Source organism: Amaranthus tricolor, chromosome 5 (assembly GCF_026212465.1).
Source record: "Amaranthus tricolor cultivar Red isolate AtriRed21 chromosome 5, ASM2621246v1, whole genome shotgun sequence".
Classification (NCBI taxonomy): domain Eukaryota; kingdom Viridiplantae; phylum Streptophyta; class Magnoliopsida; order Caryophyllales; family Amaranthaceae; genus Amaranthus; species Amaranthus tricolor.
Genome location: NC_080051.1, coordinates 23,942,269 through 24,045,062, shown reverse-complemented (window position 1 = coordinate 24,045,062; position 102,794 = coordinate 23,942,269). Strand labels below are relative to the sequence as shown.

General features: G+C 34.8%; 8 protein-coding genes and 1 non-coding gene across 19 annotated transcripts; 7 read left to right on the top strand and 2 right to left on the bottom strand.

Moving 5' to 3' along the window:
• Positions 1-9,290: 9,290 nt before the first annotated feature.
• Positions 9,291-21,901, top strand: LOC130812533 (pre-mRNA-processing factor 39-1). The gene is made up of 14 exons (XM_057678039.1): positions 9,291-9,529; positions 10,224-10,700; positions 11,234-11,337; positions 11,890-12,119; positions 12,713-12,880; positions 13,887-14,256; positions 14,761-14,904; positions 18,416-18,568; positions 18,647-18,763; positions 19,285-19,365; positions 19,519-19,668; positions 20,826-21,119; positions 21,200-21,307; positions 21,467-21,901. The coding sequence occupies exons 2-14, from the start codon at positions 10,256-10,258 to the stop codon at positions 21,575-21,577; spliced, it is 2,475 nt and encodes an 824-aa protein (XP_057534022.1). The 5' UTR covers positions 9,291-9,529; positions 10,224-10,255; the 3' UTR covers positions 21,578-21,901.
• A 1,901-nt stretch (positions 21,902-23,802) lies between these two features.
• Positions 23,803-36,617, top strand: LOC130812968 (histone-lysine N-methyltransferase SUVR4-like). Of its 3 annotated transcripts, none has more exons than XM_057678635.1 (11): positions 23,803-23,992; positions 24,261-24,325; positions 25,950-26,144; positions 26,231-26,254; positions 26,374-26,824; positions 29,433-30,562; positions 31,164-31,423; positions 33,344-33,410; positions 33,553-33,603; positions 35,433-35,529; positions 36,157-36,617. In XM_057678635.1, the coding sequence occupies exons 3-11, from the start codon at positions 25,965-25,967 to the stop codon at positions 36,183-36,185; spliced, it is 2,289 nt and encodes a 762-aa protein (XP_057534618.1). In that variant the 5' UTR covers positions 23,803-23,992; positions 24,261-24,325; positions 25,950-25,964; the 3' UTR covers positions 36,186-36,617. The 3 variants fall into 3 exon arrangements, with proteins under 3 accessions (XP_057534618.1, XP_057534616.1, XP_057534617.1); XM_057678633.1 differs by having other exon boundaries at positions 26,231-26,272; XM_057678634.1 differs by lacking the exon at positions 24,261-24,325 and having other exon boundaries at positions 26,231-26,272.
• A 1,025-nt stretch (positions 36,618-37,642) lies between these two features.
• LOC130812967 (60S ribosomal protein L23) lies at positions 37,643-40,404 on the top strand. Its single transcript, XM_057678632.1, has 3 exons — positions 37,643-37,798; positions 37,892-38,176; positions 40,045-40,404. The coding sequence occupies exons 1-3, from the start codon at positions 37,786-37,788 to the stop codon at positions 40,167-40,169; spliced, it is 423 nt and encodes a 140-aa protein (XP_057534615.1). The 5' UTR covers positions 37,643-37,785; the 3' UTR covers positions 40,170-40,404.
• Positions 40,405-56,355: 15,951 nt separating this feature from the next.
• On the top strand, positions 56,356-56,444 carry LOC130814390 (small nucleolar RNA U31b). The gene has a single exon (XR_009042411.1). It is a non-coding gene; the product is annotated as a small nucleolar RNA U31b (small nucleolar RNA).
• A 2,018-nt stretch (positions 56,445-58,462) lies between these two features.
• LOC130812966 (protein PHOSPHATE STARVATION RESPONSE 1-like) lies at positions 58,463-65,688 on the top strand. Of its 5 annotated transcripts, none has more exons than XM_057678627.1 (9): positions 59,401-59,757; positions 61,028-61,103; positions 61,193-61,831; positions 61,966-62,173; positions 62,256-62,332; positions 62,600-62,639; positions 62,948-63,008; positions 64,449-64,518; positions 65,051-65,688. In XM_057678627.1, the coding sequence occupies exons 2-9, from the start codon at positions 61,071-61,073 to the stop codon at positions 65,408-65,410; spliced, it is 1,488 nt and encodes a 495-aa protein (XP_057534610.1). In that variant the 5' UTR covers positions 59,401-59,757; positions 61,028-61,070; the 3' UTR covers positions 65,411-65,688. The 5 variants fall into 5 exon arrangements, with proteins under 5 accessions (XP_057534613.1, XP_057534611.1, XP_057534610.1 ...); XM_057678626.1 differs by having other exon boundaries at positions 59,432-59,757; positions 65,033-65,688; XM_057678630.1 differs by lacking the exon at positions 61,028-61,103 and having other exon boundaries at positions 58,463-59,757; positions 61,142-61,831; positions 65,033-65,688.
• Positions 65,689-66,561: 873 nt separating this feature from the next.
• LOC130812964 (uncharacterized) lies at positions 66,562-69,585 on the bottom strand. Of its 4 annotated transcripts, XM_057678622.1 has the most exons (6): positions 69,219-69,585; positions 69,026-69,135; positions 68,798-68,839; positions 68,153-68,248; positions 66,967-68,032; positions 66,562-66,878 (listed from the first exon to the last, which is right to left on the bottom strand). In XM_057678622.1, the coding sequence occupies exons 1-6, from the start codon at positions 69,309-69,311 to the stop codon at positions 66,777-66,779; spliced, it is 1,509 nt and encodes a 502-aa protein (XP_057534605.1). In that variant the 5' UTR covers positions 69,312-69,585; the 3' UTR covers positions 66,562-66,776. The 4 variants fall into 4 exon arrangements, with proteins under 4 accessions (XP_057534605.1, XP_057534607.1, XP_057534606.1 ...); XM_057678624.1 differs by lacking the exon at positions 68,153-68,248 and having other exon boundaries at positions 69,219-69,583; XM_057678623.1 differs by lacking the exon at positions 68,798-68,839 and having other exon boundaries at positions 69,219-69,583.
• A 3,660-nt stretch (positions 69,586-73,245) lies between these two features.
• On the top strand, positions 73,246-79,073 carry LOC130813696 (BRCA1-associated RING domain protein 1-like). 2 transcript variants are annotated; one of them, XM_057679542.1, is made up of 13 exons: positions 73,246-73,437; positions 73,549-73,602; positions 73,694-73,764; positions 73,910-73,996; positions 74,666-74,901; positions 75,064-75,366; positions 75,491-75,591; positions 76,539-76,728; positions 76,824-76,921; positions 77,456-77,558; positions 77,648-77,813; positions 78,001-78,119; positions 78,288-79,072. In XM_057679542.1, exons 1-13 carry the CDS (start codon positions 73,349-73,351, stop codon positions 78,630-78,632), a joined length of 1,962 nt encoding a protein of 653 aa, XP_057535525.1. In that variant the 5' UTR covers positions 73,246-73,348; the 3' UTR covers positions 78,633-79,072. The 2 variants fall into 2 exon arrangements, with proteins under 2 accessions (XP_057535525.1, XP_057535524.1); XM_057679541.1 differs by having other exon boundaries at positions 73,275-73,437; positions 75,061-75,366; positions 78,288-79,073.
• A 2,242-nt stretch (positions 79,074-81,315) lies between these two features.
• On the top strand, positions 81,316-86,066 carry LOC130812904 (uncharacterized). Its single transcript, XM_057678546.1, has 8 exons — positions 81,316-81,474; positions 82,501-82,650; positions 82,798-82,974; positions 83,350-83,438; positions 83,524-83,588; positions 84,088-84,190; positions 85,557-85,667; positions 85,777-86,066. Exons 1-8 carry the CDS (start codon positions 81,378-81,380, stop codon positions 85,900-85,902), a joined length of 918 nt encoding a protein of 305 aa, XP_057534529.1. The 5' UTR covers positions 81,316-81,377; the 3' UTR covers positions 85,903-86,066.
• A 3,210-nt stretch (positions 86,067-89,276) lies between these two features.
• On the bottom strand, positions 89,277-94,904 carry LOC130813216 (phosphatidylinositol:ceramide inositolphosphotransferase 1-like). The gene is made up of 12 exons (XM_057678992.1): positions 94,436-94,904; positions 94,260-94,349; positions 92,033-92,119; positions 91,881-91,949; positions 91,076-91,156; positions 90,814-90,885; positions 90,633-90,690; positions 90,450-90,552; positions 90,058-90,153; positions 89,900-89,946; positions 89,679-89,806; positions 89,277-89,592 (listed from the first exon to the last, which is right to left on the bottom strand). The coding sequence occupies exons 1-12, from the start codon at positions 94,466-94,468 to the stop codon at positions 89,512-89,514; spliced, it is 945 nt and encodes a 314-aa protein (XP_057534975.1). The 5' UTR covers positions 94,469-94,904; the 3' UTR covers positions 89,277-89,511.
• Between the last annotated feature and the right edge of the window lie 7,890 nt (positions 94,905-102,794).

Below are 102,794 nucleotides of genomic sequence, written 5' to 3'. Positions count from 1 at the left end.
TCATTTTAATATTTTTATACGATGATTTTAAAGTGATTACTTATTGCCTTAAAGTGATGACTTATAACCTCAAAGTGTTGACTTACATTGTTAAGGTGATCACCTACTGTTTAAAAGTATCTTTTTTAAGGTTGTAAGTGAGGAGTTAAAAGGATTCAATTATTACCTTAAAATGATAACTTATAGCCCTAAAATAAAAGTGATTACTTACCGCTCACAAGTATTCATTATTATAGAAAAAACTTCAACAGCTCAAAATAGACATAAATGGATAGCAAACCAATCATCCAAAAAAAAAAAAAAAAAAAAAAAAAAATTCACATTATAATTAGTAACCCAGGAAAAAAATACATGAATAGAAAAAAATCATGAATTAAAATAAACAAAAGAAAAGTAAAAAATTAGTAACTTGCTCTTTATCAGTTTTCTTGACAACAGTTCGATCTCCATTACAATTGTTGAAATGCGGAAGCCACGAAGAACAAATCAACGGGAGACCAGGAAGAATCTTAAGAGATTGACAATGAACTCCTATACCGAGTTGAAGATTATAAATGCAAATGATGAAAACAAATTGATGATTTAATGCAGAAGCAAAAGCTGATGAATAATGAAACAAATCAATGGTATTCGATTTTCAGGTTATGAAACAGAATGTTGCCTTTTTGTATGAAAACTGTTCTTTTGTTTTTTTTTATTTTTTTTTTTTAATTCGAATTGGTCAATCCTAAATTAAGTCGTCTCACTGTGAAGACGATGTTGATAAAGAATTTGTAAAAACTTAAATAGTTCTTTGACAACGTGAGGTGAAACATATTCTTACTTAAAACTAACAAAGTTTTTAAACTAATTTCAAATACCTAAATGGTCTTAAACTTCTACTGTATTAGGTTTCATCAGAGTACCAATGAGGCAATGGTCAAAAACATGCGAGAATGCAACCATTTGACTTTTCACACGTGTTATATATAAATTAGTCAATTATTTTTTGATAAATTTCTTAAAAATAGAAAAATATCAAATCATACGTTATATGAGACTAGTCGCATAGTTATTTTTCAATTTTTTTAAAAACTTGTTGATTTTAAATTCAAATTTCAATAAATTTAAGAAAATATTTTTAAAAAATTGATATATTTTTTATTTTTGCAATGACATCAAAATTTTATTAAAAATTTGAGATCTCACATCGTAGTTTTGCAAACCGAGTACTTGAAGATTTTGGAAAATTACTTATTCATTTTATTTTGGAAAATTTGTGAAAAATAACCTTTTTAACTAAAAATAACTCATATTATAGTAGTAATCTTTTATTTATTTACTGTGATAGAGACTATTTAATTATAAATCTTGTTAAATGTGTACTTATGATACGATAAAACAGGAACAAGGTTTAGATGAGTTCGGTTAGGATTTATCCTAATTTCGTCGCGGTGTGTTTATGGTTAAATTTCAAACAAAATCACGAAAATACTACAAGAAACAATGGCTGTTACAAAAAATTAGATAAGACACTTATTCACTCGTTTCGTATTTTTCACGATCTCTCTACCTTTCGTTAGGTTTGTTGTTTCCCTTTTTTGTTTTTAACAAAATAATCATTATGTTTATGTTTCTAATTTGTCATGTTTTAAAAGACTTTAAATTTTGACATGCTGTCCCATCTCTATTTGTTTATCGTAATTTCTGTTTCTCCGCTGAACTGTTGCCTCCATTCAGGTATGTTCTCCTCCTTTCTTCTCTTTTTTTTTCTTTTCTCATTTCGATTCGCTCCATCTTCTCTGAATTCACTCTAGAATTTTTTTCGCTAGAGAGCCCTTCTTTTCGTTTTTCTCATTTCGATTCGCCTCATCTTCTTTGATCTCACTCGAATTTTTTTCGCTAGAGAGCCCCTTTTTTTCGCCTCACATGCTGTTTCATCGTTAATTGACTTACTTTTTCTTTTTTATTGATTATTATTTGTTATAGCTTGAAGTTTGAACAATGAAAACACAAATTATGTTGCATCTTTAGACCTGCTAGATCCTGCAAGAAAATATGAAACGTTAGATTCCACTAATGATCCCTCTGACCGTCGATAACTACTCATGGAGACTGTAGACTAGCCACACTGACTAACACAAGTCTTTTCAGCCACTATCTGTAACTCCTCGGCCCCTCGGACCTCAGGTGACTAGCCTCACAGACCAACATAAGCCTTTCCAGCATACTTTGGCCTCACTCATGCGCATGTAGAAAAACTTTCCAGGAGGTCACCCATCGTAAGATTATGCACCTTGTTAATATGAGTAGTTAATCATAATTTTTTAAAGTTAAAAATGGGGTATCACACTCACCCCCACTTAGGAATACAACGTCTTTGTTGGACCATAGGTTCAAAATCTTTTCCCTCGCTAGGTGTACTAAACACACAATCAGCCACAATCGCATGATTGCTCTGATACCATTTGTAACACCCCGGCCCTTCGGACCGCCGGTGACTACCCATGGAGACTGTAGACTAGCCCATAGACCAACACAAGTCTTTCCAACGCACTTTAGTCTCATTCGTGTGCACCTAGGAAAACTTCCCATAAGGTAAATCATCCTAAGATTTACTCCTCACCAAGCACGCTTAACTGTGGAGTTCTCAGTAAATAGGCTCCCATGAAAATAAAATGGTTAATATGAGTAATCTATCGATTATTTTTTTAAGCTAAATTTGGAGTATCACATTACTTGTTCTTTTTGTGGTAAATGCACCAAAAGAGGAACCAAGGGGATATTTGGGTTGGTCACTAAAAGCACTTAAATTTATATAAAAACTTAGTAGAATAAACCAAGTGAAGATGGTAGATCAGTTGGTAAAGTTGCTAATATACTAAGTAGGAGGATTCAAGTTCAAAACTTGAACATGACATCTTTTATAGAGATTAGTCCTCCGTTCTCGCCTGAAATTTCCAGTATACCATTTTTTTCACTTGATTGACATTAATTAATTGTTTTCAATTTCTCTTAGAGATTAGTCCTCGGCCTCCACTGAGATTTCTACCGTGTGCTTGAGATTTCCTCCGTTGCTACCCTAACTCTATTAGAATATTAGAATATCTTAGCATAAAATCTCTTTGATTTCTTTGTGATTATGTAGAATCTTTATGATTTTGTAGAATATTAGGACAATATTTAGTTTCCTAAAGTATATTGACAATCTTGTATATATAGACATTATCATTAATGAGAAAGGCAACCCGAGTCATTCTTACATGGTATCAGAAGCTTCGGTTTTTTGATCCCGACTCCTTTTTCTTTCTCCTTGTCTTTCTCTTCTTCCTTCTTTTCTTTCACCTTTCTTCTTCATGGCCTCTCCCACCAAAATTCATCCCGCTACTTTGATTACTAACATTAAAACAAGTATTCCCATTCAACTTAATGAAGATGGTTCTAATTTTCATACTTGGGTCACTTTATTCAAGCTTCATTGTCGTGCTCACCTTGTGGAATCTCATATTCTTCCCGATGACTCTTCTAAAGTGTTATTTCCTAAAGATTCCGATTGGCAACGTCTTGATGACATTGTTCGAACATGGATTTATGGCTCTATTAATCCCTCTCTTCTTCAAACTATAGTACGTCCCGATGATTGTGCTTTTGATGCTTGGACTCGTATTGAGAACAATTTCCAAAATAATAAGACATCCCGAATCCTTCATCTTGAATCTCAATTTAATGACCTTTCTTTATCCACTTTTTCCGATGTAAAATCTTATTGCAATGAAATTGAAAGTATTGCTACTTCTCTTAATAATCTTGGCACTTCCATCACCGACAATCGATTGGCTCTTCAAGTTCTTCATGGGTTAACTTCGGAATACAAAACTTTTCGGTCTTTGGTTCAACATATGAATCCTATTCCCTCCTTTGATACTCTTCGTTCTATGTTGGAATTGGAAGAACGTTCTAATCATAAGCATACTTTTCCCGCTCAAGATTCGGCTCTTCTTGCTTCAAATAAAGGTACTTTTTCTGAAAATTCCGCTTCTTTTAACAACCGCGGTCCTTCCCACCACCATGGTGGTCACCGCCACTCTCGTCGTGGTGGCCGGCCCCACCGTGGCAGCCACCATGGCTCCACCAGTGGGTATGGGCGCTGGCAGCAGCCTCCTACCAGGCCTACTATGTTTCCTTCCTCTCGGCCCAACAGCAATCCTCATGGCCCAAGTTCTTCTCCTTCTCCTTCTCCTTCTTATTATGGGAGACCTTCTTGGGCCAGAAATACTTGGGCCCAGCCTGCTGCCCCCTTTCCTACTACATCTTGGGCTCCTCATTTTTCAAACAATGGACATTCTGATGGTGTTCTTGGTCCACGTCCGGCACAAAGCTATTACACCGGGACTAATACTTTTTCAAATTATATTCCTACGGACATCGATCATGCCATGAACACTCTCTCTTTATCGACTCCGGATGAGCAATTTTATATGGATACCGGTGCCACATCCCACATGACTCGTTCTCAAGGTACTTCTTCCTTATTTTCCTTTAAAGCATCAATTCAATAATGCTATTGTTGTCGGTAATGGTCATTTCATTCCAGTTCTTGGTCACGGGCATATTTCTTTTCCTACTTCAAAAAAATCCCTTTCCCTCAAAAATGTCTTACATGCACCTAAACTTATTAAAAATCTCATTTCCGTTCGAAAATTCACTCATGATAATATGGTTTCCGTTGAATTTGATCCTTTTGGCTTTTATGTGAAGGATTTGGCCACGGGGAGCATCGTCCTGAGATCTAATAGCACGAGTGATCTTTATCCTTTTCCATCCGCACATGGAGCTACTCTTTCATCCTCCACATCATCGGCCTTTTCCGCTTTTTCCTCTAGTATTTGGCATTCCTGTTTAGGACATCCGGGCAATGCGATTTTAAATTTCTTGTATTCCTCTAGTTCAATCAAATGTAATAAAAATCCTCATTTTTTTTTGTCATTCTTGTCCTTTAGGGAAAAACATTCAATTACCTTTTGTTAATTCTATGACTATGAGTTCTAAAGCTTTTGATATTATTCATAGTGATTTATGGACATCTCCTATTTCTAGCCCATTGGGATATAAATATTATGTTCTTTTTCTTGATAATTATACTAATTTTTTGTGGACTTTTCCTTTATGTCGCAAATCTCAAGTTTATGATGTGTTTGTCCATTTTCATACCTTTATTTACACCCAATTTGAGCATAATATAAAATCTTTCCAATGCGATAACGGGGTGAATTTGACAATCATATGTTTCGTCAATTTTGTACTAGTCGCGACATTTCACTTCGTTTTTCTTGTCCTTACACATCATCTCAAAATGGCAAATCCGAACGCAAAATTCGCTCCATCAATAACATCATTCGCACTCTTTTATGTCATGCTTCACTTCCCCTGTCTTTTTGGCCTCACGCCTTAAACACGACCACCTATCTCCTCAATATCCTTCCATCTAAAATTCTTGGTAATCTCACTCCCACTCATGTGCTATATTGTAAAGCTCCTACATATACTCATTTACGGGTTTTTGGGTGTTTATGTTTTCCTCTTTTTCCCTCTTCCACTATCCACAAGTTACAACCACGCTCCGCTCCATGTGTATTTTTAGGATATCCATCTTCTCATAGAGGTTACAAGTGCTATGATCTCTCATCCCGTAAAATCATTATATCTCGACATGTTCTCTTTGATGAGGCCACTTTTCCTTTTGCTCAATCCCCTTCCTCACCTTTCCCAAACTACCAATTTTTAGATGCTAATATTCCCCTTCATTTGTTCCAAACAGCCCATACATCATCTTCTGGGCCTACTCCCTCTCTAAGCCCAACTCTTAGTTCCTCCTCCCTTTGTCAACCTACTACTACTGGGCCTCTTATATCTGACCCAGCACACCTTTCTCCCTCTCCAGCCTCCGTACCCCTCATTTCCCCTATTGGGCCTTCAAATTGTTCAGCCCAACAGAACCCAGCCACCCCCAACTCGTCAGCCCAACAGAATCCAGCAGCTCCCAGCTCGCCTACTCCTTCTTCCCCACTTTCAACTGGGCCTGCCTCACGCAGCCCAGTCCACCTCCCTCTTCCTTCCTCCTCCTCTATTGGGCCTGCCTCCCACAGCCCAATCCACCCATCTTCTCCTACCTCACCCCCCGGTATCACTACGCGGAGTAAACATGGTATTTTTAAACCCATTCCCAAATACTACTCTCAAGCCTTATCCGTTTCTTTTTCACCTTTACCCAAATCTCCCCTTCATGCCCTTCGTGACCCAAACTGGAAGTTAGCTATGAAAGAATAATTTGATGCTTTAATTGAGAATCATACTTGGGATTTGGTACCACGTCCTCCTAATGCTAATATTATTCAGTCATTGTGGGTGTTTCGTGTCAAGACCAAGTCCGATGGCTCTTTTGAGCGCTATAAAGCGCGTCTTGTTGGTGATGATAAATTTCAAAGAGAAGGCATTGATTGTGATGAGACTTTTAGTCCGGTTGTGAAACCTGCTTCTATTCGCATTGTTTTAAGTATTGCTCTTTCCAGGTCTTGGTCTATTCATCAGCTTGATGTTAAGAATGCTTTTTTACATGGTCACTTAACTGAAACTGTTTACATGCATCAGCCTCTGGGTTTTCGTGATCTCACTCGTCCTGATCATGTTTGTCTTCTTCGTAAGTCCCTTTATGGTCTCAAACAGGCTCCTCGTGCATGGTATCACCGATTTGCTACTTTTGCAACTACTATTGGCTTTTCTAACAGCATTTCTGATAATTCCCTGTTTGTTTATCGTCATGGATCTGATATTGCTTATCTGCTATTATATGTGGACGATATTATTCTCACCGCTTCCTCAGATTCACTTCGTGAGTCCATTATGTCCAAACTTAGCTCTGAATTTGCCATGAAGGATTTGGGTCCCCTTAATTATTTCTTGGGTATTGCTGTTACTCGCACTTCTACGGGCCTCTTTCTCTCTCAACAAAGGTATGCCTCTGAAATTCTTGAAAAGGCTGGCATGTCCCAATGTAATTCTGTTGCTACTCCTGTTGCTACCTCCGGCAAACTTTGTGCTAATGCTGGTTCTCCTTGTGACGATCCTACCTTGTATCGTAGCCTAGCTGGTGCTCTACAGTATCTTACTTTCACTCGCCCAGATATTTCATATGCTGTTCAGCAAGTTTGCCTCTATATGCATGATCCACGCATTGAACATATGGCTGCTATTCATCGCATCCTTCGCTATGTCAAGGGTACTCTTTCCTATGGAATGCAGTTGCATCGTTCTAATATTTCCACTCTTTTGTCCTATACTGATGCTGATTGAGGTGGTTGTCCTGACACTCGCCGCTCAACTTCTGGTTACTGTGTTTTTCTAGGTGATAACTTAATTTCTTGGTCAGCTAAACGACAACCTACTGTTTCCAAATCCAGTGCTGAGGCTGAATATCGTGGTGTTGCTAATGTTGTTTCTGAAACTTGTTGGATTCGTAATTTACTTCTTGAGCTGCACTGTCCTATTACCACAGCTACCCTCGTCTATTGCGACAATATTAGTGCCGTTTATTTGGCTGGTAATCCGGTTCATCATCAGCGCACTAAGCATATTGAGATCGACATTCACTTTGTTCGAGAAAAAGTTAAACGTGGAAATGTTCGGGTGCTTCATGTTCCATCTCGTTATCAGATCGCTGACATTTTCACCAAAGGCCTTCCTCAAGTGTTATTTGATGACTTTCGTTCCAGTCTCAGTGTCTCCAAACCGCCCGATTTGACTGCGGGGGTGTATTAGAATATTAGAATATCTTAGCATAAAATCTCTTTGATTTCTTTGTGATTATGTAGAATCTTTATGATTTTGTAGAATATTAGGACAATATTTAGTTTCCTAAAGTATATTGACAATCTTGTATATATAGACATTATCATTAATGAGAAAGGCAACCCGAGTCATTCTTACAAACTCATTAGTTGCTTGCCATTTGTGTAATTTGTTTCCTAAACTTTCTTGATTTGTTTGTTTCAATTTGTTTTCTTTGATTAAATGTTAAATGTAAGATTGTTTGATATATTATCGATTCTCTTATAGATAACAGGATTTCGATTGTGATGGATGATTGATTATTCCATTACTTCATATTAGATTGATTTGATCAGAGGTTTTATCATGTTTAGAGTTTATATTGTATTGATTTGCTCAAAGGTTTTATTTTTTTCAAAGTCCTGTTGATTAATTTTTGCTCAAAACTAATTATATCGTATATTTAGATACTACTGATTGTGGGTATTTTTTGATTCAATCTCTACATTTTTGAGTGTACTTTTTTCTCTTATTTTAAATGTTGACAACACTTTTTTTTGGTTCCGTCATTGAAAGAGGAACATAACGTAAACTACATTTAATAGGAGGCTTTAGAAATGTGACAAAATGTAAAAAATGTTATTTTAATATGAAATTCATGTTATTTAAAATATTAAATAAAATTTAAAATTGATTTTAGAGCACCCCAATTTTAGTGAGTGGGAGATGGTTGACGGAAGGAATATGTTATAATTCTTGCAACTTTGTGTACTTTATTAGTTGAGGGAAGGTAGAAAATTGCAATTATTTTTTGCTACTCCCTTATATTCTACCAATTAGTCTCATTTATTTATTTTTACTATTTATTTATTATTTTTAATTTGTATTTTTCTTAGCCTATAAGTTAAAATATAGTCATGTAAGATCTTGTTTAATTCGTTTCAATATAAAGATTATTAATATTAATTTTTTATAATTTTTAATTAAGAATAATTAGAGGTATTAAATGTTAAAATATTGCCTCAACAAGTGCGAAAACTAAATGAAACTAATAAATTGAGTAGAAGGTAGTATTACAATCATTTAATCGTATTTTGTATATTTTGACGAGCTTTAATCATTTCCTCATTTGGTGTGAGTTATATTTTGGGCAATATGTGGCATACAAGTATACAAACTTAACCACTTATTGGACTTGTGAGCCTTTGTATATTAATTTGGATACTTGTGGGAATGCTTGTGATTTAAGATTGTAGAAATAATAGCTTGCCTATGCAATTTGGGCAATATCAAGGGATGGATAAGTGTAGAGTCAATAATGTCAATTGATATTAATAGTTAAATTTTAACGAAAAAAAATATAATGATATAAGTTGGCAAACAAAAAAAACTTTTAACCTGAAGATTACAACTACAAACTCCTTTTTTTTTTTTTTTTTTTTTTTTTTTTTTTGTTGATTTACTCTCAATTCCAATTAAGAATTCCTTTTTCCTTAATTTCTAATTCTCCATTTTCACGACATTGCCTCCCCTCCCTTCTCATTTTCAAGAAAAAAAAACCCTTTCTCTGTTCCTCCCACAGTCCTCCCAGTACAGTATTACTCTGTACTTTAGTCGGTAGTCTCTAAGTCAGGCAGGCCGCAGTCGGCAGATTTTTCCAAAACCCTCACCGGCGCCGCTCGGCCGCAGCAGCCCAGCCCTTCTCTTTCTCAGTTTCTCTTCTTAGGTAAATAAATAAATCATCTATTTCTATTTGTTTATCTTTAATCTTTATGTTTATGAGTTTATCTATTTGTTTAAAAATTAGGGTTTTTACATGTTTATCTATTTAGATAAATTAGGGCTTTTAATTTTCTTATTAGTTCTTGGGTAAAATTAGGGCTTAAAAAAATTAGGGTTTCTTTTTTTTATTTGTTTACCTTATTACCAATTTAACAATTGACAATTATGATTAATTAGTTAAATAGTTTAAAGGTTGTATAATTTTGATTAATTAGTTATTTAGTTTGATAGTTCAATAATGAATTCGTAATAAATGATGGTATTTACGGTTCAAATGGATAGGTATTTCAAAAAATTAACTTTTGGATCGTCTTTTGGCACTACTAATTTCAAGATCCGAAAATTTTCACCTACTGTACGATATCAATGTAATTTTTTAACGCACTTGAATGTATTTTTTTTAAAATTGTCGACATCTCTGGTTCATTTTTCTGGTTCCGCCCCTGGGCAATATCTTTCATAATGTGTGAGATTCTGTTGTTATCTAATGGAATTATCTTTGGCCAAATCAGTTTAGGTGATTATATAAGAATCTAAAAGTTTGATTTGGTTTAAAATGTTTGACATGTACGCATTGGTTAGTGAGCTTCTAGTTTCTGCATTTTTGTTTATAAAAGATTATTGCGATGTTCTTGCAGCGTAACTTGCTGCAGCATAACCAACTTTAAACATGGGGGACAGCGAAACTGTTGTTGCTCAGGCATCTACTGTTATTGGCGATATGCCCCATAGTTATCAATCCAGTGATTATGCGGATGCCAACTCAGTAGCTCCTGATAATTCCGCAATTCAAACAAGTGCTGTGCCTGCTGAAGATTCAACTGATGCAGTCCATGCAAGCACTCATATAGATACTGGAATGTCTCACATTGATCCAACTTCCACTGCTCTAGCTGTTTCTGCTACTTCTGGTGAGGAATCAAGGCCGTCTATTGGGGAAGATGGTAATAACCAGACTTCTGCAGCAGATGAAAGCACATCGATGGAAGTGAACCAGACAGCTATGTATGATGCAAGTGCAAATGGGATGGTTGCTACTCTGGTAAATGGAAACGTTACTAGTTCCCATGAGGTGCATGCAGCAATATCTGATCAACAGCTTGAGGATGGTGCAGGTTCTATTTCAACTCATGTGTACAGTTATCTCGTGTAGGACCTGTCTCAAATGATAAAATTGCCAAAACCGATTTAAAAGAGAAAATTTTATGAATTTAGAAGCATCATGATGACAACTAGTAGCTATTGATCTATTATAGTAATGCATTGTAGATGTTAGCTCTGTTATGTTGGCGTCCATTGTTTGGAAGGCCACCTACCCTTTTTGCATCACTTCATTATTAAAATAGGTTTATTATCTTGTAGTAAATCTTATTTTCCCTTCTTTGCCAGCTATCTGGTGGTGTCCGGTGGTTCTTGATGTACTTCAAATCAACATTACTATTTATGACTGTATAGTGTCTAAAAATAACATTATAATTGTATGAGAAGGCGTTATACAGCATTTAAAACCTTGGTATATGCTGCGGCTGTAATAGTGTCTTGCCTTTTGGGACTTTACTCCAAACACTGATTTTTAGTTGTCCTTTTTTAAAATTTTGCCTTTTCTCTTTGTAATTGTCTAATGTGCTCATTTTGTGTTTTGCTCTAGCTTTATCAGCTGAAGAAGAACGTCTATGGAACATCGTGAAAACCAATTCTTTAGATTTCAATGCATGGACCTCATTGCTTGAAGAAACAGAAAGGGTGGCACAGGTATCTTATATGACACTTTTCTGTTTAAATTCTTCAGGGTTTGTCGTTTTTCTTGATGTTTTTTCTATCTTAACTTATTTATTATGTAGTGTTCTCAGTTAAAGCTGCAAGCAAACAACTGACTGGTTAGTGGCATAAGTCTAAAACTTAAGATGGACTAGGAATCAATACTTTTTTAGAGCAGGGTAATTTGTCAAATGCACATCTTTCTTTGAAGAGAAGAGGGTGTGCTGTGATTAAAGGCTTATGGAATGACTGTCACCTGTAAGGCTGTAACATTATCTTAGGTATCTTTGTTCATTCTTCTGTTTTAGGCTTCAGCAATGTGCATTTATAAGGATTTCTGATACGGGATCGCTAGATGGGTTGATTTTTAGAAAATGTCTAATTGATGCTAGTCTAAGAGAAGCTTGTTGAGGAGCAAGTGGAAACTGTATGATTACATGTTATCCAAGTTTTGAGTTTAGACTCTTTAATAGTGATTGCTTCCTTCTATATATTTATAGGATGTGATTCCCCGATTTGATTTTGACTTAAGGTGTCAACTTGCAGGATAATATCTTAAAAATTCGCAAAGTTTACGATTCTTTTCTTGCGGAGTTCCCATTGTGTTATGGTTATTGGAAGAAATATGCAGATCACGAAGCTCGTTTTGGAGATATTAATAAAGTTGTGGATGTGTATGAACGAGCAGTTCAAGGGGTCACATATTCTGTGGATATTTGGTTGCACTATTGTGGGTTTACAATCACCACATATGGAGATCCTGAAACTGTAAGAAGGTAATTTTTGTTAATGTTGGTGTTATTGCATAGGACTTCTTGAATGCTGGTATTTCTGATTGTGGATATGGACTATTCTGCTCTGTAACCCAACTTTGGTGTGGCTGCGATAGCAATTCTCTCGTGTATGGTGAAAGAGGTTTTGGGGAATTTCATCAGAATCTTGTTATTCTGACTTGCAAACTCATAGAAGTATTTTTTTTCGTTTGACTTGTTTTCTAATGGCCTTGGTTCTCCTTCACAAATACTTTCTCCCAAATACACCACCTTCATGAACCACATAGTTTATTATTAATTGTTCTGTTAACTTTGACAATTTGAGAAGTATCAAATTTTCAAAATGCTGCTGGGAAGAGCTCGTGCCTTAAGGGGCTAAGATAAGATGGCCTCCATATCAGAGAAGTAGTTTTCGTATTCCAGGAAGGTAAATGCAGCATATTTGAGCTCTTTAGAAGTTTCATGTGGTCTTAAGTGTTTTCCTTATCGTCCAAGACATTGGGCCTGTTTGTCAAATAAAAGATCTATAGTAAGAATCATGTTGATTTTTAATTGTGATATGGCCATCAGCCCATCATGCTCTCCTTTTGTTTCAGGTTGTTTGAGCGAGCATTGGCATATGTTGGAACAGATTATCTCTCTTACCCCCTTTGGGATAAGTATATAGAATATGAATATACACAGCAGCAATGGGAACGTCTTGCCATGATATATACCAGGATATTGGAGAATCCAAATCAACAATTGGATCGCTATTTTACAAGGTGAGTTACATTTGAACCCATTGTCTGGTACTAATGACATGTTAAACAGGTTGAATCGATAACATGCTTGTCAATTTTGCTTGTCTTTTGTTTTCTCTTATTTTTTCATTTGTCGGGAGAACAATTGCGCTGGGGCGGGGTTGTGCGAATGATCCCAAAATGGCTCTTGCTGTCGGCTTTTCAGTCATGGAGACCCTGTAATTGTGTAATGTAGAGATGTTGAGGTATTGTTGCCTCATTAGAGTGGTTTATGGCAATTCTTTTCTATTATTCTTCAAATTTTCTGCTGCCTAGCTTACTATTCATCTTTAATCTTCTCTGGAGCAATGAGTGTAACAGTTCCTATTATGATTATGCTCTTCCATATGAAGATTAGTTTCCAAGAAACATTACTGGTCATTTCGCAGATATTTTTTGTTGTATAAGAAAACAAGCTTAGGATACGGTGCTTGCTGGTATGTGTACCCTCTAGTGTTTCTGGTTGACCTTGGACTTATACTCTTCAGCGTAGCGTAGGATTCACGAATTGCCTGTCATTGTCTTGTCATTATCGTGTACCACTCGTGTGAATGTTTAATGTTTTTGATGATACGGTCATCTTACATCGAACATCTTTCAAATTTTGACCCAACCACCCAATCCACTGACTAGGCCCATTTTCCAAAAATTTGGTAAAATTATGAGATCTACATCAATGTTTTCCTATTATAATTTACTATTACAACTATGACTTTAAAATTGTTTTTAGCCTAATGTAATAAAAAAAACTAATTTTGAATTTTAACGAACAAAACTACTTGACAATTTTTTTTAAAACAATTCTAAAATGATTAGAATAATATCTTAATAAATAAATATATGACCCGTAGGCTCAAGCCTGACCAACTGATTTGACAGGTCTAGTCATCATAGATTGTTGCCAGAGAAGTTATTCTGATGGCATTCAGGGCAATTTATATATTGAAGCTCTTTATTAATCAAGGTTTTACACTATGCTATTTTGCAGTTTCAAGGAGTTAGCTAGCAGTCGACCTCTGGCAGAGCTTAGAACTGCTGAAGAAGCAGCAGCAGCTACCGCAGCTATTTCCAACGCAGAATCTGATGTTCAAGGATCTGAAAATGAGGTTTATCCTGATGCGTTAGAAGAATCTTCTAAAACTGTGAGTGCTGGCTTAACAGCAGCGGAAGAGTTGGAGAAGTATATTGCAGTTAGAGAAGAGATATATAAGAAATCTAAGGAGTTTGATTCTAAGATCATTGGTTTTGAAACGGCTATCCGAAGGCCATACTTCCATGTGCGGCCCTTGAATGATGCAGAACTAGAAAATTGGCACAACTACCTGGATTTTATTGAAAGAGAAGGGGACTTCAACAAGGTACCTGGGTTGATTCGTGTGATCATATTTAAATTCTTAATTTACTAGATCTTTAGTTGCGCTCCTTGTTATATATTGACTTACAGTTAAGTTATATCTGCTGCACCGTATGCATCATTTTTGGCTAAATCGTTGGATGAAGCAACTATTAAAACGGGAAATTGTACTGAGACTAAAGCATGGGCATTCGATATGGTTTCTATAAGGATAAGTACTTCAAACCCTCGTTGTGAGTCAATGTTCTGGGTTCATGATGTGTTGCTAATAAAATGTTGTGTTTTTTAAAAAGTTCCAATGTTATGAATGCAGGTATCTTCTTATCCTAACCATGTATCTGTCAGGCATGGAGGGTCCCTCCTTTGATATTTGAGGGGCCTCCTTATTTCCGCCAATGGAGTACTCCTTATGTGCAATTCTCTTGATTCTTCTTTTTTATCTATTGCTTGTATTTTGGTTATTTTATGCATGTTGCAATGATTGATTTGTTGCTCTTTTGCAAGTCAGATCTTCAAGTTATATGAAAGATGCCTCGTGGCATGTGCTAACTATCCCGAGTTTTGGATAAGATACATTTTCTGTATGGAAGCTAGTGGAAGCAACGATCTTGCAGACAATGCACTTGCTCGTGCTACCCAAGTCTTTGTAAAGGTATTTAATTTCATTTATATATGTATAGTTCATGTGTTGCTCTGATTGAATTGGGTCAATGGGTCTAAGGGCATTTTCGACATTTTACATTTAATTAGTCTTATGTTTTGTTAGCTAGATTAGTCGTTATTTTGTAATTGTCTCTTGGGGCTTAGGCTATATAGAGCTACCCTTGTAATAATTGATTAGCTTTGGATTAATTGAATAATAAGGAAGTGTCCTTTTGGGAGTTAGTGAGCAGACTCGAAGTGTCCATACTATCGATTTCGGTAATGGGCCCGGCTGATCTGTTACAATGGTATCATAGCGGTACGATTCCGGTGACCGGAAAATCACCGATGATGGCAAAAGTCCATAAAATAATCAAGATGATCTTGATGGGTTTCTTGAGGGTTTAGGGCCCGAAATTTCTCCTTCAGACATGCTTCAAAGGGCTGTCCAAAATGGTTTAATTCAATCATTCAAACCCACATCCACCAAAGAAATTTATGAGAAGTTTGGAAAGGAATTTTTGAGATTTGTGATGAACGTTTTGATCCGAAACATGAATGTAGTCATGATGGTTATTCACTTCTCATCCTACATCAAGAAAGGAAAGATGAGTTAATGGCATTTGTATTTCATAAAGAAAGAAAGGAAGATGTCCATGAAGAGAGTATGAAGGTTGAAGATAAAAGGAAGGAGGTTAGAGAACTGCGTAAATGTAAGGTTCAACTTACAGATGAGGAAGAGACATCGAAGAGTCGAGTGGTGGAAAAAGACAGAAAAAGAAGTGTGCAAATAAAGAGGAAGAAATTGGATTTCAACACAACAAAACAAGAGGAAATCAAGAAAGAAAGACAAAAGGAAAGATCTGGAGGAAAAAAGAAGGAATAAAAAAACAAGAAGAGACCATGGAAAAGAAGCATCAAGAAAATGCTAGAAACAGAAAGAAAATCAGAAAGTATGTGAGAAAAAATAAAATGAAAAAAGAAGTCATGGAGACAAAAATAAAGAAAAAGAAAAGAAAGGTAGCACATTTGAGTTGCAGTCTGGAGGAGGACCAGGAAAGAGACGGCGATTTGAGGTGGTCGACAGAAACCCATGGCAATACGCCAGCGAGAGAACAAAGGAAATGAAAAAAAATACCGCCGGAAAATTAGGGCGGTTGGCCGGCAATGGAAAAGTTGACGAAGACCCAAGGAAGCAGGAGGTGAAAATAGATTATTCACTTACAATACAGGAAATGCCAAAGCAACTTGTCTTGGACTCAGAGGTTGCTGAAAAATTACAGGATGTCAAAGGTAATGGTCTGGAAGAAGGCAGAGACAAATATTAGGGCAACGGACCATGTTGGTTGACCGATGAATTGGGTATTATCGCCGGAAAAGACTGGCGAATGGCCGGTATGAAAGAGAAGACAAAATCGAGCACAGAGGAGAAAAATGGGGGTGTAGAAAGCGGCTCTTGGGCGGTGCAAGAGGTCGCCGGAAAATTGCTGCAGCTGGCCAGAAAATTCTGGGCGCCGTTCGGAGTAGTAGCCGGCATGAAGAAGATGGTGAGGGAAGAGAGTTTCTGTGAAAGAGTTGTTTTCTTAGGGTTGTTTGGCTTTAAGGAGAGAGAATGGAAAATGAAAGAGCTGGGAACAGGAGTAGTACCTTCAATTTTTGAACATGAGGATGATGTCAGCTGGGTTATTGATGACATTAGCGATTCTAGAATGAACTGGGTTGTTACGTTTCTGAAATTTAATTGGAGGGAGGTCCAAAACATTTTAAGCCCACCTTTTACAAATGGGAAAATTTTCATTCAAAATATTTCCACTCAATTTTTAAGTCTTGACTCCTTTATTTCTCAAATTCACACACCAATTTTTATGAATTCTTTCCCAACTGAATTTTCTTATAACCTACTCAAGTCAACTAGTTTCGGAAAATTTTTTCTTGACCATTTATCCTGGTTCTCATTGCTAACAGTGGAAGGCCAAGCTAATTTTTATCCACCTTGAGGGCAAGGTGGAACATCAGGCGGTCGGTAATGTGATGAATTGGATCAATGGATCTAAGGGCATTATCGACGTTTTTCATTTAATTAGTCTTATGTTTTGTTAGCTAGATTATTTATTCTGTAATTGTCTCTTGAGGCTTAGGCTATATATAGAGCCACCCTTGTAATAATTGATTAGCTTTGGATTAATTGAATAATAAGGAAGTGTCCTTTTGGGAGTTAGTGGGCAGACTTGAAGTGTCCATATTATTGGTTTCGGTATCAGGTCCTGCTTTTTGGTGGTTATTCTTGTAATATTAAATTTCATATCCGTTGCTTTAATTTTCTAAAACACTGACATTTTGACAAATATTTTTCTTCGAAAAACATTTATCTGGCGTATAGATTTTGAGGTTGGTAGTCATGTGGTACATAATTGGCGTATAAATGCAGACATGCAGTTTCTATTATTGTATATGAAATTAGGGCATGACTATATTCTGCATGAGCTAGTGATATCAAGAGCTGTCTAAGATGTTTGGTGTTTGTTGTAGGCCTATAGCTCTTTGTCAGTGTATTAGTACTAGCTATGCAACAGTTGGGAATTGTAGGGAAAATGGGAAGCTTAATTTGCATTACAAATGTAGTGATGTATTTTGATTGACATTAACTTAGTTTTGAGAAGCTCGCTTAAGGGTGCCTAAGGCTAGTGCCTTGGGTGAGCAATGACTTGGACGACTTGATAGGGTTTCACGAGGTAAATCCTTATGGCGAATGCCTTTGAGTGCTTTATAACGCCTAAGTCGATCGCCTTCTTTTGGTCTTAGCCCCATATTAGCCTATTTGATGTGGGCACCTACTGGGTATATATTCTCTTCTCTTCTGGGTGTTCTCAAGAGTTTTTTTTTTTTTGGATTTTTTTTATTGCACTTTTTCTTGGGTTTTGGGTCCCTCATACTCAAAAGTTAGCACCTTCACCTAGCACCTAAAGCTTAGGCTCTGTGGAACCGTAGTGCGTTAGTGTGCCTCACACCTTACAAAACTAAGGACAGTAGCAGAGTGAATGGTGACTTGGGAACCCAACGGGTTAAGGGTCGGGTCACATTTTGATGGGTCAGGTCAATAACGGGTCGGATCATTAGTGGGCCTTAGTGTAAAGGGTCGGGCAGGGTTGGATAATTTTAGGAATTGGTTGCGAAAAAAATTTTACCACTTTTTTTTATAATATTTTTATATGATAACTTGGTTTAAATTTTGAGTTGATCCGCCCTAGCCCGGCCCATTTAAATTTTGAATTGACCCGCCCGGCCCGGCCCATTGTAATCCTCTACTTGGGAGTATTCGGCTTACTTGGTTTCATTATCTTTTCTATAGTAGCTTCTTTTCTCAATCCAGTTTCTGTCCAGTACTATATTTAATATGGTGTTTGAGACCTCACAGCTTACACTTTTTGATTTTGGTTTTTGAACTTTGATTATCTATACTCATTTACAAGGATGTTACATTTTTGATGATTTTGTTCATTATTTTACTTTTACACGTGCAGAGGCAACCTGAGATTCACCTTTTTGCTGCTCACTTTAAAGAGCAGCGCGGTGATATTCCTGGAGCTCATGCCGCCTATCAACTTCTGCACACTGAGATTTCTCCTGGGCTTTTGGAGGCCATCATTGAGCATGCAAATATGGAACGTAGGCTGGTAAGACTCTCTTGTATGGTGTTTTAACTAACAAGTGGAACCACATTCTTTCTAACTTATGCTTCCATCCAATTTCAGGGAAAAATGGAAGATGCTTTCTTGTTATATGAACAAGCTATTGCCATTGAGAAAGGAAAAGAACATTCACAAACCTTACCCATGCTTTTTGCTCAGTATTCTCGATTTGTTTACCTGGTAGGTTGCTTCTGTCTTATAACTTTCTGTATTTTATGTTGGCATTAATGCTACGTAGCTAGTTATTTAGTTTGATGTGGGGTAACTGGTAAGGCAAGAGACTGGTTAATGTGTTAACATCTTGCCCTAGTAATGATGTTGTCTTCTCCAAAGAAGGCTTGTGCCAGAGTCCATCATGCACTTCAATAAATGTTAGCTCTTCTTCATAAGGGCGTAAGGCATTAACGAAGGAAGATCTGAATGAGAAGTTGATTCTCTCACTCATCTTCTCTTTCTAACAAGCATTTAGACATGATGATAAGAAGCCAGTAGCACTATTTAAATTTCTGCACTTGCGCTATGGAAACTCTTTAATTGTGGCTTGTTTTAGTTTGAACTTTAATCTTTGTAAAATATATCCCCTATATTTACTCGATCACTGCTAAGACTTTCTGGCTCGTTTAAAGTTTTGTGCAAGTTTCTTGTATCATTGTATGTAATGATCTGATGTTGTTTCTACCTTGCTTCAATTTTTTGGTTAGGTTTATGGTAATGCAGAAAAAGCTCGAGATATTCTAGTTGGAGCACTTGATCATGTTCAAATGTCTAAGCCCCTTCTCGAGGTAATTAAGTCCGTCACTCACCCCTGAGAACTTATATGAGAAACAGGAATAGATAAAGAAAAGGAAACTGAATTTCAGGAACTTTCCTGGTCGTAGAATCAAAGGTCCCTGAGAAATTATTTTGTGTTGCTCTAAACAGTTTCTATCATACAGGCATTATTATATCTAGAATCAATCCAGTCACCCCCAAAGAGAATAGATTATATAGACTCCTTGGTTGAAAAGTACCTCACTCCAACACCTGAGAGTTCTGATGCTGCGAGTATACTTGAAAGAGAAGAATTATCAAGCATATATTTGGAGGTAAGTACTTTTTATTTGGTGACATGAAAGGTGTGAAAATGATTATTTTGTCTCTGTTATGAGAAATTCTGTTGTTAAAATGGGATTAGTGGGTTTGCATGCGCTGCTTTGTCCCCCACATGGAATTCCTCTTTTTATGCCTTGAAAGTAATCTGTCGAAAGGCATGACTCATCTGTGGTGGGTGGGAGATGAAGTGCGCTAGTTAGGTCATGCTCTTCTTCCAGAAGAGGGAAAACTATAGTTACTGCAGATAGCTTGTAGCCTACCTCCTTTACGAAAATTGTCTTATAAACTATAAAACAAGTGCTGTAGAGATTCTTTGAGATGAGTAAGCTGATGGTAATTTGAAGGGAAATTGATTATTTATGCTCAATTTTTCTGAGAGGAAGCATTTGACCTTATGTCTCCAATAGAAGTCCTTTATTGACACTATTATGCGAGGCACTAATTCATGGTGGATAATTTTTGTTGCTGTATTAGGAAATTACAGTGCACTTGGACTAATATACCGAGTTAATTTTAACCACAATTCCGCATAACTTTTTGTTGGGTATCCACCAGTGCAAACCATATTCATGGTCTTAATTTATGTTACTTAGACTCGGGTATTTTGTTGGATATTGTTGCGTGTCCAAGTATTGGATACGTCTAAATATTCAATTTTATGCCTAAAATGAAGTGTCTAAGTGTCATACCAATGTCCGAGCAACAAGGATCGTACACGGGTACGTGAAGCAAATTGAAGAGTCCGAGTAACATAGGTCCTAACTGAAGATGTATCATATTTGTATTGGGATATTGTTTCTGCTAGTGAAGGATTTCCTAGTTAACTAAAAACAAGGACACAACGTGTCACACCGGTTGCGTTGCAAAGGTTTTCCCAAAAAAAAAGAATTGATTTCCCAATTTTTAAAGGTGTAAAAAACCATGTTTTGGGCCGTTTCATTGGATAAGGATGTCAACATTTTGTTAGGGCTTTCTAATGTGATAGGGGTTGACTTTATATTCATTTGAATGACCTACGATTCTACCCTACCTAAATTTATCTTTAGTTGAATTTCATGTTCCATAGTGCACTCTATTTTTTACCATTGAAGTGTGCAAATATCCGTGAAGAGCTTACATTGTCGTGATGCTGTTTTTTTTTAATCTGCAGTTTCTGGGTCTGTTTGGTGATGTACAATACTTAAAGAAGGCTAAATATCGACATGCCCGGCTGTTTTTACGCCATAGGAGATCGTCAGAATCAAGAAAGCGTAATGCTGATGATTTTTTAACTTCTGACAAGGCAAAACTTTCAAAATCTTACTCTGGTGTTTCCTCAACAACCCCATCAGCATATCCTACTGCTCAAAATCAATGGGCATCAGGTTATGGACCACAGGCACAACCTTGGCCACAAACTGCTCAGACTGCAGGGCAGCAATATAACCCTGCCTATGCCCAACAGGTTTGCCACTAGCTGACAAAAAAATTACTCTTTTAGTCTTTAATGCATCATTCTGATATATCTTTATAACTTTGTGTTAGCCTGCATATACTGGATATTACGGAAGCGGTTATGCTCCTCAACCCGTGTCTGTGTCTGCAGCTCAAACGGCTGCTTATGGTGCTTACCCTTCGACATACCCAGCACAGGTACCATCATATTGCATTTGGAAAACTGTGATATGTCACTTCATGTGAAATACTCATTTTGTTGAAATTGTTAAATTATGCACATTTGTATGTCTATTTAAATCGAGAAACTTTCCGTTTGTGGCAAACATATCTAAACTATTGTACTTGTTTTCTTAGCCGGCTCAACAGGCATATGTGGCACCGGTAACCGCAGTGCCTGCAGTGGCAACTCCAGTACAAACACAACCTGGTGCTGTTCCTCAAGCATATTACGGAAGTTACTATTGAAACTGTCAGGTGTATTCTCTCATGAGCTGTATTGCTGGATGCATTTTCTTCCTACCGTTTTCAGCATGTTTGGCAGTGAGAGGTACCTCAGTGGTTGCACTGCCTGTGCTGATGGATACATTGTTCCTTTTTTTGGGAGATACGATTATGTCGCAGCATTGTAGAAAGACGAAAAGAACATGTGCTAGTTTTTTTTATTCTTAGTGATTTTGTAGGCTAGGATGATTAGGCTAGTGAAAAGTACTAGACAAACTTTGTGTGGGTACTGCTTGTATTGTTTCTTTTCTATCTAGTGGCTATATTTGCTGAATTAGTTTTGTTGCTCGAGTTGGTTGCAGCATATCTAACTTATGAAGGTGTCACAATTTGATTTTTTTGTCCCAATTTTCTCATATTGGCACTGCAATTTGTAACTGATGATGCAGTTACTTCGTGCTTGCATGAATTTGAGTTCTTATGGACATTCATCCATTACCTATTAGATTCATATTATATCCGCCCAACTGGGATGTATGTGGTACGAAACTCATAATTTTTCCGGACTGTTATTCCTACTAGTTTTGATTGACAGAAATTTTATCACTTGTTCATCACCAAGTGATAAATTTGTTATTAAACCTGTACAGTGTAACACTACAAGGTCTTTGCAAAGAGGAGTTGACTGCTTAAAAATATGATGAAATTGTATTTTACGCAAAAAAGAGTGGACTGCTTAAAAACCCGATGTAATTATATCTTACAATTGGTAATAGGTGTACTCCATCAAATGAGAGTATATTTGCTAGCATAGTCATACAATTATAGAGTTATCTTAAATTAACAATATATAAATTGAACAAAGCCAACCAAGAAAATGTAAATTTGTCATATGATCAACTAAAAATCCTCCATATTGATTCTTTTTGAAGATAATTTATTGAACAAAGATTTGGTAATTGGCAGAGTAACCACCAATAACTTCCTGCAACTGTAGCTATGAACACTAGGCCACTGGTTTTGAGGTAAGAGGAATATGATGGTTGATCTAAATAGTAAATCAAATTCGAATATATTGTAATGTGACTATTTTATTTAATTTGTGGTCTTAAAATTACGTTATTTTTTTTTTAATTTGTTGTTTGATTCGGTTTTTTTCTTTTTAGAAAAATTAAACTTAACCTAAATGTAAAATGTAAAATATAATCTAACATCAATTTTTAAAAGCATAACTTTGTATTGATTATAGTTTATAAATAATAATATAATAACATAAAAATATTGAAAGTCTGTCTATAGTACACAAAACCATTTTTTAAAAGCCATAACAAAAAAAAATCCTTCTTAATTTATATTGGTGGAATCCATAAATTTTAGACCACAATAAATTAGAGTTCAAGCTCAATATCTATTTACCCAAGATGAAAGAATGCAATTCTCTTTAGAGCCTCTCCTCTCCCATCAATTTTGCAACAAATTCCTCTTTTTCAACTTATAATTAATATTTTGTTGTTTTATCTTCTTTATTATATTCAAACTAGTAGTCGTTATTTATCGAATTAATTTTCTTTATATTTCTTAAAATAAATGGAGAGTCTATTATTACTTATACATACTTAAATAATTGAATTTTGACAAAGAAAAAATAGAAGGAATTTTAAAATTTTATTTTTTTCATAAAAAGAGTCAAAATCTTATTATTATTATTATTATTATTATTATTATTATTACAATAAGCGCTCGAGCCGAGGGACTTTTCGACCGCACTCTCCTTTATGGGTACGAACTGTCGCCCTTCTTTCCTTCCCAGACCCTTACCATCGTTTTTTATGAGCGGGTTTTACCGAGTATGATGATGATGATTATATTACAATAAGCTATAAAATAAAAATAATGAAAGTCAAATCTTACCGTAATTAGCAGTAAGTATCAAATACACCAAATATGACAGGTAGTCTCTTGGGAGACTGTCTTTTTGAAAGACATATCTCAAGTCTAGCCCATTAAAGATTAATGTCTACTTACATTATCCTTAATGCCTACTTACCGTTTCCTTAATGTCTACTTTCAATATCTTAAATATCTACTTATATCATTCTTAATGGCTATCTACAATATTCAAAAAATATATAATAAATCGATTCAATCAGAAATAACCTGTCAAAGACACTACTATCACACGATATTCTGTGAGATGATATAGGTTCAATTTTCATTACCTCTCCACCCAAAGGAAAATAAATTAAAAATTTAAACTAAAACTTACAATATGGGGAGGGACAGTAGGGCAGAATGAGAACTCAGTTATTCGGATTCCCTCTCGATCTCTTTCAATTTCCCTCTCTTTCTTATGTCAAAACCCATAAACCCTCTTTCGTCACTCACTCAATCACTCCCTCAACTCCATTTTCAATTTCATTCCCAATTTCTTTAATGCTGGTAAATTTTCCTCTCTTGATCTTTCTCTACTTTTGCTTCCATTCATTCTTTTTACCCCCATTTTCCTTTGATTTTTGTCAGAATTTTCATTTTGAGCTCTTTAATTGTGTATTTTGCGGTACTATTTCCCCAATCTATAGTGTTATTGCTTGCATGTTCAATAAACTCTAATTTCTACAAGGAAATTCGTCATTTGCTCTCATTTTGGTTTGATTTGCTGATTTTTTTTATAATTTTTCTTTTTGCAATTTTTTATTAATTGTTGCAGGATACCGTTGAGTTTTGTAAAATTTAATACAAGTAGGATTCATTAAGGGCATAAAGTTAGTCAAGGTATTAATTTTATGTTTATCCCTTGTTTCTCCGTTTTTTTGACTTATGTTTTAAACCCTTAATTTTGTGGTTATGTATGTTTACAGGTGCTCTACAATTTTCTTTAAAATTTTTGTGCATTTTATGGGTTTATTTCTTTGCCTAATAATTTGTCTCTTTGTTTTAGCTGCTAAATCTTTGTTTATTAATCTATGTTAGGTAGTTATTGATTCACTATGTGTGCGTTTGGATAACATTTATGAAAGGAAAGGAAAGGAAAGGAAAGTAAAGAAAAGGAAAGGAAAGGGAGGAAAGGGAAGGGGGAGATGAGGGAAGATGATTATATTTTCCTTCCAAATCTTTGTGTGTTGAAGAGTCTGTTTTATACAAAACATAAAGTAATTGTCCACTACAATGCCCTTCTCACCATTTCCTTCCCCCCCCCTTTGGGTATCCAAATCAAGGAAATGTCATTCCTCTTTCCCTTCCCTTCCTTTCCCCCTCCCTCTTTGGGTATCTAAATCAAGGAAATGTCATTCCTCTTTCCCTTCCCTTCTTTTCCCCCTCCCTCTTTGGGTATCCAAATCAAGGAAATGTCATTCCTCTTTCCCTTCCCTTCCTTTCCCCCTCCCTCTTTGGGTATCTAAATCAAGGAAATGTCATTCCTCTTTCCCTTCCCTTCTTTTCCCCCTCCCTCTTTGGGTATCCAAATCAAGGAAATGTCATTCCTCTTTCCCTTCCCTTCCTTTCCCTCTATATCCTTCCATCCAAACTTAACATATGAAATGGGTATCTTAGTAGTTGCATTCGATATTACTTTGGTAAGAATAAGTATGAATAATATTTTAATTGTGCACCATGAATAATATTTTAATTGTGCACCACTTTCCAATTGTCTCTTTATTAGCATACGCTATGAGCTCGGCTCCACTAACCCGCACTTTCTAATCCATACTTCCTCGGTCTAAGGTTGGTGCACACTATTTTAGTGTATAAGGCCTGCTCCTTTGGTAATACTTTACTTTCTTAGTTTCTTCCCCTGATATATTCTTATCAATATTAAAGATGAAAGTTTAACATGATGTATCATATTTTTGGATGGAGAAGTTGGTTCTAACTATGACTTTATTGTGTGTTGGTTACATGTTTTTAAACTCCTTTTTGGGGGTATTTGTGTGACTTAGTTATAAGCGTAAGCATCCAGGTTTTTTCCCCTGATTATTAAAATAAATATCACGTTAAAGAGTTCTAACTGAATTTTCCATACTGTATTTTCTGTTTTCTTGGTGTGTTGTATTGCTCCTTCAGTCCATAAAGTGGAAGGGGGGGTTCTTCCTTAAGGTTTGTCTTCTTCTTTTAAGGTTACTTGTTGATTTGCATCAATGTAATTCCTTAAAGCTTCCGAAAAAATGACATTGGCTGATTTGGGTTTTGCCAATGAGTTTAAATTGAAAAGAATTTTGTTGTTTATGTTTCATGGCGTCAGCTATTATGATGTCAAATATGTTGTAATGGCCACATTGTTCCCCTTTTATAGTGTTTTTTGTATATTTTGGGGTTTGTAAGTATTTGTGATTTGCCTTTCTGTTCATTTTTGGTTAGACTAATTTAGTTATTATAAACACTGTACCAAATATGTTTATAGAGACCGTGATACAATATGGGATCCGGTAAAGTTAAAGCAGCTTTCAAAGCAATGAAGGATATTGGTATTCCTGAAGAAAAAACAAAACCTGCCTTGAAGAAGCTTCTGAAACTGTTTGACAAGAACTGGGATCTGATAGAAGAAGAAAACTACCGACTCCTTGCGGATACTATCTTTGAATTTGAAGATACTGAGGTGTCTATCTGTTTTTTTCTTCAAGTACTTTAGTTTATGTAGTGATGTGCTTGGCTTAACATGTTTGTAACTCGTTCGTGTGTTAGGTCGCAGAGAAAGAGAAGAATAAGGTATCAGAATACGTTGAAGTATGTAAATGGTTACTTTTTCCGTGAATTGCTTTATTTCTTTTGGGTTTTGTCCTTGTGAAAGTCTCTTGAATTGTACACTCTTGATAATTTCTGATTAGCAAGGGGAGGTATATGAGGAAGCAGTTCAGCCTCAAACCCAGGATGAGCCTGAGAGGCCATTGAAAAGATTGCGCTTGAAACACCAAAATCAAACTGCATCATCTCATGGCCAGAATGGTTCCTCATCTACTTGCGCATTGAAGATACCTAAGCCAGAGCCTGGGGAGCCCGAAGCTTCTCCGACTCACATGGCCCAGCCTGTGACAGGATCTCCGCAGTCTCTTGTGAGAAACAAGGGGAAACAACCTGTCTCCCCTCAAATTAGTTCAAAAGCTAAAAGACCTCCATTGGATCGGCCATCTCAAGCTTTGCAAATCAAAGAGCCAAAAGGTGATACAGGTGTCATTCCTAAACAAAAGCAGGCTAAAGTTAAAGCCTTGATAATTCCCAAAGACGAGCCATTTACTGATGATATGCCATCAGTTGAACCTCTTGCTGTAGTACTACCCGGTAATTTCTTATCCTTTTGCTTTGTCAACTATTTGGCTAGTAGCTCATTTGTTTGTGAGAAGCTTTTTGTATTGGGTTTAGTCTTCTTTACTGAAATATTGATCTTCTTTGCTTAAATATTAATTTTTTAAAATGCTTGCTTGTGTTGCAAACTAATTTTATGACCACAAAATGCTGCTGGTTGTAGTTATTCTATATTCATGTATTTTGGAGTCTGCTACATTTTAAGGCTTAGGTTTTTGATTGGACAAAGAAAGACTAAGGAAATGAAAGGAAGGGAAGGAAAAGGAAGGGAAGAAATATGGATTTTCCTTCCAATTTCATCATTGTAGGATTTATTAGTTTCAACAATTGGAAAGATTTTGTTTCTCAAAAAATGCAATGGATTTCATCCCTCTAATTCCGTCCCCTTGATTTCCATCTCCTTGTGAGTTATTAAATGGAGGAAAATCCATCCCCTATTTTCCTATCCGTCCTTTCCCTCTACTTCCTTCTTTCCAAACAAATGTTGTTACACCCTTAAGGTTATTTTCTTTTGTGTGTGTGAAAAGGAGGGGGACAATACAAGGATAAGGCATTTTTGATGGTGGATATTTAAGAGAATTGTTGCCTTTTCATCTACTTCTACATTCTACTTTTCCACACTATGTAATGCGCTGATTCAATCGTTAATATCTTCAATTTTTGCATTAAGACATTGATTATGTTTTAACTTATAGATTAAGAATAAAGATACAAATTAAGACCAATTGATGAACACAACGGTTGTAGGGTTAACATTTAGATATGTGTTCTAGGACAAAGGTCAAACATAGAGAAATGTTGCTTTTTGTGGAGTATGATGCATTATCTTGCATATAATTGTGTTATGAGACTTTACAATGTGATTAATCCCTGTAAAGCTTAGTTTAAGAAGTTAAATAGTACCATTTCAAAACAGAACAAGTTTGCTAGTATGAAAATCTTATCTTCATTAACTTGTATATGATGATTAAGTACAGTGATCAAGATTTATTCTTCAAGAGCTGATGCTTGAAATAACCTTACTATATATGGTTGTTATGCGGTCAGTTGGCATGATTACAAGCCTGAGGTATAAGGATTGGATATTTAAAAGAGGCACTTTTACTTTCATAGATAAACTACTGCCTTATTTTCTAAAAAAATTATATAGATGCTTTGGATTTTGCCATTAATGTGGTTTTGTTTATGTTATATTGTTATGTGTATAGGAGCTAGCAACATAATGATTAAAGAGGGTATGATCTTTTTAATGGAGTACCTTGTAAAATGATAATTGTTTGTTGATTCTTACTCTCATTGGGTCAACCATTAGCCTCATGCCATACATTATTCACGAACTCTTTTACGTGGAACGATGGTATAAAAATACAATTCTGATTGCAGTGTGGTTATTGTCATGATGATGCAATAATGAAATGATGTAGTTGGGCCATATTCCAATTAAAACCATGAAATACCTCTTGAATTGGACTAAATACAGTTTTTTTTACAATTTTACAATGCAGGTAGTATCGGTTCAACATAATTGGAAACTAATATAACACAGCCGGTACAGGGCTGCCTGATTTCACTATGCAGCTGACACCAACATATCCTTGATAAAATAACAATTGATTGCCAAACTATTAATTCTAAATATATTTTTTTTAAAAATTGTATGGAGGGAGAACATATTTTGGACTGAAAATTTTTTAAATCTCAGTCCTCAGAAACGTCCAACGTCACTCCCTTTTTTGCGTTAATAAAGACCCGTTACTTGAAAGCCTAACAATTTGGTAGCATGCGCATTATCGATTGTCATTGTATTCGCTTGTTTCACATATGTACAACATTATCTTACTAGTTATTTGTGGAGAAAGATTTGAAGGGATTTTATCAATCACCCAACCCTTCTATGATGATCAAGCGATCATTTGAATCAAACCATTGGCAGTGGAGATATATTTTGAGTTTGGACAGATCACATGTTTTTAAAGATGACGATACTGTAGTTGTGACATAACTTAGTATATATTGACAAGCCATGGGGGTGCTTGGAAAATGCCTTTTTTGTTGGCTTTTTGGCTTTTTGGCTTTTTGGTTTGGCCAAACCTGCAAAAAGAGTATAGTAAATGGTTTCTAAGCTAGCTGAAAAGTAACCCAAAAAGCTACTCAGTAGCTTTTTTCATTGGCTTTTGGCTTACTTTTTTCTCTAGTAAATTACAAACAACTAATTTATACCTAACTTCTCCCAAACATTTTAATAACATGTGGCTTAAACAAATGACTTAAAATCTTGGCTTAAATAATGGACTTAAACAACTTGCTAACCAACAAACAACAACCATTTGCCAAACAGTCTTCTGACAAGAGTTGTATTTACAAATGGAACATCGCTATGCATTTGAATGGTCGTACTATTGGCATTAACTCACTGTAAGCATATAGTTGGAGCAATGTAAGTTTTGCTTGTGTAGTTTAGCAAGTAGTAAATCAAGCAAGTGTTCTGGCTTGTATATGTGGTTTCTGTAGTTTGTTTCTTTTTCCATTTTGTGTTTTGTACCTGGATTCTGATTTGTATAGTTCATTTTGGTTTGATGAGCAGATCGCAAGCAACCAGAGGTTCCTTCTAATTCTGGCAACCTAGGTTGCAGCCAGGATGGTCAAGGAATTGGGGCCTCTAAATCTCTGGACATTTTTGATAAAGGTCTGGGGTTATCAAGTGGAGAAGGCAACCATGTGCAGGAACCTGCTGTTTCCAAGAAAATTCCAGCCAGCATAAGCATAGCTGACTCACATATAGGAGAAGTGAAGTTACTGTTGAGCTTCGACTCTACACTGGAACAGACAGATTTTCATTTTCAAGATTTACAAGCAATCCTCAAGAAAGTCGATGATATTTTTCTTGAGAAGTTCAAAATTATGGATCCAGAATTCTCTACAATGAAGGTGATGACAGAGCTTTGTGAATATGTTGGGAAGATGATCACAGGTGATGGTTGTGTGAATCAAGATAGGTCTAATCAACAAGATGCTGGGGTCATTGAGAGGAATGGAGTTCATAGCCTTCAATCAAATGGTTCCATAACTCCAGAACTTTCTGATAATGTGGCTGCTGCTACAGATATTAAAGAAACTCATGCTCCCAATGCATCACCAGCTTCCAGTATTGCAGATAGGGATCCAAGTGCGGGTATGAATGTGAAGAGCTTGGTGGTCGCTCAACAGAAACAGGTAGTTGTTGGTTGTGACGCAAGTGACATTACAAGGGGCTTAGAAATGGTTAAAGTTTCATTAGAAAAGTCAAACAGTGATTTGCTACCATTGTTCCATTATATTCCCCAAAATGTGATCTCACATAATGCTGGGCTTGTTTTTTCTCTTTCTCAAATTGGTGAACAAGATAGTTGCCTTTCTTGTTGTGGTGATTGCTTGTCTTTGTCCCCATCTTGCAATTGTACTCAAAGGAATGGAGGAGATTTTATTTACACATCAGACGGCCTTTTGAAGGAAGTGTTTCTGGATATGTGCATTTCGATGGTCAGGAACCCTCAAAAAGACTGCCTTGTCTTTTGTAAAGAGTGTCCACTCGAACGATTGAAAAATGAGGATATGCTCGATCCATGTAAAGGTCACTTGAAGCGCAAGTTTATCAAAGAATGCTGGACCAAGTGTGGATGCAGCAAGGATTGCGGGAATAGAGTTATACAGCGTGGTTTGAGTCACACGTTGCAGGTGAAAATGGACTACTTATTACATATTCTAGTATGATTTATTGCATACAATGATTTAAACTGTGTGAACTGTCATGCATGCAATTTGTGAAGTGTGAATCAAGTTTTGCCGATGTAAAAATACCCCGCCTCTTGTAAAGCATGTCTTCTTGCTTTGGCTACCACATGAGCTACCCTATTTTTAGTGATATACTTTGCTTCTTTAGGTATGAGTTTGATGGTAACTTGTCTCTAAACTATATCTGAATTTTTTTTTATAATTCTATTGCTATATTTACTTTTTAAAGGGTAGGCAAAGGGAGGGGGGGCTAGTGAGGATCAAATCCAGGGTCTTCCTAGGAAAGTGGTACTTGCTTTCCAACTAAGACAAGACCTGATTCTCTTTTTGCTATATTATAGCTTAAAAAGTAGACAATCACTTGTAGAACTAGAATAAGTACCTGCACAATATTTGTCTATGACTCCTGTATATTTTAGCCATATCTTGACATGTTTGATATGTCAATTGAAAATATTATCAATTAGTGTTTGTTTAGTATGGTTACCCATTTTCTATGTGTTTTCATGTTGTATTTTCATCAATTTTGAGAGTTTGGCTGTAGGTGTTTTGGACTCCAGAAGGGAAAGGTTGGGGTTTAAGGACCATGGAAGATATTCCAAAAGGGTCGTTTATCTGTGAATATGTTGGAGAGATTTTAACTTGTACGGAGCTCCATAAGAGGAATTTGAGGAGAAGCGATGACAAGCATTCATATGCAGTGCTACTTGATACAGATTGGGGTACAAGAGAGTTAAAAGGATCTGAAATTCTTTGTCTAGATTCCACATATTTTGGAAATGTTGCAAGGTTTATTAACCATAGGTAATTTCTGAGCTGCAATTTGTTGACTTGTTGGAGTAATTGTTTCCAACTTTGGCTTTTCTTGTGGTACTATTTTTATCCATCTGATTTGATTGTGCTGTATTAAATAATTTTTTTCTAGGGAGTTTTCTTATTAGATATGAAATGGATAGTCATTTTGGTCATGTATGTTAGCTGAAGTGATCCTTTGACTTCCATGTATGTTTTATAGTATATTAAAATTGGATCTGTGGCAAATTTTTCCACTTCCCTTCTCCCGGACTAATATTTTTGGTCTTGTCTTGATATTATAACAATGTTGAAGTTCTCGATCTTTCACTGATAATATAACAATCTTATAATATCAAGTTGGTTGCCTTGGCATCTAGGAATTTGATTTTCTTTCGAAAATGTCTAAGGTAGAATGTGAAGCTTGATCACGTAGCTTGTTTTGTTGCAACTCGTGGATTGGAACTATGGTATTGCAGTCTGCAGATGACCTGTTTATCTGACGAGTGCATTAATCCTGACTTTTTATATGATATCAGGATTAACCAATTAGAGTTTCCATGGGGAAATTAGCTGTAAATGTTTGCAGAATCAACCTTTTGATGTTCATTGCAACTGGTCCTTCTAATTGCAACTTCATTGATGAAGATAATCTGTTTGTTTTATTACACTTTGCAGCAGTAAATGCCTAAACTTTTGTAAATTATAATTTGATATTCCATCCATTTGTCTCTCTTTATTTGCACCACAACAGGGAGGGGCTTTCTAGTCCAAGAGGTAAAATTGTTCCAGAGTTCCTTCAACATGATGGTAAAGTGCCAAATCTACGACTTCCACACCACCATTAATACCACCTGGCACCATCACTTGTCCATTACGACCAGCAAGTCCTACCTTCACACCTGTCACACCATCAGACAGTGTTAGCCATCACCTCCATGCTCCATCCCTCCCTCACCTTCCCAACCTCTTGCAGTGTCCTCCCCCATCCTTCAAGCTGCCCTCTCCCTGTCCCCTCCCTCACTATCGCTGGCCTCCTCTCCATCTGCTTCCTATCTCCCCACCTTCCTTGCAGCCCCTCATCCAGACAAGCATCATAAATACATAATGTTTGAATTTCCTAAAACAAAATCCAGATCGGGTCTTGAGGACTGCAGTTGGTTGTTGATATGGGACTTAACGTAGCTGCGAGTGGGGGTGAGTTTTTGATCGTGCTATGGTTGTGTGAATGCCTTTTGGGGGCTGGGGGTTGTTGTGGCAGTTGCTACTTTTTCGTTGGAGGTGCAATGATGATCAAAGTGGTTGCTCTTGGGAGGGGCTGGGGGCACGGTAGTGGTTGTTATTGACATGGATATGGTGTGTGTTGCACTGTTGCTGCGTACATCAAGGAGTAATCAGGCCTTCTGTGGTAGTTTTGGTCTTCAGTGGTTGGATGGGAGGAGAGAGAAAGGGGTATGGGGCTTATCTAAGTTAGATTTGGTTTCTATGTTAAGCTAGGGGAAATATCAAGATCTTAAATGAGATGGGTAATGTTAGTGATAGTAAAAGCATACACAAAATAGAATCAAGGAAAATGAGCCAAACAAAAAGTACTGCTAAAAAAAGGGAATTGCCACAAAAAAGATGGAGTATGAGAGGTTAAGTTTGATATAAGTACTACAGAATAGCCTAATGTATTTGAGCTCTGTGTAGAAATGAGATACTTTTTTCTTTCCCAATGTGCTGATTACTATTTCATTTAAAGGAAGTGAAGAAGCATTTTTGAAGATGATGTGGTTTATCTTTTAATATGAGAGCTTTTTTGTAATTTCCTTTTCGTTAGTTTATCCTCTATGCCGTATTTCCTTTCTTTTCTCATCCAAATTTCCTAATTGCTTCTTTGCATTCCATTTTTGTGAAATAATGGCTGCTTTGTATACATGTTTCTTGTAGGTGTTCAGATGCAAACTTGATTGAAATCCCAGTTGAAGTGGAAACCCCTAGTCACCACTATTATCATGTACGGAAACCATGACGATTTGTTCTATTGCCTAACAAATTAAAAGATGAATACTCTTTAAACTGTACTAACATAAATTATTTAAGCAACTGCTTATATATCCAATAATTTGAGCCTTGAGGACTCTTTTATCCTTGTGCAGGTTGCATTATTTACAACAAGAAAAATTAATGCCTTTGAAGAGCTTACATGGGTATGTACAATGTAGTTTGGGCTTCATTTGGACAAATAATTTTTAGGAAGATTCTTCACTCTTTTCTGCCAATGGATGTATTTGATGCATTTTTCTGAATTTCACTCTTTATTACTCCCATTCCCTTACTTTGGGTGGTTAGTCAAGATTAAGGGTGCACTTGGCCTGCTTTGCGATTTGTTTACAAAACTGCTTGTTTTTTTAGTTATGATGATGCCATGAAATATAATGCTCTTGAAGAATAAGTACATGATATTGGATTGACGTTTTGTTCCTTTTGAGATCATTTTCACATCTTACAATTTTCGTTTGATGCCAATTGAGTTTATTTTCTATTCCAACGCATAAATTAAAATAGGATGCAACCTACAAGGTATAGGTTATCTTACTGATAAAGAAAAAAGGTTTCCCTTGGCTAGTAACTTGACATTAACTATCATTTGGTTTGTTTAAGGTATTTGCTATTTGCTGTGCTCAAAAGGTGTCAATATCAATAACATTGATTTTGCTTGTCCCTGTCAGATAACATTGAAGAAGGTGCATACTGCATGAAATTAGGAAATAAATTGACCTTTGTATATGTGACTACTCGCATTTTCTGCTTATTGTCTTGTCATCCTAAGGATAGACAACTCTATTGGGATAGTGATATTTGCCTGTTGTGCTTGATAATCTTCACATCATGATGACTTCTGTGAAGTTTTCAGGATGACTGCAGTGTTGTTTTTGTGCTTGCATCAATTTAATTTAATTTTTATTCTGTAATTTGGTGAAAATTCTGAGCCACATTCATTTAAGCCTTTTGCAATTGTTGATGTATTCATTTATGCATCATAATATGCAGAATGAGTATGTAGTGAGAATTGACAATTTACCACTGAATACAACAATGCTAAAAACTTGACTGACCATTAAAAGTAAAGTGTTTTTTTTTGGTATGTTTCAGTTGCCAAGTATTATATTAGCCTACAATAACGAGAAGTACTTTTTGAACCTTGGTGAAACTTCAGTGTTTTAGTGAATTTCAATGAGGGAAGCTCAATAGGATATGTTGATTTTGGGTAAGAAAAAGGAGAACAAAAAGAAACATATACAGCTTCAGCATATTTGACTTTTTTCTTTTTCAATTTGTTTTACTCTCCCAGTATTGTTTTGTATGGCCATGCTGTGTCACGTATGGGTGTGCTAAAGAAGACATCGTACCTGATTTCTTTGTGGGATTTTATAATTGTTTTCTGTATATATTCAGATATTCTTAATAGATGTAAATATTATCATCTTTTCAGACAGAAGGATTTCACCTTTATGACAAATCTATATGGCGTCCTTTATTTTGTAGTTGACATTTTTTTGTGTTTGAAGACCTTTTATCATTAATATAATCTGATGTAGCACATCTTCGTTTGGATTGGAGATGGTAGACTTGAAGGTTTCATTTTTTTGTACTTATTGCTGGATTATGTGTTGTTTATGATTTCAATTAAAAGTATGTTTTTATTCCAGTTTATCGACAAAATTGTTTTAGATATTCTCTCATGTTCATCTTGTTATTAGCGTTTTTGAGTATGTTTGTCATCATATCATAAATCTTTGTTGTTAGTGTTTTTGAGCATGTTTGTCATCAACTCATCATATGCATCCTACTTTTATGTGCTTGAGCTATTCCAGTTTTAAAGACCTATTTATAGTTTGAAAATATGAGTATTAGCTCGGCCATGGTTTCCCACTTAGTACTTTTCCCTTTCCAAAGTGTCGTTCAGGTCAAATTGGTTTGTATGATAATTATTAGCATTTAGTCTCATAAACCCCTATTGCTAATTGTGCCACAGGATTATGGACTTGATTTTGATGATGGTGAAAGTCATATCAAAGCATTCCGTTGTCTTTGCGGAAGCAAATTTTGCCGCAACATGAAACGGTCAAGCAGTAAGTACTTGATGGTTTTTATTGAGCATTTTGTATTTTCTGAATTATCATAAAAATTTCTCTGGATTAGCTTTTACTAATATGCAATGCTTAGGATTGAAATATGCATTTCATCTGCACTTTGTGACTCGTTATACAAAAGAAACCTATGCATTTCAATCTCAATTAGTCTGCTGAATTATTTTTATCTTATTTGTTGAAATTTGTTAACTTTTGTTGAGTTGATGGACTCGATTACCTCACACTGGAAAGTTTTTAATTTTTTTCTCCTGAAAAATATTTAGACTTCTATTATACATCTTTAAAATTTTAAGTGATCTTTCAACTAACTAGTTTTATTCAGGATACATCATTTTATAACCGGTCGAAACCATTAGATATTCGTTGAAACAGCCCAGCGCGCAGGTTTTTTACACCATTTCAGTGCGAGAAATATTGGTTCATAGTGTGGCAATTGGATGCAATGTGGCCACATTTTTGCACTATGCATTAAATAGTAAATCATTTTTATTTTCCTTGATCATTTGTTGTGATTTCTGTTCTCTTGGACATTGTTCTTTAAAGGATTTGTAGTCTATGTTATGCTATGCTGATTTAAATTCAAATTCTTTTTCTTTCTATCTGCAGGATCTAGGTCAACCCTGACTATACAATGAATGTGCTGTGTGTGCAAAGCCTGAGTAGCAAGGTAGTTTAGGTTGTGACGATTGATGACTTCTGGTGCTGATTATAACTCAAACGACTAATTTTGGTCCGTTTTGCACTCAACTGGTGTTTATTGTTTGGACATTAAAATGTAGGTTTTGTGAATAGCTAGTCCTTACAATTGCCATGTACAGTGGTTAATGGCTATGCATGCTCAAAGCATTTTGGGTCGATTTCAAAATGCGTTTGGTGTCACAATTCTATGCTTTCTGTTTAGCACATCATTGTACTTTTTCTTCTAATGTTGGTAGCTTCTTTTTTTTCTCTTCTAGTAGAAACTGTGGTAGGCTGGTAGCCCTTGGAAGTTGGATAGTGTTATGTCAGGAATTTTTCTCTTCTATTAATAATCATCAAAGCTGTCCTTAAGGCTATAACTACCTTCATTAGTTGTGTATTTGTTGAATTATTGGTAATGTTCGCTAGTTTTCATTACTCTTATTAGGCTAGCATTAAAACATTGTCTTCCTCATTTTGTTATCTTTTTTGTTTTGAAATGTTTAATTACTTTAACATTTTGAAATTTGGCATTAAGACTAAATATCTTTTTTCTTACTAACTCATACTATGCATTTCATGATCCATACATGTGTCATTTATCTCCAATGCAATATCATACAAAATGGTAAAAATTGTTGAATTTTTTTCCAATTTGCTATTGAAAATGACATACTGTAAGGGAAAATATTACTTTGATAGCAAATTTAAAGAGATGGAGATAATATATTGCAAAATTTTAGGGACATGAGTAGGGTAGTAGCTAAGGATTCCCACCTTTATTTCTTTCTTAATTCACAATTACCTATTTTCTCTGAAGTCTAAAGCCACTCACCAATAGAAATTCAATCATGTTCGTGAGATGAGAAAATGTAAGAATGTTTGAAGGGATACCAAACTTCTCTAACATCTTTTTTTAACCTCTAATTCTTGTTCTCCGCTTCTTGGAATTTCTATGTTCAATTTTATTGCAAGAGCTATAACAAAAACTCTTGCTCCATATAAATGTTCTTGACCAAAAACTTAAATTTTGAATTACATATTTAAGCTAGATTGTATGATAATAAGAATCAAAAGAGAAATTTGTTTGTAATAGGAACAATGTTGCAATGTGTTCTCTATATAAAATTTGGGTTATTTTCTTTTTGTTTGAATGGGACTTTTGAACGGTCAACGGTTATTTGCCTTTTGACCCTATGAATACGGGTACAAATCAGGCAAAGCTAAAAAAAATTATCCAAACATTAAAGAATCTACTTTTAATGCCACTTTAAGATTATAATTGGTCACTTTAAAGAGTATAAGTAATCAGTAATAATTATTATAAATAATCATTTTAAAACTGATAAATATATATTAAATCAGCATCTCATACAAAAATTTGTAAAACTCTAATTACGCTAACGCAGTAACACTAATTAAAGGGGTACTGCCCGGCCCGAACAGCAATTCAATCCACCCAAAAAAAGCCCAGAAAAACCCTAATTGTAACGCTTCACATCACACGCATAAAAAGCAAGAGAGAAGGCGTAGGTTGTGAAAGCAGCAGTAGCAGCAATGTCGAAGAGAGGTAATGAAAGCACCCAACACTAAAATCATCATCTTCTCATCAAATTCAACTAATTATTAATACCCATCTTCTAACATTATGATTTATCTACAGGACGCGGAGGATCGGCGGGTAACAAGTTCAGGATGTCACTGGGTCTTCCAGTGGCGGCTACCGTCAACTGCGCTGATAACACAGGAGCCAAGAATCTTTACATCATTTCTGTGAAGGGTATCAAGGGTAGACTCAACAGATTGCCTTCTGCGTGTGTTGGTGATATGGTTATGGCTACTGTTAAAAAGGGTAAGCCTGATCTTCGTAAGAAAGTTATGCCTGCTGTCATTGTTAGGCAACGCAAACCTTGGCGCCGAAAGGATGGTGTTTACATGTACTTTGAAGGTTTGTTTCTTTTCCCTTTTCTTCCTCTTCTTTATCTATCGATTTGGTCATTAGGTTTTGTTTTTTACTTGGGTACTTCATTTCATAATCGTTTGCAATTCATTAGGTTTTTAAAAGTAATTAAGTAGATTGTAGAGTTGTGAACGGATTATGATTAGTTTGAATGGTATTATGGGTTTTCAATCATATTGGCTTCTCGATCGCTGATGCTGTTGATATTGTCATTTCGAAACCTAGTTGTTACATACATAACTTATTCCTTTTGTGAGCATGATTTCACTTTGTTAATCGTAGCTTATAGCTTGTGGTTTTTGATATTGTATATAAAATAGACGGGGGCTTCAAATTGATGGTTTCTATTCCATTATGAATAGTCAAGGGCCTTGCAAAAATGTATTGTAATTTTTTACAAGCAATTTGACTAAAGCATAAGTAATATAGTTTGATGAACTAATAGTTGAGGCTTCTTAACTTTCTTAACTTAGTGTTTGGGGGACAAATGCAGTCCGGTACCTTGCTCATACCCATCTTGACCCTTGTTTATAGAACTGTACATGGGTGAGAGTTTTCCATTGATGGATCAATGGGTTTAGGCTGGGAAATTTTATCGTGCAGTAGTATTTGTATTACTATATTTGATACTCTTTAAAGGTGCATTAATATAGCTTTCTGTACGAAGCTGTTGTTAATATTCTTTCTTCATTTGTTGGAGTGGGACTATATACTTTTGAGCTCCATTCTGGCGTGTTTAAACATTGCTGCTGCTGAATCATTGTGTAAATGTGTTTTATGTGGCTAAATTACAAAAATGTATAACGTTGGGAAGCCATGTTTTGCTTCGCTATGAAAGTTGGTGAGTGGTTTTTGTGTATGCTTTTAGAGCATCCAAAATAAACCCTTTTTTTATTGGATCATAATCTATGATCTTGCCTTTTTTTTGTTCACAATAAAGAAATTTGTTTAAAAGTATATGACTTTTTAATGTAGAGGGCATGGTCATGCCTATTGAGAACCCATGAGACACAACGTATAAAGAATCATGAGGTTGCCATGTGTCTTTAGAGTGTTAGATTGATTTTTCAAGTTGTCAATTGTACCTATTTAGGTTTCTATTCCGGGAAAAATATGAAAGTTGGGGTACAGGTTAAGATGAATAGAGGTGTTCATTTGGATCATCGGGTTGATTTCTGGTCATGTGTTTCGGGTTGGTTCAAAAATATGAAAATTTGAACTCTTTTGTTTTATATAACCTTGCACAAATGTTAAAAATGTTTATGATGAGTGAGATTTGAATTAACAATTTCTGAGATTCACCCTTCATGCATCAGAAAGTGTGTTCATACTTGACAATTTTGTGGCAAGGATGGAGTATAACATTTTACATTTCTGCTGGTGCTGATAGTAATAACCATTCATGTTACTCTTGGTAGTAAGGAGGTATATGTATATGTGCGATTCTGCAAATTTTCCCTTGTTTGACATCTTGATCCTAGTACATACTGAATTTTGAATACATTTCCTCGAGTTGCTTCTTGAATACTTGATTAGAGATACTACTTATTTGTTCTCTCTATCTTAGAAGCATAGAGTAATTTCCGGAATTAAACAACATGATGATTATTGTGGCATCGCGTACCTGTCTCCTGGTAAATTATTTAACCTTTAACATGTGCAATTATACAATTAGGTTGGTATGCCGTCCACATGCTTCTGGTCTCCTTGAACTGTCACAAACACAATCCACATGTTTATTTAGTACTTAGATGTAATCGCAATCTGTTTTTGTATTGATTGTTTGACGACTCTAATCTTTTGGGATTAAGGTTTTGGCATTGTTGTGATTGATGGTTGACCTGGATCGGTTGCAGATAATGCTGGTGTTATTGTGAATCCAAAGGGAGAGATGAAAGGATCGGCCATCACAGGCCCTATCGGAAAGGAATGTGCTGATCTCTGGCCAAGAATTGCAAGTGCTGCAAATGCTATTGTTTAAGAGTGCTTCACTTTCCTTTTTGTTTTCGTGATTTTGTGGATTATCCATATCAGATAGCTCCAATTTTGTCAGGGTTATAGTACTTGAATCATCAGTTTGGACTTTGAAAGTATCACAATACTCTTGTTTTAGTTGTTGCTATTAGCTACATTGCTCACTTAAATGTTCATCACAACAGGATATTTGTTGAATGTTCATGGGAGTGTTGTTTTAAATTTAAGTCTTTATGGAATTATGTTTGGAGGTTAATGATCGCTTTTTTTTATAATTTATACCAGCAAAGGAACAGACTATTAAAATAAGGAAAAATCGTTAAAAATAATGTAACTTTTTACTCATCCGTTGTTAATAACCTTGCCTACTGATTATTTTCTAATAATCTATCTTTAATATGTATTTGTTTTTAGTATACTCTATAGGCTAGAGGAGGGTGGGGTTGTGATGGTTTAGGGGTGGGGTGAGGTTATGGTGATTTAGGTTATTAGGTATGCTGGAAAAAAAAATATCAAAATTTGGATTATTAAAAATTATTCAAATGTTGGGTTATTTGTATTGAATAAGGGAAAAGTTCAATTGGATGATCCTAAAACAAAAAAATTCGCACCCAACTCATTGTTTTATATACCGAGGAACTGATCTATACGTATTTTCACTTCAATTTTTAAATGACATGATGTGGGAATTGGGATAATGTATGCCCAAGCAACTAGTAAGGCTCAATCAGAAGTTATACATTTAAGTTGGTCGTAATTTGATAAACCTAAGGAATGTTTCCGTATCCTCACGCAAGAAATAAATATGTCCCACTTATGATGTCTTAGGAATTTGAATTACGTTTTGTAACGTTTAAAAAACTCCTCCAACACTCAAGTTCAGATAATGAAAAATATACGTATATAAAAGAGAGAGAATATCAAGCTTCACTTACGTGGTTAAGCTGATTTTAAAAGAGAGATTGATGTAGAGAGAAAAGTAATGATAATAATGACGCGTCGATTGATAGATATATCAAATAGTGTAGTATTTAAAATTTATAAAGAAATAAGGACAGAGAATTTCGAGGAGTTAGTGATGAGGTGAAAATTCCTGATTGGTTATAAAAGTGTGGCTTTTACCATATTAAATGTATATTATAATTGATTCTACTGTATCTTTTATAAACCTTTTAGCTTTATCGATAGAATTTAGAAAATAAGTATGGGTTACTCAACCAAGAAGGAAAAAAGATAACGTATTTATAAGCCTAAAAAGGAATCACTACTTAAACCAATTAATTGTAGTAGAAATTACTCTTCAAGTTATATCCCCTCTCTTTCTCCCATATGAGACAACTCACATATGAGTCATAATGAACCCTTCAACATTTAATCAGTTATTTCTTTGGCCATTTAAGATTTTATTATTGGCAAATTAAGCCCATAAGATGCCCATTATAAAACACAAATTCTCATTAAGCAAGAATTGCACTTTATAGTAGTCCAACTTATTTAGCAGAAGAGGATGGAAAAAGTAGGATAGTACTTCAATAAAGAGCAAAAATCACAAATTTTTCATAGTTTTTGGTCTACTGATATTATTTTGAAAAGAAAATTGAGTTTTGTCACAATTAAAGTATTAGTTTCTCTAAGTAAGATTTTAGATACAATTTTGATTTTTCTATCTTCTCATTTTTTCAGTCTATTATGTATTTTAAAAAAATTTTAACACAACCTATTTAAATTTACTATTTCATTTTTTCGGCATCCATCTGAGAAAAAATTTCAATAATTAGTAGAAAAATAAATAAACAATAATTGAAAATATTGGCTACAATTAAAATTGTTTAAGTCAATTCTTCCAAAATTAAAATAGTACTTTCATATCACAAAAGACGTTCTTAACCCAAATTCAATTAATTATGAATGTTCACATTTGAGACATAAAAGTATCCACTATCCACAATTCTCTGGCCTAAAGGCTGGCTGTGGTATAAAGAAACATGAGAGTATATAACATATTATGAAGATTAGGGCATTAACTATTAGCTTAAGCATTTAGTTGAGTTGATTTCTTAACATGGTATCAGAAACTAACGTGATAAGAGATCATGGTTCGAATCTGAACCACCCCCATTTAAAGTAAAATATTTAGCCTTAGATATGAGGAAAATTTATTCTACGTCTACACTTTTAACTCAAATGGCTTTCAAATGAGATGACGTGAATCGTGGACTCGTAGTGTCGTTTATTCCAAGTGCGGCAAATTGAATTATTTGACGGAACTAACAAGAAAATGACACTAACTTTTGCCCCATTTCATGCTGAAATGCTAAAAATGCAATAGTTACGTGTGTATGTATTGTTGCACAAACATATTCTGAACTCGGTGATAAATCTAAAGATCAGTGGCAAAATAAAATTCACTAATTCTTAAATGAGAGGGTCTTACGGTGATATCATTTTTATTGGGTTGACCTAATATATATTTTTTGTTTTAAAATGATCACTTATAACGTTAAAGTAATCAGTCATAATTTTAATATAATTACTTTTTATAAAATTCACTATTCTTAAATGAGAGGGTCTTCCGGTGATATCATTTTTATTGGGTTGACCTAATATATATTTTTTGTTTTAAAATGATCACTTATAACGTTAAAGTAATCAGTCATAATTTTAATATAATTACTTTTTATAGTCTTAGAATAATTACTTATAACCTTAAAACGATTACTTATAATCTTAAAGTAATCAATTGAAGAAATGGACTATTATATGGTCCCGTCTCATAATAAGACGGTCTCATACAAGATGAATAAAAATACACAAATGTTTTTGAGAGTATAGAGACTGTATTTTTAATATTCTTTTTGATAATAGTGCATATTAAAAAGCAATTATAACTAACGAAATAGTAATATAATATTTAAGACCCTTTAATTTAGGAGGTTTTTATGCTGTCGTATAGTTAGACATTTTACACTATCATCATTAATAGTTCATCATTAATTTAATATCGTGCTTGAAAAGTCTGAGTTAAAAAAAATAATTGGCAATTCGTATTTGTACTCCCTTTACATAGAGAATGGTAAGACTCTTTACATACGCCCATAAAGGCCATAATCAATCCGTTTTCTTTTGATTAAAAAAAGGAATTCTCTTTATTAAAATTGATTGATAATGGTTAGGTTGAAAAGCATACAGTTCTTGAGTATGTTCAATATATTTGACTGTATAGGATTCTAAAAATTAGGTTTCTTAACATTATATTATGTAATTAAATGATTAAAAATATAAAGTTATAAAAATTTAATAATTTTCAAAATTATACATACAAAACCTTTTAAAAATTTGTGGATTTTTACTCCATTTTTGGGCGAAGAATGAAGCTTGAAGTGGAATGAAAGCAAAATGAGTTGCAATTAATAATGGTGTTTGTGGCATCAAACAAGTGTAATAAGGGAGGGGCTCACAGCATAGTCTTACTAATGTTGACTGATGTTACATGTTTAATACAATGGTATCTCTTTTCCTTTCCTCCCAGTTGTAGCCTTCACCACCATTCATGTATATTTTTTTTTTTTTTTTTTTTCTAAAAGGGTTCTTGAGTATACTCTCTTTATCCACTTCAAGTGTCATGTTTTGAATTTTGTTACTCTTAATTTTTATTATTTACAAATTAATTAAATTATAGTTTAGTAAAATTTTATTTAATTTATCTTAATTTAAATGTTATTGGTATTAACTTATTATAATTTTTAATTATAACCACCAGAGATATTAAAACTTGCATTATACATAAGCAAATAAGACACTTAGAGTCGTCGTCATCATCATCCTACCCAGTATATCCTACTCATAGAAACTAAGGTCAGGGTCTGGGAGGGAAAGACGACGGCAACTCATACCCATAAAGGAGAGCGCGACCAAAAAAGTCCCTCGGCTCGAGGAAGATAAAGAGACGTGATTACACGTGATAGATAATTTAAAGGCCTATAACAAAATGAGACAATTAGAGTGAATGGGAGAATTATAACATATCATGAAACTTAAGTATCTGCTTAAGCTTTTTATTACAATATAGACTTAAAAAATGGAAAGGTTAATTAAAAATTTGACTTTGACAATTTTTTTGTTAATAATATTTGCATAATTAACCTAATAAAATAAGTAGATTTAAATTGACTTAATAGACTCTGTCACATAATTTCTCAAAACTAAATAAAAAATGAGAAGAGCATAATGAGTATAAGATATTATTATTAAGTAGTATAGAAACTTGAGTAATGCATAAATTTATGAGTATAAAATATATAAAAATATAATATCAAAGAACAATGCAAATATATATTATCGTGATTAAATTTATTGAATATGTGACTTTTTTAACGCACAAATCAAATACTGATTTTTTTAAAAAATTATTTGTCGAATAAATAACATTTTCATTCTATTAAATATATCAAATTCCAGGTTAAATAAATAGAATTGCTATCATAGATTATGTAAACATTTTACCTAATTTAGCTCTAATTTTTTTTTAAAAAGTCAAATTCTACATTAGGTAAATATAGTCATGTAATCAATCAACTATCATCCACTAAAATAATTTCAAAGCCAAGGCTCACTAAGAATGACATTTATCATTTTCGAGCATTTTTATTAGCATGTATTATTATTATTATTATTATTATTATTATTATTATTAGATGTTAGCCGAGAGAAAGGGAGAACTATTTGAAAATGAAATTTTGAATTTTATTTAGAGAAAACGGTACTTGTTTTAATCAAGAAAAAAGTAGACTATCATGTTACACGCAAATTCTTAAATGAGACAGTTTAATAAGGAGGTTAACTCTATTGAGCTGACCATCTATTTTTAATGTGTAGAAATAATTATTTATAATTTTAAAATAATTATAAAAATAGGTTAATTATACGGATCCGTCAGTAAGACAGATATCATAAAAGACGAGTTGCATGTTATATTAATACCCTTTTGAACCCTCTCCTACACATCCGAAAGAGACATCCAACAACAAACAAGCTGATGCTCTTATGAGTTCTGACCATCATAATAAGTCATAACACATGATAAAAAGTATCCTAAACTTACTCATCACTTTCTTACTAAACATTATTCTACTCAACATAATGAAGATATTAGGATGGGATCCAATGGCAAGTATGAAGATGAGTTGCAATGGAACATCTTCTTCCTACATGAGAATAAACAAAAGGGTACCTAAAAGATGTTGTCAACAAGACTCATTCATATTGATCAAGCAATTGTATTGGAAGATTCGAGCAAGGTTCAAACTATTTTGGTTAAGACCACAACATAGAGGTAATGCTATTAATTATAGCTATGATGCTCAAAGCTACTTGCAAAATTTTGACTCTGGTCACAATCTTGATCATCCTTCTCCATTTGTACCTTGATTATTATTATTATACCCAGTATATTATGCTCATAGAAACTATGATCAGGCTAGCTCTGAAGGGAGATGGAAAACAACAGTCCATACTCTTTTTTATGCGGCCAAAAAGTCTCACGACTCGACCATACCCATAGAAACTATTATTATCATTATCATCGTACCTGGTGTATCTATTTGTACCTTGATATGATCTATTATTTTCTTTTTTATAAGTGTAATTTTGGCTCAAATTTTGTTTATTTTTATGAATTATATGTTTCTTTTTCTAAATTTTGTATAGTGAATTTTATGTGTGCTTTATTGTGCTTATAATTTGATAATAGATCATGTTGTAAATAAATTATCATAAATCTTTTGGATGCTTTTATTGTTCTTTAGTCTAATAATGTTATGATGAATTGATATGTATTCTTGTGTCTAGAACAACTTCAACAAGGATATATTTACTTTTTCAAGCCAATCTTTTGTTTCTTTTATTTTTTTTTTCAAGTGAAATGTTGTAACTAAAACATACAAGGCTACAACTTAGCTTGTTCTAATTTGCATGAGTTTAAAGCTATTGGCACAATCAAAATATTGAAGATAAAGTTAGAGAATTCCGTACATATTAAGTAAAAATAGAGAATTAATATTTTCTGTAAATAATAAAAATTAATTAATTCTTAACACAAAATAGAAGGAAAAACCTACCATTACTATACAACAACTCATAATTCTCAAAAATTAGAATACAATATACTTGGATTAAAAAAACTTTCTAAAATGATCAATGGAAAAGGGAAAACCTTAAAAACTACTAGTAGTATATTTAGTTGTGTGGTAGTAAAAACAAAAAAGTAAGACTTTTTAATAGAAGATTGGATATGGGGATGCCCACTAATTGTAAATGGCCCCTCCACTTTAAATTGTCATCTACTTTTTATGAGGACAAAGAATCACGCTCACCCAACTGGTTATCGTCATCTTTCTTTCACTTATACGCAAATTAGGGAGGATTGTACGTACCCTTGTGTCTTGTGATCTTGTCCCTTAGTCCTTCATATATAAACACCATCATTATAATTTAGATCGTTAAATTAGGGGTTTTGAGTAATGACATGGTGAAAGGTATTTAATCGTATAGGATCCTTAAATTTAGGTTTTAAATAAAAAATTAGTTTATATTGTTTTTGCTTTAGTTTAATTATCATTTATTTTTATGCATTATAATTTCTTTAAAAAAAAAAAGTAAAATAAGCAGAGTCTTTAAATTTATAGTGTATTTTTGCGTTGTCCCTGTGATAGATAATTTAAATGTACCCATTTGATGGATAAAGAAATACTGTGGAGGCTAAGGGTGGGTCAATAAGATCGAATTCAAATATAACGGAGAATACCGTATTTATTGCCATTGAGATAAGACTAGGGATGGTCATGGGGCGGGTCTGGAGCTGGTTCAGCCAGATTCGAATCCAAACCCATTTCTTTTTTATAAATCAGACCCTAAAGGTTTAAAATTTTCAGATCCAAACTCAAGCCTCTCAGATCTGACGGGCCTAAAGTCCTTAATGAGTCTAACAAGGAGTTTTTGATTTGTCAAATGCGAGTCTTTTGTAAATTATTATATTTTTCCTGTTTTTCATATCTTTAGACTTTATCTTTAATATGGAAAGGAGGAAATAAATACTTCTTTTTTTGATCAATTCGATAAGAGTTCATAAAAAATTAGATTGCTACGTTGTTAACAAAGGGTTTTATACACAAATACCACACTGTAACATTAAAAATGAAAAATATGCAGTTAAACTTACTACGAATAAATGAATTTACTGCTTCATTGTATAATGGAACACGAACTCACTTTATAATTATCCGGGTCCGGGTGTGCGGGTCAGGGTCTGGATCCGAGTTCGAGAGTTTGGTTCCGAACTCAAATCCGTAAATTTTTTTTAGATCCAAATTCGATCGATCCGATGAATCTCAAAAAATAAGATCTAAACTCTTAAAAAAGAGCTGATCTGGGGCGGATTTAATAGATTCCTGAACCATGACCATCCTTAGACAAGACTAAATGAAATTAAAAATTTAAATATTGAGTAAAATACAGAAAAATATTTGTACCAAGTAAAAAATGGTTTTCTTTTGGGGCCTAAGGATTTCTATTAATTGGGTCATGATTAACTAGCAACTAATAATTCAGAGGTGTAACATTTTGTTATTTTTATGAGGTTATTAATTATAATTATTATAATCACTTTTGAATATTTTATAAATATATTAAATTATTTTGAGTTAGTATTAATAAATTTCATTCACATACGAATTTAAATATTGACATATTCAGATTAAAAATAAATTTGTTATTATTAAACTAAAGAGGATCGAATCAAAATTATTATTTTATTTAAAATGTCGGAGCATACAAAAATGAGTTTCTTAGTTGGGCCTCGCAAAAAATGAATCTAGGTAAATAAGTAAATAGATAAAATAAAAGGGATGGATTAAGGTTTTAAGTAAGACACTTGCCCTCACATTAAAAAAAAAAAAAAAAAAACACGGCTACTCTTCTCCCTCTTTCCCTCTATCTACTCTTCCCCTTGTGTGTGCCGCCAGCTGCTGCCCCAAACGGCTACCCATGGAGCTCAGCAGCCACTACCATTTCTCCCTCCTTCTCCCACGTCAAACCGCCAGCAGCACCAGCCCACTTACTGGCCGTGAGCTGCACCACAGCAGGGCAGCCGAGTCTCCCTTCCACCACCAACAGCCGCTTCATTCCCTGCCGCCAACAACTAGCGACTGTGACAGCAGCAGTCTGAGCCATGACTCCATCCACCACCACACTAACCACTCTTCTCTTCACCCCTTTCTCTTGTTCACCTAAGTAAGCCATATCCTCCTCCCTGATTGATTTTCTCTTGTTTTTTAATTGAAATTATTATCAAGTTTATGAGTTAGAAATGATTTTTGTATTATTTTCATTGAATCTTTTGTGGGTAAGAGTTTGATTGATGAATTGAACATACTTATGATTTAGGGTTTGAAGTATGATTAGAAGTTATGGGTTATGTGTTGATTGTGTATTAATTTGGTTTAATCTTATCATGAGTAATAGAAATGGTGTTATCCTTGAGCATTAAGTGGTTAGGGTTTTATTATAGAATGATTACTCTTGATCGTGTGTACTATCATACTACATTTTTTAAGTATTGCGGTCATTTGGATAGCTTTGAATTAGTATTAGTGGAGGAAATTGTGGTTGAATAGGGTGGTGGTATTGGTTTTAGTATTGGTTAGGATCGTTGGTCGCAAAGAATGGTTACTAATTGCCCTTATTATCTTTGTTAATGGTGATTAGTGATTGTTGCTAACTAATCGTAGTTGTTGATTGATATCATTAGTCGCTAAAAGTTGTTATTTTAGGATTCTATGGTTGTCGTTAATAGTTGTAATTATCGTTGTTATGCTTGGATATTTTGAATGTAAGTTGTGTCACCATAGTGTTGTCATAAGTTATGGTGCTCGATGTCATTGTGAGTTACTATGAACATACTTGACGCGAATCCTTACTCATCATGGTAATTAACTATGAGAAATGTAGTGAATGGCATTATGACACATTATTTTGATTAATTGTCAACATGGTTATAAATGTTAGGTTATGCATTAAACGAGATTGGATGTTATTAGTTCATTTCTTGGTAATAAGTATTTCTATAGCTCTAAGCATTGTAAAATAAAGAAGGGATCTCTTGGGTGCTAGTCGTTATCAAAATGATTGAAAAGGTTTGGTTTTTAAGTTTAGTTGATGTCGTGAATTCGTGATCAATGAGCAAGCTAAGTTGAGTAGTATTGAATATGTAAAGCATTCGAAATTGAAAGCTTATCTTGAATGAATAAATAGTTATCACATTGAAATGTAGTTGGTATAAAAAGCTAGATAAGTGGGCTTATTAGTTCTACTAAAAACTTGAATAGGTGCCGGTTCATAAGAGGGATGTAAAACCTCGCTTTGTCTGATTATTGTAGCTCTTTTGGTCGTGCGGTGGCGCTTACAGGTACGTATACGCAGTAACTAACCCTTTTACGCAATTTCCCTCAAGACATTATTGTTTACTGTGAGAAAACTTTATATATGAAGAGCTATCGACTATGAAATCCTTGCGCTTAGAATAGTTTAGAGAATGAGAGTGTTAGTAGAAAGCGGGGACCACCCCCTTATTTATTTAAGAATTGGATTATGCCTTACTTGGAGTTAGAATGACTCTTTTATAGGTCGATTTTATATTTTGTTTAAGTTGCTCAGTGGGTTTCGGCGTTCTGCTATCTTAGGACGCTCATTACTAGTAAAAAGCTAGAATTATTCCCATTTGATAATGTATTAGATTATAATTAACTGGCATGGCTCAACTGGAATTATTCCCATTGGGCGCCGGGCGGCCGGTACCGCCCCTTGACCGAGGTGTTACCATACAGGCCTTGCAAACCCCAATATGGTGGCCTGTTCACTAGATTAGTACCCCAGTGTGTTAGTTTTTCTCGAACGTAGGACCCGAGAGGGTCAGCTGGAAGGGGTATGAGCTCATACTTTGCCATTGGCGCCGGGTGGCCGATAACGCCCATGACTGTGTCACTATGCCATGAAGTGAAGAGAAGATCCACTGATAGAATGTTATTCATTGATAGAAAGTTATTCATTCATAGAAAGCTTACACATTCATAGAACGTTTACTCATTGATAGAAATTTATTCCATGATAGAGTAGTTTATGCTAGTGAGAATTGCGCCTAAATTAAGTTACCTCAAGGGAGTTACCAGTCCCAAAGATAGATTATGATCACATTTACACTAAGATAGACAAGCTCTATAGGGTCATGTGTTAAGCAGTCTGTTAATGCCTTGGTTGAGTTGATATTACGCGTGTTTTACAAGAGTTTATGTTTTGAGAAAAGGAGTGTGAAGATCTGCATTCTACCCAAGAACACATGGCTCGGGTTGGAAAGGACGTAATGAGATTAAGAAGTATAGGTGGACGATAAACGGTTACTATTTGTGCTTGTGTCTTATGAAATCATCTTATGTTGTATAACATAATGTTACCTAGTAGTTGGCCTTATTATATTTGATGCTAGTTCCTAACGTGTACGTGTTTGTGTTTATGTTTGATTTTTTTTTTTTATGACTTTCTATGATTGTCCTTCTATGACACATTGGCCTTTGATCTGATGTCGAGCAGCAGGAGTATCATAAATAGACGTAGCAGGTATTGGAGCTGCTTTTGCATTGCATTGGGGGAAAGTGATGAGTGCGAAGCATAACCTATGTCATACCGCTATCTTTTGACTTTGTAGTTCTTATTTATCTTTAGTAAACTTTGGTTGTATACATTTTGTTATGAGGCCTTGTGTAATACCCCTGAATTCCCGACCCCTACCGCAAAAGTTGGGAGGAAATTCGAGTGTTACATTGAAATAAAATAAATAAGGTAATATTAAATTTTAAAAGAAATTATGAGTAGAAATTTCGACAGCATCTCTGCTAACTATCGAACATGTGGTAGAGAAATTAACACAATAAAACATTAAACTAATCTAAGGCATCATTGCCTTTAAAATCTTACACCACGGCGGAATGATTCATCGCCAATTTCTCAAATCAACATGCCAAGCACGAATCGTGGTTCCAGTGTTAACGCTTGCACTTAACTCTTTAGAAACCATACAAAGTTATAAACTATGCAGCGGAAAGATAAATATACAAAGGAGTACACAAGGCCTCATAACAAAACGTATACAACCAAAGTTTACAAAACATAAACAAGAGCTACAAAATTGAAAGATAACGGTATGACACGGGTTATGCTTCGCCCTCATCACTCTCCTCTAAGCAATGTAATGCAAAAGAAGCTCCAATACCTGCCACGCTTGTCTATGATCCTCCTGCTGCTCAACACCAAACCAAAGGTCAATGTGTCATAGCAGAACAATCATAGAAAGTCATCAAATGATCAAACATAAACACAAACACGTACACGTTAGTAACTAGCATCAAATATAATAAGGCCAACTACTAGGTAACATTATGTTATACAACAACATAAGATGATTTCATAAGACACAAGCACAAATAGTAATCATTTATTTTCCACCTATACTTCTTAATCTCATTACGTCCTTTCCAACTAGGACCATGTGTTCTTGAGTAGAATATAGGTCTTCACACTCCAGAAGATAAACTCTTGTAAATTACGCGTAGTACTAACTCAACCAAGGCATTAACAGACTACCTAACGCATGACCTTATAGGGCTTATCTATCTTAAAGTAAGTGTGATCATAGTCTATCTTTGGGACTGGTAACATGTAACTTAATTTAGGCGCACTTCTCACTAGCATAAACTACTCTATCATTGAATAAATTTTCTATCAATGAGTAAATGTTGTATGAATGTGTAAGTTTTCTATGAATGAATAACTTTCTATCAATGAATAACATTCTATCAGTGAATCTTCTCTCCACTTCATGGCATAATGACACGATCATGGGCGTTATCGACCACCCGGCGCCGATGGCAAAGTATGAGCTCATACCCCCTCCAGCTGACCCTCTCGGGTCCTACTTTCGAGAACAACTAACACACTGGGGTACTAATCCAGTGAAGAGGCCACCAAATTGGGGTTTGCAAGGCCCGTATGGTAACACCTCGGCAAAGGGGCGGTATCGGCCACCTGGCGCCAAATGACAAAAGTATGCTCATACCCCCCATACAGTGATCCCGTCGGATCTCACCTAGGGGACTATTAAATCAACCGAACATAATCCAGTTGAGTAACGCCAGCTAATTATAATCTAATACTTTATCAAATGGGAATAACTCCCGCTTTCGACTATTAATGAGCGCCCTGGGATAGCAGAACGCCGACCACTGAGCCACTCAAACAAAATATGAAATTCACTTATAAAAGAGTCGTTCTAACTCCAAGTAAGGCATAATCCAATTCTTAAATAAATAAGGGGTGGTCCCCGCTTTCTACTAACACTCTCATTCTCTAAACTATTCTAAGTGCAAGGATTTCATAGTCGATAGCTCTTCATATAAAGTGTATTCACTAGTACCTCATAATTTCGATCCAATGCATACTATCACAATAAACAATGATCTCTTAAAGGAAACTGTATATAAGAGTTAATTACTACGTGTACGTACCTAAAACTGCTACAATACGACCAAAAGCCACAATAATTAGCCAAGGTGGGGATTTACAACCCTCTTATATACTGAGTACCTATACGAGTTTGAGATAGAAAACTAATAGGCCTTTTTGGTCTTATTTAAGAGCTACTTACTCTAAAAGAAATGAATTTATTGCCATTCAAAAAAGTTTCAACTTGTGCTAACAAGTACTTTAGCCACACACAACGACTTCAATCCTAAACTAGCTTATGAACTGAAATATCATATTACAAATCTAACCACAACACAAAATTTATACTCAACTCTATATCAAGGTATGAATCTAATGAGAACGCTTCTAATTTTATACTTTTTGCACTAGCATAACTTTTAGGAATTTGTAGATTTAAGCTCTACAATGTAGTGTATTACACCAAATAATAATGAAAATACTCATGATAGTATTAATTTACATTCCTACATTATTCAAGTTTAAAGTGATAACAAATGAAAACAATGAAGAAGAAATTAGCTATTTAGACACATCATAATAAATATGGCTAAGTTTACGCAACTTACGACAACAATAAACAAGATCATCAATGTCAATGATTATTAACAACAATAATAACCCCATATTACTGCACTAACAATTACTACAATCACTATTATAGTCGACAACCAACACCATTACTAACTACTAACCACTAACATTATTGCACTTATCAACAACATTTTAATAAACTTTAAAGTGATACTTATAGTTAACAATACCCAAAAACCATGACAACAAGAATGCTTGAACTCATGACAATGGAAATTATAGTGTCCAACAAAATTCCAACATTTAATACGAAGTTTCCATGTAGTTAGACACCATCGAAATAGCACACAACTTTCATTGTTGGTGTCTGTTCGTGGGAGTGAGGGAGAAGAGGAAGAAGCTGGTCGTGGCTGTTAGGCTCCGTGGACAGCCGCTTGGGGCCAGTAGCTGGCGGCACACAAGGGGAAAGGGAGAAGAGAGGGAAAGAGGGAAGGAGGAAGAGGTGAGGCGTGTTTCTGCTTCAGAATGTGAGGGAAGGAGTCTCACTTAAAAACCCTAACTCATCCTCTTTTTTTTATCTATTTATTTATTTATTTACCTAAATTCATTTTCTTGCGAGGCCCAACTAAGAAACTCACTTACGTGTGCTCACATATTTTAAATAAAATAATAATTTTGATTCGAACCTCTTTATTTTAAAAATCATTATTATTTTTTTATATAAGTATATGTTAACATTTAAATTCGTATATTAAAAAAAAGAAATTTATTAAAACTAACTCAAAACAATTTAATATAATTATAAAATCCCAAAAGTTATTAAAATGTTAATTAATGACGTCAGAAAACTCGGGGTGTTACACCTTGTGTCCTCCTGTGTATATTTGTATTTCCGCTGCGTAATTTATAACTTCGTATGGTTTTAAAGAATTAAGTCATCTTAAACGCAAGCGTTGACATTGGAACCACGATCCATGCTTGGCATGTTGATTTGAGAAACCGACGATGAATCATCCTGTCGTGGTGTGAGATTTTAAAGGCAATGATGCCTTAGATTAGTTTAAGGTTTTATTGTGCTAATTGCTCTACCACATGTTCGAGTTTTAGCAGAGATGCTGCTGAAATTTCCACTCACCTCTTAAAAAATTAATCGTTAACATATACGTATATTCTTTTCTTTTCGTTTTATGCAACACCTAAATTTCCTCCTGTTCTTTACGATTTTGGTTTCGTTAGAGGGGTTGGAAATAAAGGGGTGTACAAAAGGTTCAACACAAATTCTTGTGTAAGACAGTTTCAGTGTGACACGTTCTTTATAATATATGGGTTGTATAATCCGATTAATATATGGGTTGTATAATCGAGAGACAGTATAATCACAAAAACGTGTATGCGGCTGCCTCACCCGTGGGACCAAAAAAATTTTATACTTGAATTTCAAGCCTTAAAACACCTAGAAGACTTAAAAAAAAACAAAATCTAACACTTAAAACCTCTACTCCAAGCCTCAATTTTCTTCTCTAAAGGCTTAATTTAATTTTTTAGCTATCGAATTCAACCCTTTAAACATCTATACCACCACTTAAAATGTCAATTCTAACTCTTTGAACCCATACTCCAACCCTTAATTTTATATTCTATTACCTGCTCTAAATTATTCATTTTAAGACTTAGAATGTCTATTCCAATGGTTTAAAGTTTGTCAAATTCAAGACTTAAAATGTCTATTTTAAGGTTCAAAATATCCAACACAAGTTTTAAAATGAAAACTTTAAAATTATGAGTTAGACCTATAAATAATCGCATGTATGCGGTCGTCTCACAAGAAATTTGCTGCAGTATAATAGCTAAAGCTCCAACCATCCGAGATACATCATCTTCATACATTGGGCTAAGCCCAATGAAGGAAACCCACAATCACTATTTTTCCCTCTAGCGTCATATGTGGACATCATTATAAGTATTAAGTACCCCAAATTTGCAAATTGAGGTAAAGCTATAAGCATTCTATAATCAATTAAACTTTATTTCATCTAGTACAAGTTCATCCCTACTCCTCCATACATAAATAAATTCAGCCAAGTTTGACGTGAAACAATTTGACACCATCTAGGGAAAGAGTTTCAACATAGTTGCACTCCTAAAATTGAACTAAAAGCTATGGATGCCAAACGATAAACTCTTTCGTCCTAACTAATTTGAGTCCTGATAATATTTCTGAGATAAGAATTTTTTTATAATCAATTAAACTTGAATGTATATATGACTACATTTGTATAAATAATATTATATTTATCTTTCTCTGTGGTCATATAATCGTAAGATTTTGAGACACATTGGGGCGAAAAAATTTCTTATTTTGTGCTAAAAACAATGCTTAAGAAGTTCTGAGTTCAAATTGCAGTTAAGAAGTGACATTTGTGCTTTGGGTAACAAAAAGTGTCTTCCAAATTGTTCAGTTGTGTACCACCCACAAAAATAACGCCCATAAGTTAACTTTGGGCGACAATAAATACCCAAAAGTTCAATACTGTGCCATTACAATAATTTCGAAAATTTTTAAAAAATAAGCTTATTAAAATTCCCAAAATAAGCTTTGGAAATTTTAATTCTCAAAATAAGTGTTTCTATGCCAAATCTAGGTCAGGTATTTATTTATTGTTACTAATAGCGAACAAGGAATCTGGTAAAAAATATCAAAATCTTTGTTCGCTATTAGTAACAACAAATGTACTTGACCTTAGTTTTGGCAAGAATGGCTTATTTTGGGATTTAAAATTTTCTGAAGCTATTTTGGGAATTTTCTTGATAATTAGCTTCGTTTTTTCAATTTTTCTCATAATTGATCATCTAATTGGGCTCTCGTATCAAATCTCGGGTTTTTTCAAGGAATTCTAATTCCTACATCCCAAATCAGCAGCTGCAGCAGTAAATGTGATATAAAAGGTTGCTTTGTTCTCTTTTTCCACTATCATCCTTCAAGATTTCTAGGTTTCGATTATCGTTTATCATTAATTTCTATTATTTCGTTTTTTAAGATGAATATAGTTCATTTTCAAATTTAGGTTTGACTTGAATGTGATGATTGAAAGATGTCGCCCCCATCTTACAGCATTGACATCCCTTGATGCAAAACTCATGGTGAATGACACTTATATGATTCTTTTAATTCTCATTTGGATTTTTTACTTCTAAATATTTCAAAAAATTAATTTTCATGATTTGACTTGATGAGGAATTGAATTTTATTGAAAAAGAAATAAGGATGATTAACCACCTTTTCTGCGGTTTGATGATGAATTCTCATATTATGCACTACCAGATGGTCTCTATTAACATTTATTAAAATGATTTTTCATCTTTTGTTTAATTTGAAATTATGTAGTTGATGATGAAAGATGTCCAACTTGAGGTCTCTCGACATAGTTTGCTCCTTCATTTTTGTTGCTTTAAAGTTGTTTATATTTTTTCATTCGTTTATTTTTTAATTGTTTGGTTTCGTTCTTCAATTTCAAAATATCTATTGTTGGTTTATTCGTGTTCAAATCTTTCTGTCAAACGTAATTTTTGTATCTTCTTTGTGACCCTAACTTTTTCTGTCAAGCGACCGGATTCAAAGATCGGATTCATAAATCCATGAACCGGATCCATATATCAATGAACCTGATCCAAGATTCCTATGACCAGATTCATGGATCCATGAATAGGATTCATAAATCCATCAACAAGATCCATAGATTTTTAGACCGAACTCGAAGATAAATAAAATTGAATCCATGGATCCTTGGACTAGATCTATGGATACATGGACCAAAGCAATAGATCCATGAACTATATCCATGGATACTTTGACCAGATCCATGGAACCATAAAAGATCCATGGATCCATAAAACCATCTTAGAACTAGATCCATAGAACCATGAAACGGATCCAGGAACCTTTGATTGATTGAACCCATGGATTCATAGACCGAATCCCAAGATCCATAAAACTGGATCCATAGATGATCCATGAACTAAATCCATGGATACTTTAACCAAATTCATGGATCCATAAACTGAATCAAAAAAACCATGGATCCTTGGACCGAATCCATAAATCCATGAATCAAATCCATTGATCCATGAACTAGATCCATAAAAACAGATCCATGGATCCTTTAACCATTCATGGATATATTGATCCATGAACCGTATCCATTTATCCATGAAACAGATCCATGGACCAGATCCATAGGTATATGAATTGGATCTGCATATCCATGAAATTGGTCTATGGATCCTTTGTTTGGATCTATAGATCCATGAACTGAATCCATGGATACTTGAACCAAATTCATGGATCCATAAAACCGAATCAAAAAAACCATGGATCCTTAAATCGAATTCATATATCCATGAACCAGACCCATGATTCCTATGATCAGATCCATGGATCCATAAAATGAATCCATGCATCCTTTAACCATTCATGGATATGTTGATCCATGAACCATATCCATGGATCCATGGACCGGAACCATAGATATATGAACAAGATCCACATATCCATGAAATAGGTCTATGGATCCTTTGATTGGATCAATAGTGTAACACCCCAGAATTTCCGACCCCTTAACTAAACCAAAACCGTAAAGGACGATAGGAAATTCGGGTGTTACCAGAGCCAGTGGTCCCTATTTTCGACGATTTGTGTCCTTAAAATCGTTGAGAAATTGCTTAAAGTTAGAAGTTATTCGTGAGAATTTGGGTAGATATGGGATAGGTGCATATTACATATTCATGCATAATGATCATCATTGCACGTGCATAGATAAATATATAGTTTGTTTAGCTTGTTATGAGACTCATTCTCATGTGTGTTATTATTATAAATAAAAAATTATGATGGTGGTTTGAATGATGACATGATTTAACAAATCAATAGAATTGAATTATGCATTATCAAAAAATAATGAAATTTTTGAGTATTTGGTTCAACTCGAGTTGTATTATAAGTAGTCATTATGGAGATATGAAGTATGAATGATGAAATTCTAGAGAAGTTGGTTGCATCGGGAACTTTCTCTTGCTTGTGATGATTATATGAAATTTAATCTTATGTGTCTGAATATTTGTTCATGTTAATTGTTTTCATAAATCTTACGAGTTTTGATATTAATCCTATACATGAACCCACTGTTTATTAATCTGCTTGAGCATTTCCTTTTTTAAGTGCATTCGTTCATCATAACATAGAAGGTGGTGATCATAATTCTCTTGAATATGTTTAATGATTGTGCAAGTATGATCGTAAGTAGTTTGAACCTGAATACGGACAAAAGCTAAAGTGTAATAAGAGTTCGATATATTGTAAAGGAAATTCTGGGGTGTTACAAATAGATCCATGAATCGGATCCAATGATCCATAAACCGAACCCATTGATCCATATATTAGATCCGTGGATCCTTTGACCAGCTCCATGGATCCATAAATCGGATCCAAAGATCCATAAACCAGTCACTAGTCGAGAGTCATAAAAACTTACCGCAAGTCTTTGAGGATACACCTTTTCCTGTTCAATATAAGTATGGTACAACATCAATACATCGTATTTGGTAATTATGGGAAATTAACGCACTTTATAAGTCAAATAACATTTTATCGTTCCAATGACCATTAAGTGGCTTGGTTTCCATTTAAAATGGAGTGTAAGGGGTCAAATGTATGTAGCATTAGCCTTGTTATTATACATGTTTGAATCTGTGACCTATTGTCATGTTAGCTTCTGAGACCATGTTAAGGAACCAATCTAACTAAAAGTTTAAGACGATGGTTAAAATCCCAGAATATATAATGTAACATACTCTAACAATACACTTATTAGTAAAAATAAATTTGTTGTTTCTGGTGAACCCTTGATAAAAAATATCAATGGCAAATTCACATAAATTAAAAGTGCATATCATTTGATATTAAAAGTAGTTCTATAAAGAAAAAAAAAGTATGATGAGCTTATAGCAGTGCAAGTGTTCCATCTAGAGGTGTTCATTCGGGTCATCGGTTTGATTTCGTATCGGTTCAAAATCGAATTTTGTGACTACATTGGTTTTAATATAACTACAAATCTATTTTTAAATCGAATCAAATCGAATTCAGTTATAAAGTTAGGTAAATATTGGATCATCGAATTAGTTTTGAACAACTCTACTGATAAGTAATGGAGAAGATTATAACCAAACAAAATACTCCATTATGTGCTTATGTTATGACAATTTAAAACACGCTCCAGAAAAGAGCGTGACCACGTATTAGAGTTGGCCTTTACAACATTGTTTATGGAAGATTAACCAATAGGCCAAAAACGAAGGGGAAAGCCTACTCATGACCGTTCACTTCTCTTGACGCCGGTGATCCAATTCAATCATTTCTTCATCAACTTTCTCAATTACGTCAACTAATTCCATCTTTCTTTTGGGTTCTCTTCAAATTTAAGGTATGCTTTTTGGAACTAATTTTATCTCCTGTTTTTTTTATTTAATTTTATGTAGGCTGACCAACAAAAACTGAGGATTTCTGTTATCAAATATTGCCATTTTTCTCGGTGTTGAATTGTGGGTGTGATTTCTTTTTTGCTGATATATTGAAGGGGATGAAATATATATAGATTTACAGTTATTTGATTGATCTCAATATGATTTTTTTATTTGGGGCTTTTTGTATGACTTTCTTATGTTTTACATTGCTATTTGCTATCTCTCATAGATTTATTGTGTGACCATTATTCTCGATTAGAGAGTGATTTGGACTCTAATACCCATGTCTGACTTGGATACTTGCCCAAGAGTCTAACTTGATTCATTATTTGTAACCGGAATTGTAGTGTTCAAGTGTTCTAATGTCTGAGTGTCAAGGGTTAACAAGAATACTTGAGGTAAAGTGAAGAGTGCGAGTTACAAGGTTCTTTGTGTTCGGTAATCCTAAGATTTTGGTTTGCAAGAGGAAATGACTTGCTGACTTTTTTTGGGTTACACATAATGTTTTTATTGGCTTTTAAGCTAGCAAAATAGTCAGTTGTTTATGAAGATGTTTGACTATTAGTTTATTAGATAAATAGTAGGTCAATAAGCCAAAAGCTAACAAAAAAAATTAACTGGACTAGCTTTTTATTTTAACTTAAAAGTCATTTACCAAATATTTTTTTTAGCTGGTTGACCAACCAATAATCCAAAAGTCAAAAGTCAACCAAAAAGCTAAGCAAAAAGCCATGAACTGAACACCCTCTAGTTTGTTTTGACATATTAGGCTCTTTCCTAAATGACTTATTTAGGAAAATATTAATCTTAACAAGTTGAGATAAGGGCCAATAAGCTCATCTATGGATCAATAGGATCTCACAAATTTCACTTATTTTACGGCTATTGAGTTTAGATGAGGATCAATATATTCCGGTATGTCAAAAGTTTAAATAAGGGATATTATTTCTTACAAGACTAGTAACTTTGGATAAGTTCAAATTACCTAGTATCTTTTGTTTCTTCTTAATAACTGCACTTCTCAAAAAGCTCACACATAGTAACGAGAATTGTAGCTAACAAAAGGAAACAGAGGATCTTTTGCCAACTATTTTGATCTATCCTTGGAATAGGGAGTATCATTTTTCAAATCTATAATATCTTAGCCATTGTGTGAACCTGTTTGTATATATGGATATATTTTTCTATCTAAAAAGTGTTGATGTATGATCAATATCTACAATGTTCTAGAGGATGGTTTGGATTCTTTTGTGATATTGTCAGTTGGCATTGGATGTTTGGAAGTACTTTTATGCACGTTGAATTGGTAAGATCTGCTTTTCAAAGTAACTTATTTTAATACAGTGGCTGAAATTGGAAGTTGACTCCATTATTTGTTTATGTCCAAATATGGAGCGGAACCATGCTTTGTCCATTCAGTGCTCTGGTCCTCGACAATTGGGTGCCTCTGGAGCTCTGTCTTCATCATTGCCAGTCCTTCCAAGCACATTGGAAGAGAAGTATCCTAAATTGCCTGACTCCCAACAAGTCACCATGGAAAGGGAACTTGTTAATGACCCATTACTGTTCCATCCCCATCCATTGCCATCTAGTAGTAAAATTGTTGGACATATGTTATCATCTTCAAGCTCCTCTAACAATGTTCATTTCTCTCTTGCCTCCCATGAAAAACATTCTAACTCATATATGACTCCATCTGCTAGTAACGGGTCATCATTACCTTTACTTCAGTCAACTCACACAAATCTTATACATTCTTCAGCCTCGGATAATTATACCAAAGGAAACAACAACTTTTCATGGTGCTCGGGTTTAGGACCTGGTTTCCCTGACTTTCCCTTTCACACCGCCCTACAGAATGGCCACATACCGTTTAACACTGATGGTGGCAGTAATATTGTAACACATGAGGATTTTGTCAAGAGAAATGATTGGCAGGAATGGGCAGATCAGCTAATAGCTGATGATGAACCTTTAAGCTCTAATTGGAGTGAGCTGCTTGTGGACACCAATGTTGTGAATCATGAAACGAAGGTTGGTGTGCTGGTTAAGCTATTTATCCATTTTTTTTCCTTACAAATTCTTACGGAGGAACTAAGAAGTGAGAACTGATTACATTTGCAGCCATTGTTTTTTTCTTTCACTGACTTTCAATTCTATTTCATTAGATGTCAAACAAAATGGTTGATTCAACCTCAAACTTGTCGTTGCACCCAATGCAAGGTCAACAGAAGTTTTCTGTTTCATCAGCAGAAGTTGCTGCAGTTGCAGGATCTGCTCCTGGTGCCAGTGCCCCAGCCAAGTCACGTATGCGCTGGACACCAGAACTTCATGAAGCCTTTGTGGAGGCTGTCCACAAACTCGGTGGCAGTGAAAGTGAGTCTTCTCACTGCAAATATTGAACATTTCTACATGATGGATGTGGAATCTAACTGAATAAGAGCAATTTAACTTGCAGGAGCTACTCCAAAGGGCGTTTTGAAGCTGATGAAGGTTGAAGGCTTGACCATCTATCACGTCAAGAGCCATCTGCAGGCATGTAGGACATTGTCCTTTTATCTTGAGATCAGTAATTTCACCTGCTATTCTATTGTTTGGTTTGAAGTTTATCTTAGTTCCTTGGTTTGTAAAGTTGCAAGTGATGTTTCAAACAACCTCTTTGCTATTGCAAGGGTAAGATTACGCGGATCCAACCCCACAACATCGCCTAGGCATAGGTACTTGACATTGGGGTGATGGCATGTTGTTTTCGTTTCTGTGTACTTATTGTCCTATTAACTTCCAACTTTAAATTAAATGCAGAAATACAGAACAGCTAGATACAGGCCAGATCCCTCTGAAGGTGTGCTAATTATTTCCTTTGTTGATTACTTCTGCTACTTTTTTCTAAATTTTATTTGAATTATTTGGTGTATAGGATTCTAGATTCTGAAATATGCAATAAGTGGTAGGTTTAAAAAGGTATTCTGTCAAGAAGGAAAAGGCTCACTCAATTTTCTGTGTCTCAAGTTCTTAATTCAGTCACATAGATTACAGATTTCTATATGGAAGTTAGCCTAACTATGAATTAATGTCGTTCCCTAGTTCTTGGACTCTTAGTCTGGATATTCATGACTCATGAGCCTGTTGTATCTTGTCTTATCTTTGCAGGATCATCATCTGAGAAGTCACCAGCTCCTCTTGCAGATTTTTCATCTCTAGACTTGAAAGCGTAAGTTGTTTTTGCTTTATTCTTCTACACGATTTTTTTCGCATTGCTGTGGCTTCTTCTGCTCAAAGCATGAAACTTTTGGAGAGGCGTGGGTGGATATTGTAAAATCGCCAAGTATGGTTTGTAGCAGAAAATTGTCAATTAAGCTATTTGATCACTACTTTTATACCTAAGGCCCGTTTGAAATGGAAAGTGGAAATGGAATGGACACACTTAGGAAAAGGAAAGGGCAATGATAAATAAGTGTTATCTTATCAACTGTTTGATATGAGGAAGGGGAAACTCTTTTAAACTTATTCTACGACAATTAGTTTTCATACCCCAAAAATGTTTTCTTTCTGATTCTTTGTAATTTAGTTGAAGGAATCACATCTCATTTTATTTGTGTTAATTTCTGTCAACCTGCCATCCCTAGCAAAACATCCATTTGCAATTTTCGAGATTTGCTCGAAAATGAAGACCCCTCAAAACCTCAAACTGGGACTTTTGTGCTTTATGGGGAAGTTCCGTTATTTCTGTCTGAAATGTGAACAACACCATACATGCATCCCAGGCTCACAGAGGGGTGGTGAAATTTATATGGTTTCATATCTATATTTTCATAAGTGTTCAAGATTCTGGTTTTCTTACTTTCTACCAAAACATCCATTTAGTGAAGCTTGTTATTTTAATTTGGTATTCTACATTATAATTGCTCTTTCTGATTCGTCATTCAGTTTCTATTTCCGGTTTCATTTCTTTGTAACTCACCTTTTTACGATTTCCAAAATCTTGAGGGAGTAGATATGGTCATGGCTAGTTCTAGGGGTATCCCAAGTAGCCTACTGCCTAAAGCCCCGGAAATAAGGGGCCTCAAATATTAAATGGTGCTATTTAGGCCCGATTCCAAGCAATACTTTTTAAGTGATTTGTTTGTAAACTTTTTTTTATATTTAAAGTAATATATTGTTACAATACATTTTGTTTGAATTATTTTTCTTTAAGTGGAAAATTTTTTATCTTTTAATATAATGAAGGGCCCCTATTTTAAAAGTCATTGCAAAAATAAATAGGGTCGCTAAAAATCTTTGCTTCGCCCCCGTGGTAGCAACCCATTTGAATTGCGTTGACTTTGTATTTAGTCCTGAATTATCTGGCTCATGATTAGCCCACATGGGTATAGACCACTATCATACCTTGTGTAATAAAATTTTTTTGGCCTGCTGGTCGTGTAGGTGTGTCATATGTGGTGGCCTAATATTGGCGTCTTTCTTTTTGTTCATGGATATATGTGTATAACTGTTTATTTATGTGTATTGTTCGAAATTTTTGGGTGCTGTAACGGTCTTAAGTGTAGGGTTCCATTCTTGGGGATGTATTTTTACCCTATGATGCCTCTTCTGTTGCTGTTTCATTGTTGATTGTGAACAATTAAGTTTCATACCATTCTTGTCACGACAGGGGTATGGATCTCACAGAAGCGTTGAGGATGCAGATGGAAGTTCAAAAGCGTCTGCATGCGCAGCTTGAGGTATGGTTTTGCCTCAAAATCTTGGTGGTTTCTTCATACCTACTTTTTTTAGAAAACAGAAAGTTTAGCTTTGTTGCAGAGCATGAATGTATTAACTTCAAATGCTTTAGACCTTTTCTCTGGCTAAGAAAAATTGTGGCACCTTCATTTTCGCCCCCCCAAAAAAAGTTTCAGCTGTATGCATAGGTGTTTGCGAGGATATTAAAAAGAACTTTTGGACATCTACACTAGTTTGGCTTTAGCTTTGGTATCCCTCTCCATTCGACCAACTCATATCCGCCATTGTTCATCTCTTTGGTCTGTCTGCTAAAATAAACATGTGCGTGAAAATATATGTAAAATATGGATGGAAGATGGGATAATCTTTGATAGCGTTTGCCCATGAGAAACACTTATCGTCATTTTTTTACCTTAGTTTTATATTCCCTTTGCCTGCATCATTACATTGTAGATCATAGAATGCATATTAGTTGGTGCCATCGTTTGGATCTCTTGTCATATTATATATCTACAGATTCAAAGAAATTTACAGCTTCGGATAGAAGAACAAGGGAGAAATCTACAGAAGATGCTTGAGCAGCAATCCAAGGCTGGTGGTGCTCCCAAGCTCAAAATTGATTCTTTGACATCCGAAGATCCTCCCTCTGAGAATCCACAAACAACTGGGCAGGATAAAAGATCCGAGTGTGCACCTTCTCAAGATCAAAACAGCGGAAAGCTAACTGATGCTCCCTCGACTCCTAGAGAGACTACTGAGAGGATTGGAAGGGAAGGAAAAATACCTAACCCTTGTGATCAAGATTTGTTGGACCTACACCCAACAAAACGCAGCAAAAGGTCTGAGACAAAGACAAATGTATTTGCATCCCCAGAAACCCCCGAAGACTCGTAAAATCATTTGTTGAAGGAAAACGCTGCTGCTGGTGTTTAGTGTGGTAGATCCGTAGATGTATTGAAGGTTGTTTGATTTGTATGTCACTGATATATGTAAGATGGGAACATAGATGTTCCTTTCCCCATTCGCTACAATGTTCCGTCTAGTCTAGATGAAGGAAACCTAGGCACTGGTTTCTTTTTAAGTTGATCCCTTCTTGGTTATGGCATCTGATGTAGCATTTGTTCTCTCAGCCTGTAATATTTGATTTTCAAAGTGATTACTGAGTAATGCAATTCAGGTGTCATTAATCAATTTGATAGCAACCTTATACTTTATTTTGGTGTCAAGATGAAAAGAGGGCATACTCTTTACGCCCCATTGAGTTTGCAACATTTAAGTATGTTGTGTGAAAGCTTTCCCACCACCCTCCATCCTTCTCTACTTCTTAACTCCCCTTTTTTTAATTACATAAATAATATCTCTTTATAATCCTTCACCTTCTACTTCTTTCCGACCTCACTTCTCCATCATCTTCTTCGCTTTAGCCATCATTTCTTGTGCCACAGCTGGCCTCATTTCAAGCCTTGGTATGAATATGAAATAAGTGTAGGCACTCAATGTTGTCCTCAGTGTAACACTCCCTAATCCCTATATAAGCTTCATAAAGGTTAGTTCAACTGTTTTTCTTAATCTTGTGACTACACTTGTAATTCCACCCACAAACGTGATCATGCTCAACATGGTTGGTGTTGTTGCTGAAGTATCCGATGTCATTAACAACGGGTACAACTCGTGGGGCGTATTTACAGGAAGCTCTTCTTTGCCTTCTGGGTGATAGTTCACCTTTATCCTTTCCTCAAGGGCTTGATGGGAAAACAAAACAGGACACCCACTATTCTGGTGCTATGATCTATTCTTCTTGCATCAACCCTCTGGCTGCTGTCTATTCGAATTGATCCTTTCTTGCCTAAGCTAACTGGCCCGATTCTCAAACAACGTCAGGTGGAGTGTTAGCCCAATCATTAATACTTCTGCCTTCTTTTTTATCTTCCTGCAAAGACACCTACATTTGTATGCTGAATGCTTACTGATTTATGTAAATAGGGACAAGATAGGTCACAAAATGTTTGAAATCATTTTATATTTTTTGGCTTTTGGATTTGATCTGGGCAGTACACTAGTAATATTTCTTATTAGCTTCAAATTGCACAACTGAAATGTGTCTTTTTGTATAGTATCAGTATCAGTATTTCACGCATAAAAGTAATATACAACCTCATGAGAATTCACAGTGTGATGTATTTGAAGGATATTTAACAAAACAAGAATGCAGTAAGTAGAAATCAACACACCAATTACCAAGGATTTTACAGAAACTCTATTAACACACACGACGATCAACTTGACACCCAGCAGTATCTCTGTTTAAAGCTCTCTCCAGCCTCGTTTCAAAAGGAGTTGAATGCCAATTTACAGTCTTATCCTGCAATATTCACAGACTTAATCAGTAACCTGAAACTATTTCTTGGGCAAAAAAATCTCGAAATCTCAAAATGTCATTTCAAGTGCACCTCTCTATACTTGCTTGTAGTATTTGGTATCCCATTAAATGAAGAAACTGAACCAGTGTCATCAACAGGAGTTCTAGAATTCCAGTCTACAACAACAGTGCCAACTAACGGCCCCTCATTTGGGATTTGAAAAGGCGATCTTCTTGGGGAGGGCGTGGGAGAGAATTGCTTAAGTTCTTCAACTGTCAATACACCTAAAATTGGTCTTTCCTCTTGACTTTTCATAGAATTAGAGCCATGTGAGGACAAATTTGCCACAGATTCTATAGGTTCCAAGCCAATAGGCATAGCCTTGCTAGGAGGTGTTGATTGGGAGGAAACCAACCAAGTAGATAGGCTGCTAGCAACTGTTTCACAGTCATTCTTAGGCTCACCAAAATTTGATTTAGTCTTCGACGAAAATTGCTGAAAACCAAGATCTATCTTGAAATTCTCCTTCTGCTCTTTTATGGATAGAGTTTCTTTTACTTTTACTGTTTTCCATTGAGCTGTGTTTTCAACAGGATTCAGCACCGAATGAACATAACCAGCCCTATCTCGAGCACCACGATTGAATACTTCCGGGGTTTTCGTTCCTTTGTCTATAGATGCATGATCCAGGATGCAATCACTATCTCCATCATCAACCAAACAGGTAGAACTTTTTTTAGTCTTTGATTCAACCGAAGTACACAGCTTTATATACTCACAGACTTGCCTCGGATGGTACTCATCATGAATAAATCCAACATCATCATCGTTGTCATCATCATCCAAATCACTTACTTCACAACCCAGTTCTTCATCTTCATCTTCATCTTCGTCATCACTCTCTCTACAGTTTTGATACCTGTGATTTGAAGGAAATGACACCAAACTAGACACGCTTGAGCCCTCCCAAAAGTTACATGATTTGATTGATTTTGTTCCATACTCAACAACTTCTTTATCAACTCCCTTACCACTCTCCTGCATAACATCCTGTGTATCATTATATGGAACATGCTCATGTTCTTTAACATTTGAATCAAAAGTGACTTTCTTTCGTGTGCCAGAAATCAATTGTATTTGAACCTCTGATTTACCCCTAAAATCAAAAACCCAGAAAACGAGATTGGAAAACTGGAAATTTAATACAAAAGACCCAAAAAAAACATGAATTTGGATCCAATTACGTAAGAACAAATTTCATAACAAAAAACCTTACTTATTTGGCAAGCTCAAATGTTCTTTGACATTTGTATCAAAAGTTACTTTCTTTCGTGTACTCAAACTCGATAGTATTTGAACCTCTGGTTTATCCCTAAAATCAAAACCCCAGAAAAGGAGAATGGAAAACTGAAAATTCAATACAAAAGACCCAAACAAACATGAATTTGGATCAAGTTACATAAGAACAAATTTTATAACAAAAAACCTTACTTATTTGGCAAGCTCAAATGTTCTTTAACATTTGTATCAAACGTGACTTTCGTTCGTGTACTCAAACTCGATAGTATTTGAACCTCTGATTTATCCCAAAAATCAAAACCCCGAAATAGAGATTGGAAAACTGAAAATTCAATCTAAAAGAACCAAACAGACATGATTTTGGATTAAATTACGTGATAACAAAAAATTTTAAAAAAATACTTATTTGGCAAGCTCAAATATTCTATGACATTTGTATCAAAAGTTACTTTCTTTTGTGTACTCAAACTCGATAGTATTTGAATCTCTGATTTATCCCTAAAATCAAAACCCCATTAAACGAGATTGGGAAACTAAAAAATCAATACAAAAAACCAAACAGACAAGATTTTGGATCAAATTACGTAAGAACAAAAATTGAAAAAAAAAAAAAAAAAATTACTCATTGGACAAGCTCAAGTGTTGTTTCTCCTCTAGGTTATACCTATAGCAAAAAATTGAAGACAGAAAGGGACATAATCAGAAACCTAATTAGCAAGAAAAAAAACTTCGGGATAGTTCTAATTACAAGATCGCAACCATATCATACAAAAAAAATACACATTTCAATTTTTCCAGCAAAAAAAAAAACAATTAGCATTCAGAATCCTATAATGAAGTTGAAACTCACTGTTCGGGAACTTGAGGATTAACAGATTTCTTTAAAGTTTTCTGATCTGGAACAACATTAGGAATTTGGGTGGGAGTAGGAATGATAATCTGATGTACAGAATTGTAATCCTACAATAAACATAAAACAAGATTAAATCAAAAATAGAAAGAAATTTGACAAATTATGAAATAGATTTACAAAATTAAGTAACCTGATTCCGATGAGAAGAAATTTGGGGATTTTTAGGGCGTTTAATGTCGTCTTTAACTTTGGCAGACCCAAAACATCCAAGAAAGCAACCCATATGTGAATCTTGCTCAATGTCGTGTTTTTGTGAGAAAATTATGAATCAGTTAGTGGTTTCCACTTTAAAAAAGATTCGGACAAATAAGATTGGGGAAAAGAGATTATAGAGGAGCGTTTAGAGAAAAATAAAAGGTTTTTTTTTTAGGGTTTATGCGAATGATTTTGGCAGAAAAGGGGAAATGACCGTTATGATTTGTAGAGCGAATGCTCATATTTTCTCTTTTTTTTTGAACGGATGGTGTGACGCGCAAGACTAGCATGGTTAGACCATGTTTATTGAGATGTCTAGAGGAAAGAAAATGGCATGTTTTAAAGTGCTACTAATTGTAAGTAAATTGCTAAAATTTTAAAATAATCAAAAATAGCCCTCATAATATTGGTGCTTTAGCAAAAGAAAAAAAAATTTATTTTTCCAAGATAATATTTGACTACTATACTAATTATAAAATTGATTTCGATATCCAAATAAAATGTCATCGTTGAAGTATAAAAATGTTAATGAAATTATTAATATCACTTTTTAGTGGGACAAATGTGTTCTTTGTAATAAAATGGTGAAGATAGTTGAATTGTGTGGGCATATGACTAAAACTTAAAAGGGGGAAAATAATGAAAATATTTTTTTAGAAAAAAAAATATGAATGACTAAATAAATAATGCAAATTAAATAGTACAAACTCAAGTAAAAAAAGGTTTAGTTCATAAAGATAGAGACAATAGAAGGGACATGAAAAATATGAATGTCGTCAAACTAATGGGGACAAAAGAGACTAACCTTCAATTCAATTTGATGTTTCGTGTAGAATATTCTCTAGATTATGAAGTTAAAATTTTTATATTTTAATATTGAATATTTAGGTAAGTTAAGAAAAATTGAGGGTGTTTGGCAAATGGTTGATAGTTAATAGCTAATTATAATGGCTGATTTGACCAGTTGATTTTATTAACTGGTTTGACCAGCTGATTTTGAACCCGCTGCTATAAACAGCTTGTTCAAAAATAGCTTATTTGTATCAATAAGTTGTTCAACCAGCTAATTCATCAAACACTAGCATTAGCTAGTTTGACCACCCAACCCTCTATTTATATCAAAATAAACTAAAATTGCTCAACAAGTTAATTTGCCAAACACCACCGTAATTTTTTAGATGATAATGATGATAAAAAAGATAGTGTGATATTATTTTATTGAACAATAAAATTATTGAAAAAATATAAGTACCACAAATATTTTAAAAATGATAAAAAGAAACTAGTGTGAAAATATGAGGATGACAAACATTAAAAACATCAAAACAAAGTTACGTGGTGAAAATATATGAACTACAATTATTAAAGAATTGTTTAAATAAATTAGTAGAAAAATGAAGATCATAAAATTATAAAATTATGACTATTGACTAATTTTACTCGGTAAATATATGATATAAATAAACAAGTTATTTTTAAAAAACAATAAATAAAACCGATTACAATTGACATTTGTTGCCTTGGCCTAAAAAAAATCGCATCAAGTCTATTGACCGTATTGAAATGAGTCGTACACGCCTAACATATAAGGATTAATACTTAATAAAACAAATAAAGTTGATACTTATTTTGTAACAACCCGACCTACCATTGACTGAGTAAACAGGGTCATCACGGGGTTTATTTCTCAATAAACTTAAATCACACGTCCAAAACTTGAGCAAAGGAGTCACCAGCTCTTTAACGTAACTAAATCAGCTAATTCTCAAACCAAACATCTAACTAAAACACAAGTAATCTTACAATTCACTTCGAGTCGAATGTAACCAACACAACCAAGACTAATATACATTTATCCAAAAACCTAATACAAAACTACCGATTCCCACGTGCTCAGCTCAATATACATCCTTGGAACGCTATTCAACACCGCTAACCCATCGTTTCCGACCGGTTCCGATCTGTGATCAAACTAAAAGATGGAAACAACAGAGGGTCAGATTAAACTGAATGAGAAGTAACAATCCAAAACAACAAAACACCGTAATTAAAAAAAAAAAAAAAACAAGTTTAAAAGCAACATCAGTTTCCTAGATCTATGTACGCACAGGGAGTCGAGTTTGAGAGGTGTCCCATAGCTCTAAGGCTATGTCGCTCTCGGGTGAAGCTAGTCAATATCTGAATGACAATTCTCTTAAAAAACAGGGAGCAGGGAACAATGTTCCTCAACTCCGTCAATGACCAACTGACAAGCCCGATCCATTGACCATATCATAATACCAGCATAAGCATTCACAACAACATTTGTCTCAACAATTTTCAATTTCAAAAGAACTTTGATAATACTATTTTACACGAAAAGTAGTCTGGCCAGACCCTTTAAGGGACTGCTACTACTCACCAACAAGACGCTTCAAAGAGCCGTGATCGATTCACAGCTATCAACTAGAAATAACGCGCAGAGAAATCGTTTCCTGAAGAATAACAAGATCATAACATCAATCAAGAGCGTTCGGTACAACTTTACTGACACATAACTTATTACATCTCCTCCTAAACTCAAGCTTAACCAAAACTCTTGTTTTAGCATTTCTAATCATCATATAATGGTAAAACTTTGATCTTTAATTCACCATTATAAAATAAAGTTTATGACCAAATCTAGATTGTTCAACCTCTCATGCTCACTACATCCAAAAGCTTCCATTTATACATTTTATCAAGCACAAAAGTAGTCATCCAAGCCCGTAATTGACCATACTCATATAGACTCATAATTCCCCTAATTTGACAAGTATTTCCAATTAAACACCAATATATACATTCAAACTCAGCATTGAAAATCGTCAAAAAATCAAATAATCCCTTCAAGAATATCAAATTATTCAATAATTTTACCCATAACAAATTTTTTTTTTTCCAAAATCCTTAATTCTCAATATCCACTAATTTAATATCAAGCATCTAAAGTTCTATCTACTTTAATGACCACAGGTCTATTTATTTATCTACTAAATCATGAAAATCCACTAATAATCTTACGTTAGTGTTGATACTTGATGATTAGCAACAAAATATTGATGTAGTACAAAAGTAAGAGATCTTACTGCAATTTCAAAGAATAAATATTAAGGGGCATAACCATAAAGTTATATATTGTACCCTTGATTTACGGTTCTAGATACCAAGAATAAGGAGCTTGCTATTGTTTGCTTGAAGAATTAGTCAGAGGAAAAAAGAATGACCACCACCATCTTGTTATTCAGAAAGATCAGGTCTGTGACGGCCATGGCTTGATTCTTGAAAGGAAAAAACAGAATGAATAAGGAAAAGGAATCAAAACAATAACACATAAAAACAATTAAGAGGATTCGAACCTTAATTTGACACAAACAATCGAAAAGGAAACCCATTGGTTCGTTCAAATGAAACGAAGGCAAGCAAGATTTGCGGTGTCTCTTGCGAAAACCAAATGCAGAAGATGACTAAGTCTTGCTTTGCCCTATTGTGTGGAAAAAAGAAAGGGTTTATGCCCTAGATTTCGAAATTTCTGAAGGAAGAAGAAAAGGAAGAAGGTGAATTAAAAAGTTTAGAAAATAAAAAGCAAAACGTGAATTAAAAAGATATTTATTTATCAAGCGAAATAACCGATAATTCACTTTAATTCAAGATTAGCACGTTGACAAAACAACACTAACGAAAAGGAGGCAACACTTGATGAAACTTATTTAAATCACCAATTGATGAAAGGCAAAAATTGGCACCAAAGTTTTCAAAAAATTTTGATTTGGAAAAACAAATTTCCCGGCAAATAATTGGATCCTTCTAAAGATTTGGCGGGTTTTAGGGTGTAACTTCAAAGTTTCATCTTTCAGAAATGACCAAAACACCCCAATAAACTGTTTTCAATTAAAACGCAACGTCTAATTTCGGAGGATTGGGATGTCAATTTAGACCAATCTTCCGACGAATAAAACCTAATTACACTCTTCTCATTACCCATACAGCCATACTACTCGCATTCTCTACTTCTCCTCACTTTATCTTTCTTTGAGTTACTCATTAATGGCGGAAGTTCAGACCCATGCCCATTTTCTCAATCCATGGCTTCTTCATCTTCAGAAACTAGGTCTTGAATTAAAATGCTCTCTGTGGTAATACCTTTGTTTTCTTACGTCCTTTGATTATATTCAACATTTTTGGTGTTTTCCCCCTTTTTTATTTGAAAGATTTGTGGTTTTTGATGGGATTGTCTTGTTTAACAGCTTGGAGTTGTATATTAAGCCTATGTTATTGCCGTGTGACCACATTTTCTGCAGGTAATTTAACAAAAGTCCTGTATTTTTTAATTGATTTGTTTGTTTACGCTATTTCGAAGTATATTGATGTGGGTTTTTCAATTTATTTCAGTTCCTGCGTACCCAAATCGAATTTGTTTGGGTCACAGTGTCCCCTCTGTGAATTCTCCTATGTCGAACAAGGTACTTTAACCGATCCTATTCACTTTTATACCATTGAATTGCAACACTGCGAATTTCTTGTATTTTTTAATAAAATTTAAGCAAAGATCACTTTTTTTGCCTGTAATTTTTCTCTAATTTTGTGTTATTTCTTGAAATCGTACAGATTTGAGGCAAGCTCCTTCTATGGAGAATGTTGTGAACATATACAAAAATTTGGATGCTTCTTTCTCCATGCATATGCTTAAATCAGGTTCTTACTTTTTATTTGTTTGCTACAAAATACAAATACTCGTATCATTACCTCACATATAGGGGCGAAGCCACAAATATATACTAAAATTTTTATATTTGAACGATGATATCCTAGTGAAAAAATTTGTAATTGGATCACCCAATAAAAGATCTAGACAAATGACTAACTGCACTTGCAAAATAGTTATATAAAGACAAATTACAAGTCTTTATGAAATAATCGGAGTAGCAGAAAATATAGCTCGAAGGGCCATTGCAATAGCAGCATAAAAAATGCATATACGAACTCAATTCATTATTTCAGGATATGTGTTTAAAAATGGATTTTTTTTTGCATGATTAAGGGCTTGTAAAGTTGGAAGTTTGAAACTCTTTGAAAATACCAATAAGAGTTGCGCTAATAAACCAAGCAAATATGTTCAATTAAAGTTTAGTTAAAATTTATACAAATTCAAACTAGGTACTTGAAGTTTCTTTTAATACAATGACTGCTAAACTTTAATATATTTTGAGATATTTAACCGTCTTTTTGTCATGGGACCATGTTAAATGTATAATGAGTTTTGTGTTTGGAACCGGGGATGTGCCTCCTCCGTCCTTCATTTAGCATTGCCTTTGTCTACATAAATTGATGATTGCTTCTTACCAAGTGTATTAATGATTTCAGATACCGGAAGAGGTTCTGTACAATGCCCATTTCCATCCAAAACAAACTTTTCTAATCAAATTCCCAAGGGGGTGATTAAATCCTCTCCACCGGGCAACTCAACTAATGGAACCCAAGAAGCTGTTAATGTGGACATGAACCAGGCTGAGTTGTCCCCTGACAGTCCTCCATCTTCTGGAACTAGCAAGGATTTTGATGCTAACTGTCGTGATCCAAGAGCCAGTGATGATGGAAGTGTAATGATATACTGATTGGATCTATGTATTGATAAATTAGGATATAAGATTGATATGTATCTTCCTGTTGCTTATTTGTGGTGTCTAGTCCAACTTTTTATGGGTTTAGTCTGATGCTTCTTAGTTTGCTTCTTCTGACTTTTGTTTGTGATTCTGAAGCAGATTGCTAGGAATTGTATATCAAAGAAACCTGCAAAGAGAACTGCTGAAGATTTTGGAGCCCATGGGTTTAATAAAAGTCACGATGCTTGTTCCAAGAAGCAAAAGCAAGTAGACCAAGTTAAACCAGAGATGCATCAGGGAAGTTCAACTTCAGATGCTATGAATATGGAGAATTCTGCTTGTACTGGTTCTGACATGACTAATACTGGAAATAATTCTGGTATTCAACAAACAGTTGAATATGATCCTTCAACTTTGCTCAACTTTAAATGCGTTTTCTGCCATACAGGGAAAATTACAGAGGTGGGTTTTCATTTTTCAGACTGTAGTCAATTAGGAGTAATTAATTTATGATATGATTGTTTACAGTTTAATTTTTAAGTATATTATGGAGTGCACCATTTGAATCATTACTTTGATCTTGTAGGGTAGTGGACCAATGCAGCATTTTGTTAGTGGTAGACAAGTCTTTGGCAAAGAGGCTTCTTCTTCTCATGTTGTACATTTGCACCAAAGCTGCTTAGACTGGTGAGTCATCTTCCCAACAATCTCCAATTTGCAAACTACAAAGGAATAAACATTCTTGAATTATTAACTTGCATTTACTCTTTCATACCCACATACTTACATGGGTTCATACTTCATAGTAAAGGGATGATGTTGTAAATGAAACATGAAAATGGTTATTTCATGTCAAGAAGATGGATGTTGCATAAGGAGTTGGCAAATAGGTAGAAGCTACCAACAGGTTGTTGGTTCAAAACCAATGACTCGTGGCCTATCTTTTTACTTCTGCATTTACATTCTAATTAGCTAGAATTTTAAATTTAGTAAATCGAATCCTATCTTTTGGGATGAAGTCTTTGTCATTGTTAGAAATTTTTTAAAACGAAGTTTATTTTAGTCAGAATTTTTAGTGTAAGGAGAAATAGTTCTTCCACAAGAAGCTAAATAATTTTAACAAGAGCTTCATGTAATCATTGAAAAAAAGTTTATTGATTGAGAAATTCAGTCAAAACTTTTGTTTTGTTAGAAGCATATACAAACCAAGTGAAGGAGGAGAATTCTAATTCTAACCTTTGAGTTAGGTGTAAATGTTGCAAACAATGATAAACAATCTAGTTGCGGACAAATTACAGGTGATTAGGAGCTTTTGTCAAATTAGCTGCAGACAAAATTCAAATTCTACTGTTTATTTCATTTAATCTGATGTTTACCCATCACACTCATGGATTACCTTAAGTAAATCGGTGCATTAGTTACATTCTTTTCAATGAAAGGAAGTTTGTTTGTTTCTAGCATCACCAATGGTAGGCTTTTGATCTCTGAACTTATCTCATTATGAAGGTAGTTTACCTTGACCTAGCTTGATCGCATACTAGTCCAACCTATGTTTTGTTCAGTTTTTGCCATGTTCAACGTTGCCAACTAATATCCTGATGATTTACACGAAGATCATAATTTTGCAATTGCAGGACGCCTCAAATTTATTATGTGAATGATACTACGATTAAAAATTTGGATAAAGAACTTGCAAGATCTGGAAAACTCAAGTGCACCTGCTGTGGGCTCAAGGGAGCTGCTCTTGGTTGTTATGTGAAATCCTGTCGTAGAAGTTATCACGCTACTTGTGCATATGAAGTTCCAGAATGCAGATGGGATGCTGTGAGTTTTTTGTTTGGGCTAAATTTGGCCAAAATACTATTGAATTGCTAGTAATGAAGGAACGAAGGCTGACACCAGTCACTTTGATTATGTAGGAGGCTTTTCTAATGCTCTGTCCTGAACATGCTTCAAAAAAGTTCCCTAACGAGAAGTCTAAAAAGCGCGCTCCAAAGAACTCTTTGCCAGCTCCAAGGTATCATATTTGTGTCTTGAAGTTTTATGCACATAATATGTACTTTTATTGTATATGAATAACCCAAGTGCATGCTGGCTCTAAACTTAGTTGATCTTGTCTGCTTTGTATACGAGCTGGATTTTCACCTATACTCCACGCCTCAAGCCTCCCTGAACACTTACGCGGAGTCACAATGATGCGTTATATAGTCTGTCTTTATGTTTACTCAAGTACTAATGTCGGACTTAGGTACATGTTCATTGTGTAAATTTCCACGACTTCATTCGAATTGGAATGTCAAGGTGTCATATGAATGGTGGAGTGTAGAGGATTGGATGTGAGTTGTTGCGAACATAGGTCTCTATTGATAAACGCCCATCACCTCACTAGGCTTCAATTTGATAAATGAGTTCCACATTTTATACATTCTGAAACAACCGCCTTTTTGTTTTATAATTCAGTCGGGCATATTGATTTTTCATTAGGCTATGACCTACGAACGCTTCTGTTTGAAACTACGAATCCTGATTATGGCTGCCGATTGGTTTTCAGGATTAATGAGCAGAGACCCTTGTGTGATGTTGACTTCTGGGCAACATATTCTGGAGCAAAAAATTGGGTATTCTGTGGATCTGCCCTTTCTGCAGATGAAAAGGTTAGATCATTCACCTCCTCTTTAAAGTTTTTTGGTCGTCTACAATGATTAATCAATGTATTTAAATCATTCAATTCTATGACATGTAGGGTATGTTGGTCAAGTTCGCAAACTTATGTGGAGCAACTGTAACAAAGTCTTGGAATCAAAGTGTTACTCATGTGATCGCTGCAACTGACGCAAATGGTGCATGCAGTAGGACATTGAAAGTTCTTATGGCTATTCTTAATGGGAGATGGATTCTTAAACCCGATTGTAAGTTTCCTCGTCTTTTATCATGTTTCAGTATTGATGATGACTCGGTCATAGAGGCTTATACGACAGCTTGAACATGCATTCTGCATCCCCATTTGTACAAGCACTAGTGATTTCCCGCAGTTTGTCTGATTGCAGTCTTATGATAAGATAAACTTACGAACATTTCTCGAATGATTTGTTTCAGGGATTGAAGCATGTATGAAATCAAAGAGTCCCATTGACGAAGAACCTTACGAAATCAGTCTCGATAATCATGGATACTGTGATGGCCCTAAAACTGGCAGGCTCAGGGCTCTGAATAATGTAAGTTCTTTTCCTCTTAGATATTGATTTGTGAACCTAGAACACGCCGGTTGAGATAATTAGATTGCAGCCAGTGAGACCCTCAACTCAAAATGGTCTGTAAATGAAAACCAAAGATTACCAGAATGATGTGCTTTCCACTTATAATATGTAATGATCTGTTATTAGGAACCAAAGATTTTCAACAATATGAAGTTCTTTTTCTATGGTGATTTTGTGGCAACATACAAAAATGACCTTCAAAATCTGATAATGGCCGCTGGCGGTACCATCCTCAGACGCGAAGAACTTGCACTTGATGCACAACGTCAACCGTCGACTTCAGTAGCTGTTTATAACGATGATTCAACAGAAGTTAACGAGGTCTTGCAGCGACGAGTAGAGGCAGAGAAACTTGCCAAGGAAACTGGTTCTCAAGTGATTGCTCATACATGGATCTTGGATTCAATTGCTTCAGGTTTATTAAAACCCTTTGTCCAAAGATTACAACTTGAAGAAATTCCTCAGGATTAGAATAGAGTTGCTAATGAAGCTACAAAGGAATGCGGATTTCTCCTATCAGTATGGATTTAGTGCATATTAAAATAGTGTGCAACGGTCTTAACATGCTAGTGTGTAGTGGAGTTAGTGGGGTGGAGAGTAAGGAATATGGGTTATGGGTTAGTAGAGTGGGGGGATGAAGAGCACAAAATAAAATTAGTGTGTATTTATGAAGTTTATATTAGATTTTGCCTTTAGAATTACAACAGTCGATAATTTATAATTTACTTTCGATGTATCATTTTAGATAATCGAGTTTTTATTTTAAATTGCAACAATACGTGTAATTTAAGAGATGATCCTTTTATATTAAGAATTAAGATAATGATGGGTTATTTCATTGATTAAGAAATGAGATGACTAATGTGGCAATGTCAATAGTAATGTATTTTTCAATCAGTTTTTAAACCAGAATAATGATGTTAAACAAAAATTTGATTTTGTAGTGGAGTAGGTTGAATCCATTGACATTACTGCCAATTTTGATGCTAATTTTCCATTATTTTTTAGTTTAACTATTGATAATGTCAATAATTTTACTTGCAGTTTGAAAAATATAATTTCAATATTATAAAATTGTTGACATTCTTTAAAAAAAGAAAATTGTCGAAAATTTAGGTAGTTTTATTGATCAAGAACCCTAATATTACGATTTGCAAGTGGTTTTATTTGCTCTATTTTTCACTGAATTTGTATCCTACATAAATGGTAGTCTAAGAAATTATATATCTATATATATATATATATAAAAGAAATTTCGGTGGGAACTATCTTTACATGAGTCTCGTGAGAACCAATCTATCTAACGAAAAAGTGTTACTTTTCTATTACAAAGGTGTTACTTTTTTTTTGTTAAAAAATATGATACTTTTTCACAAAAAAGCATTCAAAAAAAATTCTAAAGAAAACTCAAAAAAAGGTGTTACTTTTTATATAAGAAGTTATTTTTTGGAAAGAACTTGTTACTTCGTATAATTTGATTTTTGAAAATTTTTCTAACAGTATCACTTTTTTGCTAAAACGTAACAATTTTTTTTTAAAAAAAGTAATTTTTTTTGCCCAAAAGTTACATATTTTCTTTAAAAAAGTAACAGTTTTTTATCATGTAGATTGGTTTTTACGGTTCTCATATAAGTTTGGTTCTCACTGAAACTTTTATATATATATATATATATATATATATATATATATATATATATATATATATATATATATATATATATATGTTTGAGAATAGATATTAGGAGTATTTTCCAATATAAAGTTATGGTCAAATATTGTCAAACAAAAATATGACCGAATTATAATTCTTGAACATTATAGTTGACTTGTGAAGTTTATACTTCACATATTTTAATTCTTGTATTTTAGAATTGTATGAAAAAGGGTGAAGCCTCCAAAATTTTACTAGCTAGTAGTCAAAAGGGTTGAATAATGATATCATTGACAAAACTTAGTAACCCCCTTTCACATTTAATAAAAACACAAATTATTCAAAGAGACGGTATTTTTAAAAAACATATTTATTGGATCGACTCAATATGTTATTAGAACATAAAAATTAAATTTAAAAACTAACGCATGTTTTGTGTAATATTTTTAATAGATTTAAAGTTGGTGTTTTAATTTATTAAAGTTGGTATTTTAATTCATTCGAGTTGGTATTTAAACCTATTAAAGTTCGTATTTTAATCTATTTGGAGTTGATGTTTAAGTGTAACAAGTTTATAAATTAGATAAAATAACATTTTATGATAAATAATTATAATAATGATATATATGTACCGAAAGTGTCATGTAAAAGTTTCCATCATTTTTCTCTTTTTATGTCACATTATCTAATTGTGAGATTAAATGAAAAACAAATTTTAATAGAATGTAAATATTCAAGAGTTTTAATGAGAACTCTAATTGATCAATTATATATGCAAATGCAAAGGTACGCTCTTCTTGACGTGTGTAATACGTCGGTACTCCCTTTGTTAAGTTCATAGTTGACCAATTATTAGCACATATGAATTCTAATTATTATGCCAATGTAATTATTAAATATAAATCATTAATTAGATTCTAATTGCGTAATCAAGACTCAGTGTAGCTTTGATTAGGATATGTGAAAGCCCGCCATTTAATAATGTTATGTAATATAATTAATGCCATCTTAATTTTATGTATAGATAAGATAATTATATAGAGAATTGAGTTTTATTTTATATATAGATAAGATATATGAAGTACCACTTTTCATGATAGGACATGGATTTAATTTTCATCTAACTGACTAATAGCTAGCGATTACTTAGGTTGAGCCAAAGAAAGCTAACTCATTAATTGTCCGCTGTTAGTTAAAAGCTAAAGAGAAGACTTTGTTTTGAAATTATGTCTTTCGAATCAGATGTTGCAGGATGATTTAAAACTAAATATTACATCCACATAAATTTTTAACATAATTGTACATTTATTTAAAAATTGGATTAAAATTTGATTCAATTACAATGTAGCAATCAATAAATCTGTTTTGAAAATCTATTTAAACCATAGAACACCTTTTTTGAAAATTGATTTAAATAATATGTTTGTTTTTTTAATTAGATATTTGTATAGAATGCGTAGAGTTCACGTGTTTGACATTTGACTTACCCCTTCCAATTTTGGCAGGTATTTAAAGAAATATATCTATGAACTTGGATCGAAGAAAAACAAAGCAAAGTATTAGAAATGGCAGAACCAAGTGCTCGAGTGAAATCAATATTCATTTATCCAGTCAAATCATGCAAAGGAATTTCACTTTCTGAAGCACTCGTCACCCCTACTGGTATTTCCCTTTCCTTCTTCTTCTTCTTTATCTCTCTTTTTTTTTTTTTAATTAATTAATTAATTTATTTATTATTATTGCCAATTTCATACGATAACCCATTTGTTAACTGGTAGTAAGTTTGTGGTTTCTTTATAATTGATCTTGGAATTATCCTAGAAAAATAAACTATTTACCCAATTTTGATGGGATGTAGAATACTTTGGTATCATATGCATATTATATCCCTTGAACGATGAAATCATGAAAATATTATGATCTGAATCTTGATACTTGTAGGCGCGAAAACGAACTAGCGGTTTTTGTTAAGCATTAATTCTCTATGTAGTGTATGGATTAAAAACTGGAATTTTGATTTGAGATACTATGAATTACATTAATTATTATTGGATACATGATAACTAGAACGATAGGTTTGTGTTTAGGATGAACAAAGTTTTGACTTTAGACTATGAATATCCAATGGGTTTGCAAGATTTTTTTAATATTATTTTGATGTAATCAAAATAAAATATATCTCTTAATCTATACTCTTCTACCCTTTGAGTTTGCAACAAGGGTTTATAAATTTGTGGTTTGGTTTTAGGGAGAGTTAGATAAAAATGTTTGAAATGTGTGGTTGTAATGAAAAGAGAGATTAATAAGGTTGCATACAATCTGGTTTGGTCTAATTTGACGCTAAAATTAAAGCAAACTAGTAATTATGGACTCATATTCATGCGACTTTGAGGTTTTCCGATCATCTTTTATCCTTGTGATGGAACCATTTGCCACTTGGTAGATCTTCATTTTATTGTTTCCGTATTCTAGATTTTCCATGCTACTTGTGATGACTATCAAATCAATATTAGGAATCTTGGTTTTTTGTTGGATGGATGGGGTGCACTTTTCATGATGCAAAACAAAAAATAACTCTAAGATGATTTATGGGTAGTTCAATTCAAACAGTTGCTTTATTATTGGGTTTAAGGCATTATCATTGTTGTTTCAAATGGACTTTAGTTTCTTTGTGCTCATAATGTGCAGGTTTTCGCTGGGATAGACAATGGTTGGTTGTTAATGAGAATGGGAGGATGTTAACTCAAAGAGTTCAACCAAAGCTTGCTTTGGTTGAAGTTGAGTTGCCTAAAGAAGCATTTTCTGAGAGCTGGGAACCTACAAGTGACTCATACATGGGTAAATCCTTGTGCTTCTACTCCATAACTTCGTTTAGTAATATCTATGCACCTTTTCGTTTCTATGAGATTGTGGAATATATAAGATCCTGCAAGCGACGACAAGTTTTGGATGTGTTTTATGTATGAATATCCTTTTTTCCTTTAGTGCTGAAAGCGCCCGGAATGGATACGCTGAAGGTTTCTTTGATTAAACCCCGTGATGTGGTTGAGCATGTATCAATGTGGTATTGGAATGGTTCAGCTCTAGATGAAGGACCAAATGCAGCTGAGTGGTTTTCTAAATTCCTTGGTAATCCTTATCGGTTGGTGCGATTTGATCAAGGTAATATCTTCTCAAATACAATTGCTTCATGTAGTTTCATGGTACTCAACAAAAGGCTATTTAAGTGGACAAAATATTATGTCTAATCCTCCATTGTTCGAATGTCTAATTGCATTTTCATTTTCATGATCAGCAATGCCTTAAAAATGAGAACCATGTTTTTGGCACCTATATCTTACATGCAAGTGAGTGTATATGTTTAAAAGAGGAAAATGTAAAATTTTAGTTTGCTATATGTACTCATTGCTTCTTTTCTTTTTCCATTAACATTCTTTGTTGGTCTCTTGTTCTGATAAGGTTTATTCATAGAATAATTCATGACTTCTCATATATAAGTAGATGAGGCAACTTATATGGTGGTGAATGTGAATGCAGCATCACAGATTAGAGAAACGGATCCTTCCTTTGCTAATGGATACAAAACCCTGTTTAATGACCAGTTTCCTTATTTAGTGTTATCTCAGGTTAGATAATTGCAATATTGAAATAATAGTTTACTCGTCATTTTTCAGGTTATAAACAAGGTTTTTATTGCCGTCTCTTGTGCAGGATTCGCTGAACGCACTGAACAAAATTCTCAAGGAGCCAATCCCAGTAAATCGTTTTAGACCCAAGTAATATGAAATTTCCTAATGTCTATAATCTTATATTTTGGATCATGACCTTGGACATTATTTTCACATGCTGGATGTTTCTGTTTGTCAAGGGTAGACCCCCCCCTTTTTTTTTTCTATATATATGTAAATCTGCATTTCAAAATAAAACCAATAACTGTGAAACAACAACACTTTATTACCCTATTCCATTAAATGACTCACACCTATAGGGTTGTAGTGGGACTGGGGGAGGGGTTGGATGTACGCAAACTTACTCGTGTTAGTGATAACAAAGAGATTGTTTCTGATTGATCCTTGGTAGCAAAAATCTTTCGCAGCTTTACATAAATAAGAAGTGCACATGATAATTGATAACTGTGAAACAACATTTCTACTTTTCTATTGGTGAAAGTCTATAGCATTGTATTGCTACCTATTTTGAATGATAGCATTTGAGTCTCATTTTTGGAATTGCAAATGTTACTCTGTACGTCACTGTCTCACTTTGAGGTTGCAGCATTCTTGTTGAAGGTTGTGGACCATTTTCTGAGGACTTGTGGAAGGAGTTTAAGATTAACAAGTTAACGTTTAATGGCGTAAGGCTTTGTTCTCGGTGCAAGGTACATACTTTTGCTTTTATCGAATAACCATTTTCTACCGAACAAAAATTGGCTTGCGTTATTCTTATAGCTTTAATCATCAATTCATTATTTAGAATGTGTTTGGATAAGGAAAGTGAAAGGAAGAGAAGGGGAGGATGGGAAGGGAAGGGAAGGGAGGATAGATGAGTTTTCATTTAAATCTCTCTGAAAGGAAAGGTATTTAGACCCAACAATTGCAAGAAAAATGTAGAAGGTAGAAAAATAGAGTATAGACAAGCGACAACGTAAAGATTGAAACTTTGTAAGAACAAAGCACACACAACAAATTTTAATGATGTCTTGGACACTTCCCTTCAAAACTGATTACATTTCATTAAAGATTCAACAATACATTAACGAAATCTCTCACCATTGCAAGCTCACCCACTAGAGCTTACAACCTCCAACTATTGACTCTCAACGAAAACAATACAAGTCTCTCTTGAGTTCAACAATTTACTCACTTGTTTGCACCCACCCTACCACTCCACAGTAAACTCTAATATGATTTTTAGGCCCCTTTGTAGCCCACATAAATCAGTAAAGAAATCTTTAACATTATGTGTTCACAAAAAGCAACAAACAAAAATTTAAGTTTGCTCACTGTACTCATTCGAGCACTCCATCTGCTCATTCGAGCACTCAGGCCATTGTTTGGTCTTGTTTGATGCTCCATCACAATGCCTACTCAATTACCTTTGCACCCTATCTTATTCACCAACATTATATGCTAAAGAATGAGCTATAATCTAACCAAGGTCATCTCCATCAATGGGTGATTTAGCTCTTGCACTAACACTCTTCATTGTAGGAAATACTTTCATGAAATGTGAAGGAAATCCACCTAATGTTACATGAAACAAAATTTGATTTGATACGAGAAACGAAATGAGTGCTTCCCGTCAAGTTTCCATTCCTCTCTATTTGCTGTCCAAATGGAGGAAAACTCATTCACCCATTTCCCTCCTGTTCCTTCAATCCAAAGTACAAACAAAGCGTTATAAAAACTCTCTATGTTCTTAAGAAAACAATGAATTGTGTGTTAGAAGGTGCATCTTTAATGAGTGAGCTTATTTGGTCGCTCATAACATTCAAAATGAATAAATCAAATTGAAAAATAGTCGTCGTGATTTTGATTGTACTGGTTGAGGTGGTGGAGCCACAGGAGTGGTATAATAGACCTTTATGATGATAGTCCATTCAATTTCATATCAAAGGTTTATGAAAAATATTTTTAAGATTATACTTGAAATAAATAATGTCCATCAACCTACCTTGTAATGAATAAATGAGTGTTCTAACATTAGATCATCATTTTTCATTTATAAGGGTGACCACTGTGCAGGTGCCTAGAACTGATCAAGAAACTGGGATTGTTGGTACAGAGCCAACTGAAACTCTCCAACGATTCAGATCAGATAAAGTCCTGCTTCCGCATAAAAAACCTCAAGGACAGGTATGCGAATCCGTGCTATATGCAATGCTTATCTATTTGCTTATTTGACGAATTGATTATAACTGCATAGCAGTAGTTAGTTGAGTAACTCGGTGAACATCTCGTGCAGGTTTATGTGGGGCAGCACTCAGTTTGTAAGGACTGCTTTACTGGGGATAAAGGCAAAATTGTTAAGGTGGGTGATCCCGTGTACATCGTTAAGCAACTTTCATCTACTGCAGAGGCTGCGGCTTGATTATGCTGCACAAATTTTATTGTACCCAAAACTGATATTGCTAGAGCAAGGATGATTGTCTCTCGGATTGGTTAATAATGAGTGGAAACTACTCCTATATGTTAACGTTGTGTACAAACTGTTCTAGACGCATTATATTCATAATATGCATATGCATCGTGTCACTCCGCTCTCTCCCTTAGGATGCATTAGTGAATACTTATGTGTTTCTTTGAATTTTCTCCATCGTGAGGAAGAAATATTACCATGGAAATGATAACGTCGCAAATTTAAAGGAACGAAGGAGTACTATAAATACCATGAAGGAGATTGAAATTATCAAAGCTAGTGTCTGTGGCTATAAATAAGCAAATAGTTGAATGCCTACTATGTTTTATGGTTTTATAAGTTTAGTTTATTATATAAAAGTCTGAATTTATCTAAGTATAAAAGAAGAGATTTTTTTGAATTAAATACAGTTAAGAGCAAATAACAACCCGATTAGTAAAACTATTTTCCACACCATTGTTTGATACTATTTTGGAGTATAAAAATATGTAGTTTTCATACAGAATTAATTTTGATGCAATTTTTCATAGATACAAGATTGATATCTTTGTGACAACACTGCAAAGATCTTTAGCAATAAATTCACTTTTAACATAAATTTAAAATCATAAACACATATTTTCACAGGGACAGATACAAAAAAATTCAATACAAGGATAAAATTGAAACAATAACTCTTCATATTCAATAGTGATAGAGTAAAATTTTATTCTTAACTTGAGAATAGTTAAATATTTATTTTAATGCGTAAAAATAATAATTATTTTATGATTATCTTTTAATACTAAAACTTAGTTGCATGCATGTTGCACTAATATACTAGACTCAATAGTAGTAGTTTATTACTTAGAGCTGGTTCACCTATGTTTATTATCTTATTTAAAAGGTAATAATTAGATGAGAATCGAATTTTATGTCGTTGGAGCAAATAAATCTTTTTTAAGGTAAGATTTTAAATTAATTCTTGTTTAGCCAAAATGATTAGTAATTATAGGAGCCAGGAGGGTGTCATGTAACTACCCACTCAGAGGACTTATGGCCTAACTAGTTGTAAGTTGACTGGCTGCTGGCTAATTTAATGGTCAAAAATTTTGACTGATAAACCAACTATTCAAGTTTGTGAAAATATTTGATAAAATTATTTGTTGGCTTTTTATTAGAGTAAAAAGTAGGCCAAAAGCCCTTATTATTATGATAATTTTTCAGTCGATATAGAAGTTATTTACGAAACACTTTTTTGATCAATTAAAAAGACAAAAAATTAAAAATCCACTAAAAACAATCAATGGCCGAACACCCTAAATCAAAATGCACACATGTTTAGAAATGGTATTGCCACTAAACTAGACATTGCAACTTTCTTGCTTAATATTGCAATTCGTTTATGTATTATGAACACCACCAAGTAGATAGAGATTACCATCACCAAAACTGGTATTTGAGGCTATTACTTGATTGTTATGCTGATTTCTACATATAACTTTTTCCATTTTCTATTCACAACTTCGCAACCAACTACCAAGTAAAGAGAAACTCATTATTATTACCAGAGTCACAAAGCTTATGTTTTAAACTTCTTACCAAATAGCAAATACAGATTACAGATATGGAAAATTGTTTTACCATTCCCAGATTTTATATCTTAAATACAAACTTCCTCCATTAAAACACGTTAACTCCAGGAAATTATTTTTCTTAATATTACATATGTATGCAATGAGGTTTTAACTTTCACCAAATCTTGTATATAATTAGTCTAACCCTAATTGATCACTTTAAGAGCATGTTTGGTATATGAAAATCAATGGTTGGAAACGGATTCGATTAAGGTTTACCGTAATTTGTTGTTTGGTATGTTAAATACGTTTTTCAGAGGTAACAAATAAACTTAAATTGTTTCTGCTCCTCTTTTGATGGTAACAATTTATGTTTTCACCTTCCTCTTCAAGTCATCATCAACTGAGAAAATCACCTTCATTTAAATAGTCATCATTAACTGCGGCTCTAAGCCGTAAATTATCCCAAATATTATCAATTCTTTTTCCTTTCGAATTGTAATTCAGATATATCATTTCATTTCATATTTTAGATTTGATTAGCATGAATTGAAATTGAGGTTCGTTTTCTTTTAATTACTAGATTTGTAGATTCATTTTCTTTCAATTTCAATGCAAAAATTGATGTTTAATTTATGGAGTTTATAGTATATGGCATAAAAAAAATAGAGGAATTATAATTTTAAAACAGTGATAATGTTGCAAAGTGAATACTTTCTTCATTTTGAAATACTTGCTACATAAGAATTTTTAACACTATTTATCTTTCAAACTTATTTTATATATGGTGGCTAATGTGTAAGAAAAAAAATATAATCAAGTGGAATCTTGTTTAAATCGTCTAAACGCATAATTTCATAATTAACTTTTTATAATTTTTAGATGTATATAGTTCAATATATAAATAATCAAAATAACACATTGAATTGCGTAAAAAGTCAAATATAGTAAATATAATGAAACTATATAGATACATACTTGAAATACTTGCAATTATGTGGACAAATACGAATTTTACTTGGAATGTTTATTTCCATTCAATTTTGAAACTATATAGATAAATGATGAATATATGTTCTTTGAACAAAATTTGGTGTAATAACGTTTAAGAAAAAAATCTTTAGTCAAGTGTTTCACTTTCCATATCTATACCAAACAAATGATAATAATAACACTTTATTGTTACCTTTACCTTAATTAATCGATTCCATTCTATTACATTTCGGCCATACATATCAGAAGACCCCTAAGGTTAAAAATGATCACTTAAAAACAATAAGTAAACATTAGACTAGCCTTATAAAGATGATCTCACAGTGAAACCGACTAATTTTTGAGAATTCGTGTATAATTTTTGCTAATAATAGGAATAAAGTTTCAACTTAGAACATCCCGAAATTATACTCCTTCCATTCCATTTAATTTGCAGCATTTTTCATTTTAATTCGTCCCACTTAATTTGCATATTTTCTATTTTTAGACTATGGGCCACCACTTCTTTTTAATCTCATCTATCATTTTAACTCTTATTTTTATCCACACAATTCATTTTCTGTTTTTATTTATTACCATCGTCCAACCTTTTTCTTAAAAATAATAATTTTATCTTTGATATGTGGTGGTAGATAGTTTATGGTATAATATTACTATTCAAAGTCATTTTAAGTCTTCTATTACACCATTCCGTCTTACACTTCACCTGTGAATAACTTTCACGTTGAAGGTATCCTCAATTTTTCTTTTATGAAAGAGTACCAGTTATTGCAAGCCTTATCAGAAAAGAAATAAGATTTGCTCACATGCATCATCGACTTATGAAGGATTCTATTTTTTTTCCTTTTGCTTTTACTGATCTAACATGCCGAAAAACATTGGAAAATGAAAAAAAAAAATATACGTAACAAAATCTACAAAGGTAAGGTAAATGCGTAAAAAAACCTGTAACAAAAAATTCATTCTTTATAAGAGCACCCATTCAAGCTCAAAGCACAAATTTTCAACAGGTTTATGCACCATTAATTGCACTATCAACATGAACTGCAAGCCCATCTTCCATAACTTTGCCGTTCATCCCATTTCTTTGTCTCTGCGCAATTTTGAAACAAAGCCGATGAGTAAAATGGATAAAAAGCCGAAAAGTGACGGTAAATTTGGAAATAAATATATGCATACTCTGTCCATGGGATCTACAGAGTGGCCATTCAAGAGTTTGTGGTTTTCCTCTTTGTTCCAGTCATCTTTGTCCCTGTTGCTAACAGGTAGCAAAAGAGATGCACCAGTGCTGGATCGATCAGGAATTTCTGCAATACCAAGAAACCAAGGATTTAGCACGAGATGTGAAAGAGATACCAGCGATGATCGGAGATATAGGAGTTTCAGAAAACACCACTGACCAGGAAGGTTTTTATCGACAAAAAAAACAACCAGATTGACGGTATACCTGCAACCAAAACATTGCATTAATTAAGCTAAAGTTGAATGCGAAAAATACCAAAGAGTAAATCACAAAATATATTCGAGATTGTCACAAAGGTAAACCCAACATTCATACCATGCTACAACAACATCCACTGTATAATGTTTGCGCGAAGCAATGATCAATAAGCTCAGGACCACCGCAAGTAGCCAACCCAAGTGCTTGATCCACCTAGATTGATCCATGAAAAAATGGGTCAAAAGTCCAGCCTAGTGTAAAAAATTTTGCTAACTAATTTTTTTTTTTGAATTCACAATTTGCTCAAAATTGCAAAAAATTATCCCAAAAGGCCAAAACCAACTGAAAGAATATTAATTCAATTTTTAGTAATAAAACACTAGAACAAAGTAGGTAGCAGATACTTGTTGAAAAAACTAGGAATCAGATTTTCCTTAAATCAAGTCATTTTGTAATTTTCCTAATAAAAAGTTCATGAGCGTAAAAGATTTTTAGTTTACAAAAATTACCTCTTAGAACCGTATTTATGAAATGTCCTAACGAAAACAAGTGTAAAGATCATATGCGATGAGAAAATGAGGTCGCCACATCCATAGAGAATCCCTCGAGGAACTGCACACAGGACAAAGCTAAATTAAGCAAAAAACAAAGACAGAAACTTAAACACGATAAATCTCAAATTCGAAACTCACTGATCAGAAGCACCTCAAGTGCACTGTGTGGAGGGGGAAGAGTAGCAAGTTTTGAACCCTGCATCCATAGCCATCACTCATTTCAGAATCATGTACATAACATCAATATAAAAAAATTATCGAAGTATGTACTACAGTACGTAACATCAATATAAAAAATCCATGAAAAAGTGAAATTTACCTCGCGACAATGGTAATTTGGACCAGGTAACTGTGTTGAATAGAATGTTATAATCCTAAGGATCTGTGATGCCTGGAAAGCTCAAAAAATACAATTATCATCTGAATTATAGCGCAACAAAGAATAAAATTATTATCTAATCTTTTCCCTTAGAAACACCGACAAAATTAACATTACAAACAGCTGAATAAGCTTCAGCATAACCTCATAAGCCTAATAGTGCAAAGAACCTAGTCAAAAAAACATGAACGAGAGAACTTACAACTAGAAATGCAAGGACCCTGCACCACACAAGAACAGTGTAGATCTTTTTACTTTTGAATATGAACGGATGAAATGTCCACTGCAAAGAATTGTATATCATATGAAAAAATAAATCACAGCTTGGGAAACATGGAAATCAAAAGAGAGACAATATCAAAGAATAAAGCATGCGTGCATGGCTTATAACTTTGGAACCGGATGTTGGTATTTGTTGTTGGAACATGTAAAAAGATAGCATATAGAAGAGATGTGACGCATTAGGGATTACAATTTACAGCATTTAAATATGATAAATGAAAAATGCTTTCTGGACAAAATAAACCTACTTCCGAAGTTCCACTATGAAGATGTCTTTGTCAACAAGCTTTGCAATATGTTGATTCACTCTCAAAGACAAATCAAAAGATGCCAAACATAATAGTATATCAGATACTCGAATGGTATAAGAGATCTCATGCGGGAAATAATAGAAGAATAGGTTGGTCAGGACAAAGACAATTTTTTGTTGTCTTTAACAACATCAGTTACTCATGATTAAAATCCTATAATACACAATAAAAACCACTAGCAGGAGAAACAACAGCTGTACATCCTTCATGAGCACTCACAGAATAAAAGAATCCAAAGGGCCAGCATCAATATTGAAACAAGAGGGGTAGGTACATATGACATGAAAACAAGGATCAAGCAAAAATAATGAGGAAGCTTTATAGAGACACTATTACATAACAAAATATGCATAGTATAGAATATACCAGTTAATAATATATGAACCACAGCGTAGTACATGAAGGAAACCTTACCAAGACAAATGATATAAAGATTGTGGTAAAAACCGTTTCACTAATGTATGCCTTGTCTTGTCCAAGCTCCTATAGTCATAAATATAAAACGGTAAAAATATATAAAAATAAAAGACAGAAACCAATCAATGACATTTGAAGTCTAGGCATACAGGAAGAAGGAAAAAGCCAGCATCCTGAAGTGTAGGACCAGGGCGATGTATGTAATGAACACCTCGTGCAGCCACACCATGTATGTACTGTCAAAGAAAGATTAGTTCAAATATTAGTCACGCATAGATAAAAATGAGGCCATTTCATTGAAAAATGACCGTTTTATAATGGATTTTAAGCTTATTGTTGTAATATGTCATTTTAAATTATGTAATAAGAACCACTATAAGCTGGTAACGTATTAGCCATGACAAACTATTATATATATATATAGACACACACACACATACATACATACATACATACATATAAGGTTTTAAAAGATCTATCATAAGCTTTAGGTGAATTAGTTAATTAAAAAACATGAATTAACATGATAAAATGAACAATTTTCAAGGTAATTATTCACATTACGATTTCCGTAAAATGAGTCATAAACACTGCGAGGCACCACGTCAGCAGCATGTCACAGTACAATATCCACGAGTTTTGTTACTACAAATTCGTAGTAAGGAGAAAACAAAACACTCCAAAAGTACTGTATTTTGCAATCAGCCTAGAGGCCCTACATTTTTAGATCAAACAACATGCAACTCACCATTGAAGTGAAGTTATGACATAAACAACATAAACATCAATGACAAAAGCAATTTAATTCTTAATGCTTTACGCCTCCGTCCCAATAAATTTGCCTCATTTTCCATTTTAGTCCATTCCAATGAATTTATCCATTCTATTTTTAGACACAACCATCACTTTTACCATTTATAGTGTATTATTTCTAAATAATCCACTAATTTAACTCACTATATCCAATTTATTACCATTCCCTTTAACGAGGGGGGAAACTATAAGGGACGAAAGAGTATTATGTAGGCAATAATGTCCTAATTCACAACCATCATTTGAAGCAAGACCGCTTTTAAGAAGTATGAGAAAGTATAAAAACTTGATGCAAAGTCGTTTTCAAGTGTTATGAAATGTTGATTTTATGTAGTGTTAAAAATAATTGGATGCAAGACCTTTTGAGAAGTGTATTAGGGTAAAACAGCTAATAATCTAAGGTTAGTGCCCACATACAACGTTTGCACATAATATCAAAGCATAAATAATAAAAAGGCACACATAAAAGTAAGAGAACAACGAACTTGGAAGGTTGGAAAACTTATGAATAATTTGTTCATACTAGAAAATCCGCCCAAACAAGATGAAACCAATTACGTCAATAATGCTTAGTGCTTACAAGAGATTACACAACTCAAGGATTTTTCATTAATTCTCACACAATGAGTACTTAGGGTATTCTATTGGAATCTCACACTCAAATCCTTCCTTAGTGGCTCTCAAGAACTCATATATTGCTTTCCAAGACCATTGAATAAGTTCCCAAATAATGTCTCTCTATGTAGAAAAAGAAGGACTCGAGGTATATATATGTGTAAGAAAGATAAAATGGGAAATAGAAGCACAAAATACAAAGCAAGGTGCTGGTGCTCCCCGAGCATAAGCCAAGTTCTTGCCCGAGCACTATGTGAATCAAAACCTTTAGCTTGCCAATTGTTGGTGCTCGCCCAAGAAAATCGGATGCTCAACCGAGCAACATAAAAGTACTTGCCCAGAGCACTATATGTGAACCAAATCCAGTAGCTTGTCAATTGTGATTGCTTGTACGAGCAAATGGGCGCATGACCGAGCAACAATAAGAGTTTGCCTAAGGGGTACAACCAAAAACTTCTATAAAGCCATTTTCGCAAGGGTACTATTATCTTGCTCGCCTAGCAAAAGCTTAACACAGCCCATCGCAACACTATGCTCCTATACACCGCTTTCTACTCCATAAATCAACCAAGGTTCACTGATGTATAATGCATAAAAGAGTTTATATATAGTGTTTTATGGTAGATTAAACATCAAAATTGTGCAACACGACAACTAACATATATGTGAAAGGTTTCATCCCTAGGAACATGCTAAATTGTATTTAACGTAGACAAATTGAAACAAGCAAAAAAAAAAAAAATTAATATAATTGCCGAAAAGGGTTCCAGATTCAAAATTTTCGTGAACTTCAAAATTCCTTGGTTTACCTCACAAACAATCTTCTCATAACCACATTCACTAAGTTCAACCAAATAACCATCCACATAAGAAAAGCAGTGGAAACACTAATGCATTATGATACAACAATCTTCATCCAAAAACATAAACCTAAATCAGAAAGCCGACCTGAAAAATGATTCCTCCGAGAATGTATTTCCAATTTTCGGCAAGGAGATTGATTTCGGTTGATACTTCTGCACAAAATCTCTTCCATAGCTTCAAAAAACCAGAAAAATAATTAATCAAAACTTACTAAAATCGGAAAATCAACAGAAAATGGGAGAGAGAAATAGAAAAGACACCTTCGAAGCTTCGCGACCGATGTAAAGCGACATCTTTTAATGGATTAACTACCAAGGCCATATTACTTCACAACACATCCAATAAAGTCAACATCATCTCTTCACAATCACCAAACTCCAATAAGTTCCTACCCTCAACAAATTTCTTTTTTTTTTTTTTCCTTTTTTTGTCAAATGCTCATAATTCTGAGATCCAAAGTAAACACACCGAGAAAATCCAAGAAAACAAATTATTGTAGTCGAAAATGAATTTGTCTCAGAAATTGATGATGCGACTTTTGAAAAATAATTTTGACGTTAGTTTCTATCTGTTTCTAGAAAACATGAATCGTTACCTATGGCTGCTTGAACGCGAATTGAACACGGAGAGACGGTTGAATTGGCAAAAAAAAAAAAAAAAAAAAAAATGAATACGAAAGCAAAAGAGTAGTTCTAACTTTTTAAGTTGTATTTGGGGTCAAGGAGTAGCAAAATAGGATATTTTAGACATTAGAGTTGGATGTTATGGTCAACCAAAATTAAAATTTGAAACAAGTGGGCCCATGCCATTTTCAAATTCTATTTACTCTTCTTATCATCATAGCCAATATATGGGTGTTTACTTGGTTATTGACTGTTAGTTTTTTTAAGTTGTTTTGTTTGACAAATTAAAAATGTTGGCTATTTTTGTAAGTTTTTAAGTTAGTTAAAAAAGTCAACTGTTTATAGAGATGTTTGATAAATTTAAGTATTGACTGTTGGCTATTTATTAGAAGAAAAGTTAGACAACAAGCCAAAAGTCAACAGAACAAGCTGAGTAGTTTTTTATTTGGTTTAAAAACCAAATTTTTAAATGACTTAAAATCATTTACCAATATTTATTTGGCTGTTTGACCAACAACAAGCCAAAAGCCAACCAAAAAACAAAAGTAAAAGTCAAGTACCAAACAATTCCATTTATCCCACGTATAGAAAACTATTATCAAGATTTGAAAAAAAAAGGCGACAACTCATACCTATAAGCAGAATGCTACTAATAAATGCCTCAGCTCGAGAAATATTTCCAGAAAAAAAGTTTCCAACTAGAGATGGATTGAATACTAAGGTAGTATTTTGGCCAAGCTTTTACAACAATTTCTGCAACAGAAAAGCCAAAATTTGGCAAAACACTGTGTTTCTAAGAAGTTGAAACAATTTTAAAAATAGTTAAAAATAATTCCTATAAAAGTTGAAGAAGAGAAGCTACAAATTGTAACTTCTCCTCTCAACTTCTCAAAGAGCTCCATACTTCTCTTCCCATATCTTTCTCCAAAATTCAAAATTTTCTACTTCATTGTATAATTATTCATTTGTCATCACAACCAACATTCCAATTATTTTAAAAAATTCTACGCTTATTGAATATTATGCGATCAAATTACATCAAAATTTCATATATGTTTTAACTTTAAATTTATTAACACATTTAAATTAATTTTTCTATATAGTAAATTGTCAAATTTGGGATTTATTTTTATTTTCAATTACTTTAGCATATTTGAATTTTTTTTTCTAACAATACAGTGATTATTTTTTAGTGTATGCTATATGTTTTTGGGTGTTTCTCTTAAAATTGATGCTTTGTGACTTAACTCGAATACTTTTTAGTGTATGCTATATGTTTTTCCATCATATGACAATACTAACTTTAAGTAAACATAGGAAAAAAAAGGTCAAACAAATTGTTTTTATTTCCAAAAATATATGAGGCCAAACACATCTGTTTTTAAAAGGTGTTTCTCTAAAAAAAACTTTCTACATAATCATTTTTAAAAAACAAAAGTTAATTTCCAAAAGTTAGGCCAAACATATCCTAATTACTCTACGGAGTACAAAACTAAAAGTTTACATTTGATAGTTCGGATGAATTTTGGGGTTGATATTTGAGTTGTGGTATTTTCAATTCTTATAAAATTTGTTTTCATTTTTATATGTGTTATTTCAGGTTGGACTGTATTTTATTTTAGTTAATTTGGTCGAATTTTACAAACTAGTGACTATTGTATAGTGACTTTTGTCTATGATTACTTGAAATATTATTAGAGCACAAGCCCTGGAGGTTTTTTCCTTCATCGATTATCATATTTGAGAGGTCCAAGCACAAACTCTCCAGCTTAGAGCGCCAAGCTCTCAGGGACATCTAGGGCCGAAGGAGGAGACAAGGTTAGCTTGTCTAAGTCGAGGCACAATGCCTCCTTCTCAGCTTCCCCATCGACTTTCTTCGACCAAGCCCTCTCCTCCTTCGCGTCCCGATTCGGATCGACCAGTACCGCTGACTTCCGTTCCAAAGCAGAAGCTAGGTTGCTCAAAGCTTCGTCTCCCTTTTGATTGGTCATTTGATGGAGAGAATCGAAGTTGTCACCTAACTCCGCGGCAGCCAGACGGTATTTTTCATTACTGATCATGGAGCTGACGCCCATCATCTCCGCCGTCAGATCCCCCAAGAAACTTGACGCCTCAGGCTCATCTGAAGTCAACCAATCCCTAGCTATCCGGGCCCGTCTCTCCGAGCGAAGCTTGTACACTTTATCCGCGAATAGTAAGGTCTTGAACTTAGCTAGATCATCCGACACCTGCTTCATAAGAGACCGATTCTGGTAAACCAGCCTGGCGTGAATATCCATCAGGCGCCCCGTCTCATGGCCGAGGGTAGTAGACATATTAGAGGCGGCATCCAAGCTCCCGATGGTCCCCTCCATCCGCTTCTTGGCCTTCTCCCGCCATTGTTCGGTTCTAACTAAGCGCTCCTTTAATTTAGTGCACTTTGAAAGTTTTTCTTTTAAGCCCGACAGTTCACCAAGCTCCTCTCAAAGTTTCCTGATCTCCTCATTTTGCTCATCATAGCGGGAGGTTAAGGCCGCCAAGGTCTCCTTGTCCGCGGCACTCTGACGGCTCAAATTCAGCTCAAAAGATAACCTCAAGAAAGTCTGCAAAAAGAAGTGGGAATCAAAAAACGAATAGAGAGACGTAGCTCCCACATTAAACAAAATAGCGAAACGGATTGACAATGTTACCTCAACCGCAGAAGTCTGGAGCTGGCGAACCCTATCACTGGGGGGTAGGGACTCCAGATGGTTGACATCCATCTTGTTGATCAAATGAGATGATGCCCTATTGAAGCGAGTGATCATACCCTTATGCAAGGCAAGACTTCCCGGCGACGAAATACCTCCCCGACGTGCGAATTCGAGGCTGCCGCCGACTCTCCCACCTTCTCCTTGGTGTGTCTCACATGACTATTTTGAAAATGTCGTAACTTTTCGTTACAACTCTGAATTCGCACGTCGGGGAGGTGTATCGTCGCCGGGAAGTCTTGCCTTTCCGACACGACATCCTCTTCACCGAGCTGGGTCATAAGGGTATGATCACTCGCTTCAATAGGGCATCATCTCATTTGATCAGCAAGATGGACGTCGACCATCTGAAGTCCCTGCCCCCCAGCGATAGGGTTTGCCAGCTCTAGACTTCTGCGACTGAGATAACATTGTCGATCCGTTTCGCTGTTTTGTTTAATGTGGGAGCTAAGTTTCTCTATTTGTTTTTTGATTCCCGCTTCTTTTTTCAGACTTTCTTGAGGTTATCTTTTGGCCCAGTCAGTGACGCGGCTTGATTTGTTTTTTCCTTCCAGAATCTTCTTCAAGGGTTGACTGTTTCTGACTGTGATCTGATGTGATTGGAAGTAGGGTTTCAATTTCCTGCTTGCCATCACAACTGCGAATAAAACCTTCTCCATTTCGATATAGTTTCCCTCCGAGCCTCGAAAGGCATGGCTCACGTAGTATACAGGGAGTTGCTTCTTTTCTCTTTCAGCGACTAGTACTCCTGACAGGGAGTATTCTGAGACTAAGACATATAAGACTAGCTTTTCTCCATTGATAAGTGAAACTAGTTTTGGTAGAGAGGACAGATGTTCTTTTAACTGGCTGAAAGATTCCTCGGCTTCGCTTGTCCACTCGAACTTGCTTTGTTTGAGGGTTTTAAAGAAGGGCGAACTTTTGTCCGCTGATTTGGATAAAAATCTCCCTAAGGCGGCAACACACCTTGTTAGCTTTTGAACTTCTTTCACGGATGTAGGGGACTTCATGTCTCGAATTGCACGGATCTTATCAGGGTTTGCTTCTATACCCCTTTCGTCCACAAGAAAGCCAAGGCACCTTCCTCCGGTGACCCCGCACACGCACTTCTCAGGATTAAGTCGCATTTGGTGTTTTCGGAGGGTTGTGAATGTTTCGCGTAAGTCCACGGCATGTTCAGATGCCCGCTTGCTTTTTGTGATCATGTCGTCGATGTACACTTCCAAGTTTCGGCCTATCTGAGACTGGAAGACTTTGTTGACCATTCTCTGATAAGTGGCTCGGGCTTTTTTTAACCCAAAGGGCATGACCTTGTAGCTGTACACCCCAGCACTCGTAATGAATGCGGTGTGCGGTTGGTCTTCTGTGGCTAAAGGGATTTGATGATAACCCACGTTAACATCTATGGAGCTCAATAGTGCGTGGCCTGCCGTGGAATCCACCAAGCGATCTATCTTGGGGAGAGCATAATCATCTTTCGGACATGCCTTGTTAGGTCTGTAAAGTCAACGCACATCCTCCATTTCCCATTGACTTTTTGACGATGACGACGTTAGAAAGCCAATCGGAGTATTTGCATTCTCTGATGAATCCTGCTTTCAGCAAATTTTCCTCTTCTTCTTTGGCGGCCTCAATTCTCTCTTTCCCTTGATGTCGCAGCTTTTGTTTCACGGGTTTGTAGCCTAGCTTTATGTCAAGTTTGTGGCACATAACACTGGGGGTTATGCCAAACATCTCTTCTGTAGAAAAAGCGAAGATGTCACGGAACTCAGCGATGGTAGCCAAGATATCTTGCTTTACTGTATCTGGAAGATCTTAACCTATCTTGATTGGTTTCCCCTTGAATACCTCTACCTCCTCATGTCGTTCCACCGGGTAAGGCCTTTCGTGTGTGTTAGGGTTGTCCATATATACATTCATGACGGATGGAGACTTCTCTTCCCTTTTTCTTTTGGAGGGGATGACGGAAGTTCCTCGCTTTAAAGTGTTGATGAGGCATTGGCGGGCCATTACCTGGACTCCCTTAAGAATGCTAACTTGTCCGTTGTCTTGCTCGAATTGCAACAAAAGTTGTTGAGGGAAAATTGCGGATTTGATTTTTTTGATGAGAGGGAGTCCCATAATGGCATTGTAGGGGAATGTCAGATCCATCACCGTGAATCGTATGGGCATTGTTCTGCTTCGGTTTCTCTCCCCCACCCGTACAAGGAGTATGATTGTTTTTAGAGGTATGATTTGATTTCCCCCGAACTCGATCAAAGGTTTATCAAGGGGCTGTAAGTGGTTTTCTTCGAACTTCATCTGTCTGAGGAATTCCATTGTTATAAGATCAGTCGTGCTTCCGGTATCCACCAATACTCGCCTCACCTTCATTTGCCCAATCTTGAGGATAACCACTAAAGGATCAGTGTGTGGTTGTTGCAGCGGTTGGGAAGTAGTAGCATCGAATCTCATGATCGGCCCATTTGATGTGGTCTTTGGTGGTCCTTTGAGCAGAGTATGGACGCTGTCTTTCGCAGCGTAGTAGGGTATTCTTCAAAGTAGCCGCCGAAAATCATGTTGATGGTTCCTTGTGTGTTGGAACTTTCGCGTCTAGCCTCATCTCTTCTAGGAGATCTGCGTTTCTGGTTCCAAGGTCTTCTTTTTGTGTCGCTTCTTGTGCCATAGTCTTTTCGATTGATGAACCGTGTTAACTTCCCCTCGTCGGCTAGCTGATGTAGGATACGCTTGAGTTCGCGACATTGGGCCAAGGTATGGCCATGTTCTTTGTGGTAATCACACCACAAATTGTAGTTGCGGCGATCAGAGGGGGTGGTAGTAGGAGGTGGAGTAGGCAACTCGTCCCGGATGGCGTAGAATATGTCTTTCCTATTCCGGTTGAACATCGGATCGTTACCTCCGTCGAGTAAGTTTCGTGTCCTGGTTTCCCCTTCCGTGGCGTATACACGTCAGGATCTTGGAGGTCCCATATCTGATGGGGGTTCCGGGCGATATGGCATGTAGTTTCTATCTCTCCTTGATGAGTGTTCCTCTCTGTTCCTCGAGGATTGATGGGAGCATATTGGATCCTTCTTCTCTGACTTTCGCTTTTTGGGGTCATGTGCTTGACATATCTCAGAGGCCGTGACATAGTTTTGACACTGTTTCATGGCCTCCGCATATGTCTTCACTTGACTTTCGACCAACTGGAACTTCAGCCTTTGAGCCTTCATTCCGTTGATCAGGGCGTTCAAGGCGACTGATTCTTCTAAATCTGTTACTTCCAGTACCGCCTCATGGAATTTCTTCAACTATGACGATATGGATTCCCCTTCTAATTGCGTTATGCTGAGCAAGTGAAAGTTTGATTTCTCTTGCTTTTGGATGCTACAAAGTGACCCAAAAATTTGCTCTCTAATTGGGCAAAAGTATGGATAGTTCCCACTGGAAGGGAAGTGTACCATGTCAGGGCTACTCCTGTGAGAGTAGTTGGAAAGAATTTGCACCACAATGCTGGGTTGGTGGTGTATAGCAACATCATATTTTTGTATGCCATTAAGTGCTCCTCCGGGCATGATGTTCCATCGAAGGCCGCCATATTCGGGATCTTTATTTTCGCCGGGTTAAGGGTATTCAGCACTTTAGGACCCAGCGGGGAGCTTATTGGCATGAGATCTTCGGGAAGATTACCCCCGCCAGTCTCATTCCGCGGCGTTATGACGGGGCTGATGGGATGGCGTGAGTTGCGCTTTCTTCTTTTCTTCCCTCCTTTGTCCACCAATGATAGGACGCTTTCGGATATCCTCTGCTTCTTGCTTTCCAGGTAAGTATGGGCATCTTGGGAGGCGGTTTTTGATTCACCGTCTTGGGAGTCACTTTTATTGAGGCTTCTATGGGTCTTGGATCTCTCCCGTCTCTTCTTATTTCTTTTGCTGGAACGTGACATTCCTGAGTTCCTATCCTGAGATTCGTGGGATTTCGATATTTCATTGTGGGGTTCGATCCGTTCTTGCAGATTCTTTATTTGGTCCGCCATGTCTTCCAATACTCGCTTTGAGCAGGGTTATTATTATTTATGATGGCGCGGATTTGTTCGGAGAAGGCAGTAGTGAGGTTTCGTGCTAGCATGTTTAGATCACGGCGAGTCACGGCTTGATTGTTGGTGTGACCCGCTGAAGTGTCTGTATCTGTGTTGTGCACGGTAGTGGTTTGCGTTGGATTGCTCTTGGGAGCCATGGCTTTTTATTCTTTCCCCACAGATGGCGCCAAACTGTTTCGTTTTATGAAACGAGGAAGTGTGAGGCACTTTAAATTCTTGAGGTAGAAGCGTTATCGCGAGCAGCAATCGACGGAATGGAAGTGACCTGAATTCCTGCAACACAACACATTAGCCTTGCCCGGGGGGTGATCTCCCGGAAAACCCCTCCAACGCTCAAGTTACAAGGGAGATGTGAGATTAATGAATAAACGATTACAGATTGAATGCAGTAGTATGGACGTCGGGGCAGAAGTTGCTTGTATTTGGGTAGACTAAAGAGGATTGTGAGTAAGGATTTTTGAGGAGCTTTGATATGGTGTTTTTCACTGCTCTCCACTTGATGCTGACTACCTCTATTTATAATGGTGGAGAGGGAGTTATTTCTGGGAGAAAGTAAATCATGATGGATGGTAGTGGATAGTTACTAGCATAAAGGGTAATCATGATAGTGAATGGAAAGTAATGGGTAGTTTCACAATGGAAGTTAGGGTTTCTGGAAGTTATTAACTTAGAGACCAAGCAAGGTGGTTGAGAAATTCAGAAAAGATCCCTTGATCGAAAGTCAAGGTCAACCGAAAAGTCAAGGGTCATTAAGGTAATATGACATTAATAATTAAATAAATAAATGAGAAAATAAATGTTACCATAACAATGTTAAATTTTAATCTAATTTGATATTGAAATATAATTTTGTTGAAGATTAATGGGTGATTAGTTATTACACGAATATTTTAATTTGTAACAGAAAATAACAAGTCCTGAAAAAAGCAAAACAATTTAGTTAACCCGATCATAACCTAAACATGACCATTCTGCCTTTTTTAATTTTCTAAAATTTTCACTTCACCTTACTATTTTTTCATCAAGATACTATTAATTTTTTTATTCTAAGTTTATATTTTTATAGTAGTCAATTTTAATAATTTTTTTATTAAAAAAATATTATAAAGTTCTATTGTGTGTTGATTTGAACATGTATGAAAGTTTTTGTGAATATTGGGGCTGCCATCCACCAAAAATCCTTTTGGTT

Excerpts from the sequence above, each read along its gene's own strand:
- LOC130812964 (XM_057678622.1), bottom strand. The coding sequence starts at position 69,311 with ATGGGTTGCTTTCTTGGATGTTTTGGGTCTGCCAAAGTTAAAGACGAC. Across the intron at positions 68,840-69,025 it reads AATCCTCAAGTTCCCGAACA|GTATAACCTAGAGGAGAAAC; the intron begins GTGAGTTTCAAC and ends TTTTTGCTATAG. Across the intron at positions 66,879-66,966 it reads CTACAAGCAAGTATAGAGAG|GATAAGACTGTAAATTGGCA; the intron begins GTGCACTTGAAA and ends TGAATATTGCAG.
- LOC130812533 (XM_057678039.1), top strand. The coding sequence starts at position 10,256 with ATGGGGGACAGCGAAACTGTTGTTGCTCAGGCATCTACTGTTATTGGC. Across the intron at positions 19,366-19,518 it reads TGTCTAAGCCCCTTCTCGAG|GCATTATTATATCTAGAATC; the intron begins GTAATTAAGTCC and ends TCTATCATACAG. Across the intron at positions 21,308-21,466 it reads CTTCGACATACCCAGCACAG|CCGGCTCAACAGGCATATGT; the intron begins GTACCATCATAT and ends TTGTTTTCTTAG.
- LOC130812967 (XM_057678632.1), top strand. Across the intron at positions 38,177-40,044 it reads TGTTTACATGTACTTTGAAG|ATAATGCTGGTGTTATTGTG; the intron begins GTTTGTTTCTTT and ends GATCGGTTGCAG.
- LOC130813696 (XM_057679541.1), top strand. The coding sequence starts at position 73,349 with ATGGCGGAAGTTCAGACCCATGCCCATTTTCTCAATCCATGGCTTCTT. Across the intron at positions 73,765-73,909 it reads ATTCTCCTATGTCGAACAAG|ATTTGAGGCAAGCTCCTTCT; the intron begins GTACTTTAACCG and ends GAAATCGTACAG. Across the intron at positions 75,367-75,490 it reads ATACAGGGAAAATTACAGAG|GGTAGTGGACCAATGCAGCA; the intron begins GTGGGTTTTCAT and ends TTGATCTTGTAG.
- LOC130812966 (XM_057678626.1), top strand. The coding sequence starts at position 61,071 with ATGTTTGGAAGTACTTTTATGCACGTTGAATTG. Across the intron at positions 61,104-61,192 it reads CTTTTATGCACGTTGAATTG|CGGAACCATGCTTTGTCCAT; the intron begins GTAAGATCTGCT and ends CCAAATATGGAG. Across the intron at positions 62,174-62,255 it reads CAAACTCGGTGGCAGTGAAA|GAGCTACTCCAAAGGGCGTT; the intron begins GTGAGTCTTCTC and ends TTTAACTTGCAG.
- LOC130812968 (XM_057678634.1), top strand. The coding sequence starts at position 25,965 with ATGGGATCCGGTAAAGTTAAAGCAGCTTTCAAAGCAATGAAGGATATT. Across the intron at positions 30,563-31,163 it reads GTTTGAGTCACACGTTGCAG|GTGTTTTGGACTCCAGAAGG; the intron begins GTGAAAATGGAC and ends GTTTGGCTGTAG. Across the intron at positions 33,411-33,552 it reads CTAGTCACCACTATTATCAT|GTTGCATTATTTACAACAAG; the intron begins GTACGGAAACCA and ends ATCCTTGTGCAG.
- LOC130813216 (XM_057678992.1), bottom strand. The coding sequence starts at position 94,468 with ATGTCGCTTTACATCGGTCGCGAAGCTTCGAAG. Across the intron at positions 90,886-91,075 it reads GGGTCCTTGCATTTCTAGTT|GCATCACAGATCCTTAGGAT; the intron begins GTAAGTTCTCTC and ends TGAGCTTTCCAG. Across the intron at positions 90,691-90,813 it reads CAAATTACCATTGTCGCGAG|GGTTCAAAACTTGCTACTCT; the intron begins GTAAATTTCACT and ends CTATGGATGCAG.
- LOC130812904 (XM_057678546.1), top strand. The coding sequence starts at position 81,378 with ATGGCAGAACCAAGTGCTCGAGTGAAATCAATATTCATTTATCCAGTC. Across the intron at positions 83,439-83,523 it reads CTTATTTAGTGTTATCTCAG|GATTCGCTGAACGCACTGAA; the intron begins GTTAGATAATTG and ends TCTCTTGTGCAG. Across the intron at positions 83,589-84,087 it reads GTAAATCGTTTTAGACCCAA|CATTCTTGTTGAAGGTTGTG; the intron begins GTAATATGAAAT and ends TTGAGGTTGCAG.